Source organism: Paralichthys olivaceus, chromosome 4 (genome assembly GCF_024713975.1).
Source record: "Paralichthys olivaceus isolate ysfri-2021 chromosome 4, ASM2471397v2, whole genome shotgun sequence".
Lineage (NCBI taxonomy): Eukaryota > Metazoa > Chordata > Actinopteri > Pleuronectiformes > Paralichthyidae > Paralichthys > Paralichthys olivaceus.
Genome location: NC_091096.1, coordinates 1,381,280 through 1,497,882, shown reverse-complemented (window position 1 = coordinate 1,497,882; position 116,603 = coordinate 1,381,280). Strand labels below are relative to the sequence as shown.

At 43.9% G+C, this 116,603-nt stretch overlaps 1 protein-coding gene across 10 annotated transcripts; it reads left to right on the top strand.

The window, feature by feature from the left end:
- The first annotated feature begins 22,760 nt into the window (after positions 1–22,760).
- On the top strand, positions 22,761–116,347 carry adamts3 (ADAM metallopeptidase with thrombospondin type 1 motif, 3). 10 transcript variants are annotated; one of them, XM_069523292.1, is made up of 24 exons: positions 22,762–23,693; positions 24,729–24,750; positions 28,946–29,385; positions 45,367–45,523; positions 65,202–65,395; positions 72,565–72,648; positions 72,964–73,120; positions 81,274–81,379; positions 86,934–87,077; positions 88,045–88,177; positions 92,873–92,986; positions 93,710–93,855; positions 94,737–94,912; positions 95,883–96,016; positions 97,145–97,268; positions 99,395–99,451; positions 100,266–100,349; positions 100,764–100,844; positions 104,299–104,462; positions 107,515–107,671; positions 108,642–108,774; positions 110,825–111,032; positions 111,881–111,998; positions 112,847–116,347. In XM_069523292.1, the coding sequence occupies exons 1-24, from the start codon at positions 23,535–23,537 to the stop codon at positions 113,323–113,325; spliced, it is 3,771 nt and encodes a 1,256-aa protein (XP_069379393.1). In that variant the 5' UTR covers positions 22,762–23,534; the 3' UTR covers positions 113,326–116,347. The 10 variants fall into 10 exon arrangements, with proteins under 10 accessions (XP_069379394.1, XP_069379393.1, XP_069379396.1 ...); XM_069523296.1 differs by lacking the exon at positions 22,762–23,693 and adding an exon at positions 23,711–24,451; XM_069523293.1 differs by lacking the exon at positions 99,395–99,451 and having other exon boundaries at positions 22,761–23,693.
- Positions 116,348–116,603: the final 256 nt, after the last annotated feature.

Genomic DNA, 116,603 nt, shown 5'->3' with positions numbered 1-116,603 from the left:
AAAACACACTTTAAATATCTGCGTCTCCAGTCAGGGCCCAGATAACAAGGTCAGAGTGTGAGACTCAGGCTTTGGACGAACCTGTCCACGTCCCTGAACCTGTGATGGACGTGTCCCCTGAGTTGAGACAGGTAATAAATAAAGTTCTGTCTGTCACACGACTTTCTGCTGGTGGACGACTCGCTCTACCCCATGTGCCACAATGTGTGTGTGTGTGTGTGTGTGTGTGTGTGGCTGAGCCGTGTTTTTATATTTGAGTCTTTTTCAAACCACTGAACTGAAGAAACTTTTCTCACAGACTCAAATTAAAACTTTAAACAGAATCCATCATCAGGAGGAAGCTGCTGGGATTGGTTGGCTGTCTGTGACGTCATCAGTCCATATGGTGAGGGGTCAGGTGACCGGACACCGAAGACAATAACATGACGGATGTTAGCATCGGGTTAGCATTAGCAAAGAGCTAACGTCAGAGTGGGGGAGGAGAGAAGTGACAGCAGCGGCTGACAGAGAGCCGCAGCCCGGAGACACGCACCTGATCACCCGGTCCTCCCTCACCTGATCACCCGGTCCTTCCTCACCCGTTCACCCGGTCCTCCCTCACCCGTTCACCCGGTCCTCCCTCACCCGATCACCCGGTCCTCCCTCACCCGATCACCCGGTCCTCCCTCACCCGATCACCCGGTCCTCCCTCACCCGATCACCCGGTCCTCCCTCACCCGATCACCCGGTCCTCCCTCACCCGATCACCCGGTCCTCCCTCACCTCTCTGTTGACGGGAGACCCTCACGTCTCAACCGGGGACGTGACCCACAGACCTCGGTGACAGGTAGGTCAGAAGTTTACAACCTCCCCACCTACTGTTGCTTTTTTAACCTGCTTTAAATATTAACTGATTAAAGTACTGGTTAAAGTACTAACTGATTAAAGTACTGGTTAAAGTACTAACTGATTAAAGTACTAACTGATTAAAGTACTTTTTAAAGTACTAACTGATTAAAGTACTTTTTAAAGTACTAACTGATTAAAGTACTAACTGGTTAAAGTACTGTTTAAAGTACTAATTGATTAAAGTACTAACTGGTTAAACTAATAACTGGTTAAAGTACTAACTGGTTAAAGTACTGTTTAAAGTACTAACTGATTAAAGTACTAACTGATTAAAGTACTTTTTAAAGTACTAACTGATTAAAGTACTAACTGATTACAGTACTGTTTAAAGTAGTTTAACAGCTAAATGATTAAAGTACTAACTGATTAAAGTACTGTTTAAAGTACTGTTTAAAGTACTATCTGGTTAAAGTACTAACTGGTTAAAGTACTAACTGATTACAGTACTGTTTAGAAGATACACAACTCAAGTATTCACACACTGATGAATAATCGTTTTGGAATCGTACCGTCTGAATCAGAATCGAATTATGAGGTACCTAGAGATTCTCACCACCTTGTCACCTTATCACCTCATCACTTTATCACCTTATCACCTCATCACCTCATCACCTTATCACCTCATCACCTTATCACCTCACCACCTCACCACCTTATCACCTTATCACCTCACCACCTTATCACCTTATCACCTTATCACCTGTATTGAGGTCAGTTACATCTGGATTAATATCTGTACCCGCACCAACTCGTTAATAGATTAATAGACGAGCGCTCTAAAGTACTAACTGATTAAAGTACAAACTGGTTATAGTACTAACTGCTAAATGATTACAGTACTGTTTAAAGTACAAACTGGTTATAGTACTAACTGCTAAATGATTACAGTACTGTTTAAAGTACTAACTGTTTAAAATGACTGTTTAACAGCTAAATGATTCAAGTACTAACTGGTTAAAGTACTAGTGACAGGATAGTGTGGTTTGTGAGGAGGCTGCTCGTCCCTCTCTGTCCCTGGAGGGAGGTTGTCTCTGAAATAGAAGAGCTTCTCGGGGGAAGGTCAACGTGGGGTCAAGTGGGATTGAGAGAAGAAGATGAAAGAGTTTTTTCTGGAGAATGGAGAACGATTCACTTCACCTTTTGTAGAAATGTTCAAACACTAGAGATAAAGCCACGATCAGTGGGACCAAGTGAAGGTCAGTGGAATCCAAATTTGAAATGGCTGAGACTGTGACTCAGTATATTGAAGCAGAGGACCGCTGACCTCTCTGCCGCTCTGCCGTCGCAATCGACAAAGGGAGAAAACTCGTATTTAACGAGACCACCAGACAGAACAGACAAGTCGAGACGATATCCTCAAAAAAGCAGGTACGCAATACAAAAAATGTATTTGGGTAGAGTCACCATCAAAATAAAAATGGAGGGAGTCAAGAAGATTTAATGCCGCTGGATGATTTGCTGTTGCCTAAATTTAAAGGGTTCTTTTTTAGAACATATCAAGATTAGCTTGTGAGGCTAACCTAGACTACATTACATAACGTTACATGTTGTTAAACTCACGCTTTTATCCGAAGCATCTTCCAGTTAGTGAAACTATGAGGTCTGATTTTGCGTTGACGGTAAAAACTTTGAACTTGGGCCTAATTTCCAAAGGTCGGACAATCACTTCCACTGGTTATGATAATAATGTACTTCCTAACTTTTTGGTTCGTGAAAATAAAAATACTGCATTTAAAGGTTTCATGAAGAAATCTGCATCTGCCACATCGGAGGTCATTTGAAAATTGCCAAGTGAAAGTGACTGTCTCTAGGAAAACCAGTGTTCCTCCTTTTCGTGATGAAGAAAATACAGTTAGAGTAGAATATATAGAATATAGTTAGAGTAGAATATATAGAGTATAGTTAGAGTAGAATATAAAGAATATAGTTAGAGTAGAATATATAGAATATAGTTAGAGTAGAATATATAGAATATAGTTAGAGTAGAATATATAGAGTATAGTTAGAGTAGAATATATAGAATATAGTTAGAGTAGAATATATAGAGTATAGTTAGAGTAGAATATATAGAGTATAGTTAGAGTAGAAGCCATGTTCTGGATGTTCTTAGCTCCTCTGTGCGTCTGAGGCAGCATCACTCAGGTCTCACCTTACCGAGAGCATCGGGTGCAAAGAGAGGGAGAAAAGAAGGTGTGGCGTGTGGCCAGTGTTCAAGTCATCTCTTAATTCCACCATTTGACCCTGATGTGCTCAGGAGGAATTCAACGTTTGAAAGAAAAGCAGGATTAGAAAAGGTCGGTGAAAGCAGGTGGCTGGATTGTAAATAGAGACGATGGCAGCCTGTTGGCTCAGCGCGTCGACCCTCTGATAACATTTTCTCTACGCAGCTGCAGCATCTGGGCTTTGTTGTCATGAAGGTGGAGTTTGGTCCTTTCATTTCAGTTTTATAGAGCTGCCACAGAATACCACCACAGTACCACCTGAGTACCACCTGAGTACCACCACAGTATCAACAGAATACCACCACAGTACCACCACAGTACCACCTGAGTACCACCACAGTACCACCACAGTACCACCACAGTATCAACAGAGTACCACCACAGTACCACCAGAGTACCACCACAGTACCACCAGAGTACCACCAGAGTACCACCTGAGTACCACCAGAGTATCACCACAGTACCACCAGAGTACCACCAGAGTATCACCACAGTACCACCAGAGTACCACCACAGTACCACCACAGTATCACCACAGTATCACCAGAGTATCACCACAGTACCACCTGAGTACCACCAGAGTATCACCACAGTATCACCTGAGTACCACCACAGTACCACCAGAGTACCACCACAGTACCACCTGAGTACCACCAGAGTACCACCAGAGTACCACCACAGTACCACCACAGTACCACCTGAGTATATCCAGAGTATCACCACAGTATCACCTGTCCGATTGCTGTAAACATAAATACTGTGGTGACACTCGTGTGTGTTGCTGTGTGATGGATCCCCTGTCACTGATGGACGTGTCTAGAAGGATTAGTAGGAAATGAGGCGTCGGCCACCTTGATGATTGGAACTACCTCATCACTTTATCACCTCATCACCTCATCACTTTATCACCTCATCACTTTATCACCTCATCACTTTATCACCTCATCACTTTATCACCTCATCACCTCATCATTTTATCACCTCATCACCTCATCACTTTATCACCTCATCACCTCATCACTTTATCACCTCATCACCTCATCACTTTATCACTTTATCACCTCATCACCTCATCACTTTATCACCTCATCACCTCATTACCTCATCACTTTATCACTTTATCACTCTATCACCTCATCACTTTATCACCTCATCACTTTATCACCTCATCACCTCATCACTTTATCACCTCATCACTTTATCACTTTATCACCTCATCACTTTATCACCTCATCACTTTATCACCTCATCACCTCATCACTTTATCACCTCATCACTTTATCACCTCATCACTTTATCACCTCATCACTTTATCACCTCATCACCTCATCATTTTATCACCTCATCACCTCATCACTTTATCACCTCATCACCTCATCACTTTATCACCTCATCACCTCATCACTTTATCACTTTATCACCTCATCACCTCATCACTTTATCACCTCATCACCTCATCACTTTATCACCTCATCACCTCATCACTTTATCACCTCATCACTTTATCACTTTATCACCTCATCACCTCATCACTTTATCACCTCATCACTTTATCACTTTATCACCTCATCACTTTATCACCTCATCACTTTATCACCTCATCACTTTATCACCTCATCACTTTATCACCTCATCACCTCATCATTTTATCACCTCATCACCTCATCACTTTATCACCTCATCACCTCATCACTTTATCACCTCATCACCTCATCACTTTATCACTTTATCACCTCATCACCTCATCACTTTATCACCTCATCACCTCATCACTCTATCACCTCATCACCTCATCACTTTATCACCTCATCACCTCATCATTTTATCACCTCATCACCTCATCACTTTATCACTTTATCACCTCATCACCTCATCACTTTATCACCTCATCACTTTATCACCTCATCACCTCATCACTTTATCACCTCATCACTTTATCACTTTATCACTTTATCACCTCATCACTTTATCACCTCATCACCTCATCACCTCATCACTTTATCACTTTATCACCTCATCACCTCATCAGCGTTGGTCGTTAGACACGTTCAGGGTGTTCAGAGTGAAGAGGAGCTTCGTTGGAGAGAGTTCAGTCTGCTGCTGGTGAAAAGTATTAAAAACCTGCTCCAGGTTTGAAAAAGTGGATCAGCGCACGTTATTTTCACCATGAACCCGTTTGATTCTTCAAAAAGATCATTGTGATGCAAGATTGGTTTTTGTTTGTGAGTCAGATATTCTGTTTTTGTGGTGAGTTGTTGAGTCATTAAGTGCAACGCCCAAGGCTGAAGAACACGTTACTCCGATTTTTTGTTCTAATTGCAAAAAGGAAAAGTGGCAACTTTGGGCAGAGAGAGGCTTTATTGTGAAAACTGAGTGAAAAACACATTTGTTGATCTGTGAGTGAAAATGAAAAGATGGTTATGATTTGTTATTTTACGAAACCATGTGCAGCTCTGAAGAACAAAAGTTATTTCAGGTGAAAGTTGCTTTTTTTAAAAGCTTGTGACGTCACTTCATTCCTTTGTGGGGGAAAAGTTCATATCTCGACCGTAATGACCGGTTCTACTTGAAATGATTCAGTCTAGAGGTGAAGCAGAGCATCTGAAGGAGTGTATCTTGTATCTTTGTGTCTTCACCACAGACTGCAGAGTTAGTAACAAACAAAAAGACTGTACGTAGCCGGCTGACTCTTTGTATCGCTGTATATGAGCATAAATGAGCCTTAACACGTGTACATGTACACATAATGCAACTATAACGTCAGAGTACTCCACATATTTTAATTTGATCAGTGATAATTGTCTTAACCAGCTTAATATAATATAAGTGTCCACGTGGACAAGTTTAATGACAAAGGACAATATGGATTAGAGTAGTCGGAGAAGCTGCTCAACAGACGGAGCAGCAGAGTGAAGGTGAAAGACGACTGCTTCGTCACCGAACAACAAAAAGTCTCAAATAATCTGTTTCTTTTGAAAAGATTCTGGCTGTAAATATTCTCAGTGTTGACGCTTGGCATCCAAATGTGAGGTTTTAGCAGAACGCTTAAGTCGATGTTGACAGTGAAACTCTGGGAAGTGCAGAGTAAATATTTCTCCACAAGAAGCTTTTGGTCCAGTTCAGTTGTCACACAGTACTTTCACTGTGGTGATTCCTCAACAGAATTCTTTTTAAACTGTCAGCTGGTGAAGCGTGTTGAGCTGTGCAGCCACATCTCTACCACGTTTGTTGGACCATACGTAGCTCGATGATCATTTCCTGGAGCACTCAGTTACATCTTCCTTGTTCAGAATGTTTAGTTTGACGTGACGTCGCTGTGCGTCGTCGCTTTCCCCAGAGAGGGAAAACATGAAAAACTGTCCTCGTCTGATATTGAGTTGTTTATGTTGAGTGCGTTGCTCATTCCTGTGGTTTCGGATGAGTCGTTGTCTCGTGTGGTTTTGTTTGTACGATGACTTTTTTTTATGGATGAAGATCTTATCTGCTCGTGACCTGATCTCTCATTTTGGATGTGACTGATGTTGAAATATTTCACAGTCCAAACCTTCACCTGCTGGTGGCGCTACAGGAATAAATCTTAAATTGATTTATTTAATGGTTTAAAAAAATAAATAACATCAAATTAAAATGATTATTAAAACCCATGTATTTATAAATGTACTTCTACAAAGTCTTTTTTTCAACTTAAATTTAAATCCAAATAAAGACAGAGATGCATTTTCACTTGGCCGCATCAAACTTAACTTGAACTTTGAAAAGAGTTAAAACCTCCATATAAAGTTTCTATTCAACTGTTTTAGACAAACAATGTGAAATTTATGTTTTACATTTTAAATCTTTTATCTAAATCTCATTATTAAGCCATAACTAATTATTTTCTTACGTGTGTGATCCCTCCAAGCTTCTTCACACGAGGGCTCAAGCAAACTCAATCAGACCCAGAGGCCCAGATCGAATTTAAACTTTGATTATACTTTACATTTTATTAAAAATATTATATTCTACTGTAAAGTACCTTGAGCGCTCTGCACCTTCTGTTCTGTGCAGCTACTATGAATTCAGATTTTAAAAAGGAGGTTGAACCGGTAGAATCTTAACATTTGTATGGAACATCAAGCAGAACCTGTGATGATTTACCTGTGGCTGAGGTGAGTGATGACACAAACCTCACGGTGGAACTGGCGTCACAGGAATGGGCAGTGAGACGTTTGGGGGTACAGGTCTCTGGTGGTTGCTCGAGATTATGAGGAGGAGGAATTTTGCCTGAGAGGTGAACTCGTAGAGATGAACCTGCTCAACCCGCTGCTTCTGAGAGCCCCGTGTTCTCTGCGTTCCAAACTGCTTCTCAGAGGATTTGTCATCATGACAAACAGCACAACATGGCTCCTGCTCAACATTAATCTCAGACTGTGCAGATTCCTTCTAAAATTACCTGTTGTGCTCTTCAGATTATCGTAAAACAATTTTCACACATTACCACATATTTCACATTAATTACATCGACTCTGCAATAATTTGTTCTGCAGCAATTCATAATGATCTTCTACCAACTAGATCCAACTGGTGCTTTTCACCGTTGCTGCATTGGAGCTGTGAGCATCTCTCGTCTTTCTATCACACACACACACACACACACACACACACACACACACACACACACACACATCTGTCATAGATGGAGATATCTCGGTGTTGCCAATAATAGACCGTCATAACATACATAAAGATTTTATTGTCCTCTGTAGGCAACCCGACCTCACCATAACACCTGCCCCCCTCTGTGCACTTGTCATTTGGATATCACACCCACTTGTCCCCCATATACACACACACACACACACACACACACACACACACACACACACACACACAGACACACACACACACACACACACACACACACACAGTTTTATTAGGATCTCTGACAGCTCCATACTTCAATTGTAATTCAATGGTACAAATTGTACAAAAAGCATTTACAATCTTGAGTGCACAAATTATAAAGTGACACATTAGCAGTGTGACACGTGACTGTGCGCCCACTCGGCACAGAGTAATCCCACAGAGCTTATTTATTTCCCCACGCAGCATTTAAATCAAAGTCCTTGCTGCCGTGCACTCTGCTGCCCGGTTGCTCAGGCACACAGCTTTTCTTCATGTAATTCTTTTCATGTATTGCAAAATGGTCTGATCTCCGTAAATTGACGTGTCCATCCTGAATTCAAGCCCCAAGTCCAGCAGCCGCTGCTGCTTTAAAGAGGAGATCGTGACTCCAGGCATCTTCCTACAGCGCTGCCATTCGACTCACCTTCCTCTGCTCCTGCTGAGCTCCGCACCGCCTCCATAACCCATCCTCCTTAATATGTTTCCTTGTTTCTGTCGGCGAGCTTCACTTTCAAAGACTGTGAGAACTGCCTCAGGCATGTCAGTCACTCTTTAATACTCTACAGTATTATCTTCTCCACGGTGAATTATTTCATATCCCGTCCCCGCTCCTCTACTACCTCTCACAAATCCCTTTTATCTCTGCACTCAGATCAGCTGCTGCTCTTCTTCCAGCAGCTCTTCATCACAGTTAGTGTGATGGACAACTGTGCTAGAGGGGGTCAAAGTTCAATGCCAACGAGATGGAAAGACTTCAGGTTGCTGCTGAATGGAAATGTCCATTTTGTTCTATTATTACTCTTCCTGTGTATTGTATTATTTTCTCATGTCACATCATTTCATGATTCTGTACAAATTGAAAAGGATCACGTGTGTTGGGTAGAAGGCCTCTCGTTGTTAGGTCTTTTAATTTGTGTAATGCACGAGTTCATTCTCCAGCTACTGTCCGTGTCCTCTGAAAAGAAATGCAAAACAAGAAGCTGTCTGATAATTGCATTATGAATATAAGTCATTGAAATCTGAGCGTCTCTATACAAACGTATATGTCGGTAAATATATTCTCAGTCTCTTTTCCCCTCCGGGATCAGGGACACTGTATATTTGTGTATTATTATGTTAATCGTCTCACACAGAAGTCAATGCCATTCACGCTATAGTGTTTGCAGAAATAAAAGGTTTTGAAGTAACTCTTCTCTCATAAGTGTGCTGCAGATACAATTTCATACCCCGTCCCATGGAGGCATCCATTTAAATGAGATCAGAAGCAGTGACTTGTTTTGATGAGACAAAGTGATCTGAATAATGTCATCGCTGCAGCATCTGCAAAAAAAAACAGAAAGGTTCGATAACACCCATTATTCTCAAATCACATCTGAAAGGCTTGGGAATGTCATTTGCATAAAACCCTGAGGTTAAACAGGCAAACTGCACAACAAATAATTAATCAATGCCATTTGAAAACAAAATTACGTTTTTTTTGATGATTAGAAAGATAAATGTCAAATCATTATTTCTCTCAACTCAGTAAACATTTCATATATCTGAGGTAGAACATTAAAAATAACTTAACATCCTCCTCACTGTTCACAAAATGAATATCCCATAAATATAAATTGTGATATTTTTCGACATGTTACTCTTGAAACAGTCCGAACTCTTTAACCTACACCCACTGAGAAAATTCATTTCTGCTGGTTGTTTCAACAGTAGCACTTTATTTCGTCCTAGGTATTATTTTGTCCCTTTGCTAATTAAATAAAGTAAATTAAATTCTTACTAGTTGTGACACAAAACGTTTTTTGCAGTCAGAACGTGATTTTAAATGTTCTCTCTCGTAAAGTTTGCTGTCAGTCGTTTTCAGAACTTGTAGAAATTAATTTTTGAAAACGATTGAACCGTTTTACAGATCAGGTCACTGGTGGTTCACTATAAAAATAAATCTGACAGAACGTAGAGATTGTTTGTGAGAGTGTGTATTTAAAGTTGCTCATTCCTGTTGTAACGCATTGATGAATACAGATGTTTGCAGTGTGTGTGTGTGTGTGTTTGCAGAGCATCACCTCATTGTCAATTCTGTCTGGATTAGTGAAACTCATCCACACACAACCCTGAAATTCCCCCCAGCGTGGCACCTCCAGAGAGCTGGTGGATTCAGTCTGACGTACACGAGATGTGCTGCTGTGCGACAGCTCCCTCGAGATAAATGCTCCTGATTCTGAATGAAGTGAATGAAATAACAATGTGAAGCTGCGATCCTCAGTGTCGGATGTAAATCTATTCTACCCTGTCACTGTTGTAATTATCACTGTAGTCACAGGATGTTGTTGTGCATCATGTGTGACTCCACGAGGGGATTCGTTTCTTCGTCTTCTTCCTCAAACACACCTGCACACAAACCTTTTCCTTGCAGACCTGAGAAAATGTGAGGATCGAACTCCGGAGACTCGCTGCTGCCACTGATTGTCTGTATTTACACTTTCACACGATGGTTGAGACCAGCTGACAACTTCTTCAGCAGTTGTTGGTCACAGTGGATCGTTTGTGAACTGCAGATGTTTATATCGTATCCCCAGAATCCCGAGCACACCAGAGCAGTGCTTTAGCTCCATGACCGACACATGGATAATTATTGGTGAGGATTTACCTCGGACTCTTTATCGAGACATTATTTATTCCCCCTCGAGTTAAGATCCCTTTTTATTAGGGTTGTGGTTGCGTCAGTTAAAGTCATTACAACAATCAGGATCACTCAACATAAAAAAGCCAGCTGAGAAATAAGATATTCATTGCGCCTCTCATCGTGCTTGTGTGTTGGTGTATTTACTGCAGAGATGATGAAATGAAATTCAAATAGAAAATGCTTTATTTTCTTTCGTCACGGCCAAAATGTGTCGTTGCTCACATGTTGCATCCAACATATTTAATTTAGTTTACATATAAAACACTTTCATAAAACAGATTCAATTGATTGATAAAAGTTGTGCCTTTTACTGAAACTGAGGACTCTTTATTGATTTAGTGGACGGCTGCGGCCGTTTCCGATTTTGCTAAGCGTTGTACTGCTTTGCTGTTGTGATGGCGGGGCTCATTTATTGTTATTCTACTTCCCAATACTCTGAAGCTCCGTCTTTGACACAGACCAGGACACTGTGTAAAATGTGAGTATGCTTTCAGTTAATGATCGCTGTATTTAAAATGCATTGAGACAAAACAAAACCACTGGAACAGCTCTCTGAATGTCTGCTGTGCTTCTCTAGCAGGAAGAGCTACTCTGGTTCAATCCACATGGCGCTCACTACTCGACATGAGCCCTGACATCTTGGTCAGTCGGTGCACAGCAGCGATCAAGGGCCGAGGACACGGTAGCGAGGTCCCCATGAACTATACTGCAGCCAGCCACCAGGAGGCGATCGAGATGCTTTTTAGCTGTCATGTCGTCATGTGCAGCTTCTCCTCTCTCTGATCCTGGCTCCAGTTTACTGAGCACTAGATTTATTGAGACTCTGATGACTCTGTGCCCATTTGAAACATTTTCAAAAACCCTGCCGCTGAACAGTTTCTGTTGTCAGGTTTACTCGGGAGGTTTCCAGTCAGGGTTCAGTGATGGGGTTTGTTTGTTTGCATTTCTTAAACCAATCCCAGTGCTGTTGGGCGACAGTAAGCCCAGTGACGGCGCCCCGGCACAGTAGCGTTGGAGGGGAACTTGTTTTGGTGGAACATCAGCATATGGGGAGGAGACCTCTGTCATTAAAATGACTAATTCCCCATAAAAGATTTAGCAACAGAAACAGAAGATGTGTGTCGGGTGTGCGAGGAACCTCTTTAAAGGTGTAGGTTGCAGCCCCGAGGTTGTCGTTCCCGTAGAAAAAGGGATTTTGGAAATGGAAACAGGCTGGAAGCAGAAGGGGAGGAGAACTCAGACACGTGGCCAGTGGCCCGAACTCAGAGTGAGTCAGTTTGTGTCTGGAATCACATTTCGGTATAAACTGATAACGAATGTGATGATGTGGGAAACACACATGCTCCTCTCACGTTTATACTAAAATACCAGTGTACTAGTAAAATACTAGTGTTTTAATATCAAAATGTTGCAGCTGTTTATCTGTTTGTTTGCTTGTTACTGAAAATAAACTGAACTAAAATAGAAGCATCTTAGATAACTGACACAAACACTGATCTAATTCTGAATCATAATGAAATCCAGAAACTCTCCCCTGCTCATTCTGTCACATGAAGCTGCAGCGTTCACTCGTTTGAGCCCCTGATCACAGGAACCCTGTTTTAGTTAAAGAATGAATAATGTACTCAGACACTGTTCTGTATTCAGGAGCTGATACATACACTGCCCTGGGCTGAGTGTACGTTAAAACACTGCTTTTGATAAATGTATTCAGTTCGGGGAAACCGTGGGTCGCTCTGCTCGAGGTGTTTACCTAGTGGTTAACTGTGTAGGAGGTTTTACTGCACACGGAGAAATAATGAGCCCCCTAAAGGAATGCCCTGGTTCCCATTCTAACATATAGTACTTAATGAATCACGCTGCTTTAATTCATAGTGGCAAGGTCCACAACACTCACTGGAAAACTTTCAACGATCAACATTTAGACTTCCTCAGCAGGTAGACACTGAGAGGAGGGTCTCTGCACTGAGGGACGCTGAGGGACGCTGAGGGACACTGAGGGACACTGAGGGACACTGAGGGACACTGAGGGACGCTGAGGGACACTGAGGCGGACGATCGTTTCTGTCCTGATGAGTCTTTGACAAGTCACGAGGCTCTCAGTGTTGAGGGATTTCCTCAGTGGAGCAGCAGATACATGTACCTGGTGCTTGGACTCTTTCACTGTAACTTGCGTATCGTTGTGTTCACAAAATTAAAGTTTCATAGTGAGGCTTCAGTTATTATATATTATATTTATTAAACTTATAGAGCTCATGCGGAGCTTCTTGACTCGGCAACATTGATATATAGTTTTTTTCCGTTCAAGCTCTTATAGTTGAAAACCTCATTATTCCCATACGATGGCATCGTCCACGTGTGCAACAGGAGCAGTGAGAGGAACAATATCTGGTGCAGCTCGAAATTATGCTTACTCAACTACACACACACACACACACACACACACAAAAGCTTACACAGACTTTTTGATAAAAGAGAATCGGAGTTAAAGTGCCTTGTTCACATTATTTGTAGACGTGTTATACAGTAGGAGAGGAAATGCGTAACACAGCAGCTTAAGGAGATGACTAATGCTTGGGTGGGAGTCTGTTTCATCTTGTGTTTACAAGGTGACGTGTAAAACGTTTAGACGAGGCAAAATGACCCAGTTCTAACTCAGCATGGGGCCGACACACTCAGCTCCTCCACAATCTGGACACGGTTTATGTCTTGTTTCTGCTGAGCTACGTCTGTTGAAGGGAGGGGGGGGGGGGGGTGCACCGCTCCACTCATTATTCACACATTGTTTCAGCGGGTTGTGCGACACAGACAGTGGGGGGTGGTATGTCTCTGCTAATGAATATGCTAATGATTAACTGAATTATATTACTTTGATTGTGAAGTATACAAAGGTTGTGTACTTTTCTGAGGATGCAGTGTTTTGCAGGTTTTGCAGTAAGTTGTCTTGTATAACTGCTCGTCACCTGCAGAACACGAAATACTTCCACAAGCTGCTTCTCACGTGGTCTGCTGTCGTGCTTGTCCACTCAGGATAGCTTTGCTTGCTAGCGTTCCTCCATTTTACCGGCTCATACGTCAAAGAGCGTGCCCATCGGTCACGCTGAGAGTGATCGCCCTCTAGTGGATCAGGAGACAAACTACTTCAGACAGTCTGATGCACTTGTAGACTCTATATTTTAAATTCGATCGGGTCATTAGCATTAAAATACGAACTTGTCCCGTTCGAGTGAATGTTTGAATAATAAGTGAGTCTTATTAGGGACGCATCCAGACTTATCATCTTGGCAGATAATTTATTATTTATACCCGTAAGACACGGAGCCACATTATTATCCCATCGGAGTTTCTTTTCTGTTGATGAGACACCATGATAAGTAAAATATTCAGTCTTTAGCTGTGAAACACTCCACGTTCTGTGGAGCTCAGCAGGTATCGTTCTCTGGGTTAATCAGAGTCTGTCGGCTGTCGGCTCCTCGGGAAATAAGTTCGATGAGAGCGCTGAGACATAAAACAACCCGGTCCAGTGCGAATAATAATTATATATCTCACCCAATTATGTTTTAATGACAAACATAATCACTGCCTAGTTTGGAAGCAATATTGTTTTTGAGTGAGTGAAACTCTGCATTAATGAAACACATTGGAATCAGTGGGTTGTCTTGTTAAGTTCAGGAAACAAAAGTATCTGAAGTTTGGATCATGGAGTCGTTTAAACATAATAAACAGCTCATGCAGTGTTTGCTTTTTGTTTTTCACGTAACCGTGTCAAAAAGGAAATAGACATAACATCAGCAGCAGCAGCAGCAGCAGCACAGTGGTTCACTAATGCTCATCGTAGCACTGAGATGGAGCTGACTCTTATTTTCACACCTTGCTAATGTTACAATCATCAAGTTAAGTGGAAAAACATTGGGGGAGTTATACGTCCTCACACAATTTACTATTTCACATTTTCCATCATTCGAGTGGAAATCCGACGGAGCACATACCTGTCCTCCACGGCTCCACGCTTTATATGCAGAGTCATAATTTAAATATCTCCTCCCAGTAACACACGAGCAAAACGGCTCCTTCGTGTTTCTTCCTTCAAACCCTTTAATTCTGTTTTCCTGTGGTCTGGTGCAAAACGGCGTCCCACGGTCAGGTGGTCACTGAAGCGTTTGATGTCAGGATTAACTTCAAACCCTGAAAACCATTCTTCTGACAGGAAATCCAAACTTCAGCCAGTGAACCAATGACGACAGCGGTACGTGGTTCAATTAGCCGTGCTGCCACAGGGACTCTGTCTTTCTTTGCCTGAGGCCAATTAGCTTGTGTGTTGTTTTCCTTCTTGGGTCTTTTAACATTGTGATCGTGGTGCTGCGCCTCTGAAGTGGAATTTAAAACCCTTTCAGTGATGACAACTGTTTATGTCATTCATTTATCCTAATTTAATTCTGAGTGGGTCATTGTCTCTACTAATGTAAGTTACACACGTCTTTAGAAAAGAAGGTGAAGTTGGTACCAGAATGTTTGACTCTTTTTGTGGATGGTCTTTGGTTTGTCTTGGCTGGCCCCTCTCACCAGTTCCTGAAGTCTGTCTTCGGAGCCACTTTGACGTCACTCTGGCTTCCATTTGATGAAAACGTCCTCCAAGGAAACACCTCTAACCTCACTCACTGCCTCGCTGGAAGCAAAAAGCTTTTATCATTGTTGTACAGATGTGGAGACAAGTTGAATACAATGAGCATCAATGATGTTTCGGAGTTCAGTTTTGTAACGTGAGTATCTTCTTGGCCAGCGAGACTTTGTGGGGGCTGCTGCCAAGGTGAGGTTCTCTGCTGCTGAGGGTCGTTGAAATTCACAGACTGTCAGAGGCTCTGCTCGTTCTGTTTCCCTAGTAACAGCAGAGAGATGGATCGTAATCGAGGAATGAAGGACACCAGTGGCTGCGATCGGTCCGCCACAAAAAAAACCTGCAACATAACGTCGTGAAACATCACCTGCTGTGAGTCTGAATTGGTTAGAAACAGGTTTTCGCAAGTTGCAGGAAATGAGAGCACAAAAAAAAAAACCCAGAGCGTGGTTAATTTAAAAAGGAAAGATGCTGTGGTGCTGACACTTCATTAAACAATCAGTGTTACATGATTCATTCTCACAGGTAACAGGCCAGATTCTAAATGAGGGGAAACATTAGTTTAACAAACTCAACAAAAGAAAAAGAAAAGTTTATGTAATAAAACAAATCAAATTCATATATAAGAGAAATTGACTCATAAGATTGTGTTTTCAAACCCATGTTCTCTTGATATTTTATGGTTTAACCATAAACTCCTTTATAAAAAACTATAGATAAAAAACAAGACAAATAAAACCAGATACAGAAACATGGAACTAAGATTAAGCAAATAAACAAAATATAATATTATAATCATGAATCTACATTTTCTTCATTCATCATTTTAATCCCGTGAAATAAAGGTGTCACTGACGTATTTATCGGCGAACCGTTTAATGTATTGATCTGTCACGACTACTTTGAACATAAAAGTGGAGCTGACATCTCAAATTTGTCACAGCGTGTTTAATCTTTCCACTCCCCCCCCCATTCATATGCATATCGCAGCACGTCACTGTCTCTTTAATTGTTTATCTGCGTTCCCAAACAAACCCGTTTAGCCGCGGCCGTGCTTACGTAAGAGCGGCAGAAAACAGAACAGCAAATAAACGGTTTCCACTTGGGAGGGGAGGTGTGGGGGCTCCCATTCACAATATGACAACCATGTTTTAAATTATGTCAAATCCCAGCGCTCCCGTCCCTCTGCTGGAATGTCTCCTTTAGCACAGAGGAATTTTATTGCCCTGCCCACCCTCTGCTGTGGTGTCACTGCGGGACAAAAACCAGCGCTGACCCCACGGGGGCATCTGCTCGGCTCGCCACCTAGATGCACATTGTGTCTCTGGAATAACTTGGCTGTTAGACGTCACGAGTCATTGTCTCGGACGTTTTTGTGTCCCGGGACAAAGAGTGAAAGAGAGAAAAGAAAACAATCCAGATGCCTTCTCTGAAATGGCTCAGCTTGCCCCCTTTTGTAATGCAAGTGGGGGTCCGCTTTGTTCCGATGCGGTGATAGTTGTCGTTTTAGAGAAACCAACTTTGAAAGCACATACCTATGTCTTGTAATTAGGTTAGCCGTGTCCCTCTGTCTGGACCCGAGGACGGCTCTGTCCTCTCGCAGGGATTATTTTCACTTGGCCAAATTATACAAGTTAAAATGAGGCGTAGGAGCCGTGTACTCATCATCTCTGACTGAGCACCAGTTGCCCAAGCTCCAGGCATCCACAGGCTGTAATTGAGGACTTTCTAAACAATGGGTCTCTCGCCACAAATATCAGCTCAGTTTTTCTTGTGCGCTTTTTGTAAACATCATTTGCTCTTATGAGAAAAAAACCTGCGAGACAAGATGCCCAGGAGAACGTTGAGAAGCCGTTTGTCCTCATTTTAAACATTATTGCAAGCAGGTATGGAAGACGTATTAAGACCCTTGAAGGAAAAGAACCAATAACAGGAATAAAAACACTAATACAAGTTACATTTATTCTACCTTCAATATTATTCGTAAGAAAAAGTAATATCAGTGAACTGTAACGTAATTGTTCCACAGAAAAATGGCCCTCATGAAAGTTGGATATATTTTTAACTGCTGAGTGGATAAGAACCACATTGCAGCTGTTTTCTGTTTTAACATCAGGACGCCAGAACAACGGTTATCACTCCACCACTTTCAGCTGCTACCAAGAGGACGAGCAAGATCCACAAACATTTATAAAGGAATTACAATTTAAAACATCCCGAAGTAAATTACAAAATAAATGTTATCATATATATATATTAGCTAATTATGTTGTTGGCTCCGGTGCATTAGAGTGTCGGCAACATTTTACTGTAATGGCTTCAGAGGGACCAGTACTCTGATCACTGACGTACGTCACTGACGTCCAAAAGAAGGGTTGGGTCCTCCAAAGGGTCGTCAGGTGGTTAAATAATAACTTCCTATAACTACCTTTTTGTAAAGTTACTTAGTTGGAAGTAGGAATGGAGTTTTCTGAGGAGCAGAAATATATAATATAATCTGCAAAAACAACCCTGCGTCGCTTCATGTAAACATTGCAGGAGTATCTGTTGTTTTGTTTGTCCCACTCAGAATTGTTGAAGCAAATATTTTCGCTTGAGTGATAATTGGTGAGAGGGAGTTGTTGCCACACCTGTGTAAGCAGAAAACATCTGTTCTCTCCAGAGATCCGTCCTCTCCGAAAACTTCTTCCCAAAGAAACATGAAGAAGAAGAAGAAGAAACAATAAAATCCTTCCCTGTTACCACCGGAGTAAAATGTTTTATTACACTATTTGCACAGAAATCCAATTTTGGCGCACGTGCCTGTTTTTAATTTCCTGCATGTGATTCACGGCCAATTGTAGCAGCAGCTTGTTCGCCTGGATCTGTGGCTGCGAGGGCGACCAGATGTTTGAGTGTCTCTGCGGCAGGTCAGGGATGAACAGGATGTTGATGAACTAACGGACCAGGAAACCATGACTCTTTACAAAAACACTTCTCTCCCAGTTTCCCCTCGTGTTTTCAGTATCACTCAATTCTACATCCACACTTATGTGTTCTCGATCGAAGACACAAACCATCTCCGTCCGAAGGAGCGTTTTAAAACAGGTGGTAATCTCCGACATGTACGCTGGTCATGTGTCAGTGAGCAGGATGTCTTTCTCTTGGCTGCCTGGTTAGTGAATATATCTGCAGGTGAGACGAGGGATTTCTTTTCTCCAGCTGACGACGAGGTGGAACGTCGCATTGAGATTTTAAAACATTAAGCTCTGTCTGAGTTTTCAGTTAAACAGATTAGAGGTGCTTCAGAACATGTAGGCTCAGTGATGTTAAAGATGACACCTTGAGGCTCACTCAGGAGGCTGCGTGCGTAACTGTCCCCGCCCACACTCTACCACACGTCCTCTACGCCGGCGTGAGGAGGCTGTGATGATGAACCTCTTTAGGAAAAGACAGAGCAGCAGCATTGTAAACAGCAACATACCAACTTGTAAAGTTTATTTTCACAAGTTTTGCCGTAGTGGAAATGTCCTCTAATTGGCTACAGTGGCTCCCACGGTTTCCTGTGGTGTGTTGCTCCGTTCATTCTTCTTCTTCGCGTCCGGGGAGGAGCAGACGTGCACTCATGCATTAGAAATGAAGACATGAAGTCCAGACAGAAGTCTTCTGTCTGACATTGAGCATAAATGAGACCTCAGTCTACACCTTCTCTCATTCTCCCCCCCCCTCCTTCTTGTCCCCCCCTCTTTCCTCACCTTTCTCCGCCTGCGTGTCTGCTCCTCTCCCCTCCCCCCCCCGGCGGTGACGCCATGAGGCGTGCAGATGTGCCGATGACCTGGGTTTCCTTATCTGCAGGCAGCTCACCTACGGTGGAGCCGGTGATGCAGACACAAACAAACAACAGCGGTGGCGGCGGCGGCGGGCCTGTCATCTGCTCTCGCTCTTATCGGGTCATTTAATGAATCCTTCAGCCGAACGAGAAGCTGGTTTCACGTCATCACAGAGAGAGAGAGCGGGGGGGAGGAGGGACAGAATGTCTCGACACAGATGTGTAACGACCCTTTGGCTGTGCCCAATAAAAGCTGTGATACACAATCATGTGTCGTCCTTGTGTGATTCTGACTCCCATCACTCTGACAGTATGAACCACAGAGGGAGGGAACAACCCTGGAAACGCACGTTTCTTTTTCTTTTCTTGTTTATCTTTCTTTACAGTGAACAGGTGGATGTGTTCAATTCAATTCAAATTCAATTCAAAAGACTTTATTGTCATTGCACAGTCGTACTTCGTACACTAGCACAACGAGATTGTGGCACAGTCCTCCTCCTCGATGCCAAACATACAATTAAGCCGACACAAACCACTACACATTCCAGGGCTAAAGGCATTTAACCAAGTGGACGTACTATACAAAAAAGAATAATTGTACCGATACATGCAGATAATATGCATATTTGGAGTACAGTGCAAACTGTACAGAATAAATACTATATACCGATAACGTACCGATATTTCTGGATAATCTGGGTAATATACAAAGTGTTTATTGCACAGAAAGGTCAAGGACTGAAAGTCCCATAGTTCATAGTTCACAGAATATTAACACATGTCTAAACATCTGGGTTCAGAACCACAGGAGCCCAACAGAGCAGATGCAGATTCTGATATTAGGAAGTAAATAATCGATGCTACTGATAACATGAGGATGTAACAAAAACAAATGGCAGTGACAAGGAAATATAATTCAGGCTTTAAATAATCTACAGTTGAAGCAGAAGCTTTTTTATAAATAACTATTTAAAAAAAGGAAACACAAATGCTATTAAATATTTAGAACTTTGAAAATGTATTCATCTGTTGTGTATTGTTTAGTGTGTTTAAGGAAAGTCACTGATATCAACAGGTCTGAAGTATTTGTCGGCCAGTCTCTGATACATATTCCAGCTTTTGATTAAAAAGTGTCATCATGCATCTACATCGATATCAGCCTTGTTTGGAAATCATCGTATTTTAACGTGAAGCAAATCGAGAGCGAGTCTTTCTGCTGCCTGAGTCCTCGCTGTTAAAATAACGCGGCATTTGAACAGCTTCCTTCTAAAGCTGCGTTAATGACGTGTGCTCCTCCATAATGCAGAGGCCCAGTGATGACACAGCTGTGTGAACTATGAAAGTAGTTTGAGGACTTCACAAGGTCAAAACTTTGGAATTGAAGGTTTTTTGCTTTCAAGTGTCAAGTGAAGTCAAATCTAAATGAGTGAGGCAGCAGAGAGGGGAGTTTAGTGAGAGACGTGGACGAGGCGAATGGACCAATCACAGCTCTTATAGTCAGATTTCTATGAGGTTGCCTGTCAGGCTGAGATTAACCCCCTGATTTAACGCCTCAGTCGATTCAGGGCAGAAATCTGAATTAATCTGGAGGACGCTCGGCCACAAAAGGAGAAGCTGACTCCGAGACCAGAAGGACTTTTACTCAATATTTTTTCTAATCTTTCAAATGGACAAACTGCTCGTTACAAAGAAGAACCTAAACGTAACACCTTAAATAAACATGATCGAAAACTACAAGATGAAATAAAAACTACACTAAACTGGTAAACCTTTAAAAACACTTAAATTAAAAACCTACGCGAAATAATCAAAGTTTAGGGAAAAAGAGAAAAACATTTATAACCTGTGCACCATTGCATTTTTCTCTGTGAAGTATAGATATATATATATATGTATATATACTATAAATACTATAAAGATCAAGACATATATAAATATATGTATATATGTGTATATATATATATATGTCTTGATCTTTATAGTTTGTGATCTGTATTCTGTAGTGTTGGGAAGGAGAAGGTGTATATGAAGAATCCCATCGTGTGCTTGTCTTATCTATTTAAATGACTTCAAAATGTAAAATGAAGCATGTGAATAACAAGGTGCTCTGATCATCCTCTAAACATTCTGTCTTCAGAACTGATGTGAGACCGCTTTGATCCCTTTCATCTTCTTAATTTATGCCTGTGCCTCTGAACGAGGCCTCTGAGCTCCGAAGGTGCTCGAACACACCAGAGTCAGAGAATTACAACTAACTGTGTCTCTCAGTGCAGAGAAATCAAAGAGCGGAGGTCAGCAGCCGCTGCAGCTCTCTGGGATAAAGCTGCGGAGTCATCGACGGCGAGCGGAGAAGATTAACTTCCGCTCAGAACTGAGCATCAACACGAGCAGTCAACAGAAGAGGTCAAAGGTCAAACCATCCTGAAGACATCACAGAAACAAGCCTGTGGCACGGCAGCTCTATTTTGTTGAAGGTAAAGTAAAAAGAAGTAAAAAGTACTGCAGTGGAAACTCACTTTTCTATAGTATATCTAAATATTGTACCTTGTCATCTTATCAGATTTTTACTGTTTGATGCGATAGTGGAATTTAGCAGAAGCAAATTATTTTATTTTATTTTAATAAGTTACGTCCATTCAATTTTATTTGCGTTTCGCTAAATCGTAACAAACATTATCTCAAGACCTTGAGAATCATAGAGAAACCCACAGGAAGTGTCACCGCTCTCGTGACATGGACTCGTCTCCCTGTCCGGGCTTCTCTCTCTCTCTCGAATGCGTAGGTTGGTAAATGTGTGTGTTTTTGAACCAGACTGCGCTCACACACTCTCAGTGAGCCCAGATGGCAGCTAGTTAACATGACCAGCATCTCAGCCAGGGTGTTATTGGTCTAACAGCCCCACGCTGGGCGGAGGACAGGTGTTTGCTCTGAGAGACGTCGAGAAGGGTCGGAGCGTCAGCGTGTTTCATGATGGCATGACTTGACGATCAGAGCTGGAGCGTCTCGTTGTCTGGAGGAGCAGCTGTTTCCCCAGCGAGGGAGTAACATGAAAGAACAGAGGGAGTGTGACTTCATTTTGTGTTCTTTTATCTTTTCATGAAAAGTTTCTGGAGGCTTCTATATTAATGTTTAAAGAGTTGTGTGTGTAGGTGTGTGTGTGTGTGTGTGTGTGTGTGCGCATGTGTGTGCATGTGTGTGTAAAACCCTTTAAGTTAAGGATCTGACTACTTCCTAGAAGCCGGAATAAAACCCGACCTCTCTCCTCCTCCCTGCTGCCATTTAAATTACAGTTTGCCTGTTGGAGGTGTTTAATGTTCGGTTCATGTGAAGCCATCAATATTTATGAACATATTTGCTATTCACCAAGTGTGGACATGGACATTTCCCTGCTTGCTACGAGACGTTCATAATGCAGTCCTCCAAACCTACAGCTTTGTCTGCCTGCTCTCACTGTGTTTCTCTCACTGACCCTGCCCCAGTGGTGTCGTCCTGAATATGAGGACGCCTGTTCTCCGAGAGCACCTGACATGTGAGAGGACGGAGGCAGAGACAGAATGAGGAGAGAGACGAGGACAGGACAGTTCACATTATTGCAAATGACTGCGACGCCCCCTAACCTGATTTTACATGCAGCGCTCGCCCTCTGGAGATTTTCCCTCGGCTTCTCCCACTAAAGCTTCTTGTAGACCTCGGGAGTAAATGTTCTTTTCTTTTGTGCTCCACATGTTTTAATAATGCGAGCGAGTAATGAGAGTATTTTCCAATTTATTCAGTTTTCAGTTGTAATTATGCTGATGAGGGGTTATAGTGCACACTGAGACACGATTAGCTCCTGAAACCTGGTTCCACATCTGGAACACGTTCACTCAGCTAATAATAATGATCATAATGATAATCATAATAATAAGGACACATTTTAAATGTTCTTTAGTGAATCACGACCGTGGTTTATAGACACATGTACAGATCCAGTGTGTGAGGGTTTGTTTGGGTGTAATCTGTTATTGTTGTATATACGATTACATTTGAATTATTTCAAGTATTTAAAATATATATGGTTGTAACTGTGAGCTTAGATCGGTTGTGGTTTGTTGTAGATGTGTTGTGTTTGCTGCTCGTAACGTGGAGCAGCCTGTTTCATCCTGTCCTCAGCTGAAGGACAGAGCGATGTCAGGACATTGGACTATTGTGTTACAGTTAATGGTAAATGAATATGTTTACCATTCATGTTAAACAGCCTCGTTGATCCTGGCCTCAGATGAGGTGAATGTCCGTCTCTTGTTTAAAGAGCAGAGCGACGTCAGGACATGAATATATTATTAGGTTCATGTTGAGCAGCTGTGCTCATCTCGTCCTCCCCCTTCATCTCTCCATGTCTTTACTTTAAGGACAGAGTGATGTCAGGATATCTGAATATTGTGTTTATATGTGTACTCCATGAATGTATTCTCATTTATAAATACACACATTATTGTTGTACTGTCTTCTTTGTCCCTGAACATGTTCAGGTTGAGGACAGAGGGAGGACATCAGACTGTCGATGGAACAAAGTGTGGCAGTGGAGCCTCAGCTCATTGTGTCCTGAACTCAGATCAGGTTAGTGTCCGTCCCTTCATGTCCTAAGAGCAGAGTGGTGATTCATTTTGATATAACAGTGGGTGGTTATGTATAAACTGAGCAGACTGGGATGAGGTGAGGGAGCTGGGTTCCTCCTCCTCTTCCTCCTCCGTCCCTCTATGTCTCCTCCAGGACACAGGATTACTGCTGATGTCAACAGGCTCTTGATGTAACTAGAAGTGGTTATATATAAACTGAGCCGACCATCTCACCCTGAGGGGATGAAGTTAGGGATTTGGGACCCTCCTCCTCCTCCTCCTCCTCCTCTGTCCCACCATGTGTCCAGGCAGGAGGAAGGAGAGGGCAGGCTGACGTCACACAGGGTTGGCCTTGTCGTTTATTAGACAGAGGAGTCAAAGTGCCAGAGCTTCACACTGTAGCTCTGTCCAGAGGCAGAGGGGATGTCCTACTGACTCAACCCCACCAGAAACTTTCTGACAGACAGAACCAGACAAAACACTGAGTGACACCAGTGTGCCTCCCTCCTGCCTCCCTCAATCTCTCCACTCCTCTGGTTTTGTACTTTTGAGAAACTTCTACCAGAGGCGCAGCCTTCAGCTCCGGCTCCGGTCCTGAATGAGCCGGGTAGCTCGTGCGCGCTTTGACTTTGTTCTTTCTCCTTTTTTGCTTTGATCTGTGACGTTGGGACAAGTTTGTCTGTCTCATTAAGACTCGTGATGGCTGCGCTGTCACTCGCGCTGCTGCTTGTAGGACTCGTGTTGACTTCAGCCGACAAGGTGAGTGTCTCTGCTCCTCGCACGCACTTTGACTTCGCGTCTTCCTCCGGAACGCGAGCGAATCCGCGGATCCGTGACCGAGGCTTCACATTTTGCGTAAAAAAAGCGCACGCACACACACACGCACACGCACACACGCATGTTGCCTCTGCGCACTGCGGGAGTTTAGCGTGTTACATAAGACATGTGAAGTTCAGGCGTCTCACAGAAGTTTGTTAGAACACTGTGGTTTCCTGCTGTTCCCTGGTTAACCCGCTCTCTCTCTCTCCCCTCACAGGCTGGTGAAGCTGATCGAGAGGGTGAGTTGATCATTTTTCCTCTGGTGCTTCTTCACAATCACATCCTGAGCTGCAGACACGTTGCTCCCGGAGAGACAGGAGGACACTGGCATCGAAGTGGGAGGGCAGAGAGTGGAGTGTGTGAGAGGAGCCCACCACTCCCCCTACACACACACACACACACACACACACACATAAATATTACACCAGCAAACTGCTTCAAGGGCTTTGTTATACAGGAAAGAAAATTCCACCTCTAAATCCCACACATCTGTTCTCCATTGTGCGTCTGAGAAATAAGTGAGCTGCAGCAGTGTCCACGTAGGATCCTTTTACATCCGCCGTTATCTTCGGAGCAGCTCGGGGGCCTTCAGGCAGGGAGGTGACACTTGGCAGTGGAGCACTTCCACCACTCACTGTGGTTTTCTGTGTTAAAGACAGTTTTCCTTACGTAAGAACCCTCAGAAGAACCGATTTGTTCTTCAGAACGATAGCGTTAATATCATCTGGTCTCAACTTGAAGCATTTCCCCCAAAATCAAGCGATGGTTCCCCAGAGAATCTCCTACCGACCAATTTCTTCGAGGCTGTTTAGACTCGACCCCCCCAGAGTTCAGTTGGGCCGCAGTGACCTCGGATCCCGTTCCCACCACAAACAAACCACTCCAGAATTGATTTGTGCTTCTATTGATTTGTGCCCCCCCCCCCCTCACCGCGGGCCGGTGTTTGGTGTGTTCCCCACAAATGAATCGTACAAAGGGAGAAAATGAATCAGAGGAATCTGGTCGAACCTGACTAAACAGTGCATTGTTTGAAAATGCCACAAGAGAATTTGTGTCTTTCACAAATTAACTCCTGCTTGTGAAGAACTTTCTTTTGGGGACAAACAAAATCCCCAAGTGGTCCCAACCTCAGACCTGCACAGAGAGTCTGCCCCCCCCCCCCCCCCCCCCCCCTCCATAATGAAATAAACCTTTGTGTAAATGAATTTCGAGAAGATGGCAGCTGACACAGTTGAGAAAACTCCCTCTGCTGCCGGTTGTTACCCACTGGATCGTCCTGTGTTGTAACAGCTGACGCGTGTCGCACCACACTGAGGCGTTTTTCACCAGTTTCACGTTGGATGATTCCCCCTCGATGTCCGTCACAGAACAGCGCTCTGTGCTCCGGCGACACATTCAGGTCCCCAAGACAACAACTGACTCTGCTGCGTTTGTCGTGATAAAGTCTGCTGCTCGACAACAGCACGTCGTCAAGCTCTGAAGTTCTTCTGTTCAGAGTTTGGAGAGTCATAGTTAAAACACCTCACAGAAAAATATGTCATGTGTTCAGGTTTTTAATCCACTTTTCTGGTTGTGGACTAAATCGCGATCCATCAATCGGTCCAGGTCATTTCGTGATCAGATGTGTAGACGTGTTATTTGTTCCCTCAGGTTAGAAAAGAGGTTAGACTTGTTCTCTCGCTCAAAAAACCTTCAACCTTGGAGGTCAGGCCACTTCTGGTCTTTGTGTTTCCAGCTTTTCAAGTTCAGGTGAGGCATCACTGAGTCACAGTTTATTGTCGGAGGACAGTTGAGTGTATCACAGCTGTGCAGGCGTCCGTCCGCTTCAGCTGAAGTGGTTGAGGATTTTTCGATTAAGGTCTGACAACAGAGAACTGCCTGTTTGCACTGATGCTCAACAACTGATGCAGATGGAGAGAAGCATGGTAGCGGAGGCTGAGAGACCGATTTCTCCTCCGAGCGCTGTAATGGTAGTAACGTGAGGGATCATGGACCAGAAACCAGTTTCATCCGAAGCCTTTAATCAATTTAATGAAGCACTTGACATTAGTCAGACTTTAAAGTCCAAAGAAACAACCGTTTATATTCTAAATGATGCAATGAAATAATACAGGAGACAGAGGATAGTGAAGAATAATCCAGATCCTTCTGTAAAAACAAAAAAGCCATGTCCGTTCAGGTGAAAGTGGGCTGGGTCTATACGGTGTATACTAGTGGAAGCGCTTCAGAAATGACCACATGGTGGCGTAAGCACACATTTTCAAATAAATGATCTTGCAGGAGTAGTGCCTGTGACGTAGACGGAGATGTTGACGCTGCTTCACACCTGGATGGATTTTTACCGATGAGTTCCGTCCTCAAGCTGCAACCGGGGATTCAATGAAAGATGAACAGATGTGTGGCTCACAAGCTTCTCACGATTTAATCTTTTATATGAGATTTAAAATTTAAAAGTTACCAGCTTACAGTTGAATCAAGGTAAAACTCTCCTCGACTTGTGTTCGTCAAGCGTTGAAAAGTGGTGAAGAAACTCGTTTAGATTAGTTTCAGATGACATTTTGTTAATTCTCCGAACACCGAGCCTCAAACATGTGATTTCTTGTTGGTGGCGTCTGTAACCAGGCGAACCACAGAGACAGTGACTGACCACAGTCTGTAGACTCTTCTCCCTCAACAAAACACATCATGTTGAGCAGACTGAGGACATGACAGTAAATCTGTTCTGAGGGAACAGTTGCTTTCTTCTTTCTCAGTGACAGTGAATATCTGCCACTGGGCCTTGGAGTCAATAACTTTGTGGAATCATTTAACGGTTGGACTGTGAGTTCAGTGTGGACTCGCTGTTCATTCCCTCAGAGGATTTCATCTTTCTTCTTAACTTCCCAGTTAAAGGCACAGAGACCGTGAGAAGTCGCCAAAATAAAAAAAAAAAAAAGGATTTCAACCCATGGTTCAGGTTTGGAAATGTTAGATTTTCCACAAACCAAAGCCTTTAAAGCTGCAAGACACGACGAGATGTCTCTTATTTTGCCTGTTGAATGCTTTTAATGTGAAGCAGCAGCGGCAGGAAGTTCTGTTTTCCTTAGCAATGACTTAAAACAACCATGAACCAGTGTGAAGAGTTAATCTATAATATAAATCTATAAAACTGTTAATCTATATTTAATGAGATAAAAACTACATCTGAACCTATAAAGCACAGAATAGAGATTGTTGCTGTATTTAAATTCATTCAAGGGCGACTTCCTGTTTGACATGAACGTCTATCACTTTATCAGAAGAGGGATGTTTTTCTAAAGTCAAACTTTTTAACCTTTTGGCTGCAGACAGAAGTTTGTCTGAAATCCCACTTCCTGACAGAGGTCATTTCATTTCCCGATCACTCTTCATATTGTTGCTCAAATCTTTTCTTGACAGCGAGAATTGGGATGAAGATGCGTCAGACTTTTCCCTGGTTGCGTCTAATAGAACCTAAAGCTGAAATATGTAAAAGTCTATCAAAAGTTACGTCAGCCCGACGCACGACGCACAATCCTTTCAGGTGTGGATATCAAACTGCCTCTGTGTCTCTCATGTCTGCGGAGGGAGTTCATTTGTGATGATGTAACTGAGCGGGACTGTAAAATATCCTCAGTGTTAAAGTGTGATCGAGCTGCTCCCATCCCTCAGAGTTCAGACTGTAAATCTGTTAATGCTGTCGTCAACTCGTCTGTGACATCTGCATGTTCCTACTCACCGCTGACACGTCTGAACATCTCCTCGTGAAGATAATTACAAGGTTCTGATGTTCACGGTACATTATCTTTCCCGACGTTTGAGAGATGTTTTGAACGTTTCTGTCACAGCTCGAAAAGCAAACAACGCTTTTAATACCCACAGATTCTTTATCATGATGAATATCCAGTATATTGAGCAAAGCATTTACCTCTGGAACGTTTTTCTGCCCCTCGCTCTGTCACTGGAACTCAAGCTTGCCGTGATTGATGACAGTAATATTAGCGATCGTGGGAGAAAGCTGGAGGAGGGATGTGGTGTTGGATCCAGAGCCGAAGCAGCTTTTAATGAATAATTCATGTGACGGGAAGACAAACAATATTTTATACATATCATTAATCTTTTTACTGCTGATGCTTCTCAAGTGTGAGGATTTTCTGTCTCTGTTTGTTTTATGGAATTGTAAATTAAATGTCATTTGATTTTGAAACGTTTGTTTGGAGACAACGAGAAATTTAAAAAAAAATGTTTCTTCTGAATCTGTTTCCTTACAAAAGAATAAATATGAGTTGACGACAAAATCTGATCCTGTCAGAAAATAACGGCACAAGCAAAACTACAGATATGACGTTTGTCACAGATGGAAGTTTCCACTAAAAGATAAATGTGCAGTTAAATGTGTGTTTGCTGCAGCACTGAAAGTCTCATTGTGTTTTACAGACCAGTTGCGGAGCCGACTGAAGGAATACGGCCTGGTCACTCCCTTCAGCACCGACTCTCACGGACACTTCCTGTCGCACCTGCTTTCGGCCTCTCACAAGCAGCGTGTCAAGAGAGAGGTATTTTCCTCCGGTGAACCCGAACAGAAACTTTTCTTCAACATCACCGCCTTCGGGAAAGAGTTCCACCTCCGCCTGCGCCCCAACAACAGGCTGGTGGCCCCGGGCGCGATGGTGGAGTGGCACGACAACGTTCAAGGAGCCGGGAATATCAGCGACAGTGCGGTCGACGAGGCCGATCCGGGCGCCAACCATACTGATCCCGGCAGCACGACGGAGAGGATACTGCAACGTGAGCTGCTTAAGACCGACTGCACCTTCATTGGCGACATCTCAGACGTTCCTGGAGCCTCGGTTGCCATTAACAACTGCGACGGACTGGTAAGTCCTCCTCAGCCATAAAGCTCCTTCCTCTCCCTCCTCTTCTGAGTCTTTTCATTGCAAAAGTGCCATGACCTTATCAAGTGCCACTAAAGAATTTTAGATGTCTGTAACTCCAAAGTTAAGAATTTCTTTACGTCACCACTTTGTTCTCGGACATATTCTTCCGGCGAGCAGACGGAATAGGTTTTTTTTGTACAGAAGTTTGTTACGGGTGAGTGGCCATCCATTGCTCCCACAAACGGTTCCCCCCAACTCCCCCAACCTCTTCCCAACATAAAACTTGAGTCTCCCTTTGTGCTCCACAACAGTCTGCAGTCCTATCCTCCCCATCACCCCTCATAAAACACTTGAACGGCCATCGCTAAATGACCTGGGCCAACATCTCTCAGATTAGTCCGGCGAAACATCGCTGCATTCAAGCGAGATCTCAGTCGGCCAAAACCAAAGCTGTTCCAACAAAGTTTTCTCCTGCAGATGTTCTGAAAAAGCAAAACAAAGGATTTACCGTAACTCCTGATTCCTGATAGGGACATCGGAATCAACACGCTAGAAAGATCAGGCTGCTGTTGTTTTGTCCTTTTATCGTAAAAACAGATCTTCTGAGGGAACCCAACCAACAACGAATCCACCCTGTTAACAAGTACAGTGTGTGTAGCTGTGCTGAGATATTGCTTTAGTGTTCTTTATTCCTTAAGAGGAAACAGGTGTGGTGAGCCTGCTCTGAAATCTGTTCAACTGCAGAGTTTGTTTCCCCCTGAAGGGCGAGAGCTGGGAACGATGGAGGAAGAGGCTCATCTCATCTTCATCATTTCGATGATCAAACTGTGTTTCAGGTGGAAAGTCGTCATTTAGAGCTTTGACCATAGGTTGTCTCCTCTCAGCTTGTTTTCATTCATCAGTGCAACAGAATAGCTGTTTCCGATTCGTGGTATTTTCACGCTTCCGCACCGGAGACGGCCGGTGGCTGAGGACGTTCTGTTGTCAGGTCGTCAAGTGGTTCAATTCACTTGGACTCGTTAACTAATTGATTGAGATCATTGCTTCAACTTTTGATCAGTTGTCACTCGGACAGAACAGATTTTCAGATGGAGCGATCGTGTTTCAGTTAAAGGTCAAAGGTCGCGCCGACTTTATACGAATCTGGAAAACAAAGTCTGTAGACGTGTACGTTGAAACTGCACTGGTGGGAGGAGGCACGCAGATCCAGTGTGGTCTGTTACTAAGCAACCAACTGCAGAGTCAGACAATCCGCTTCCCTTTTATACCCCGGCGTGCACACGAGCGGTCATGTGATGCGTGTTTCAGGCGTGTCAGTGTGAGCAGGGATGGTTATGTCGGCATGGATGGAACCCTCAGCCTCACAGAGCTGCAAACACCAGCAGTGTGCGTCAGATAAATACATGTTAGTTTCCTCAGGGCACATTTTTTGATCGTGATTCAAAACAGAAAGTGAAACCGGACTTGTCTTTTCGATTACACGTCTTCAGTGGTGTCGGTCTGACTTTACACACAACCTGTTAGAACCTGAGCGTTAGATTGTTCTGGTGCTGGTTACACATGAACGAGCCTGCTGTGCCCTTCAGGGTCTCTGAGAGAGCGACTCATGGTTAAGATGATGGTGAAAGAAAGTGCCTCAAGGACACAATTTAAATCCCTGTGAAACACGACTGCTGAGCCGAGCTGGCTTCATTTTCCTGGCTGCGTGTGTTTATCCTCGATTCTCAGCGGACAGCCGAAAGGTTCTCTGCAGGGGTTCACTTTATTCTCTCCACATTAAAACACTTGTAACAAGGCAGCACATGTTGGGAGAGATTCCTACAGGCGGTTGAGACGGTGCGAGGCTTTGACAGAGTTCAGCCCAAACTGAAAGTGTCTGATAATTTATACAAGAAGCGAGAAAACACCTGAATGCACCTTCAGATCACAACTCTAACGACTAGCTGTCTTTTAAAACTGTGTTTTTAAAGTTCATCACTTCAGGAAGCAGGATTCTAAAAAACATAAACGCTCCAATCTAAATATAAACGAGATATAAACCAATCAACTGATTTTAATCCCACATGAAATATATGAGAAGCATTTTGTGAGGTAGAAGGAATGAGGCGGAAATAAGATGAATAACGTTTCTTGTTCTGCCCCAAACTTCAACTTCTATGAAAAGCAGAAGATTGAAAGTAAAAACATTTGGCAAATTATTTGAAAAGTTGCATTTGAATGAATTAAACAAAACAATAAAGAAATAAACACCCACATTTTTGGCAGAACATCTCAGATACAGATACAGATGTAAAGTTTATTGTACTGAACCTGGAGATCCTCCAGATATTCTCCGGAGGGGCTGTACATCAATTGATAAATCAAATTTTATTGTATAGCTAAATTCACAAATCAGTTTGTCGTCTAACATAAATTTAGAAGTGTATTCATGTCGAGTGAGAGCCTCCAGCCTTTGTGCGGATTCTCTGAAGTTCAATAGTGAGAACACAGCAGGAGATCCTCCACAGGATTCACCGTGAGCGAGTGGGTGGGTGGACGATGTTTCCAACACGTGTCTGAAGCAAAAAGAACAATATGGCCACACATGCAGAAGACAGCGATGAAGAAGAGAGCGTCTGGTGATGAGAGCTGACGCCAAACTACGGAGGAAGACCAAACCCAGTTCTGGCTCATGTTAAACTGAAGAACATGTATCCAACATGTGGTCCTCGGCCATGGGATTGATAATCATCTCACTCATTAACTAATTTAATGAGACAGAACACCGAACAATCAGCATATTGAGTTTATCTTTGGAAACCTGAAGGACTTTCTGTCATTTATACTTTGTTTGTCTATCAATTATACAGATATAAACTTTATATAATATATAAATCTAACATTTAGCTCTAAAAATTAATTTCAGTTCATATATTGTAGGAACAAATGGCAAAATCTGAATCCTTAATATAATCTCTAATCTAAAAATATCCCAATGAGTGAGCGAGGCACACAAACAAAGACGAGGCCTGTCAGAACTCTGAAGTTTGTCCTCTGCTGTGCAGGATTTGTCCGTTTCCTTTTGATTGGAGCAGGAGGGAAGCCGTTTGTCACTTGGGCAGATTCCGTCTTTCTTCTCGGAGACATTTATAGTTGAAGCTCACAGGAGAGTGGAGCCTGAGAGAGGGGGGGGGGGGGGGGGGGGGGGGGGGGGGCACACAGGATGTGAGAGTTTTGCTTTGTAAATACTATTATGGCAGGATGTCACTTTGAAGATGCCAGGAGCGTCACTGGTCAGTCGCTTTCCCAGAGGACGGATAATTTGAGCCGGCTGCTGCTGCTGCATCGTTCTGAGCTCCACTATCAGTGGTTATTTCATTTAGAAGAGATTAACAGACTTGTATAAATTAGTAAACGCTCGGGATAACGTGTGAATTTAAAAGCTAACTCTGTAGCCAGGATCTGATTGATCATTTTCTCCCTAGTATTTCTCTTTACTCTCTTCTACCATCATCATTTTCTAAGCTGTCCACGTCACCGGAGGACTTCATTTGCTGTAAAACTTCAGTGATCAGTGTCCTGCTGCATATTTTGGACGTAATGAGACAAAATTGAAGAACTGAAAGGACATTATCGAGTGTCAGCTTTTAGTTTGACATGAAACTCATTGAAAACAGAAATCCAGGAATGTTGTATGTTTTTCTTCGTGAAAGAAAAAAACAAAAACGTGAACACACACATTGTTCAGAGCTAATTTCTGCTTTCACTCCAAAAACCCCCAAAAAAACAAATCATTGAAAACCTGAATGTCATCAGCACTTACACCACAGAACTACATTCTGTTACTGGTACCCTGCAGCCGAACCGTTTGGTCTTTCGGCCGCTGTAGTGCAGAACATTATCATCTCTTGTCTTGTTGGCAGCAACAGTGAAGCATGCACGCCTGCATAACTCGACATCAAACGCTCACCAAGCAGAGGTTGCTGATGAAAAAGCCTGTCGTTGAGGTCCAGGGGGCTTTGATCTCCGGTGCTCGCCCTCGCTAGGTGTGTGTTTTACTGTTTCTTAATTATAGCCAGGCTGCTGTCTGGAAGCCTTTACTGCAGCAGGCAGGCGAACAGGCATGCGGCCTGCCTGCTGAACGCTCGTGAGGCAGATACTTCCTCTGCTTCAGCAGCAGCAGCAGCAGCAGCAGCAGCAGCAGCGTGGGGGTGAAGCCAGGCCGAGTGGCCTGTGTGGGAGACGGCCTTCATGTTGAATGAATGTCAGAGGAACAACCGCTGAGAAGGAACTCTTGATAAGCTCTGAAGATACAAACCAGTGCTGAGCTCTGGTTTCTGTCGGTTTCATGCACGGAGCAGAAATGAATCCGTCAGGGTGAGACGGCCACGAGGAAGAGAGGGAGAGGAGGAGTCTGTTTATCTCTCACGCTCACACCAGTGACTTGATTCATTCCACAAAACATAGATGAAATTCTTCTTGTTTGACTTAGTGAGCAGTTGTTCATGAGCCTTAGAGGTTGAGGAGCTGTTCCTGAAACACTTTTTATAATTTGTTGAAATCTTCAAGTCCCGATAAGCATCAAAACTAAAGCTGGTGTCTCGACGGTGATAAACACGATCGGTCCTCAGACTGAATGAAATGATTGGCTGCTGCACCTGTAACCTGCACCTCAGAGACACTGAGGGGAAATGTTGTCTTCAGTTGTCAGCCCCATATTTTGCATCTTTGATTGATAGATTTAAAAAATAATAGTGTCAGGACGCAGCCGCCTGCTTTGGAACATTATGACGGACAGTTCTCATTTAATTTCTGACGTTTCACTGACAAAACAATCAACAAGTTTTAAAGATATTCAACAGAGTAATTGATCCGGAAAGAAAAATCCCCAGTTACAGGCAGAATTTTATTACATTTTCAGATTCATGCAACCTTTGATAATCGTGGTCGTCCAAGAAAGTTTGAGACGGCGCTGGAGTGTCAGAACAACATGGTCAAAACAATCAGGACTGTAATGAGAAGCGATGTGCTGAAGGCTTTGGTGAAAATACTGATGAATGTGGAATTTGCATAAATAAATGTCTTTATTTCAAAGTATTTCTGATATTTGCTTGAAATCCAGTTTTAATATTTATTCATAAAACATCTCTTCAGCTGAGAAACAAAAAAAAACGATTTAATTATAATGAATTATTTATGTTTTTTGAAATGAAGGTTAGAATCCATGTTATTGTAAATGTAAAGGTGAAAAGGTGCGAGCTCGTCCGTGCGTCTAAAATCTCTTAACAAGTCGATGAACTATTTCACTGTCTGTGGACAAACGGGCTCCACAGAGGCATCTGCTTCAGGATGTAATGACAGTGTTTGATTCCTCAAACACACCTGGTCTGTATGGAGGTTTTAATAAAGGGGCGGCCTTCGTAAACAGGAGGGGGACGCAGGCTCGACTGAGGACGGACAGATCTTGTTTCTTTTTTTTTTACGCTCACGTGGACTGAACTGGTTGAGAGTCAGGATTAGAGAAAGCAGCAAAGGAATGCTTGTGACCTCGACATGTCAGAAGTGTGTGTGTGCTGTATCAGTCACTTCCTCCTCCTCCGAGCGTGTCTCTGCGGCCCGGCCTTGTCTCCACTGGTGTCCTCACAGAGCTGACCTGTCACAGAGCTGATGGTTCACATGCTGGAGACATTTTACCGTCCAGTCAATCGCCTGAAAGACGAAGAGCTGCGGTTTTTGGACTTGAGAACTTGAGGGTCCAGACAGAGAAGACGTTTGAGGACATTAATTTGAGAAACTCCCTAAATCCGTCTCATTCTGTATCTCGTTGTCGTTGGTATCTCCGTCTCTCAGGGACGACCTCAAAGGTCGCCTCCGCTTGCTGGACCGTGGTGTGGACGCACAGAGAAACCGTCCATCCCTCTTTCCTCTGCTCCTCTGGGTAAAGACGATAGAGAACCGTTACGGATCCCTTCACACGGGAGACGCCCGGCTGCCAATTCCCAGCTCTATTCCACCTCCAGAATGTATTGTCCCTGGCATCACAGAGCGTCCGCCCACACAGTGATGGTGTATCTGGGCACAAATGACGACGTAGACAATCAGTCAAGCTCAGTGATGATTATAAACCCACTGATGAGGAACCTTGGCGAACCGCTGACGGAGCCCTGAGATATTAAATCATCTCCGCAGCGTCGATTGGTGGTTACATAACTTCAGCTCAGTGTTTGCTTATATTTGGATCTTTGACTCATCGTGAAAACTGAAGTCTACACGCGTGATATTCACCGTCTCAGCGTGAAGGGAATTATAATCTTGGCCGCTCGAATCTCTGTATCTTCAGAAAATGAAACTGGACTCAATCCTCAGGGCTCCAGGCTAAATGTTGACATCGGTTGCACTGGTGCGTCTGACACTTCGCTCTAAAGTAAATCCAGTCTGACATTTAATTAGAGTTAGAAATATGAAAATATCCAGAGTTACAGAGCGCCGGTTGCTTGTTCTTTCTTTTATTAATATTTACCTGTGCATATTACAAACAGCTGTTTCTCCTGCCCTGTCTCCTGTAAATCACGCAGGGTGTGTGTCCACATGTCTCTTGTCTCAGATGGATGAGTCTTCTGTCACAGTCGCTCTGATTAACACTTGCTCTACACTTCTAGAATATATAAATCAAAACCTGCAGCTGTGTGTCGATGCTGGCTCATCCGCACACGAAGCCTCTCAGGTCGATATCTTTCCTGTCACAGTTGGTTTGTTGGTTTCTTCCTATTGGACTGTAATTCTCTTCCCCTCTGGTTTATTTGACCCTTGAGTTCTTTTCTGACAAAGCTTTGATTGTGGCTAACCTCACTTTCACATTGATGATGCAACCTCTGCCGTTGCATCTCAATAGTTTCTGGTTTCTGGGCCGTCCTGTGTTCTCCTCGGTACGCCGCTGCGCTGGCTCACAGGATTTGAAGGTACTTGGCAGATGGGTCGTTTCGAGCATCCTGGAGAACTTGCTGCATTTCTCCTTTGGATTGAATCTGTGTCGGCGTCTTTTGTCTCTTCGTGTATTTCCACGCTGACGTTCAGATCGGGGCTCTGCGTCTGCCGCTGGACTCCTTTATCTTCCTTTTCATTGGCAGTGTGTTCGAGGTCGTTGTCTGCTCTCTGTGAGAAAGCTTCCTTTAACACTTGAAGTCATTTTCCCTGAAAGACATGTCGCGAAGCAGACCTCTGGTGTGCAGCTGAAAACTTACATTTCTAACTGGAGTCTGTTGTTTCATTCTTTGGTTGACAAGAAGCTGTCAAAACATCTCCCAGACCCTTTTCTGCAAAAAATCTGATTCACTCTGACGTCCCACGGTCGTCTGATGCAGTATTATTCAGAATTACACAACTCTCTGAAGCTCTTCAGGAGGAATCACAAGACTTCACAGAAAATAGAGAAAGGAAAGGTCGGGCACAAGCAGATAAGTCAGACAACGTAAATATAATTGGCTCCACAGTCACACACGGGCGTGAATAAAGAGTTTTCAACTCACAGGAAATGTAGCGTCATTGTGAGACTCATCCAGGTATTCTGCAGTAAATCGTCCCTGATGTCTAACGTGGACGAGGGACAAGAGAAGTGGTGACATCCCTCTGTTATTGTCTCTTCAGTGCTCAAACAGAAGAGTGTTTGATTTGGTGCCATGTGTCCATGTGTCCCAGATCTGAAGCTTTTTCCAAATCCCGTTGATTACGGAACATGAGATCTGTGTCACATGTGGGGGGGGAGGGGATATAAATCTGACTTTATGCACCTTCAGCTGCAGCCTGCAGTGAATGTCTACGTGCCCCGAAGTACCAGCTTTTATTTCAGCACGACAAACAAACTAAGCTGCGTGGAAATGCCTCAAAGCAGCCATGAAATACTGCGTTAGCCTCGCTCGTCTGTTTCCATGAAGCCGGACAGCTGGAACACAAACCTCCTCTGAGTCTCTGTTGCATGAAGGAGGATTGTTTTTTTTTCAGCGGGCCTTGGCAGATGCACTGGCGACCGACCGATGGACTGATGGATCCAGACAAACACCGCGCTGACCTGAGAGCAGCAACAGACTGGATGTCTGACTGCTGATTTTAACCTTCACCACGCCAGCGGCTCTGCAAAAACTTGGCCACCTCGTAATGTGTGTCACGTTGCATAATCGGCACTGCCAGCCAAAAGGGTGAGGCACTGCTGTGTCTGTGGTGTGTGAAACTCTCAAGTGTAAACACACAGCAGGCCTGATGGGTAATGCATCAGTTACAGCTATATCCTCCTTCGAGGGGTTTTAACTGAAAACGCTCTGCTAGCTCGTCACTGTCGGTCCAAACAGCTGGTGTAACGTTGACCTGCTTGAATCCTCTGCTAAGGAAACGTTTACAACGCTGAGATTCATGCAGAGTGACAACATCCAGTGGCCTAAACCTTCGAGGCCCCAGAGATATAAAAGCGCATTCTGGAAGTGCACCAGTCCTGACATATCTGAGCGGCAGCGGAGCGGAGAAAAAAGCAAAGAAAATATCCTTTTTGATTAGGAAAAGAAAGTGAGCCAGGTCCTCTTTGCAGCGCGCACAAGAGTTTTATTCACTAATAGTTCTTAATGTTCCTTGTTGACTTAGCCAAGGCTTGTTGCAGAGGCTTGACCCCAGAGCTGTTTGGGTATATGGTTTGAGGCGCAGGAGGGGAGGCACACGAAGAAGTGCAGAGCCAAAATACCTCTTCCAAGTTTTCTTCCTCAGCCGTCCAGGGCTCAGTTCTGTGTGCTGTCGCAGGGCTTTTATTGATATTTATGTGTTTAGACATTTTTAATCATGACCTATAAAAACTTAAGAGGAGCCCACATTTTCTGTTGTCGTTTCAGGCGGACATTGAGAGCCATTCACCCGCGTGAGGTTTTATTTTAGGTCGAGTGCGGACTCCTCGCCGCCTCCTCAAAGCCGCCGGTAAATGTTTGCTCTGTTCGGTGAAGCGGCACAAAAAGACATTCTCGAATTGTTCCTGAAATTGCAGCAGGTTTCACCTTTCTCTGCCCTCGAGAGAACAAGACCTCTCCTTCCTTTCAGTTCATGCAGTCAAACCTTTGGTTTTTGACTTGTGTAGAAACTGAACTTGCTGACACTGGAGGAGAGAGATTTATCATCACGTTAACTCTCCGAGCACAACCCCTGAAATCTTCTGTTTATTATGGTGAAACACTCTTAAATTAAATCGTACTTCTTCTCCGAGGGTTTAAAGACTCTCAGTGCCGAATCGTAAGAAAATTAACTTGTGTGTTTGTTTCTGGGGACTGGGGATGAAAATGGCAGGTAACGATGACGAAGGTTTGCTCACATTTCTGAAAGCAAACACACCTTTGAACAACACAGAGGGTGAAAGGTGGCAGTGTACCGGCTGAATTCAGACCTTTTTTCAACGTTGCAGTACCTCAACTTTTTTTTCTAAACGAAAGCACGTTCACACCGACCTCCTTAAGAAGTTTAGACTGAAAGAGACTGTTTTTGAAAAACTGGAGCCCTTCAGCTGAATCCCATATGTTTTTGTTGGCAGACGAGTGCTGTCTGCTTGGCCGGGGCTGATGTTGGGGATATTAAACTGATGGAACACAGGACTCTTGATCCCTTTTTTTCGAAGGGTTGTGTTTAGGTACAAACTGGCTGAGCCCGTATCAGACACCTGCCGTCGCCTGCTCTGATAGCGGAGACCACAAAACGCTGGATGACAAACAAACGTGTCATCGTAAACTCACGAGATAGAAACAGCGTTTTGCAGGATTTCCAGCCCAGTGAAGTGTTTTCACGGTTTTTCGCTCTTACTGCTGGATTGAGGCCAGATAATCATCTTCTTCTTCTGCCTCACACACCTTCGCTCTCCCTGGAGATGGTTTGTGTAGTAGTAGAATGAATGAGGATGAGGGGAAGTTTTCTCTGCCTGCAGATAATCACGTGCATGCTTTGGTCCGAGCACCAGCTCACCTGTAATTGAACTTTTATTTTGCGCAGCAGATAAAATTAAATCTTTAATCACTAGAAAAACAGATTCCTTTTGATGTGATATATTTTTTGTGTATTCCTTTTGAGGCAGTTTTAGTCAGATGTGCAGTAAATCTGATTTTTACGACCTTGTGACTTTATCTCGGTTCTTTCATTCACTTTAACGGCTGCGACTGGTTTTATTACCCAATTACTCAATTAGTCCAGTGGTCCTGAAACTTGTTCTGTCTGGGAAACTTTTGAAACATCTACATCTAGGTGGTCCTGACATCGGCTCGGTGGTTTGATTTTCAGCTCCTCACGTCCGATTGTCCTTGAGCCAGACGCTGAAGCCCAGAATGCTCTCAGTGGTCAGAACAGTGCTTTGCATGGCAGCTCTGTCTTCATCTGTCACTGGAGATTAGAGGCACATGTCAAGTGCTGGAGTCCGACCAATGAATGAATAAACAAATTAAACAACATTCCACGTATTGTCCGTGAAGACCTATACATGTCAGGTAATAACGGCCTTGTTACATCATCACAAAAGATAATTGACAATTAGTCAATCTAGCATTTTAACCGCAACCGTTTGAAACCAGTGGTTGGCTCTTATTTCCACGTCTCACTTTTTAAATTCTAAGACCCCCGGTGGGAATTCCCCTCGAGAAAGAGCTGATCGAACCTAAAGCTTTCAGGTTCGATCAGGTTGGGATTGCAAATATTGATTTTATTATTGTTATTATTAAACCAAGCGTTTAGTTATTAAAATATTAAAAAGAGTTTCCAGAGCCAGAATCTCCAGTTTCACCCACGAAGGTTAAAATAATCCCAAAGATTAAAACACAAATTAGCAAAATTGTGAAAAGCACATGTTTTTTGCTCAACCTGAGCGATCGATCAATTCTCATTATCGTTGACTAATTACATAAACAATGAATGTTTTCCGCGGCACTGATCACTCTGTGGGCAAAGTGACTTTCTTTAGAAGCACAGTCACCACTCCGTTCATTGTAATTGTCTAAACTAGTCAAATTGAAATGAGACGATGTTGACTTGCATGGTGATTGCTCTTATTGCAGCTCTGCACTAAGTAGTGATCCTCCAGCTCTGTTATAAAGAAAGTGTCCGATGTCCGTCATTAGCTTCGGTGGGCTGCGCCAGAGGTCAGACTATAGAGGTCAATCAGCAGCTGACCGGGAATCAATCCCAGCGCTGCAGTTCAAATGCCCTGTGGCCCACTCTAAGTGTTTCTGAAGCAGGACTCGCTGTGGAGACGATTTAAGGTCCAGGATGAACATCGATTCTAAAGCCTTAAAATGGATGTGAAGTCCGTTAAGTGCTGGAGATGAAATTAGTCTGTGGGCTGGGTTCAATAGTTTAATGGAGCAGAAACTACACTGTTATTGAATGAGCGCTCAGGAAGCATTAAAATGTCCTGACGAATGGTCACAGCTTCAGGAATTTGCTCTCAGGGAATTTTGTGAGAACCATTGTTGCCATTTTTAAGCTTTTGACTTGAGTTACGATCGGGAGCGGCGTGGCAGCGACGTGCTCAGTTTCTATAGTTAGCGTCATTATGACCGCTGGATAAAACTCGTGGAATTACTCAGGAACATCCCAGATTTCTAAGTGATCTTCACACTTCTGCTCTTCTGCTGCTCATTTTAAAAACCAGAGGATCACTTGATTTCAGTTCTTCTAAAATGAGGTTCATTAAATTATTATGTGGATGGTTCCTCTGAGCAGAACCGGCCCGAGGCATAAACAGATTAATAACAGATTAATCGCCTGCTGAGAGCCCCTGTGGCCACTAGAGGGGCCCCAAGAGAGCTTCAGCCGTCCCGCAAGAAAGACTGTCTGTGATTTATTGTCTCACATGTGATGACGACTTTAAACAAAAACACGATCTTATGCTAACGAACTACGTCAACACCGAGAAACTTTTCTACCCGAACAACTGCAGCTCTGTCACCGCGGTGAGTGAGTACGTTATCTCACTGAGAAGAACTCACTGATACTTTCAGACTTGACCTCCGAGTAAAATCTGGAGAATTGGTTACGGAGTTTACCCAGAGTTCCCCTTTCTCACACTCACAACACAGCAGGGGGTGTTCCCGCAGAGACCAACAGCATCAGGTGGAGCAGCGCCAGAGACAGGAAGTGACGTGTTAGCTCTGAGATCACGTGATCATGTCATGACATCACCACGACACCGTTGTTGACTCTTATCACCACAAACTCTCGTCACGTCTTTGTTTGAGTTCGGTGGATTTTTTTTACAGCAGCAGCTCCTCTGGTTCAGGAAGCAGAGGATCATGGGTAGCGTTCAGTTGTGTTGAGTGCCTGATTATTGAAAAGACTAAAGGAAATAGAGAAACATTCTTTTTCACGAGGTGACAACGAAAGATGTCACGTAAACACTCCTCTGTATTCTCCTGAAGGACACCGTGACGCAGGACATACTACAGATCAGTAAGCGTCTCGGACGTCAGGTCACGGTGACAGTCCCTCACTGCAGACGAGAAGTCACAGAGAACAGGCTCTGATCAAATCTTCTCCTGGGTTATTTGCCCCCAGAGGCCTCGACTTCTGTTTAGAGCGGCAGTGTTCCGCAGCACCAGACAGTCGAGGGACTGCAGCGCTAAAAAATACCGCTCGGAATATTTCTGCAGCAAAAACAAGACGCGACAAATGAAAGTGTGTTTTGCTCGTTATGGTAATTAGACTCTGATCGTTATCATAGTGCGACAAGAGACACTGCACTTCGCTGTCTGTCCTTGTGTTGTCCTGTCGGAGACATTTTGTGTGTTTGTGAGAGTGTGTCTCCTCGATGATTGTGGGTTGATTCGGTCACGATTGGGTCAAATTTCCCTCGTGTCCAATGTGTGAGTTCATGGCAGGATACCTGTGAAATAATCCTGTTTGTTTGATTCCACCAAACAATAAGACGGCAGGAGCTATCAGCACTGTTGTATCAGGATCGACTGAGACAAACAGAAACACTGCACTGTGGTTTGAGGACATTAAACAGGTTATTTGCTCTATTTTCTGATAATGAATCAACAATAACTCCACTCTTTTTAATTCCTAAAGAGATATCTCACAGTTACGTATCCTAACTGAGGCACGACCTCCCTGAAGATTTACATCTCGTGCTTCTGACTCCATTAACGTCTGAGGCGCTCAGCTTTCTTCTCTCTCTTCTCCTGCGTTCATGGGATCAGCGAGTTGTCGATTGTTCATTTCAGTTTAATTTGAAAATGCTGTTTGCCTCCAGGTTTGCTCGTCAACGTGTCGTTCTTCATCCCGAGGCGACTTTGTTCAGCTGTGAGCTGAGGAGCTGACGGGAGAGGAGTGAAAGTGACCGAGTGTAACAGGAGGAATAATGATAATATTAATAACTCAGCCTGGATAATCTGCTGAGCTTGTCTTTTTCTATTGGGGCAAGAGAAGAATTGATAATTGGAAATAAGAAACTGGAGCAGAGCCCGACAAATGCTGACGCATAGAAAATCTAAAGTATGTCTCTGAGCTGTGTTTAAGATAAATTGCACCATCCACAATAAGATGAGGAGGAAATACACACTGCAAAATAAAAGATCTAGAACTAGTCTGTCACTCGGTAGAGCTCCATCCTCCGCCAAGGCCCAACTGTCCCTTAAATATATCAATCCTCTAATATCGTTCTTCATCAAGATCCATGACTTATTCTCTCAGGATCCTCGTTTACATTTAAAGGGCTCTTCCCTGATCCAGACAACATCTCGGTCTCAACTGTGTCATTGATCTGAAATAGTTATTCATCCATTAAAATCAATAACGTCTTTGCATGAGTTCCCGACTCTCTTTATCTCTCCTCCTCTCCTCCGGCACCTCATCCCTTCGTTCTCAGATAACCTCCAGCTGTCGGATTCACTGAATATGAGCAGAGCGTCACACTGTACTCTGACGTTCTCTTATCTCCAGGAGTCACATCCTCTCTCTCACCCCCCCGCGGACATGTATTTAAAGTTGTTGTGATTCCAACGCTTAAGCAACATGTGCTTCATCACAGAAGCCTGTAGAGCCGTGTTCTATTTTTTCCAACGTATTTACGTCAACTCTGAATCAACGTATTTCCAAATTGATAATCATAACTTATGTTTTGCTCTAGTTATTTATTCTTTCTTCCAGATGTGTTTATTTCAGATTATGAAATGGAGACAGTGGTATCATGTATTTATTCAAACGCTCAAATGAATTTAAATTAGACAAACTGTAAAATGTTGACCGCAGCAGTGTTCGGTTTGTTTCTGGGCAGATCGAGGTGCAGACATGTTCAACGCATCATAACCTGGTTAGAATATGTTGACTGGATGTAAACTGCTCGTGAAGCCAGAAGAAATCTGATGCAGCACGATGTCTCAGAAAGAGGCAGCGAGCTGCAGGTTTGAGACCATGATCTCATTCCGTTTATTCCAATGACAGATCGATCAATGAACATGTTTATTAATGGCAGCAGGATGTTAAAAAAATGACTAGTTAACTTAAATAAGAGCTCAGATCGTAGTCTGGGCTGCAGGGCAGGTACATATGGAGGGGGTATTTGGCTCATTGGGGACTGTGGGAGTTGGAACAGAGTTCAGTGTGCGTGTTGGTTGCACAGCACCATATGTGCACAGTCCAACAGAGAGTCAGTGAGGAGGCCAGAGCGAGGGAAGGCCTGTGGGCTGCAGCCGTGGAGCTGGACTCAGTGAGCGACTGACCAAACGAGCTGGAACAAATTCCTCTGGAGCCGTGTGAGAGGTGGCTCTGTCTGCGCACAGGTGCACAGTAACTGCTTTTCTTTCTGCCAAGGCAACGTGCTGTCTAATGGATGAACCCCGATTGTTAAATATCGAATCATTAGCGAAGCTCCCGTGTGTCTGGAAGCTGCTGGGGATTCCACGTATTGACCTTTTTACATTCACGTCCTGAGGGCGTTAAACGAGGCCGAGGCTCCGTCAGCGGGCTGGATGTTTGACATGATCTGAATGTTTGTACAGGCCACACGCGCAGTAATGACAGAAAACACCAACAGGCGGTTTAGGTTCAGCAAAGTGGAATTCCATCAACCACACGCTGCGTTTGGAAGCAGGCTTCACACGTGCGGCGCCAGCTTCACCTCATCATTTAGGTGTGATGAGTCTGTAGAAGTCTCATTGTGCGAGCCGCACCGTGCAAACCTTCGTATTCGCCCTAAACCGCGGACATGACTGGCTTCGTATTGCAGGAAATCTGAGGGCGGCAGGCAGCCGTCACAAAGCAATTTTGCACCAATGTGTCACTAATGAGACAGAGTTTCCTGACCGCCGCCTGCGGCTGCTGCGGTAAACAGCTGGTAATTGTAAACACAACCACTTAATTTCCCTTCGGGGATGAATAAAGTAATCTATCTATCTATCACAGGTGAAGAAAAGGAACCAAAGATGAATCTGATGGAAGCAGATTCGCTCTCAGACAAACAACAGAATGTTATGTCAGATCAGATCTTTGTGCTGTTGATTAATTTCTGAATGTTTGTCACTGGAACACGGCTCGTTTGTCAGGACGGATGGATTTTCCGCAGAAGTTCTTAATCTGTGACCTTCAGCGTCACCGTTGGTGTCGAGCAGATCGTGAGTGACGTGACATTCTATGGCCTTTTTCTCTTTGACTCAGGATCACATTCTCCTCCTGTCACAGTTGAATATCAGAATTAGAACACTGACGCTAACCTTCAGACTCATCTCACTGCTGACGTCCTGCTGCGCTACGCGACCGCTCGGCCTCTCAGGTCAGGAACTGAAATCACAGGCTGATCCTCGAGCCTGCGATTAAAAACCCAGGTGACCGTGTCTTTCAAACCCAATTTGTTAAATGCCCCCCCCACCCCCCCATGTAACCGTCTTTGTCCTCATCAGTGTTCAGAGGTTTCGTTCTTGTTTTTGTTTGTTGGTATTTGTGATTTTGTATCTGTGGAAGATGTTTGAACTCGCTCGCTGACCTTGTCTCGTGTCGCAGGCCGGGATGATCCGCACAGACTCCGATGAGTACTTCATCGAGCCCCTGGAGAGAGGAACTCAGGAGCTGGAGGACCGGGGCAGGGTCCACGTGGTTTACCGCAGATCGGCCGTGCTGCAGGGGCCCTCCGACATTTCTGTGGACTACCAACTGCAAGGTAGGACACGCAACCAGACGAGGGCAGCGGGTTACACGGTGGTAAATGTGCCACTTTGGCTGCCATCACTAGTGAGGCAACTTCCTCCTGAATCGTTTCTGCTACAAGTCTGGAAACAGCATAAAAAACCAGCTTGTGACTCATCGTACTCACAGTGTCAGCTCCTGCTTGTGAAGGTTCAGCTTCACTGACCTCTGTCTTCACCTGGTGCAGCATCCAAGTCGCTCTGACAGGAAATAAACGCTCGTCTCTCGTGCCAGACAAAGCTCTTGTCGCCTCTGCAGGTTTTCTTCATGTGAGGGAGCGTGTGGGTGTAAATACCAGGATTGGATGAATGGTCAACGTCTGCCCGTAATGAATGTGGATGGAAATCTGTGAAGCTAAAGCATCATCTGTTCGCACACCCCCACTATTATTACCGTTATTAATATTAATGCTAAAAGCTGTCTGTGTTTTCTGTAAACCGTCAAATGTGTCTCCGTCATTGTGAAGGAGATTCACGCCCATGACTCACGTCAATGTCTGTGTCATCAGGAAAAACCTTCCATGTGTCACTGTCTCAGTTAATAAATAGAACACATCTATAAAAGTATAACCACCTTCATAGGAACACACAGGTATTATTATTATTATTATTATACCTTCATTGGTGGTTTTACTTTTCTCTGCAGCTTCTGACAAAAACTAAACTTTTCATTTTCTTAAAAAAAAACTCATCCAACATTGAAAACATTCGTCCTGATTGCCGTAATGGAAACGATTTTCAAAGAGCAAACTATCTTCAGGCAATCAGCCGAACAGAATTCCAAACTGCGTTTCAGTTTCTGTTTCTCCTCGCTGACGCACAAGCCGTGGAACCTGCTGCGGGATTAGTCATTATTGTGATTATTTATTATTTAACCGACAGCTTCAAGAAATGGTTCGACTCTCCGTGGATCCCGGCGGCGACTGTAATCACATGATCTATTTAATACATCGAGGAGAATCTGTATTCATGAACTGGGAGAAGCTTTGACTCAAAATGTCTCAAAATAGAGCAGCGATCACTGCTCAGGCTCTGAATGTGTACAAGTATTAGATGAATGTATGAAATATGTCATAGAAAACAAATATTATGAAGTTGAATTGTCTAAAATACGTGAAGCAATGATCTGTGATGTCATCGTAGACTTTATTAAAAGTCAGCTCATAGCTAAATGTTAAGTATGAAACGTTAATAGAATAACATCATTTGATTACACTTTTTATTCCATTATCTCTTTTAATTGAAAATTCACTTTTTTGGTCATTTTTGAAATGACACGAATATCAAACATTCACATTTTTAATTTTTATATCCCGACATAATTTTTTAAAATACTGAAACAACAACAGTCCTGACACCTCACTGCTGCTCATCTGCAAGAAGCTTCAGTCGCTGTCCTGCAGAATAAATCCAGGTCTATTACAGATTAGATTTCCCTGCAGATACAATGCTGATGAGGAGCACAACGAATATTTCACCACCCAGTGTTATATCAGTCCAGTCTGAAAGGGGTGGAGTTTGATGTGGTGATGGGGGGGGGGGGGGGGGGGGGGGGGGTCATCTGCTTTGAATCGTCCGTTCACTTCAACAATTAACGATGAACCTGCAGAAAACCCTCGTAGCAGCAGGGTCAGTGACTGTCAGTTTGTCCGTCCGTCTGCCGCTGACTGAAAATAAATGAACCATATCATTTTCCATTTCTGCAAGTTCAAAAACAAATTGACGCTGTGCTGATTCACACTGTCCCCAGGAAATAGCCACATCCTTATGGCTCGTGACCTTAAACAGTGAAAAGCTCACTGACAGACCGTGGAGTGAAGTTTTTTTCTCGGAGCCGAGCTGCTGCCGGTGACTGACAGGTTCATGGTGGCTGCTCCCCGTGCTCCCTCTGAACTCGCCCCAGCTCCAGCTCTCATACAGGCTGTCATCCTGTGGATGTTTCTCCTGATCAACAACTTTCAGGCTTTTATTCCTAATAATTCAATTTAAAAACCTTCATCTCCAGTTTTGTACACGTGTTAGTTAGTTTGTCTGCAGTGTTTTGCAGAAAGTGGATTTCCAGGATGGAACATAGCCAAGAAATAACCAGTTAAATGTTACTTTCTTTAAAGTTGTGAGATTTCAGAGCAAAATTCATGGTTTGATAACAAAAATCCATCATATTTAGAAGACTGATATTTATGAGGCTGTGCAGCTTGATTGAATTGAAGGCAGTGTCGATCTTTGTGGTCGGATCTCCTCTCTGGCTGCCCTCCTGGTTTTGAATTTGTTTTACTGTCTGGACAGAAAAGAAGAATTATTGGAACACTTGCATAACATCAACACAATTATTGCAGCGTGTAAAATGAACTTGGCTCTTGGTTTTTTTTCCTTGATCAGTTTTATTGATCCTGCAGTTTCATATTTAAAAAGGATGTTGAAGCATATTGGTTTACTTCCACTACCTGATAACATTAGTGCGTCCTGCATTCTTTTAAAACTCTAATCAAAATACTTCCTCCACATCTGTAAGAAAGAAAAAGAGAAATGTGACATAACAACAAGCCCCTAGTTCACTCGTTGTAATAATGAGTCAGGTCTCAATAATTTAGATTAATTTGAATTTACACTGTGTTACATTCAATATTCATTTGTCTAATGAATATTTCACTCTCCGAAGCGTGAAGTCACGCCCCTTTAATTGTCCTCTTTGCAACGCTCATGTCTGGATGGAAGGAGAGCTCCGCTTCCAGAGCGGCAGGAGGCGACAGGAGTCCAACCGGGAGGAATGAGCGGTGAATGAACCCAACGAGGGTGTCGGGGGGCGACGACGCTCCTCTGCTCTGCCGATGCTTTTGTTTTTTTGAATTAACAGTGGAGAGGAAAACCAGATTCAGCCTGAAGTTGGACTGATTGCAGTGATCACAAGGGGCCGTGGGAGCGCGTGCGGTATTGTCATGGGTTTCTGTGAATGCTCTGCAAGGTCACTTCCTCTTACAAAGGAGTGAGATGAAATATGAGAGCAAAACACAGAGAGTCTGTGTTTTGTTTGATCCCTTTCAGCTGATCTGTGTTCTGCTGCAGCCTCTCCTCAGAAAATCACTTCCACCGGTCACTGGTTGCAGCTCCTCTGCACAAACGAAGCCTCTCACCGAACGTAGAGTCAGAGCTACGTGCTGAATCATGGGGTCAGTGTCTCCCAGGGACTCGACCAGCGTGCCCAGAGTAAAAACAACATGTTCTCGCCTTCGTGTCCATCGAGCTGTCGGGACGAGCTCTCGAAGTTCAGCGATCAAACGGACGGGTAACAATACACGCGGGGACACAAAGGGTTAACGCGGACTGTGGCGGCTGCAGGGGAAGATTATTTGCACTTTACAGCAGAGACATCTCTGATTCTTGGCTCTGCTGTGTTGATTGGATTTCATACCTTGAAACAACATAGTCTGGAGACCGGAGGATTGTGAGATTGATTTGTTTCAGACGTGCCTCTGAGCAAGGCATGTCCTCTCCCACTGAGCGGCTGCTCCACTGAGCCCCCGTAGAGCCCGTGTGGTTTGAAGGGCACCGTCCCGAAAACAACCTGTAACAAGTCCCTGACATTAGATTCTGCAGTTTTTATACAAACCCGTTTTTTAATAGCATTTTTATTTTATTTTTTTCACTTTCAATAACTGGACCCTTCAGTGAATGCTTGAATAAACAGTCGTATAGACGTGACCTTCGGTATCGATTGTTTCAGAGCATGCAGCGCTGTGCAGGTCTGTTTATCACAGCTGATGGAAAACAAGAGAGAGATAGAGAGAGAGAGAGAGGGGGGGGGGGGGGGGGGGGGGTGCGTGTGTTTGTTTCACCACCTCTTATTTCCTGTTGTGACCTCAGAGCGAGGCTGTGTGTTAAAAACAAAGACGCTGCAACTGGTTTCCAGTGTCAATACTTTGAAAATGTGAAAAAAAATGATAAGAACCGAACGAGACGGTCAATGTTAAAGTTGATGATAAACTTCGAGCCGCTCCCCTTTGGCAGGAGGTTGAGGGTCGTCAGGACACGAGCGCAAACATATGACAGGAACTTCACTGTATACGTAGAAGTTCAGAGAACCCAGGCTCAAGAGTTCCTTTATGTTCAATCAAGCTGCAGCACTCATTGATATCACTCACCTCGATATGTAAATACGTTTTTTTGAATTTTTCCCTCGGACGTCTGAACAAAAACAACCAACGGGAAAACAGCAACGCTAAGGAAAGTTGTACACAACTTAAAAACACCAGGTTTTAAAATGGAAATCAAGGTCGTGCCGATGGCCTTCAGATAACTGATGTTACCTGCTGCTCATTGAACAGCGGAGCTGCAACACCTCTACCGGTGATGAGGAAGTATTGGAGTATTTTGTTTTTGTAATTTCACAGCGCTGCAGATTCCTCCTGCACTGATCCACACACTCCTCCCATGATGCAGCAGTACAGCATCGTTATCAGACGTTATGTTTTGTCTTTTGTCGTCTCCCCCTGGAGATGCTTCTCGTGGCAGGTGATAGAAAGGTTTAGTTGTGGTGCAGCCCAGTTAACGTCCCCCAGAACAGACTGAGAAAACCTTCCTTGTTGGAGCCGGGTGTCCACGTTTCTCAGCTTTGTGATCTGGACTCTCAGCTGAAGGTGTGGGAGTGTTCTCTCCTTCGACTGTGGGAATTGTGCCTGTGGCAGCTTCACCTAAAACAAAAGATTATCCCGACGTTTATGTAACAAGAATCTGAATAAATAATTCACCGGCTCTTAATTTCTCAGTTGTAACGATTCTCTTGGTAGAAATGGGATTTCTGCCGACACCCCTGCAAGTCAAACAGCCGGGAGCATTTTCTGCTTTCCTACAAAACAAATGTCCGTGATTGGAGAAGCCAAAGAAAGCAATCAGGAGCCTGGGGAGTTACTCGCAGAAAGGTGCTAAGAATCCTCCAGAACATTTTGTCTTCGCGGCGCTCGGCTGGATCAACAGTGGGATTCATGAAGAGATTTTTATCTTGGGAGGACTGGAGATGTTGTGACTGTTTGAAACTTAGCAAGTTTACCATCAAACCTGAAATGCGCTTCTCCTCACACTAAATATTAAGAAAACAAGTTTAGCTTAAGGTTTCAATTCTTGACGAGAGCAGATTGAAGCTTCAGACTCTGTGACGATGAACTTTAACCTTTGTCTTCTTGCTCTTTGTTTATGTTCATCCCTGCATTTCCTGCCCCCGACATATATTCTGTTTGTATTTTGGTCTGTTCAGTCTGCACCTGAGCTCAGTGTGTTTTGAGACACATGGTTTTTATTCACTTAAAACTAATAATTACTATATGTAGGGACATTTGTTCTTTTCTCAGTTTGGCAAATTAGCAATTCTAAATTCTTGTTTTGCACTTTTACCTGGATTCATCTTGTACGGACCTAAGAATGTGACGACTCTCATGGAACATCTGAAAGTGTTGAAGTGTTGTCAAGACGTCAGAGATAATTTTTTTTCCTGGAAGTTCGAGTTCAGACCGAGTTTGACTCCCACACGGAGCAGGGTTGCATCACTAAGAGTAGAGCCACACATGTTCCCAGTCGTTTCTTAAGAAAACGGAAGAGTGATGATCCTCTCATGTGAAGAGAATTACCGGGAAGTGGACCTTGTTTTTCTCAAATGAATTAAATAAAAAAGAATTCACACTGAACTTTCTGAACAGTCACTGCTGTGAGTCAAACACAAAGCTCACACTGATCCCGCCTCAGTTCTTCATCTATCCTGGAAAGAAACCCCCCCCCCCCCCCCCCCCCCCCCCCCCCCCCGGTGAACACTTTCTCCCAGTGTGAAAGCTGCTGGTCCTCCTGCCGACCCGCAGGAGCAGAGATGCTCTCCGTGAACTAAGCAGTTTTCTGGAGCGAAAATGACTCCGGTGCAAACAAATGGAAAACGTGCCTGGAATGACAACGGGCACGGGGCAGATTGTTTCAGTGATAAATTGACACGCCTGCCTGGTCATTGCTGCCGCTGCTCATTCTGCTCTTTGCTCTGCAGATGAGAGGAGTTCTCTCGGGTGTGCGCGCTCACGAAAAGATTTTAAGAATGTATACCAATGGAAAAGAGGAAAACTTTCCATCCATCCAAGTGTGTGCTGTGTGTCGTCCTCCTGGGAATCCTCAGCCTTCTCCACAAACTTCAGCGTGTTTGACGAAGCCAGTGTTAACGGATCAGTCGGTTTGTGTGAGCGAGAAAACTCAGGTGTAAGTGCTCATCCAGCGAGGGAGGGAGTAGTATCCTTATTATTATTAGTAGTAGTAGAAGTATCCAAACAGATACACACAGAGGCTGGAGGGATGGAAATGAACCTGTGTCACTCTTTTTAAATTAGATTTTTCAGATTTCAATTTATATCCCTCTGTCATTTATCACTCTTCCACTCAGTTATTGCAGAGCTCACATTGTTTGAAATGATAAAAGAAATTGCTTTTTTTTTTTTCACATCATCCCAATATTCTCGAAAAACTAGTGCAAATAATATCCAGAGGCACCAAATTATCACTGTCACCGTGACAACAGTCTATAGACGGCAGAAGTTAATACATTCATATTTTGATGAGTGAAAAGGTATTACAGTAACCCAGGTGTGTTCTTATTACAATTAAAAAAACCAGAATACTCAAGAGAACACACCTGCACCAACGGTCTCCTTAAATCCAATCAAGCCGCACCAAATTACACACGCTCAAAAACATCAGTCCTATAAACCCAGAGAGTTTTCATCCACATCCATGAATGAACTCTGAAACTGTTGAAAATGTCAAAAAGAAACAGCTCACGATGTTGAAGAGAATTATAAAGTAGTTATCTGGCCCCGACAAACCAACAGAACAACAGGAGTGAAACATGTCTCACTGAGCAGAGGTAAAACACACCACATACTTTATGTAGTATAGACTATTTAGAATGTATATATAAGTGTATGTATATAGTATAGACTATTTAGACAATACGCAGACACACACAATCATTTCTTCATGGCTTTAGAGGACATTACATTGACTTGTATTTCCTGGGACATGTTTCAAACCTCAACCATAGTTACTACCTTTCTCTAAAACCAAGTTTCAAAGTGAGGACCTGCAGAAAAGTAATGAACCAAAATTGGCCCTTATAACTATAGATAGACACACACACACAGACACACAGCCAACCGTGTTGACAGATGGGTGTGTGTGCTGCCAGGGAAATGAGAATTACAGTAAGAGCAAATGTCTGGACCTGCCGTGCGCCCCTGAGATCTTATCTGCTGTTATCTGGCCTGATGCCCGGGTCGGAGATTCACCCCGAGCAGCACTTGAATATTAGGTTTTCATTTTCACAAAGTGTTGAAAATCGAGCGAGGGAGGCGGTGGGAGAGAAAAAACGGAGTAAAAAGATCCTCGCTGTAGAGGAAAATTGTGATTTATATTTGTCACACAGATGCGTTAAGCAGAGCGGGAGCTGGCTGAGAGAGGAGGAATCTGGTGAACTGGCAGGAATGAAAAACCTTCAAGGGAGGAAGAGACAAAAAGGTAAACGAGGATAGTGGAGCAAGAAGTCGTCACTGCAGCCAGGACACTTACTTCTGCAGCTATTAGGCTAATCTCTGTTACTGCAGACAAGTCGCACGTGCACCTGAAGCATGCACGGATCTCAGGACTAGTGAGAGCCAGTTTGAGTTCATTTTAGTTTTGTTTACACTGCACCTGGAACACCACATGAGGCAGCACACGCAGCGCAGCACAGTCAAAGATACACGCAATACAAGAGAAGCAACAGCAACGTGAAGTCACCTCCGGCAGAACCAGACTGGAGACGGACACGTTGAGAGTTTAGACTGTTTTCGAAAAATGGATGCACAGGGTCCAGAAAGTCCTGTCTTCTCTCAAATGACCAGCAGGGGGCGACCCCACTGGTGTTTCCACAGAAGTATATAGAAAACGTCTCCTCTTCTCCCTTTATAACGTCAGTAAACTTTGTCCTCAGGAGTTTATGTCTCAGTCTCTAGTTTCAAGTCTTCTTCAAACAGCCGATGTTCAGTTTGTAGATCATGATCCTTCAGAGTCAAAGAGACAGTGTTGATTGACAGCGAGTATCGTCCAATGGGCGCAGGTCACGGCCTTTTTATTTGTCCTCGTTAGAGACACATCAGGACAGAGTCTGAAGGAAGGAGTAGAAAACGTATGCAGAGCACTTCTGCCTCTGCCGCTGCAGCTGTGAGGAAATAGATTCTGAGGTTGCCTCAGGTAATTACTTAATTTATTGTAGTTAGGCTGCTCTTGAATTGTGGGTAGTCTGGGCAGAGGGAAATGAATGACTTCAGCTGCAGGGTGGGAAGCCACTAAACGCTTGACACAGCAAACCTCTGCTGGATATAAAAGGGTTTGTGCTCGGCTCTCTCTAAATGCTTTTGTGTGGAGTTTGAACAGACATCGCCTCCTTCACTGAAAATATATATCACACAGTCACTGTATATATATATATATATATATATATATATATATTTATATACATTAGTACTGTTGAAGGGCTGCAGTCTATCGAGTATTCTATTGAGTATTCCATCAAGTAATCGGATTAAAAAATACTTTTATGTGAGTGAGTGAGAGAGTTTGTGTGTGTGTGAGTTGAGCCAACATCGTGCCACAAACACACACACACACACACACACACACACACACACACACACACACACACACACACACACACACACACTTCCATATGACTTTACTATAACGTAGATAAATATATTTACTACTTGTTTGTGGGGATTTCCCCAAAAACCTCTGAACAGACGACGCTGAGATTAAACACACCACTGACGATTATTTCTAATTAACAGTAAACAGCCTGCTATGCTTTAATAAATGAACCGACTGTGCACAGCTTGGCTCTACTCTCTGAAGGGTTTTGGATTTTCGACAGCTTGAGGCAGCACCACACACGGAACTTATGGTGCAAATGCCGTTTGCATTGTAAACGATGCTTTCTGTCGTCGTGTTCCGAATGAACCGGGCAACAAAAGAACAACAAGTGGTGGTGAAAACGATGGGATCTGTGAACTTTCAGGGCCGCCCTGTGAACACGCTCGCTGCTACACACGATCGCCGCCAGTATCTGGATTGAAAGAAGCTTCGCGGCAAAGAATTTACTCGAGGAATCGTTTCAGCGCCGGTCTGTTGTGAGAGGAGCAGCAGAGTCGTGCCTCTGAGCCGACCTCAGGATTTCTTTGATTTCCAAAACAGCCAAAGCTCCGCAGAGGCGTTCAGAGGTCTGCGTGAGGAAGATGAATGCGGTTGGACAGTTTTTGTCAGGAGCTGGTGCCTGAGAGAAAGAGGACTAGAACATTTTGTTCGCTGGTTCTCTGTGATACTGAGAACTGTGATGACTGCGTGGTGTTACCGGCCCTGTGGTGAGATGAACTTGTGAGGGTCAGCTGTTGGATTCACAAAGGCCAAGTGGCACAAATGTGCACAAAGAAGATAAAAGTGACTTCTCTTCAAATGTTTGTGTTCTCTGAAATTCCTTTGAGACTCCAGATAATTTGCTGCAGCTGATAAGTTGGTGAGTTAGTGTTTGCTCATCCCAAGTCATGCAGGATGTGCTGAAGTTATCAATCTTCAGCTCGTAAACATCCTATAAACGACCCATTTCCACCAAAGCACCGGTGAAATCTACTTTCATAGATCCACATATCTGCTGCCACACCTCTCCTCGATCACCCAGATCTTTCTTCAGGGTTTGTAAACGCATGTGAGCGGAGAATCTCCTGCTGCGTTGTGAGAACATCCTCCTTCAGCTGCACCAAAGACGTTGTGAATTATGGAGAACCCGGAGAAAACCCACGCAGACGCGAGAAACCAAAAGCTTTTCCAGCAAACAATTGAAAACTAGGTTGTGGATGAAGTTTGAGTTTCTTTCTGTCTCGTTGGGATTCATTGGTTGTGATCATGGTTCTGATGTGGGATCAAAACACATAGAACACGTTTTTCACACGTTTGCTTTTGTACAGTTGTCTGCTAACGTGAACACAACGTGCATGTTGTCAACAATCACTCACTGGATCACGTCACGTCTCTTAACCAACTGTTACAAACACGCCGTGTTGTCGTTTAGTTTGGTGATATCTTGACTTTGCAGACAAAACAAAGACCGCCACAGTTCAGACAAGCAAATGCAGCGTGTGTGATGATGCTGGAATCTAATTTATTTTGTCTTCACCTCACAAAAGTAGTTTTTTCTGCACTTGAAAATATATATATACATAATTTCGTGGAGCTTTTTGGATGAACAGCTTTTGTTCTGATGTCTCGTGATAACAGCAAATGAATCCTCTGCACTTCCCACGTGATTAAGCATGACGAGGATAAAACAGATGCATCCTCCTTTGATTGCTATTGTCTGCACGTGAGTCTGGTGTTTTTAAATCACAGTGTGTGCGAGCGAGATGAGTGTGTTGATTAGGAAAAGTAATTCACCGTACATGAGAGGTTATCGTGTTTGGTCGGGTTTTGTTATTGAGGATGGTTCCACAGATGTGATGTAAACAGGAGTCAGGTGTCCTCCCTCCTCAGGAGTGTGTGTGTGAGAGTGTGCGTTTGATTTGCCTGAAAAATTCAACTGACCACAAGAGCTTTGAAGTCTCCTGCAAATCCTCGACATTCAAATTCGATGCAGCGTAAATCCAGAGATGAGAAACCGGCTGAGTGCAACAGCAGCTCCCTCTGCAGCGTCGTTACCAGAGTAAATAAGGCTTTAAAGAATCTGATCATGCTCCATCTGATAGCCCTCCTCCTCTGTTTGCATGATGAACCAGCGGATTGGGAAGATATTTTCCACATTGCCTCACGTCTTCAGAAGTATGAACCCCGAGTACGTCTGATGAGTTCTTTCCATTTGAAACCTGGTGATAATTAGCGACTCCGGCCCGGGCCAAGGATCTGGAAGCGGGATGGAAAAGACCTTGGGATCGTTGAGCAATATTTTGCACCAAAAAAACATTCAATTGTGTGTACGCTCGTCTGACTCGCTGTGAATCATCCCGTCGCTTTCCCAACAGTCAGATGGCAGCTGGACGGGGCTCATGTGGATCTCGTTCTTCTTTCCGTTCACTCTGCCTGCTGGGGAGAGCCAAATGCTCACAATTCTTGTTGCCTGTTGTGATACTACATCCTCTGAGTCGTTAGCAGAGGAACACAGGCGCAGAGACATGACTCCATCTGTCTACGTGACACAGAACAAATTATTTGTATGCGTTGTTTGCATCCCGGCGCCTAAAACGTCTTCGCGTCGTGTCAGAGCTTCAGCGGCGGTTCACACGTGTCGAGAAATTACAGCGTGGATCAAAGAAACGTGTGTGTTAGTCGTTCGTGACAAGTTTCAGAGTTGGTAGCTCGCTGCTCTTTTTTCTGACAACTTTTATGATCTTTGTAGGAATGTGATGCTTTTTTCAGTTTGACAAAAATGATCTGAGGATCTTTTTTTTTTTTTTTTCCTCTCCAGAGGAAGACAGTGAGATGTGGTTGAAAGTTACAAACTAAGCCGTTCAAAGGAAAAAGCTGAAGTCCTCTGAATGGTGCCAATAATTATTTCTTCAGTTGGTATTTATTTTTTTAATCAGAGTAGATTATCAAATAAACTCAAGTTTTGCTGACGACGCAACAGCGGCAGAGTCGATCTCATGCGACCATGAACTAAAACTTTCGAAGAGTCAGACTCTCCTGCCGCTGACCTTCAACGGTCTGGAGGTAGAAAGACTGGACGGTTTCACGTCTCTGGGAAGACGTCAGTCTGCTCCTCTCGTCCCGCTCAAACAGTTTGGAGTGTCCAGGAAGCTGCAGTTCTCCAGAGCTGCAATAGAAAGTGCTCTCACCTTATCTTTATCTGCGTCATTTATGAAACTCACATTTAGTGCAGAGGTCTAAAAATACTACAGGACTCTCAGGGCCATCAAAACAAGACTTCCTGTTTCCTCCACAGCTCATCACCTCAGTCCTGCATCAACACTGTAGATTTTACTTTATGTTTATTCTGGGGGGGGGGGTTACGTGTTGTCGTCGTGGGCACACTGAGGCAAATTCCAAACAACTGGGTTGTGTGGCAATAAAGTACTGAAGCTTGAAGTGAATCTTGAATCCAAAGCATCGAATCATCCTTGAAAGGAAGATTAAAGATAAACTAATAAGGAATTAGAGAAACTACAGATGGAAGTATTCATTTTATTCAAATACTCAAATAATCAAGTGGTTTCGGGAGAGAGAGGACTGAAAAAATATATAATTGTACAAGAAAATATAACGACACTTGGAACCACATCCACACTAAAAATCAAATCACATCTTCTTTGCTCTGTGACCCAACATGAAACAACAGGTTCCATTCACATCACAGGATTTTCATTTCAGTACTTTATCATTTGTGTTGGGCAGAGAGTGGAAACTGTTTGTCGCTCGACCTTTCAGCGATGACATTGGCTCGGTTGTTCTTTAAGAGAAAGACAGAAAAAATAACGGATGCAGGTCACCAAAATATATTGAACTCCCTGAAAGGAAATACAGTGAGCATTTCTTCCTAAAAGGGCAGTTCGCACCCTTCCATGAATGAAGCCTAAGTTTTGCAGCATGTTGTAACTGACCGACCCTAACAAGGCCTGGCGTTGTCTGCCTCGGGGCTCGCTCGCACTCTCCCTCCTAACTCACACACAAACACACCCCGCACACGCTTGATATTCTGTTTCCCCCCACTACTACAACTCAACAACAGATAAGCAAGCAACAGAGAAACACTCAGAGTTTCTGTGGGTGGAAACAGGTTCAGGTCAGAGGAAAAGCTCGACTCATTCGGCGGTTGAGAAGCTTCACTTGTGTTTCACGCAGGTTTGGAGTTTTCACTCTCATGGTTGTTTAAGCATCGAGACAGGAAGCAAAAGATACGGCTCGCTTCGCTCCGTCAAAGTAAAAATATGACGACTGAAGTTCTCAGCTCAGTTTTTGTTCAATTTAAATAAAAGAAGCTTACGTGTATGTTTCATATTTATGTGTCCGTATTTCTTCTACAGGAGTCTGTTCTCTCCACGGTCACCAGGAAATACTTGCTCCGTGTGGTAGATGTTGTGTTTCTCTGTAATATTATTAGATCTGAACGTGATCTTGACGTGATCTTAACGTGTAAAGAGCCTTGAGATCATGGATGTGGAGATCGGTAGAACATTCGGCCAATTGAAAACATTTAAACTACATTTACAAAGTGCTTAACATGGTCGGAATTCAAACTAACGTCATGGCATGAGATGATGCATAAATAAAACAATTATACAAAGATAATAAAATCATAAATAACAAATGTGGGTAAAAACAAATTGTGCAGTCAGATGAAAATAAAGGTTTCCTGCACAATGACATCATCAACTTCTGTGTTATTTAAAGAAGTTTCTTTCCTCTTCTCAGTTATAAAAGTTTTTCTTATAAATGTTAAAGTTCGTGAAAGTCTGTGGCGAAGGCAGGAAGTTCCTCCTCGTCGGACAAAAGACACTGATCCTGATCCAGTAATCACACTAATTAAAATAATAATTAATTAGCTGTGTGAGCTACAGAGCCGATGTCATGTTCACCTGAAAGACATGTTAGAAGCTTTCTCGACGTCGAGGATATGATTCTCAGTTCTTAACTGAACTGAACTTCCCGAGCTGCTTTCATGAAACGTTTGGATTTTCTAACAGGAAACCAGAAACACTTGACCTTAAATGTATTTTCCGTTGGTCCGTCAGCTCCAGGCATGCAGGGTCCGTCTGCAGGAGCAGGCATGTTGGCAAACAGTCAGATACTTTAGCACACGTGACGTTGCTCCTGCTATGACAACAGAGATTAATTGCAGCCGGATAATAGCGCCCCGGGGGAAATGGCTTTGATTCTGGTGACAAACATTGACTGTGATGTTAAATCCTCCGGCTGGTGGTTAAATACACGTTTAAAAAGTGACATTTCATTGTAATGAGCTGCTTTTGAAGTTGTATTAATGTGCACTCACGTTACGTCTCTGTATGTGTTTGGATACGTGGACAATAATACAAATAGCTTCAGACGCCTCTCGAGCACTCAGGGCTGCTGTGGAGTCGATCTTTTTGAGACTGCATCAAACAGCAAGTTGCTGATATCGAGTGTTCTGCTTAGTGTTCTGAACCATGAGCCTTTAATAACAATGGTACTTGATTTACGTTGCTGAGGCCCCAAGCTGAGGGGGGGGGGGGGTCAAACAATGATGGTTTGGTTTGATGTAGGGGCCCCAGGTCCCTTTTGCTTGGGTCCCTGGAACGTTTCCTCTGGTTGCTTAGCTAGCAGCCGTTCGTCAGTCGGAAACCCTTTAGGATCTCAGCTTCGTCGTTACAAACCACTCTCGGTGCTCGGGTGCTTCAAATCCATCTCGGGCGCAGATGTTCTCGTTCTCGTCAGAGCGGAGAATCGTGAATTTCTGTCATTAAGGGTCCTTTTTGCAAGGGAGTTTATTTTCTGTCAAGACTTAGAAATCATTAGCGATGGTTTAATATAAGGCCCAGTGGGGGGGCGGGAGTGTTGGCCTCCACTTTCTGCCCGAAACTCCCCATGAGCCTATTAACAGCGGAGCAGGATCTTCAGGTGGGCCACGGAGAATGCACCAGACACACACCGCGCAGAACCACAAACCTGCATGGAGCCTCCGCCGTGTGAAATGGCTTGGCCAGCATCTTTCCCTCAGTTGCGGGGCATTGTTGGTAATTACTGCTGTTGTGGCTGCCGTCATTAAAGCCTGTGTAATTATTCTGGGTTTAATGTGTCCCAGGGAGTCGAAAATTCCCTTTCATGACCATTAAATTGGCAGCAATAAATATCCTGCAGGTCCAGAACACCTCGGTACAAAGACCACCACACTGGCAGCGCAGCTCGCTTTGTATTCAGTGTTTCTCTGAGCAGGCACCTGATTTCATCATCGCTCACTGACCAGTACCTCTGGTCGAAGTTAAATTAAAACTTTTAAATTAAATCAAATTATCCGGCGATAAAACTAATTGGTCGCGTGTTTTGATTTGTGATGGTCTCTGCTGCTTTAAGCCATGAGACGTTTTCATTAAAGTACTACAGCTGAGGTGCTCAGCCGCCAAGAGAGAGAGGAAACGCCCGATCAGCAGCGTGTTCAGCAAACAGCTTCAGCACATTAGAAGCAATCGTCCCGATGTAAAAGCTGAGCGAGCAGACGCTGTCGTTAAACCTGCAGGTAACAAGCTTCGCTGTGGCCTCATCATCAATATGGTTTTATCTGAAAATATATACTGAAATTACATTAAACGTATTAATTTAAATGTTGATAAATGAGCCGTCACCGTCACCTCACTCTTTGCATCGCAATTAGTTCAGTAACATTTTCGGTAAAATGAGTTTAAAGGTTAATGGTGGGCAACAATTTTTTAAACAACATTTTTTTAAATCAGCAGCATTTCACTGAGTTCACTCGACTGCTCATGTATAATCATTGAAGTGGAGCTCAAAAGATTCAGATCATCCATTAGAAAACTAAAAAAGTTCGTCTTCTGATTATCCAATTATTTGTTCGGCAGCCTGTCGGCAGGATTGTACAAAAGCTGCTCAACTGATTTTCTTGAACATCTCGATGTCTGCAAATGTTGTGAGAAATCTTAAATCTCGTACATTTTAAATCAAGACCCTAAAGATTCAACCAAGGCGTAGATCCGTGATCCCAAATACCAACACGTGATTTGCTGAGGGAAAAAAAATATGATTCTGGGGTCAACTACTGACGATGTGTCTCCTCGTGGCTCGAAAGCCGCAGCAAAGACAGACTGAACGAGGTTTCTACAGCACAAATACAAAAACAGGAACAATGTCAATGATTATTATTATTCAACTGTTCCTGCAGGAAGTACGTTCTGCCCTGAGACTGAACGTCCCCCGGTCCGGCACTGATCCGTGGCTCTGGGGTTTGAAACCGACAGTTGACGACAAGCGAACCATTCAAAATGAGTGTTCACCAGACGACCACAGGGACGTCTGTCCTCACCTAGAATGATGTCATCACTGTCTGTGGCTGTCCGTCTGTCAGGGGGCAAAATGTTTTGAAGAGGCGTGTCCTGTGTCCTGTGAGATTCAGGGTGACGCTCTACCCATGATCCTTTGCTGTCTTCACGGTCCGTGAGATCAGCCTGAGCTTGAATCTCCATCAGGGAGCCCGTGAGGCTCGCACCTGCCGATGTCACAGTTCATGACGGAGACGTGAGTGTCGATGATTTCACGTCTGAAACTATCAACTAGTTTCAACTTAAAAGCTTCTTCCTCAATCGGTTCCACTTTGTTTTTACCCCCCGATTTTGCCACGAGCCAAATTACTCTCAGCTCACACACTGAACTTTATGTAAATTCCTGTCCTCAATCTTAACGTGCATTTCCGTATCATTTCAATCCCGCAGTCCCACGACATAGCAAAAACAGATAAAAGGATTATGAGCCACACTTTATGCAGAAAAGCTGCTGTAATACCCAGGATGCTTGTTGGGCACTTTTCCACGGATGAGACGCTGAATGTCTTTTTTTTTAAATTTGTCGGATGCACTAACATTTAGAAACACAGACCTGCAGAAGCTTTGTCCCACTTGTTTATGCATTTCAATATAGGCAAGCAAATGCAAATTTCCCTTTTAGTTTCACAGTAAATAATGTGTCACTCTTGCAATGTATCTGTGTTCCTCTCATTAATGGGGTTGCTGCGACGTGCGAGCATCTGTGAACGCTGCAGTGTGGATATTTATGCCATCGCAGCAGAGACGGTAGATTTCCACTCTAGGCTGATGGCGAGTTGCCTGTCGCCTACCTCTGTGCCATTTTTAGCCCTGGGGCGTCTCTGGCTGGCCTCGTTGCCACCTTGCTCAGTGCCACGTGTGGGCAGGAGCTGGCTGGGGGCCCCTCCCGTCTCCTGGGCTGCTGCTGCTGCTGCTGCACGGTGCGGCTCCCAGGGGACAGGGCTATGGGTGGGGGCTCGCCGCTGACTGAAGCACACTAGTGGTCTTAAGGAGCGCTGCTGAGGGGAAGTCCTGTGCGTTTGAAGTAGGGACCTCAGAAAGCCTGTTTACTCTAGAGGGGGAGGGGGGAGCTGGCCCGCTGCACAAGAATGCCTGTGTCATGACGGGAGCGGCGGAGAGGAGGAATGTGCTCCACAATCCCAACACTGTCGGAGACGGGCCACGGCTGAGGTGGCAGCCATTTCTCACTATTTATTTTAGCTCCCGCTCCACTCAATCACTGGCCCTGTCTGCGGCCCTAAGCATCCCTGGAAAAATGAAAAATGGCTTGTGCTTTTATTTATGGCTTGAGATTTCTATGTTTGTGCCAGCCACCTACAGCCTGCTAACGCAATATCCCAAATAAGAAATTTAAATAATTTATCAGGCTGCAGATATTCGATCATTTGGACAAAATAAAAAAACAGCCGAGACCCCTGCAAACGTCTGTATCTAAGGTTTCTGAAGCGTTAATATCCCCACATGGGATGAATAGTTTTTAATAAATGCTCTCATTCGTCTCCATGTGATATTTCAAACAGGATTGAAGAGCAGCGAAGGTCAGTTTCAGTTTGGAGCTCTGACACATTCATCAGTTTGAGCTGAAGCCCATGAAATGAGATTTGTTTTGACTCGCCCCGCTGCCAAACGTTCTAACACGGCAGGATGATGGCTTTCCAAAACGTCTTTAATACACAAGGTACGCTTGAGTCCCTGTGACCTTTGTTTACCGAGCCTGGCTTGTTTGTAAATGGTCTGTGTGAACCTACGTGAACCCAATTTTCTGTTCAAGGCCAGCGCTGTCTTGCCGACAGACTACGGGCAGATGTTTATGGACATTACCACGGGAGAAGACCTCCCTCGCCTCCAGTTTATATTCACTTTTATGGTCAGAATGAAGATGTGCTCATGTTGAAATGCAGCATCACACGCACAGCTGGAGGTCTGCATGCTATTTATTCTTTGTAAGTGGAGTTAAAATGCAACAAACTTCTGATGGAAATATTAATGAGAGTCAAATGGCAGCGTTTCTTTTATCAAAGAGTTTCAGAGTTGAACAAACTGTGGAGTAAAAGTTCTGCGTGAACGATGTCAGAGAGGAAGCCTCAGAGAACAATCTCCTCCGCGTGAACACCTTTGACAAACTGTTCTCAGACAGCACCGAGTCCACGGAGGGAGCACACACACACGCCCAGTCTCAATTTAAAGATGATGTGAGATCCAAGTGAAACACCTACAAAACTAACAAAAACTAAAAAAGTACAATAAAACATAATCTAGGTCGATTCACATGCGGCCACAAACTCACCCTGATCATTTCTCATCTCTGCCAAGAATCCCTCTGCTGGGGTTTGAGCCTGCATCTCTCCCGCTGGGCGCGTTTATGACCAGCCAAGCTGCTGCTGCTGCCCCGAGCATTTCAATTCTGTCATGACAGTGGAAAATGAAATCTGCAGCCCCTCCATGCTGTAAAGCAGTCGAGTGCAGAGGAAGGGGTATCTCGCTCTGGTCGGGATTAGCGATGGGACCAGATGGAGGTTTTTATATCGGCAGCTGAACCCGGGGAAGCTCGACAGAGACGAAACATTAGCAGCTTCATCAGAAAGAAAATCTGAATTTTAATAATTCCTGAAAATAATTACACTTGGTTTTCTGTCCTGAGAGTGAATGACTTTGAATGACAGACAGCAGCTGAGGTGTTCAGCAGTCCTGTTGTCCTTGCACGTAAAGAGATGCTCGGCTGTAACGGCGACTTTTCACCCTCGTCAGCTCGAGAGTCTCTGTAGCGTCGACAAAGGAAGAAGTCTGAGGCTTCATTAACCGGCAGCATGTGAACAGGAAGTGTCTGTCATTAGCTGTGTGTGTCGTGCAGCAGGTTTACGTTAACATCACACTCACCGTGTCTTTGCCTCCCAGGCACGTGAACTGCTGTGTAATTCACCCATCTGAAATACAATATCATTTAAATACACGAAACATTTTTATCATGAAAAGAATCGAGTCTAAAGTGTCATCATCGCTTTGCTTTGTTCAAACTATCATCATTCGTAAACTGGGACCAGAAAATAAACGCTGATAAATTAATGAAACGGTAAATGTTTGGTTGTCCCGGTGGAACTGTCGTGTTTTAAACGTTCACACGTTAAAGTGCAGCAGCAGCTTCTTCTCCTCCATCTCTTTACATTTCTTCACTGTGTGTCGGACGAAAACTCCCTGAACATCTGATAATATCAGACAAATCCGATGGGATCAAAGAGGATCCTCCAAGTAGATGTGAGGTGTACGACACACCGTGGGTTCACAAGCAGGCTGTGCAAAACTTTCACAATGATGTCGTGATGATGTAATTCCCAGATGATCATGCGTTACTCTTTCTGTCTTCTGTTGTATTATGCAGAATATTTGTGAGTTTTCAGAATAAAATCCCTAAAGATACCAGTGTTGTTTTTCAGATCATGATGTGACGCATATCCAGTATGAATAAATGTATTTCTTGTTATTTAGCATTTTATCCAAAGTCGTTCTTTAAAGGAAATTAAAACTGAACTTTAGAACATGGTGAACTCTTGTTTTTCACACTGACTGTATTCCCCCCCCCTCTGTACAGAACCACAGCTGGATGTACCTGGGAGCCTCGACTCTGTAGCCCGGCAGGTCAACGACACCATCCGCCGCCGCCGCCGCCGAGACGCCGGAGAGGACGACTACAACATCGAAATCCTGCTGGGGGTCGACGACTCGGTGGTTCGATTTCATGGCAAAGAGCATGTGCAGAACTACCTACTCACCCTCATGAACATCGTAAGTCACTGCCCCACTTCTCTGCCTGGTCAATATTCACGCAACCCTCACGTCATGCACGTGTTCGCATGCTCCATAAAAACACACTCTATTTTTTACCTCCCGTGCATTATGCATGCTTTGCATTTGCACTATAAGTGAGTCACTTCACAGCCAGTGTGGAGAAGAAGAATCTCCTCAGTGACCAGTAACTCCATCGGAGTAAAGAGAGCAAGCAGCTGTTTGTATTAAGTAGGAGTAGAAGAAAAATCTGTCTCCAGGAGGTTTTGGAATATTTATACATTCTCATACACACATACAGCGTTTGAGCCGTTCATAGTCAACTCACAGCTGCTGGGAAGATTGAGCCTGGATGCCAGTAGTGGCCTCTGAAGGAGTAATTACTTCTGCTCACACTCTAAGAGCTGCACCATTAAAACCTCCAGCATCACCCTGTCGGCTGCGTACATCTGCACTGGGTGTTAGTTTCACCTCAGCTGGGTCTTGCGCTCAGCACCGTCGATTCAGACAGTCCTTCGCCTCAGGAGCCGCGTTGGAACGACAGTGTTTATCGTCAGGCTGCCACAGAAAAGCCTCGCTGGTGGCAGAAAACGTCGGTCATGCTCACCACCATTTGCTGGCTGCAGACCGAGGTGTCTAATGAAACAGTGAGCGGCTTCGGCGCGGAGGCTGTTCTTCAGCAACACGTTTGCTGGGGATCAAAGCCCCCCCCCGAGGGAGCGGCGCTGAGATGAACATGACAGTTTATCACATCTACATATGCACGCTAATCCTGATAGCCGTGTTTGTTTTACGCTGTCGTCGACACGTGCTGGGGCAGAAAACATGACACTTAAACATGCAAACAATTGGAAACGAGCTGCTGAATTCAAAGAAACAAAGCTAATCGTTGACAAGCAGGTTATGTTCTGTTGTGGGCTGACGAGTCGGCCATGAACAGGATTGTTCTGCTGCTGATTGTGTCGGGGTGATATTGAGAGTGTCACAGTTTTATCTGCTGAGCACAGAAAGGATTGTTGTGAACGTATCGCCCCAGAAATATTTTATAATCCTTTTCAACCAGCGCAGCAAGAGATTATCTTTTCAAACGCATATGTTCAGATGCATTGATTACATCATTTCGTCTCCACTCTCTCTTTGCTGTTCTTAAGCTTTTGTCTGCATTGTGTTCTCATTTATGTCTGAGAACGTGGGGAACGGGAGGATCGTCCCCGCCGCCTTCACCGGCGTCATCATTGGTGACAGTGCTTTGTTATGTTCTATGTACAAACCTGTTTATCGAACACACTGAGGGTTCAGAGTTTTGGAAATGAAAGCAGTTTAGTTAAAAGATGAGATGAATCGAATGTCCCGGTTTGAAAAACATCACGCAGCAGCTCAGCCTGTCGTCTGTGTTCAGATGAGGAACAGTGACTGCAGGTTTCAAAACGCTGCAGGCTCGACTGACTGGAAGGATTTCAACAGGTTGTTCGCCAGCGCTGTGATGGAGTGTGACCGTCCCTCTGTTCGCTGGGATTGGCTCCAGCTCCCTGCGACCCGCGATAAGTGGTGGAGATAGTGGAGCGATGGATGTTCGGGTCCTGTGGGCCCTGGAGTTTAGGTTAGAGAGTCTGTCGTGGAAAATAATGAATGAACGGAGTTGAACAAATTTAATTAAGTTCCCACATATCGTGTCAGGAAAAGGGAGGAAACACTTGGTGGGTCAGAGTTTTTCATTATTTTGTCGAGTGGGATCTGTTGGGATGTCATGTGACTGTGACATCACTGGTGTTATCTGACATCATTCTAACTTCAAATCAAATCAAATCAACCTGAGATCAAACTACTTGCTGAAGTTTAGAGAAGGAGCCGAGACATGAGTCAGCATCAGTCGTCCTCTCTCTCTCTCTCTCTCTGCAGCTGTGATTTACAGTCTGCAGGTTCCACTGATGGAGGTGGGTGGGTGGGTGGGGGGGGGGTTGTCTCAGACAGTAGATGTGTTTACCAGATTTATGGCAAACTAACGTAATCACTTAGCCTAAAGACGGACTGCTTTCATTTCAGCTGCTCCTTAATAAATAATCCATGATCTACTCTGTAAGGAATTGCCGTAGCCAATCCCAGTGGACAGAGAGCGAGAGGCGGGTTTTTTTAGGAGGATCGACTCCTTCTCTGAGTTTGGATTAATTTGCATCCAGTTGGCACCTGTCGAAACACACACACATGCATAGGGACACACATAGACAGATGCCATGTACACACATATAGAGCAAGGAGATGAGCGGCAGCCCACCAGCTGTCAGTCCATCCATTTTTTTTGAGAAGCGGGAGCAAGGATCGGTTATTGGACGACCTGCTCTACCGCTGAGCCACGTCTGCCCCCTTTACGCACTAGTTGAAGCAGCACACGACATGATGGAATATTGTTTGGCTACAAGAATGTTAAACTGTTGTTTGATGAAGTAACGTGCCGTACACACACACACACACACACACACACACACACACACACACACACACACTCATCATCTTCCTGACACGTCCTCTGTCATTGCTGAAGCTGCATTAGTGAACACAGACGTTCCTACTAATCACACTGTCAGTGATATTCAGACAACTTTGTTTTTATGGGAGAGAATTTGTCTGAATTGTTAAATCAGTGAACTGAGCTCCGCACTCCAACCTAGTTATAACTTCATTCATTAATGTCTGTGACAGTCACATAGAAATGAGTGAGACTTAATGCGTGTTATTAGATATCGGAGAACGTCTAGTTAAATTTTGATTTCACAATCTGGGATGAGATTTGTCGCTGATCATCGTAGAGACATGGAGGTCGAGTGAGGGGGATTTGTTCCTTTAAGGTTTCACACCAAGTTTCTCTTTTTTTTTTTCTGCCGTCATGAATAAAGATTCTGGCGGCTGCCGGCGGATCAGTCTCAGGCTTTTGTGTGCACATGAAAAACCTGCGGATGAAATTCCTTCCCCTGGTTTCTCCCCCGGGGCGTCAGAGATCAATATTTGCTTCACATCTGTCATTAAAGTTCTGGACAGAAGCTATTAGACTTGGCCGCATGAAGAGTTCTATCTTGCATGGTCTGCTGAATGACACCTCCAGATGAAATCAGTGAGTCAACAGACCAGATATCACAGACCGATAACCAGGAGTCATGAAAATTCTGTTTGTGTTGAAATGAACCAAACAAAACTCCGCACATGAAATGAAGAAGAGTGAAAACCACCTACGACACGAGGAGCTGCTGGAGTCAGAGGCTCCACTTTGCTTCATTAGTGATCGCTCCTCATGGGACGTGAAGTATTGCATGACTTTTATGGACCTCTGTTGGCGACATGTAGCTATTGCAACAACACTCACATGTAAATACCCTGAGCACTAGTCTAGTTGGTAGTTGGAGAAGTGCTGGAGGTTGTATTTTGAAGCAGGACTGAATTAGATTCAAGGTGTTTTTAATATTCTGTCATCTGAAACAAAGTCTGTTGCAGCATAAATTAAACATCACCGTTACTGAGGCACATTTAGAGCAGGACTGTTGGATTGGATTATCATCACGTCAGATCCCAGGTCCCATCTTCATCTCGTAAATATCACTGCAGCTAAAAACAGAATTGAGGAAAACAGGCTATGCAATAAATCCATTCACGTGCATTTCCAGAAGTATGTGGCCGGCAGGACGTTGCATCTAAACTAAAGTGGGTCGAACATTCACAGAATAATCGGCAGGAAAGACACTGGAACACTCACAGACAAGCTGAGAATAAAACGACCTAATAAAACCACAGAGAAGACCAACGTGGAACTGATGAACTGATCTCAGTTGGTTTGTCTCTGGGAGGGAACATGATACCGACTGTCTCTGTCGTCTGAGAGATTATGGATGTTTTACCAGCACATTTCTCCGCTTGTTTAAAGTTTATTAACTCTGAAACTTTAAGGCAAAGGTGTGAACACTCCAGACAGCAACAGTTTACAAAAGTCTCAAAACAGAACAAGTCTTTGAAGGGAGGTTTTTGCAGTCGAAGCAGTCGTGTCGGAGGTATTGATCTCTACCCCCCCCCCCCCCCCCAGTGATGTGTGTGGTCATTTGAAGTTACGACCCAGTGAACATGAGCTGGATGAATAAAACCTACAGTACCAGGAGGTGATTGCTGATGTAAATGCATGAAGGAGCCTGTGTGCAGCACTTTGAGATGTCCAACCTGAGAGAAAGGTAACATAAGGTGTAATTTGATGCAGCTACTGCGAGACGAGCGCTGTTCATCTTTTTTCTCGCTGAATGAGACGCCCATCGTGTTCGGCCAGGTTGTTGCTGCATAAAGTCCAAAGCTGTGAGGAATGGAGTCGACCAGACCTCGGGTGAAACAGCATTTCGGAGTTCGCTCCACTGCTTCTTCTTTGCAACATAAGAAAAGTTGATAAGGCGAAAACATTGCTCCGAGGACTATTAAGCATGTGATCACATGCTGCTGGAATATTTCTCCCCCTCCTCCTCCTCCTCCTCTCAGGCCTGTGCGGAGAAAATGACATTTTGTGCAATGAGGAGAAAAAACTCAGTGAGGAATCAGTGGGCCAAAGAAATTGACCCTCTGTGACGCAGCCTGTCGCTTCAGTCCACATCCTCCTGGTTGCTAATGAGATCTTGTCAGAGAGCTTGACGAGATGTTGATCTGCTCACTGATTCCTTCGGTTCTCAGTGTATAGGCGATCAGTGACGGGCAAAACAACAGCGCTGAAGACGGAGGGGCAGCACACTGAGGCTTTTAAAGGTCAGCTGCCATTACAGAATGCACGTTTCTATAAAAATGTAAACTCCAATACTCTGAGATAATCACCCGATCTGATACGTGCAGTTATTCTCTTGTGTTGTATTGAATCACGACTCCAGACCAGAGTGCGGAGATACTCATGTGGTGCTTTATCAAAGGATTAGTTTACATTTTGGGAAATGAGCTCATTTGCTTTCCTGTCAGGAGTTAGATGAGATCAATACCACTTTCAGATATTCTCTGATTATGCAGCGGGAGCTCGGAGTCCTGCAGGCTAAGCATAAATACTGGCAGCAGTGGGAAACAGCTGGTCCGACTGTCAGCATCTTGAAAGTTCACTAATTAACCAAGCGCCTCATATCTGTGTAATGGACAAAACAACTTACGTGTTTGATTTATTTATCCTTTAATTAACCAGGAAGGCCCCGCTGAGAGTTCATGTTTCCTGCTCAGATGTTGAGCTGCTTTCAGACAGTTTCTCCGTGTTTTCTCTGAATCTTCTCCAGAGATGTGAACGCAAATGTCAGAGCGAGACGCTTTATCTTCCCGACCTCCGAGTGTAAAGACAAAAATCTAAAAACAAAAAGGAAAACCAAAATCTCCTGGTGAAAAAGTGTTGACGCACACGTAGAAGTCACGACGAATATGTAGAGTTTGTGGTGATGAGAGTCGACGTGATGTCAGCAGCAGAATGAATTCATCACTTCCTGTCTCTGTCTGCTGCACCCGGCTGCTCCACCTCTGAATAATAAGAGGGGACGCAAGAGGTGAGGGTGAAGAGGTGAGGATGAAGAGGTGAGGATGAAGAGGTGAGGGTGAAGAGATGAAGAAGTGAGGATGAAGAGGTGAGGGTGAAGAGGTGAGGATGAAGAGATGAAGAAGTGAGGATGAAGAGGTGAGGGTGAAGAGGTGAGGATGAAGAGGTGAGGGTGAAGAGGTGAGGGTGAAGTGAGGATGAAGAGGTGAGGATGAAGAGGTGAGGATGAAGAGATGAAGAAGTGAGGATGAAGAGGTGAGGGTGAAGAGGTGAGGATGAAGAGGTGAGGGTGAAGAGGTGAAGAAGTGAGGATGAAGAGGTGAGGGTGAAGAGGTGAGGGTGAAGAGGTGAGGGTGAAGAGGTGAGGATGAAGAGGTGAGGATGAAGAGATGAAGAAGTGAGGATGAAGAGGTGAGGGTGAAGAGGTGAGGGTGAAGTTACCAAGTACCAAGTTAATTTAAAGAATATATAAAATAACATTCATTAAATGAAACTGAATCATTATAATACATTTAAATACCTATGAATTTATACAATATAAAGTTAAAAGCTTTGCATTAATTGAGATCGTCACTCAATTCTTCAGCTGGAAATATAATATAATGTCGTTTAATTTCTCTTAATGCTGTAGCTTATTAACGCATGATTCCAAATGTCTATATCATATAAATATATATTAATCTCATACCGAGGTTCAGTTTCTTAATGAAGATGAATACACGGACTCGTACACTCGGCATATTCAGGGAGATAAGGAAACAAGCACATGGAGTAATTTCAACAATCCATCAGTGTGTTTAATATGTCCCAGGAAGCTGCGTACATGCTGCTGAGCCCCAAAGGGGAAATTTGATCCTCCTGCCTGATTAAAAACACACAAGGTCTGAGGCAGATAATGGTGTCGAGGTTTTCACTGCTAAAACCAGGGCCGCAGCTGGAGGTTGTGCTTTTTCTCTCGGTCTTAAGCTGATGGAGAACATGACTGTGACAACCTGCGGAGAGGTCTTCGCCGGCCGGACTCACCTCTCACTCTTCGCGTTAGCTCCGAAGCTGCAGGGAGCTCAGGTGGCCTGAATACCAAGAAGCTTGGTTCTTAGCTTCTCTGTTGTTGCATGCATCTGTTTTCTCCTCACAGTGTCCAATCGTTATTGTCTCTGAGGCGTTTCTACCAACTCCATTTGAGAATTTATCCGACTCCATGAAGCAAATCAAACATTGTTGTGTCTACAATGTGTTTGTATTCGTCACAAACACCTTATTTTTCACACATCGAGTCGTAGACGTGCAAATCAAACCTGAAATTTACGTTTTTTTGTTTGTTTTTTTTGTCCTGAAAAGTTTTGACGGCACAAACTGCAAACTGTGTTATTTATATGTTGAATGAGTATAATGCTGCGGCGGCCCCCACAAATAATTATGGTCTCTTCTTGTATTCACCGGCTCTCAGAATGTCACAAAGCAGTGATTGCACAGGTCTGTGATTACAGTCATTCATGGACTGACTTGAGAAAAACATTTTATTTCATCGCTCTCCTTCACTGACGAGAGGGAAGCAGAATTCCAGAAGTGACAAGATCGAGGGTCTTCACGCGCTTCACTCTTAGAGAGAGGCCTCTGACTGATCATATCTGACGCCTCTGCTTCTCAGGTGAACGAGATTTACCACGACGAGTCGCTGGGAGTCCACATCAACGTGGTCCTGGTGAGGATGATCATGCTGGGCTACGCCAAGGTTTGTGTCCGTGTGCCGTTTGTTTTCCTGTTTCTGTTTTTTGGAAATGTAGAAAAAGTCGAAGAATGCGGCCGAGACGAATGCTTCTCCGCGCTCCCGAGAGAGCCTGACCACATCGCAGCGAAGTCAACCGAAGCTCGTTGAATGATCTATGAATTATTAGAACCAACAACTGATTTCAAAAGAACTGTTAATCATCACAGCTCGGGAATATCAATCCATGTAATCTCTGGCTTGTGACAGAATGCTAATGAGGTCGTTTACGCAGTCAAGGTTAATTGTTAAGCATTTCTCTCCCTCTCTCTTGCTCGTCAGTCCATCAGCCTGATTGAAAGAGGCAACCCATCGCGGAGCCTGGAGAACGTGTGCCGCTGGGCATTTGTGCAGCAGAAAGGCGACCCCGATCACGCCGAACATCACGACCACGCAATTTTCCTCACTCGCCAAGGCTTCGGCCCCACGGGGATGCAGGGTAAGGCCCCTGATGACTCACCGGCATGGTTCAAATCAGAATGTGCAGTTGCCTGACTAGTGTTACTGATCTGAGTACAGTTGCATGAGGTTATTTGTCATAATACACCGACGTCCATGTGGTGGCGTTATGTGTTCAGGCTGTCTGTCCGTCCCAGTCTCGTGAACGCGATGTCTCAAGAATGCTTGGAGGGAATGGCTGTGCATTTTTAAAGTATTCAGTTGGACTCGAGTTGGAATCAACGTAAATGTCGACGTCTTCTCCCGCTGGTTATCGTGTAGCGCTGCAGACAGATTACATCCCTGGTGGAGGTAAAGAGAAAACTCCCTCTGGCCCCTTTGTGCTTCATATTTGTCAAATTTCCTTCATTTCTATTCTTGTGGATGCAGAACTGGAAATCTTGGCATCTCAAGGCAATTTACTCCGTCTGCCAGATATCGACTGCCTGCTCTCTTTCTCCACGGCAGCAAAGTGAAACAAGGAGAGCCACTAACTCACCGACGTCAGCGCTATTAAAGACTCTATACTCGCTTAATTCCTTTTTTATCATCTCCCTCTGAACAGCAGCTGCATTTATTTTCCACTTTGAATCGAGGGCTGTTGCTTTGTCTTAATCCATTCCTTTCTTTTTCAGGGAGTGAATTCATAAGGTGGAATAAACAGGGACGTTTAACGTTAGCTCACTGGGTGGAAGCATCTGCACAACTCATTAATTCACAATCAATATAATCATCAACTCAATGAAATATCTGTTTTTACTTTCCATCTGTCCAGAGCAGGAACACGTAAATATCACGTGTGTTAAATCACATTTAATCGAAGTGAAAGTTGTTCATTGTCGATTTGAGCTGAAGTTACTGAAGGACTGGAATCAGATTTAAATGAATTCAACTCCAAATATTACAAAATGCCTCCCGGGGCTGTGTGCAGAAACACGATGAGCTCGGTGACAGACGACGGTCACATCCCGTTGTCAAGATGATGCTGTCATTGTATTAATGTGTTACTTACACTGTTGGCACTGTCATCAGGGGCGATTTGAGGGGCCAGTATTTGGAGGAGCCGGGTATCAAACCACCGACTCACTGCTTAGTGGATGCTACTTGCCGCGAGCAGCAGTTGTATTATGAATTTCACACTGACCGTGGAGGAGCAGATAGAAGGATGTAACAACCGGTAACTGTCACTCCTCTGGATTCATTATGTGAGCGTGAGGTGAGTCAGGTCCACGGAGAACCCGTCCGACCGGCTCATTATTTTAAATCACTCCCCCCCCCTCTCAGTAACTCCGGGCGGTTTCCCTGTGAACTCTTTGAGATGACAGGTTATTAAAACTTGCTCCAATAAACAAGCTACCTGTGTGAGTGCGACACTCCATCCCCAAAGCAGAGGTCACATTTAATTGGGAACAACACGTGAAATTTTATCCATTGAGTTTGAGACGACAGGAAATACGCATCATCGCGAGCGGATGACGTCGTTCAGAGTCGGAGTCTGCTCAGAACCGATCTGGGTCTGGAGCCGCAGAGTCAGGGTCCTCGACCAGTCAGGAGTCAGTCTTAGCTGTCGATCACGACTTTCACCCAGTTTTCATATCATCAAATAACGTGAACGTGCGTCAGTGTGACGACAGAAATCATCTTTGAGAAAAAGTCACCTGGAGGAGACGGGGCTGATGACCTGTTCTGTAACCTGCCACCAGGAGGCGTGTCAGGCGTCCTCAGATGCTTGATGTTGGTTTCAGTTAACTTATCCATCTATCAGAAACTAAACCAAAGTACTGAGATATAGATATTTTAGATATTTTAGATATTTAGATATTTTCGGAGCCACTCGTGGGAACGAGTCTGCAGATCGTTAACACAGAAATCGATTCGCCTGCTCAGCTTCAAACCGCAGACAGAGGACGTCTGGTGAACACAGTGAAGCATCTGAAGATCTAGATGTTTCCTCAGGAGTAGATAAGAGACCAAACACTGAGCTCACAAGACTGAAGCTGTGGGGACAGACACAAATGTCCCCACAACGTCAAAAGGGCTGTTTTAGTCTTTTAGTGGTGATGAAGTCGTGGGGCACCAGCTGATTATTCTCTTAGAAATAAAGGAAGATGTTGAAACATGTTAATGTTAAAGAAAGTTTTTGACGTGCATCGCATCCGTCCACCAAGTTTTCTGACCCGTCCAGTAGTTTTTGAGAGAATCACCTGAGACGGACGTTGATGACGACTCTGGACCAGGCCACAGAGCTTTGGGAAGATATTTGCAGCCTGGAGCTAAAACACCTGAGTGGGTTTAACGGGTTGTGGGAAATTCTGGGACTCATCGAGCAGATCGAGGATATTTTTTCAATTTCACTGGATCAATAAAACAAACAGATGTTGATAAATGGTTGTTGGATCCGAAAGGTTTGATCCAAAGATTTGAATTAATTTGAATTCAAAGCAAAAAAAACGTGCAGGATGTCATCGAGCGATCGTAGCTGATGAAGCCCCCCTCCCTCCCCCCCCACCGAGATCTGTGTCGGATCCTTTGAACAACACGCTGACGTGTTTCAGGGACACGTCACCCTCCAAGTCTAATTAGCATGTGTGCATAATGTATGTGAAGATAGCAGCTTATTATATTTTCCGTGCGGACAAAAACCTTTTATCTTCTTCCTCTTCTCTTCATTGTGGCCTCGCTGCCAATACGATGCTGAAAGGCTCTCGGGGTTATTTTGTCAGATGGACGTTCAGGCCACTGTGTGTGTGTGTGTTTGCACTTTCACAAGCATTGTCACAGGAAAACTGAAGCATCGGCGACGGCGAGAAGATTAGCTGGTGACTTCTGGACTCAATGTACGACAGGATGGTCTGTGGGAATAGAAAGTAAAGTCTGTTCCCTGTGTGAAGCTGCATTCAAGTCATTCACCTGTAGGATTAAAACCGTCCAGTGTCTTTGTGTCTTCCAACGTAACAAGGTTTTTTTTTAATCTCCGCCAAGGAGGTTCTTCTTTAAACCCCCGGGTTCATTTATATGTTGGATTATTTTGTTTAAGCAGGATTACACAAGAACAACTGAACCACTTTCCATGAAACTTGGAGGAAGTGGAACAGGCCAAATCCTTTCTGGATTTTCTTTTCACTTTCTTTTAGGGCGTCGTTCGACATTTTCCCCCCAGAGGATAATTTTATTGATCTTGATGAAAGCGATATTCATGAGTGTGTGTGCGGTGTAGCTGGACTGAACTGAAGGGCGTGTTGGCAGAGGTTTGTGTTCCACTGAGAGCTCTTCTAATTTCAAAATGTGACAGAACGGAAAATAATAATAGAAAAAAAAAGAATCCTGAAGGTTCGATCCTGAAACTCAGTGAATCTTTATAATCAGGACTGAAGCTGAAGTGAATAATTATTTTAATCTTTCACATCGTTTAATGTCTGGACCTTTCTGAGTGTTTTGAAAGCACCGGGATAGAACCTGAAATAAATGGGCAGAAAGGAAGCAGGTTGTATTTTAAAGATTCAGCTCTATTTTAATTTTTTACTGGGAGCATCAAACGCCTCTGATCTGCTCGTTGTAATGTCTGATTTGGATGCAGGGTTAGGACAAGGTCGTGAATTTAAAAGCTTCTCACGTCTTTTGGCTTTTGCTTCTTAATTTCTCCAGAACAGAATTAATTAGCTGTTTACACCGTAAATAAAATGGACATATTATTAGTTGTGAATAGTTTATAGAAATGTAATTATGATTAAAAGAAGCGTATTAAGAGCAGATTAATACTCTGTCAATTGGGCGACGTACCACTTGTGTGTTCCGGCTTTGTTCAGTGCTAATTAGAAGTGTGAGCTGCTGGCACACCACACTAACACGGTGAGCAAAGTAAACTAAATGTTCACATTTAATTCAAAGCATTTATGTGTGTAATTAGAGGCAGGAAGCCTTTTAGCACCGCTCTACACTCTTAGTCACAGAATTAAGAAATTGGTTTTGTGGGAGAAGATGAAATGTTTCCTGCGTTATTTTCAAGACGGAGATTATTTCCCTGTTGATTTTATATGAAGCAAGTGTTGTTGTAAGTTCTTCATAAATTAATGTACATTGGTCTTTTGGGATTTTAGAAACAAAGACATCCCACCTTTGTATTTTTATTTTAGGTTTCTCGTCGTTGTTTTTCATTTCTCTACAAAAGCCAAATATATTTAAGATCCTTTTAATTCTTTTCCAAGTCGAGTAGAAGAAACAGATAAAAGCTTCCATCCTCCCAAAAGTGAGCAGAAAGTGATTTGTTAAATTGAATTCATTCGCTGTCACTGTTTCTATTCAAGAATCCAACAATATAATAGCAGACGTGTTTAATCCGTTTCAACGCAGTAGGTTTGAAAATCACTGGACCGTGACAGTCCCCACACAGAGCGCCATCACTTTTCTTTGACGCCATTAAAAACATGACGCCGTGATTGACTTAATGGCTCCATGTGAGACTGGAGGGAAAGGCTGGATTATCTTCTGATTGTCTGGGGAAAACATCGTACAATCACTTCTCCCTCTCGTCCCATTCTTACATTTCTGATAACCGCTGGAGGCAAGAAGTCATTATGCCTGGTGTCGGAGTGTGACCTGTTTTGAAATTGAATCATTTTCATAAGCTGGGGGACAAAAAAACAAAACAAAAAAAAAACCCAGACCGGGTTTCACCTCATAAACCGACAGCAGACAATAAGAGTGTGATAGAAACAGTTGATGGGAAAGACGGGATGGAAATGCAGGTTTTGATTTTCCCGAAGTAACAAATTGAATCCGTCAAACGAACGGGATCGGACTGAATCTGCTCCACATCAACAGCACCCACTCCGTCACACAGCGGAGACAGTGCTCTCCAGACCTCGTCTGTCCCACCAGCAGACGTTAGCGACACACAGTATCTCCAGTTGTGTAACTCGGTGCCTTCTGAGGCCGGCCCACCACAGGCTGATCAGACCCGGGTTAAAAACCCCTGCAGCCAACCTGCACTCAGAAAACTCCCTCCAGCCTCCGCGCTCTGCCTCCGCATATCTTTCTCTCATTTGCTTCATCAGCAGCATCCTCCCACAGTTCTGTCAGTGCAGGTGGACGACGTGCAGGGTGTCGTCCCCGAGTACCAGCTCTGCTGCCGGGATAATCATAATGATGACTCCGAAGTGAAAATAAAGATCATTTTGTCAAAAGGAGAGAAGCTTTTTTTAATTTTTTTTATGTAAATAACAAAATTAGCTTCCATGTGCATAATAAAGTGCATGCAGTTATTTCTGGCTCCTGGAGGTGTTATGAATATTTAACGTGATCAAACAGGCTCACAGATTCTCCAGCTGGCAGGTAAACGAGCAAAGAGAGACAATCCAAACTCAGAAAACACTCAGAGCAGAAGCAGAGGCAAAGACAAACAGAGGACAGGAGGCACGAGGGAGGCAGGGATGATTGGACACGTGAGGGACAGACGCTCGCAAAGAGAGGAGGGGGAGGAGACACAAGGGGACAGAAATTAATATAAAACAGGAAGTAATCAAGAGATAAAGAAGTCCAGTAACATCTGCATCAGCGAGCTGTGATTGGCAGCTGGACCTTCAGGGCTGATTCATCAAAACAAAAGAAGAGAGTGACAGTGATCCGTCAGACCATCAGACGAACACGCAGCACAGGGACGACTGAGAAAACACAGACGATCACAGGCCACCGGAGGATTTTTACCACGACGCTTAGAGACGTGAAGAATCCAATGATAGCTGCCGCCACTGTCCCACGCTGTTTCCTGTACGTGACGGGGACGCGACACCACGACAGAATAAATCAAAACTCAAACCTGTTCAGCCTGAGATCAGCTGAGTCGGACATTAATGCACGTGACGAGTGGTTTGTTCTGTTCCGATGCTGCTGCAGATCTGTCGGCTGTGTCGACGTTTAAAGACTCGCTGGTCCAAAGACTTGGTTTATCTGTGACCCAGGCTGGAAATATGTGTTGGTCTCACTCCATCTTCTTTAATACGTCCGTAACCCCGGAGATCCGCACCGGCCGCTCTCACTCTGCGGAAATACTCAGCAATAAACGGGGAATGAATTCTCAAGCTCGTTCATCATTGACCCAGCTTCACTTTTTCTTTTACGTCCTCTTGACACAATTTCTTTTATTCTCAAATTCTTTCACCTTCTAACACAAATCTGAACTTTTAAATTACCATCTAAAAAAAAAACCCTTTGAATACAGGACAAATCGTTTTATGAAGTTTCACGACCCTGATGAAACCTCTCAGACATTCTGCTCTTTGTAGTCATACTCCGAGTAGAAGTACTAGTAAATAGACAAAAATGTTCCAAAATAGAAGTAGTACTTCACTTGTGAAGTTGTAACGCCCGACATGAAAGTACAGGTATCTGCTGATATGTGTAGCGAGGTTAAATGAAAACTCTACACAAGTACAGATACTTGTTAATGTACTTCAGAAACAGGGTATATTTATTCATGTGTGTGCACACTGTCTAACTGATGTGTGTACTTCTCTTAATGATTGTCAGATATTAGAAATACTTGTTAAGTGGAATGAATAACAGCACATCTGAGTCCGGCTCCTCTCCAACATGTTGGATGCTGCTGTGTCTCTTTGTCTTGTTCTTTGTTCGGTTGTCATCTGTTCTTTTGTACAGAAACTAAAAAAGCAAATTGTTGTGTTGTTATGATCGAACCCTCAGTTTCCACGAGCAGCAGAAGAAAACCTGTAATAATACTCGTTCGTAATACTTAAGTAGTATATGGAGTTTTTCCTCCTGGATGCTGAGCAGGATCATTTCAGGATTTTTGTTTTATTTTATATCTTTTCATTTAATTTCTTCCTCTTTCACTCTTCATCTAATATTTAGAGTTTCTACTTTTATAAGTTTAGTTTCTTGCTGGTTTTTGATTTTGACTGTTTTAATATATAATCATTTCAAAATAATATCGTGCGCCTACATTTTCAAAAAGGTGAATGATAAAGAAGTCAAATCTCTCTGATTTTCAGTTGAAGTTAAAGTTTAGTTCGTTTAAACAACCTAGAGAACGTATATTGATCCATGAAGTTCAATCAAAACTAGCAACAACTTATTTGCCAGGAAAAAAATTCCGACACATTAAAGGAGCTGATATTAATGAGTGTGTGAAATCCGTTGAAGCTTGATTGAGTTAATTGAACAGTCGGACCTTGGCGGAGGCAGGAGCTCCGCTGCGTGACATTCTTATCCGTTTCCTGTCATCATCACATGCAGCATCATAATTATTATTAATGTAATTTTTCAGTGCTTTACTCAATCATGTAATTTTCCACTAATGTGCATTAGCAGCGTCTTCGTGAGATCATGCGAGGGAACTTATTGTTTCAGCCAGTTTTTGAATCAGAATAACAAAGAAGCATCTGTTATGAAGATGATGATTTCATGATGCTGACCATTAGAGAAGGAGATTTTATATTGAATATTTAAAGCCTTCGTTCATCGTCCTTCTCCGTTTTCTCTGTGATGTCTGTTGTTCTCTCAACAATGCCAGTTAATGCCACGAAGGCAGGAACTTTATTTCCAGATTACCGATCGCTTCTAGTATTATTTTACATCTCATGGATATAAAATGATGAAAACACTTGACAGTAACATCAGTTCTGAGTTTGAATCGTCAGAAAACGTTTCACTCCACTCACTCAACTTGAAGTGCAGCAGGGAGGAGAGTGTGGTGTGAGAAGAGGACGATGCCACATGTTGGATAAAAGGAGAATTCACTGACGAGAGAAATGCACCAGCAGTAAAATGTGCGGATGTGTTGTCCATGTTGTGTTTTTCATGTGTTGACTATTCCAAATACAAAACGCTTGTTATTGAAACTGCATTTGCATAATAATTCTTTCCAGACTTCCAGACGTCTTTAACTTTTTGTTCCTTTGAATAATGCATGAACGCAATCTTCAACAAAACCCTTTAATGAAACAAAAGGGGCCGAGGTCCTCAGAAATAAAAATGTGTGCGGAGGCTCGTGGCTGAAAACAGAAGCAGCTGCTCAAGAACTCGGCCAAAATGAAATAAGACGGACTGAGAGACACAGTGAGCAGTGTCCTGAATTAAAAACAGGTCATTTCACAGTTGGAATAATCTTCATCCTTCTTTTCTCCCGGTGTCCATCAGGTTACGCTCCAGTCACAGGAATGTGTCACCCTGTCCGGAGCTGCACCCTCAACCACGAAGACGGCTTCTCCTCGGCCTTCGTCGTGGCTCACGAGACGGGACATGTGTAGGCTCCTCTTCTTATCTTCCTCCTTCTGTTTGCCCTCATTCCTCCTCCCAGGGAAACACTGAGACGTGGTTTCAAAAGTGAAATTACTGTCCTTCCACTGAATACCACAGCTGCACATGTTTAGTGAACGGCTTCCCAGGGCCTTTGTTTCCGCTGTGATCTCGATGATAAGTGACTCCGGGGACCTTTAAGGAAGATCGGCCTTGAGCGCTCTGACAGCAAACATGTTAGCCTTATTGAATTTCATGGTTTGTTTGCTGAGCACGTGTCCAGGAACACAAGGGGCCGGCCACTGTTTGTTATCGTGTCTCTTTCCCCGTCACCGCACGTCCTCCACATAAAAACACAGCAGGGAACCCTATTGAATCCTGCACACAATGAGCACCGGTAATATCATGGACACGTAATGATGGATGACTCCATCATCGCTGAGTGTCCACGGTGCACCTCATTCAGCTGTTGATAGGGATTAACCAACATGTCGCCTGGACCTGGAACCAAACAAAAAGAAAGAACAGAGAAAAACCTTCAATACGTGCGACGGAGGGAACGAGTCGGACTGTAAACGGTGACACGAGAACAGAGTCAGAGTCTCGGCCCAGATCTCCACTGTTTACACCAGAGGCTGATTCCTCGTCAGACGCAGCTGACGATAAGAACTACCTAAAATAGAGGAAACTGCAAATGTCCCCATCTTATCTTATCTTATCTTATCTTATCTTATTGTGACCTAAATGGCAATCAGCCACCATCATGACATGCTCTCCATGGCAACAACTATTTTAAGATTATTCCGGTGTCTGGAATTTTACATCAGAGTTGGAGAAATATTTCAGATGTGACTCAACTGTGAAATCTGCAGGAACCTGGAGGCTGTTCAAGCTTTTCTTTTTTAAAATGTTCTTCTCTCTGAAGAACAATCACATCCCCCCGCTCACCGGTGTTGATGCTCCTGAATCGAGCTTCGTGGGTCCAGAGGGAAAATCATTTGAATCGTTGAGGACCACAAACAGGAGATCTTTAGTTTTATCGCCCAACTGGTCCAGAGGGAAACTCTGTCCAGTCGGATACAAATGGATTTAAACTGGTTAAAGCCAGGATTTAAGAGATTGGTGCTTATGATTAAACCCCAGATCCCACGTGAGGTTTCTTACTCTGGGTTTAAATGTTCTACTTCAGCTAAAACCTCCAAATGGTTTCATCCGTTGCTGTTTTTGTTGAAAATGGAAATGACTTGGACGCGGGGTGGTGTTGTAGAGGGAAGAGAAACCGTCAAAAAGCAACCAGCTGAGACGCCAAAGACTCAGAGATGACGGTTGATGCTCTGCAGCTGAGCCTGAAGACGAGAGAGAAGAGGCTCCGTCCTCAGGGAGCTAGACTCTGCCATAAAAAAAGACTCGTATAAGAAGAAATGGGAAGTCAGGGGTGCACGTACGCGGCTGTCTCCAGCGAGACATTTCTGTCAGATGCGTGCACGTCACACATCAAACCCACAGACGCAAAATTTTCAGTCGGCAGGGAAGCTGATCACAAAACTCAAATCTGAGGTTGTGAGCAGGAGAATGAATCCCTCCCTCTGCAAAATGAAATCGATCACTAATGTGAAACAGCACAAACGTCACCGGACACACTCTGACCCAACACACACTCTGTTCTGCTCGTCTGAATTCTGTTCCGTTCTCTATGACGTCAGCTCCTCTGTGGAGACAATGAGAAGAAAAAAAAAAGATCTTTATCCTTTTCTTAGTTTTAGGCAATTAACCCTTTGAACTTCTGAATTTAACTTCATGGGGGAAAAAAGGCTAGAATAAGAATAAGAATATAATTTTCATTAGATAACAATTAGAAGAAAAATAATTATTAATGAAGGAGATTAGATGTAACATTTAAAATGCAGATTTGTTTGGCCTTCTGTGAAGGTCTTCCAGACCCTGAGGCTTTTCCACAGAGTCGTTAAGAGGGTCGAGCTTTTTCAAATAAATGTGAGCTGGAAACAGACCTTGTGTTTGGTTTGTCGAGTCTCTGCAGGTCCCAGCTCGTCCTTAGTTCGTCCACTTAAAGTTTCTTTTTTCGTTCTGCAGCATCACAGTCATTGTTTTGCAGTATGGACTTGATTTACCATCTTTTCAATGCACTGTCACTCATGAGTCTCAGCGGCTGCAGAGCGCTGGTTGTGTGTTTATTCCAAGTTTAATAGAAGCAAACATCTGATTTGTTCAAATTGCACCGACACCACATTCCTATGGGCCCTTAAATAAGATGAATAGCTCTTGTGACATGTGAGCCACAGATTTCTGAAAAACTTTTACCTGGAGAAGGAGAAGTTATGGATGAGACAACAGAAACGGTTAGGGTCTATTAAAACTTCCAGATGCTTCTGTGGTAACTTTCTGAATTTTGAGCTCCTTGCGTCTCTCAAACAGAAATTTACGCGCCGCTCTCAAAAGCCTCACCTTCCTCCTGTTGAGTTCTTCTTTCACATCTGTGGTGCACATCTGTATGCACACCCCTCAGTGAGATATCTGTTAAAACAAGCTTCTCTGGATCCTGAAAGCATCAGCTCTCCTCTCTCGTCTGACTCCCAGAGCGACGCCTTCATCCAGGAGCGTGCACGTCCCCCCTTTTATTCAGTGCGACTCGTCAGAGATGCCGTGACGTGCAGTGTTTACCTGGTGAGGACAGTGAGTCTTTAATCCGCCGACTCCTCCAGGTAACTTAAAGAATCACATGACCGCATTATAACCCGTTTAAAAACGCACACTTTACATCCAGGTGAGGCTGAGACACGTTTGTTACGCTGCCTGAGTGGAACATTCGAGCCAACAGAGACTCTCGAGGGGTCTTCGTGCGGCGGAAAGGGGATATTGATTTATTCAGCACAAAAGAAATGCAGCAAGAAAACTAACAGAGGAAATCATGAAGAAATGTCAGACTCACTCACCCGCACGGCACGCTGACAGCTGGACCGAGAACAGGTGCTCGACGGCCTATTTGATTTCTTTTGATCGTTACCTCATTCGACGTGTTTCAAATTGCTGTGTGAGGCCGACGGTTCCGCTCTGTTCGTGGGAAAGATCCATTTCGGAGTAAAATGGAAGAATTTGTCACAGAAAAGCTTCAGGTCCTGGAGTCGGAAATCAGCCAAGAAAGAGAAAAACACTGAAATTACTGTGTTATCAGATCAGAGAAACAGTGCTGCGACAAAAACATGTCCGAAAACCAAGAATAGCGTTCGTTCAGGTGAAGTCACGAAGTCGAGCTCACCCACGATGAGTTACTGCAGCGATTGAACTCAAATAAGTCACGTGTTCTGTTCAGTAACATCCGTGTCGCCAGTTGAGAGGTTTGTTTATTTGGGACATTTCTAACTTCTTCTCCTCGTGTGCAGCGCATGAGCTCGTCTTAATAACGTCCCATTAACATCTTAAGAGGATTCTTATCGTGCAGCCGCAGCGTGGCAGACAGACGACATGCGCCTGAGAGTTTAAGGCATCAACCATTAATTCTAAGTTGAGTCTCCTCTCGTTAGAAGAGACGGATGATATTTGATTCAGACTCTAAAAGCCAGAGAAGAGTTGTCTCTGCTGTTTCAGACTTGGATTATTGTCTCTGCTGTTAGATTTCCTGAGTGTGGGTTGGTTCCTGCAGTCAGCTGTCGGTGAAGAGGAGAACTTTCTGGCCTTGCACACAAATACTGTCCTGAACTTCATTAGTCGCAACTATTCAAATGTTTAAGTGAAGTTTTTTAATTAGTTATTAATTTTGCATGATATCTCCTGGACTTCCTCTAAATCTTACTTGTGCTCCATGTCAGGGCACACTAATAAACAATTGCACGACCCTTTAAAAGAAGTCACCGACTCTTTCTGGGTCGGGGGGGGTCCTGTCTGAGAAAACGTTTTTCAAAGTTTGGTTGATTGATAAATATGTTCAGGTCTGTAATAAATTCCAACGAACTCCGGTCTGTTAGAAACCTGAGCTGAGAATCACAAACAAATCAAGACTAGTAAATGAAGCTGAGATGGAGACATTGATTCCAGGAGGTTGCTGCAGAGGTTATGAAAGTTTTTGCTGATGTCATCGAGGTGACGAAAGTTAAACGTCAACCCACAGATGGAAGAACATCATCGTCTGTGTCTGGTTCAAATGAATTCTGATTCTAGTATTTAAAAGACACTGACACTTGTCGAGAAAATCATGTGATTCAAATGTCACTTCCTGTCTTTGATGCTGATGATGCTTTGATGCTCCTGCTGTGTCGCGCACGTGAGAAAGATAAACTCCAGAGTTTACTCAGAGGTTGCGTCTAGAAAAGCTTGAGTTCACGAGGGACACTAGACTTGTTTATGTCCCTGAATGCATCAGGGACATAAGGAAAGTAATCAGCTGCTCATGAGGACGATAAACATATCATGTGAAAGTCACTTCCAGGATCTAAACCAGTAAAAACGTCCATATGTTCCATCTGTCCTGGATCTCAAACATGTGATGAGGATTAAAGCGTCTCTTGTAAGGCACTTTATAAATTCAAGCGTTAATTATTATTTGAACATAAAACTTTATTCTCCTTCATGAGGACAAACTGAACTGAGGTACAGGTGAGAAAGTCACATCAGCTCTGTGGAGCTTCAGACTTTCAGGGTTTGTCCTTCACGTCCTCCTGCAAACTGTTTTCAATAATGCACATTGATCTTGTGATACTAATGTCCACAGGGACGGAACGCAGAGCTGCACATGGTGATATGTGTGTGTGTGTGTGTGTGTGTGTGCGTCTCTGTTACTGAGGGATTCAGTGACGCCTGAACGGAGCGTGACTCCTACGTGGCCACACCCTCAACGCAGCCTCTATCTGTCTGCCAAAGGCTCCGTAATTAATGAGGTTTGATCGAAGACGAAAATGTCTGTCTCACAGACGCAGACGAGACGACTTATCTCCACCAATGTTCAACACTCAGGTTAAATTCAATCAAACGAGCAAAAACAAAACAGATCATAGAATAACTGGAAACTGGATCGGCTGTGTTTCTGTTCCAGTTCTTAACGACCTGTCTGTTAAACCACACGGCTCTCAACATAGGTACAGACCCGCACAGGTTTAATACCTGAATCCTCCCACTAGCCCTCATGGATGTGATGTGAAATGCAAATCCAGTCGCCTGAAAATCTCCACACATAAAATAAATCTTGGCCAAATTTAGTGGAAATATGTTACTTCGGCTTTTTTGTGACAAAAAAGCCGAAGGGTGAAAACAATCACTGATTGAATCTCATGTTTTCATAAAATAAAATAAAATGTCATGGGCAGGAAGTGGAGTGGACAGAAGGGAGGACAGAAGAAGCTGATAATAGATTCACACGGAGTGAAACACTCACCAGCTGTGATGTCCTCTGTTTGTTGTGGCGTTGAACTGAATGTGAACCTTTATGACGTCATTAGATTAAGTGGAACATCATCTGTCTTCTGGCCACCGAAGGTTAATTCAAGGTGTCGGTTTTCCGATCCGCTGTTATAAAAGTTCACCGAACGTCTTTGCTCGTCTGTCCTCGGCAGGTTGGGCATGGAGCACGACGGCCAAGGAAACCGCTGCGGGGATGAAACAACGATGGGAAGCGTGATGGCTCCTCTGGTGCAGGCGGCCTTCCATCGATACCACTGGTCCATGTGCAGCGGGCAGGAGCTGAAGCGATACATCCAGTGAGTTCATGCACACGCGGCCGGGGCTCGTGTTGGTTCATAGACAACGAGCTTTTCACTCGACTCCAACAAAATCAATCAATCCTGACACAGGATGTCCAGCGGAGCGGGAAACCAAAGTCCGGACCGTATACGAGGCGACGACAGTGTGCAGTGTGCAATCAATGTCTTTATGGTGCAGAGTGTTGTTCTGCAGCTCCCAGCGGTTTGAAGTGGATCCCTTTCAGTGGAAAATCAATGTTTTGTATGGAAAGTGTTCCTGCGCGATGATATCGTGGGACGGTGCTCGGTTCCAATGGGGGAGCTGCTGCTGCGGTGAAGTAATTAGATGTTTGAAATCATTTACACGCAGAAAAACACTTGTAGGATGTCTGGTGTGACTCTGAGCTGGGTTTAGCGGCGCCTCTCGTCAGCTCAGCTCGGATTTACAGCAGCTGAGCCACCGTCTTCCCCTCGTTGCTGCCAAACCTGACATATGAAGCGTTTGCTCTTAAAGCCGTGTGCAGAACTCAGAAGGTGTCACACAGAGTTAACAGTGAGGAGACACGAGACCGTTAACGGTCAATAGTTTTTTTGCTGCTACGAGACAAATTGTGATTTGTTGATATGGTCGATACAAAGCACATTGACTCAGCGAGGCCTCGTTTACCTTCTGCCATCGACTCTGCTCCGGAAACATTTTTGTAAACGATTGCAATAAACTCAACAGATGTTTCACAGGTGCTTCACAGCCGCCATCTTTGTTTGGCTCCTTGAGGCCGAAGGCCACCGTGCTACCGAGCACCTGTTCATTTAAAGTTTATTCCTTTAACTTATCTCGCGTCCAAATTCACCACGACAAGTGTTGAGCTGATTAGACGAACGGATCTCGAGATGTAAGAGACATACGGACGGACATATAGATGCATTTTCATTCAGAACTCTTTGTTGTTGTCTGGCTCACTTTTTTCTTTATATTTCCTGTCAGCACATACGACTGTCTCCTGGACGACCCCTTCAAACACGACTGGCCACAACTTCCTGAACTTCCCGGCATCAACTACTCGATGGACGAGCAGTGTCGATTTGACTTTGGAGTGGGCTATAAGATCTGCACTTCGGTGAGTACAGCCCTGGGGTTTCCGTGTAGCAGCGGGCTACTGAGAAACGTTTGAATTTATTTTTCTCAGGCTTTAAAAAAAAGTGGGAGCGCTCGAGATGAGCTGAGCAGAAAAGTTCTGTTGAGCTTTGAGGAGAAAGACGTGCGGGAGATGATTAATGAATCCATATCCACCGAGTTTTGATGCTCAGTCACTGATCGTTTTAAACAAACATCTGTTTTCTTTTCCTCCGTCACCTCCACAACCGTTGTTCTTCTTTCTCTGCTCAGATCACGACAACTAATGTCCCTGTTCTATCAAAGCAAGATGACGATGGAAGAAATGTTTTAATACAAAAAAAAAACCTGGAACACTTCCTTTCAGTCATTTTATTTTTTTTTGAAACAAAAAGATCACAGCAGCGTGTGAGTCATCGATCTGATGATCGTGTGGCTGGTGTCCGTCTCTGCAGCAAATATCAAACTCTTTCAACGAGAGCTTCTTCCAACACATAATAACTTCAAACTCAGAGGATGAGGCGCAGAGGTTTGACATTTCTGGACCGACCCTCGGGGGGGTTCTGACTAAGATCTTCACTCGATGACTAAGCTCTTGACTTTAAATCAAGGCTTCGACTCTTCTGTCTTATCTCTCTAAGTTTGCACTTCTCAAGTTACTCCCGAGTGTTAGTTGTTGGATTTGACTTATTGTCACTTTCATAACACACGTACAAACAAAGCTCAGAGCCGCCTCTGATTGTGAAACTTCGTTCACTTTCTTCAGCAGCTCTGGGTTTTATAAAACTCACCGATGTCACCAAGTCAAAGCTGCTGTTTCCAGTATGTTATGTTAGCTTTGCATCAGATGACTCGTTGCACTGTAAAGTGGTAAAAACCCACAGAGAATAATCTCCATTAGTCTCAGTGTCTTTCAGCACATGTCTCTGGTTTTTTCCATCCTGCTGTTTTATCTCTGGATCTCTTAGTGGAGTTGTTTCCTTACGCAGCAGCAGCTGTTTTCACTGAGACGACTCTTATATCACACTATCTGCACCAACACCACACCGCAGGCTGACAGACGGGTTCACACACAGGAGCTCACAGCAGCTTAAGAGCCATATATACATATATTTCCCACAGGAGTCTGTGAGACCAAAAACAAAGAGAGCGAATCTTGAGTTGTCATTAATCAGGCGGCTAAATCACGACTTAAATCCAAGAGAATCCGACATTCTTTTACTCGGCCTAAAAAATGTGTGTCTATCTTCCCTCATAGACAAATTCAGCAGACAGCTGCTGTCTTCTCCCTGAGGGGTCTTCCACTGGCAAATTGAATTGACGTGTCGAGCGTGAATCGATCAGTTATCGATTCACGCTCGAGGTAAAACAGTGGATGAGTTCAAACAAAAACATCTCGCCTCCATTAACGAGCAGATTGTAATCGTGTGGATTTATAATCAGCTCGACTGGAGACTCGCTCGTTTGTATGATGCAACTTCCTGTGAGAGCTTGATGACAGCACATGAACCTTCAGACTCTGGGGTCCAGGCTTTCTCCGGACTTTGCCGCTCACGTACGAGCGTTAACAACAACAACAACACAAATCTCCAGAGCCAGGACACAACGTATGTGGACGGACAGTGAGCCCGACCCCACGGATCCCTGGGAAACCATAAATTCATCCTTTTGCCCTCATGTACTTTCTCCTTCACCAGTTTCTGCTCCTTCCTGTGAGTCGGACCAGCAGCAGAGAAGCAGAGAGAGAGACAATCACGGTGTCACATCCATCATCTCTAACTGACTGTTGAGATTTCCCAAGTGGAAATCACACGGCTCATTCAGAATTTTTTCAAAGTGTGTGCAAATCAAACCAACGGCAGGAGCTGGTGCACTGATTTAAAAACCACTCCGCAGCTGTAGTGCTCTTAGTTCAGACCAGTTTCAACCATGAAGCTGACGAGGACGTCCTCTTGAATTCTATGGAGCACAAATTGATCACATCTCGGCTCCTGTGCGGTGCATCCCCTCAAATCTTCAGAACGCTGCAGCAGTGACTCCGACCTTGTTTCTATTCACCGCTCTGTGTGCGTCAGGTTTTCAGATGAAAGCCGGACTCTCTGCAGAACTCAAGAATGAATGAAGTGGCAGAATGAAGCACAGTCCGAAGACTAAAGCAGGTGGGAATTTCTAAGCAGTCCCCGTGTCCAGAGTCCAATCAGCAGAGAGGGCAGGTGGGTGAGCAGGCGGGCGTCCAAACAGTCCAGCACCAGAGTCGGCTGAGTGAGTCAGGTGGAAGGTCAGAGCTCTCTACTGGAGATACCAGACACAAACACCCAGCAACAATATGCTAAGCTAAGATCTCTGGAGATAAGACTCATCACACACGAGGCACAATGGACCTGTTTGTCTCCCTAAATGCATTTGGGACATGAGGACAATAATCAGCTCGTCACGAGAAAGAACAAAGTATAGATGTGAATCATGTGAAGGAAACTTCCTGCGTGAGTCTGAAGCATCGTCCTCCACGGGAACGTTTCTCAGGATGCTGTTAAAGTAACATAACGGAGTCTCAGATGCAGAAGGTTCGACCACAATCAGGTGGAGAGTTCACGGGTAGTTCAGACCTGAACACGACAAACAGAGGTTAGTATTCAGGAGCCGCTTCAGAGTCTAAAGGACCATTCAAATACAACACTTTAGAATCCACTCTTTCTCAAAGGCGTTTTTTTATTCATGCTCGGGGGCGTTCGAATCGTGCTGTGAAACCACGTGCACATCAAATGCATGCTGTGCTTCCAGGCACCGAGTGCACGACGAAGGAGAAGCTGCTGCTGCCTGAGTTCACAAAGTGATACGACTTTAGGTTTGTGTTGAGACCTCAGGAGGGAAGTGAGCATGTCGGGTGTGGAGACACTGTCTGTCTCACGTCGCTGTCTGTCTCACGTCGCTGTCTGTCTCACGTCGCTGTCTGTCTCACGTCGCTGTCTGTCTCACGTCCCTGTCTGTCGTCCTCTGTGGCTGCACGACGATCCGGCAGCGGGGACGAGTTTTTCGTTACGCACGTTTGAACAGGGAAGCGACTCAGAGTGCTTTACATAAAACTCAAACCCTCCATCTCCATGTCAACAGATTGGACATGGACCAAACTAAAGTACCAATTTTTCCCCGAATTGATTTGTGTCTGTCAGGTCTCTGGTGAGTTTTTTTAGTTGGTGGATGATATGAAAACACGGTGAAACGTCGTGATTGACAGATAGAACTGGTGTTTCATTGCTGTTAGAGCAGTGATGTCGGTACATGGAGTAAACAGAGCTGCAGTGGGATTGATGTGAATTCTGGATTGGCGTCTAACGACCATTTGTGTCACGTGCTAAATGGGTTTTTGTTTGTTTGGAAAAAAAGTTATTCAATCCATCTAATTGTCTTGTGAAGAACCACTCAACCGAGCAATTAAACCAAATTAGACACTTGGCTGCAGCAGACATTTTCACAGAGTTAATTAATCTCTGCATGGTCTAAATACTAAAGTATTTCAGTTCTTGCAACTCTAAATGAATAAAGATGGAACGAAGGAAGCAGCATTAGTTGTTTCATAATTTACTGCTCAGCTAAATAAAGGCTCTCACTGAAGGAACAACATCTTCGTCTGACACAGAATCACCTCCAGTCCGAGAGGTGAGCGACCAGAAAGATTACAGAGCTGAAATACATCCAGGGAAATACGCCGGATAACAGACGGTGATGATGTGTCAGGGCGTGAACACAGTCCAGGAATAGAAGAGCTTGTACGTATGATTCGTGCAAAAATCTAAAGGTGATGTGATTTTAATGGATCAGGTGAAACAGATTTTTTGTTTAAAACAGGGAAAAATACCTAAAGAAGGAAAAATCCTTCTTCAGTCAACCGCACCTCGAGAGGAATAAACAGCTGCATTGTGAATTAACTGCAGATGTGAAAGACAGAAGAGAAGCTCAGAGGCAAAGAGACGATTCTCAAGTTCCTCTGATTCTGTGTGAGGCGCCGACAATGTAAAGTAGAAGTAAATAGATAAATTAAATGTAGAAATGCAGAACTAAAGAAATATAAATATGCATAAATAGGCTCTTTTCATTTCCAACATGTAAATAATTGTCATTTAATTATTTATTTTGAATTATTTCATTTCTATCAAACTCGATTTTTGCCTTTTCTCTCGTGTGTTGTGTTGGACAAACATTTATTTATTTAAAAGTGAACGGTTGAACACCGACGACCTGTAACTGATGCAGCTTAACTCATTCGTTCTTGTGGAAGGAATCTCAGAGGTCGATCTCACGGGTCTGATTGGGGAATTATTGTAATGAAAAACAACTTCATTGCAAAATGTGAGCGAGACGAAGTCAGCAGGAGGCACCAGCGGCTTCCAACCGCTCTGAGAGGAATCAGCAGAGGAAACATTAACTTACAGATCTCTGGTGTTACCATGAGAACGCTGCATCGTTGTTGGTTCATTATGAAACTGTGGCGGGACGCATTAGAAAATGTCTGGCTGCCGCCGTGTGGAGAGTTAATGAGACACTCTGACAATACGTCTCCTGCAAAGCATCATAATCCTGAAGACGATATAAAAACATTATTCTTCCCAAAGCTCGAGCTCGTTCGAAGAGTCCTTTCTTTTCTTCTTCTCTGGAGGCGACTCGTTCGCCTACTCTCATGTTTCTCTGTTCTGTGTTTCAGTTTCGCACATTCGACCCGTGTAAACAACTGTGGTGCAGCCACCCGGACAACCCGTACTTCTGCAAAACCAAGAAGGGGCCCCCTCTTGATGGGACGGAGTGCGCCCCCGGGAAAGTGAGTTTGTCTGTTTTAAGTTCGATGCCACGTGGACAAAAGTATGTGGACACCCCCCAAAAACAACAGTCCCCAGGGGCGCGTGGAGTGGATCGAAGTATCGATGAAGCAGAATAAGATCATCTTTGGTAATTAATGCTGAGAATCTGATTCAATAACCCAGTGTGACATGAGGCAGCATCGATATAAAACCACGTGTCGTGACGCTGAAGGAGAAAGCTTCTCTTTCGCCCGGCTGCAGGGGTTCGCTCCGGCTCAGCCACGAGCTGCGTCAGTGATGTCCGACACCGAGGCTCTGAGGCCGGGTGAAAAGGTCTGGCTCACAGTCAGAGTTCAGATTCATCCCAGAGGTGTTGGACGGGGCTGAGGTCAGAGCTCTGCGGGCCGCTCAACTTTTCCACACCACACTGGAGAAAAAACGATTTCTTCACGGGCCTGGAATGGGCCTTCCCCAAACTGTTGACACAAAGTTGGACGCACACTATTGTCTAAAATAACATTGTATTATGTAAAATTCAAAATTCCCTTCACTGGAAATGAGGCACATTGCCCAAGACTTAAATAACAGTCTCACCAGAAGTACATAGACAGTCTTTTCCACATTCTTTTGGCCATGTAGTCTCTTCACATTTGTTCCCAGTATTATCATCGGCTGGATCCAGAAAGGAGGCTTTTGTGTTTGGCTCACCTTTCTTCCTCCTCCGACTGTGTCGTCCTCTGCAGTGGTGCTACAAAGGTCACTGCATGTGGAAAAACCCAAATCAGGTCAAGCAAGACGGCGCCTGGGGCTCCTGGAGCAAATACGGCTCCTGCTCGCGCTCCTGCGGCACCGGCGTTCGCTTCCGGACACGTCTCTGCAACAACCCAGCGTAAGTGACACGAACACGAGTTCAATTCTATATTCATTTTTCTAACTGTACACAAGCTTGAATGATTCCTGCAGTATTTCAGTGTAGGCTGTGATGAAAACACAAAACACACACACACACTGAAAAAGTTTTTGTTCTGACAAACAAAGTCATTCTTGTTCCGTGTCAAACCGCTGGCACCTACATTACCCATAATCCCGTGCCAGCAGCGTGGCTGGAGATCTGGGTGAGACTGTTGTGGCCTCGAGCAGAGTCGAGCAGCAGCTTCGGATCTCTTTTAAGCTCCTGTCTCTAACTCCACACCCCCAGATTGTCTCGCTCCAGACACAACCCATGAGACGTCTCTCAGTTTATTAGACTCCACACGACTCCCTCATGAGTCACCCAAAGTGTTTTACAACGTATTCTCCATAATTCTGCAGAAAAACCTGTTAACAGGCTTAAATGTGTGAAATTGGTGAAGTTGTCTTTTAAAGCCGCTCTCTTTGTATAAAAGGGGGAAGTGAACTTCCTGTGAGGCTTTAAGAACGCTCAGGATGGACTTTTTTAAAACTTCTCCAAAAGCTTTTCCCGTCAGCGACCTCGTAAAAACTCGGGTGGGCGTGTTTAAGACATTTCCAACACACGACGGAGGCACAACTGGAAAAAAAAAAGACAAATCTAATCCAATGAGTGATGTTTAATTATCTTTAATCTTCTGTAAACGATACCATCATTCACAGACAACCTTCAAGGCTCCACACAAACAAGAGCCCCTCGGTGCTTCAGAACCCTCCTCTGAGCAGGATTTGTTTTTACTGTCCTTGGTTTCAAAGACACATTCACTGTCTGATCAGCTCCTCTGACGTTGGTCCGTCTCCCCTCCCCCCCTCCCCCCACAGGCCGTCCAACGGCGGCCAGGACTGCCCTGGAGTGAACTACGAGTACCAGCTGTGCAACATCGACGACTGCCCCAAGCACTTCGAAGATTTCCGAGCCCAGCAGTGCCAGCTCCGCAATTCCCACTTTGAGTTCCAGAACGTCAAACACCACTGGCTGCCCTACGAACATCCCGACAGTAAGAACAACGTCGGCAGAGCGTTCGTTGCATCGTGTGGCTGGTTGTTGTCTTTTTGTTTTTTGTACCAAACAAGAGCAATGAAAACTGGATTCTCAGAGTTGATGAGTTTCTACTTTCTCACTTTCCACCCACGTTTATTCTCAGCTGGTTTTTTTCTTTTGTGTTTCTAGTCCTTCAATTATTCTCCTTTTGCTCAGTTCTCTCCTTTTTTCCATCTTCATCTTTGTGCCAGTTTGAAGTTTAAAGCCATAAATGAGCTCTTTTGATAAAGGTGACGGATCACTCCTGTGCAGATGCTGAGCCCGTATCCCATTTCAAACTCTGCTCTTTATCAGACATCGCTTTCATCTGGCCTCGCTCCACGGAGCTGTTTGCCACTTATTGCTGCTAAGTTGGTCTGGGTTTTGAAAGTCACTCATGTGGAAAAAAAAAAAAAAAAGAATAAGCATTCCTGCTGAGAAACTTCAGGGGGACACGACAGTAATGTGGGAACCGCTGGTCTGTGGGTTCAGAGGATTTATTCACGGGCGTTTGTGCAGAAGAATCATGAATATTTGTGATTATAGTTCAGGTAAAGCAGGTTTAGTGAATGAGTTTGTATTTTTCATTTGAATCTTTCTCTCGTTCATTTTAACAGTTAAAGTTAAGAGGGACAATGTCAGTGGGAGGAAAACTCTAATAAAGCTTTTTATCATATTCACTCTTTGTGTCAGGGTAGAAAAAGCTGCATGAGCTGTGTGGTGCCTCTTCTTACTTCTCTGTCTTTGCCATGCACCGCTGTGTTTAATGACTTTAAATGTTTTTACAGTCGTTTTAAAACAATCGATCATCACGCCCTTTAATTTCTGCGTCGCTCGACAGCAGAGCTCAAGGCTGCTTGTTACTGAGCTGCAACCAACGTCCGTCCATTATCTGCTCCAGTGTTTTGCTTTGATTTATTACAATAATCCAATATTCTGTCCTGTAGCCAACAAGAGGTGCCACTTGTACTGTCAGTCCAAGGAAACCGGAGACGTGGCGTACATGAAGCAGCTGGTGCATGATGGGACACGGTGCTCCTATAAGGATGCCTACAGTATTTGTGTGCGTGGAGAATGTGTGGTAAGTGTTTCATTTAAAAACGTTTCTCACCACGTTGCCAGCTGCATTTGGATAACTCTGCATGTCAGTGTCCACGGGCTGTTTCTGATTTTAAAAAACTTTGAAGGACTTTATTAAATTACACGGGGCGATGTTGTCGAGCTGCACGGTCAGCACCGGGCTCTCCGCTTTGAACACGCTGTGATTAGATCCACGGCGCCCGCTCGCTGCTGTTTAAGGAGCAGGATTCTCATGAAGCAGCAGCTTTATTAAAACGTTACTGACAGTGCGTCCTGAAACATTCCCCCCCCCCCCCCCCCCCCCCCCCCCGACAGCAGAAAATAATGAGAGTCAGCGCAGAGCGACATACAGCGGTGCTGCAGGAGTCTGGATCCGATGAAGAGGGACACTGAGTTGAAATTATAATATATTTTAAAACATTTGTCGAGGAGGAATGAGGAGACTCTTTTCCATTTATCGATTTATTCACAAATCAGATGTCTCAAAGGACAAAGCTGCGTAAAAGCACCACGGTTAAAAAGTTTTTATTACACAGATCAGTAGAAATAAGACTTTTTTTAAATGTCAGTACATCAGGATGTAGAGTGGTGATATGTTTTATACTCAAGTCTGATGGACACTGGAGGACGTCTTATCAAATGATCCTGTAGTGACACATAATCTTCACACATTGAATCTGAGCCTCCACAATTTAGAATATCAAACATGATATTTACAATTCCACGACACTGAAGACGGCATGAATGAATAAAAGAGTTGTCTCCGGTGGCTCGGGGGGGACACACTTGTCAAATAACAGGATGAGAGACGACGCTGGCTCCATTACTTTATATGGTTTTCCATCCGAACGCCTCGAGGGAATTTCTTTAAATGTTCGCTTGGACTCGTGGATTAACTGATTAGATTTCAGTGATCGAAGGTGGATAGAACACTTTCATTGTGAGATCCTTCTGTCCAACAAACTCACACGTCTCACACGGAGAGACTCCCGATGTGACTGAAGGAGAAAACACGACTCCCGTGTCCAAATGTCACCTTGAGTCTAAACCTCCTCAGGCCGCCCGCCATCACTCGGAGCGTCAGAAGGTCGGGTCATCTCTCGTCTCTCTTCTTGTTTCCGTCCTGCAGAAAGTTGGCTGCGACAGAGAAATTGGCTCAACCAAGGTTGAAGACAAATGTGGGGTTTGCGGTGGAGACAACTCCCACTGCCGCACCGTGAAAGGAACCTTCACCAGGACGCCAAAGAAAGCCGGTAAGAATCCACTGAATCCACCACGAACACAGTTTCCACTCACAGAGGGAATTTATTCAAACCTGCATCTTTTTAAAAACTCTATGAGTGAGTGATAAACCTGAACTACACGTAGTGAAGGACAGTGAGCATTAGGGCAGATTGTCTTCAGTCACATTATCTCTTCTTTCAGGACATTGCTTTTTCCAGCGTCTTCCTTAAGTTTTGCACAAAACAGTGTTTGAATGGTTCTCACACGTTTTAAAACTATGAGCCTGAGAAATTTAAATTCCTCTATTTTCCTGTGTAACCTCTCGCTCTTCATCTCAGGAGGATAGAAGATATAAATGTAAATATCTTTTGATTTGAAAGCTTCCAGTTGGAGGAAATGAAACGTGGAGCCTCCGCAGCGTCGGTGAAAGCATGTGATCCTTAAAGCTCTGATTAAAACAGCAAAGTGGCTTAAAACAGATCTTGATAAGCAGAAAGATTCAACCCATGATCATTCAAATACACGTTAATATTTAACTTTGGCCTCCTCCTGGCTCTTATTTGATTTATGTCTACAGCTGAAAGCTAACCCACCCAACGACATCTGGTTTCTGAAAATGAAGATTAATAATGATTCTCGTAAACAACACCAGGGCCGAGAGCGCAGCGTGAATCCCGACGACTAAAAAACGAGCTTTATTTGTCTAAAATTGCTAAAAGATGATGATGATCATCCATCTGCCTTTGCAGGATGCAGGAGGTGGATGCAACAAAGACCTTTTTATGATTTGGTTTAATAGAAAACTTGAGTAAAGAGTGAATATTAACATGAATGCCGCAGCGGTAATAAGGTGTGTGAGCTCTGCGGCTGCAGACGCTAAAGCCAGAATACACCACAAGGCTGCATATGATTTCATGCCTTTGTACCATTTTCTCCGTGCTCTCATTCTCGACTGCAAACTTATTCCAAGCAGGTTCTGAGTTTGAGATTTATCTTTGATTATGGAAATATGAAATCGGCAGATAAATACCCTGAAGCCGTTTAGCACTGAGGAGATTTCTGAGTTTTTTTCTCTCTTGTGTGGATGCAGTTAGGATCGAACCGTGTACTTATACTGTATATTAGTATTTTGGGTGTTTGTGGTCACAGGGACACAAATATAAGTAAATACACTCACACTCTTAGTCGGTCACGCCATTGTAGGATTTCAGTGCTGAGGTTAAAAACGTACTTGTGTTCGTCGTAGAGCTCATTGTCGTAGAGCTCACACACACACACACACACACACACACAGTCTGCCAATGCACATTCACTAAGCTCTGCAGAGAAGCGTCTTTCTTTACCTGGTGAATCTTCCGTTAGAATATCAATCAGCCATGTTCCAAAAGCAACGAGAGGCCGTTTCTTTCACCCGAAACATTCCTGAGATCTGTTTGAGTTTCACCAACACATTTTTATAACTGTAATTAAAATTGGAAAAGGGTTGACGGCTTATTTAATTCACGTAAACGTGCAGCTGTGGCCGCACTGACTCGCATCAGATCTTCCAGGTGTTAATGAAACTGCGGATCTGAGTCGTTTCTGTTCGCTCACAGACGATGAATGAGTCTGCGGGCTGGGTGCTCGGAGACCTGGAGGAGTGTCAGACGCCCGTCACTCGAGGCTGTCGCATTTATTTAGATGAATCCCTTTCCTAATTAGAAGAGAAATAATTGAGATAAACTTTTTTATTTATTTATTAACGTACTTTGTTGTTTTAATCGAATGCCAGTGGTGCAGTAACTATTTGTGCTACTGACCCTTTATCCAAACTTCTTTAATTAAAGCCGCCTCTCTCAGGGTATCTCACACATGCACACACACACGTGCACTTTAAATTGATCCAAACTCTTTCCTCTGAAAAAACTCTTTTTTCACGACACCTTCTAGAAGCTCCTGATGCTCGCCTCATCTGTCGCGAATAATTTATCATCCGCTTTTTACTTAAGGAGGAAATGGTGTCAAAGAGTCAATGGAGGGTTTCTGAGAAATATGCAAATGAAATTTCTGAAAGCGTAGACACGACTGCTTCATCAAACCGTCATCAGGATGTACTCTGCTGAACCTGTGATCCTTTCATCTCACTCTCATTTAACCACCCACCTTTTTTTAACAGGGAAACAGTTAAGCAAGAGAGCCCAAAAAGAAACCCCTTTGTTGGAAAACACAATATGCAAGTATCCAGTGTCACTGAATCCCTTTCTGTGCAGCTTGTAGTGCAGCTGGATGCCTAACGCTGTAGACACGTAGAGAAATGAGTGATACAAGCTGACGTTTCCTCTGTTCCTTGTTACTAATTAAGTCTGTTTAGGTCTGAATCAGCTGTAGCGACTGTCACAGGCTCATTGTACAGTCACGTCTCCCAGGAGTCATGTGAATGTGTCTCTTGAGCTTCAGCAGCCTAACAAACTAACTTTAAAGTCCTTCCTCAGATCTGAGAGTCGCGTTAAACAATCCCGCAGACGTTCGGAGGCAATCTAGGAAGTTGTTGACCATCCAGCAGCAGATTGATTGAACCTGGGCGCCTTCGCTCGATGGGTCCTTTTAGACTTCAAACTTGCGAGCAGCTTTTTCTGTCAGGCTGCAAAAAAAAAAGAAACTCAAATTACAACAACACTGGAGCGCCTGGCGTTTCTGAAAAGGCCTCATCAGAGCACATTGTCCCAGAAGTGAGAGGGCGTGTGTAATAAACTGTAGAGGCCACCTGCTGCAGCCTCGCGCCGACCCTTTGACAGTGTGCTGGGTGAATTCACGACCAGCGTCAGGGGACCCAGAGCGTTGATTCTTCATTCGAGTGCTCTCTGCCAGCAAAGAATAGTTTGCCTCCCTCCTCCTCCTCCGCCAGTGGGACTTCCTGCAGCCCCTGCTTCACTAATGAAATGTGCCTCCATCTTAGGTGACAGTTTTACAGGGGAAAAGAGAGAGAGTGAAATGGAGACGAGCGGAGCGACGGCCTGTGTGACTAACTGACTCATTTTATTTTGAAGGGAAGACCAGAGGAGCGTTCTCTTTGCCCAAAGGAGCACGAAATGTGTTTTTAAATGAAACTGAAGACTCTAGAAATGTGCTGGGTGAGTCACAAGAGGTTTGTAAGTGGTGGACATCCGTGACAGAAGGCGACTCTGCTGCCCCTGTAGTCTCAACCCCCGTTGCTCATGACCTGTTGAAACACGGCTGAAGGTTCTCGCCACGTTTGCGACACGGCAGATGGATTTAAAAAATTAAATTAAAAAAACCTCTCACGCCTGTTTCAATAAAAGCTTTTTCTACGGAGAGAGAGAAGGTCCATGCAGCATCTCCTGCTTCTCTCAAACTTCTTCAAACATCTCTGTAGAGCAAAGTGAACGCAGCTTCTGAAAGACGCGCGATGTCCACCTCTGCAAACACACAGTTTGTTTGTGTACCTGCTGAACTTACCTGTCTCTGTCTTATCTTTCCTAACCTCCCTTCTGCTTCTGCTGCTGCCGCTACAACACTTGGCAAAGGCTACCTTAAGATGTTTCTCATTCCTCCTGGAGCTAGACATGTGATCATCCAAGAACATGAGGCCTCCCCTCAAATTCTTGGTAAGTGTGACCTCGTAACACAAACACGTGATTAAACCAGAGGATCCCTGAAAAGATCTCCTCCTCTCGTCTCGATTCATATGATGAAAGTAATAAATGAAATCCAGTTTCTTCACATTCAAGGTTAGGTTCACGAAAAACAGAGCGAACAGAAACGGGATTTATTGATTTTACGTCTGTAAAGCTTTCACTCAAAACCTGCGCTCGCGCTCAAATATGCCGGCTTGTCCTCAGATCTCCCTCAGCTCGTCTCCTCTCGGAGCGCTGGAGATCCAAGTACAAGCTGGTTATATCTGAGTGTGAGCGAGGGCTTTGAGTGAAACATCACAAAACCTGAAATCAAGTCCGGCTCAAAAAGAAGAAACTGATAGACAGTTGGTAATAAGTCGTTTATATCAAATAAATGTCCCAGTGTCTGTCTTCATATCTTTAAATCGCTCTTTTGATCCCAAGAGATTCACTTCGTCTTTATATTCTATCATAGAAGCAGAATATTATATTATATCATATTATATTATATTATATTATATTATATTATATTATATTATATTATATTATATTATATTATATTATATCATCTTATATCTGAGTTTATAAATAAAATGTTTGACCACTGGCAAATGACTCAAGCAGGTAATTAAGTCTTTCTTCAATCAGTGATCCGGCTGAATTGTTGAAATGAATTGGTTTATAAGGATTTTAGAAGGTGCCACACAAAATGATGTTGTCTGATAAAGAGGTAGAATTAGGTAAAAATAAAAAGTCTGTTTGTGTCCGATACAACAACTGATGAGAATTAATCTATTCAGGTTTTTAATGAACCATTAACTTGACGTACTTTCACAGGACGTCAGCCGAAATAAAAAGCACAAACAAGAAAGTTCCGAAAAACACACGAGAGAAACGGACAGAAAACGTTTGTTGTGTGTCGACAAAGAGTGGAACACAGGATCTCTGCTTTTATTTATTCAGCGTCCACGAGGTGGAGCGGGTCAGCATCGATCTCAGCATGTTGTTCAAACTGGAAAATATAAAATGTGAAAGAAAAACACACACGCAGCCGCTGTGAAAAGCTGAAACCATCAGTATTTCAGTCTGAGAACTCCTCGACCGTGAGGCGCTCTCAGGATTAGATGGACCCGAGCTGGTGGAATACTTCATTTTGTGATAAAGCGACGATGATAAAGTCTGAAGATCCAAAAAATGATTTCTGTTTCAGCTCAGTTGCTTCATCTGACCTCAACATTTCAGTGAATTTAAAACTCAGGAAAAGTCAAAAATAAAAGACATTCACTTTATTTCTGTCTTTTTTCTATTTGTTGCCTCGTTAATGAACGTCAGTATAAAATAACAAAGATGCTGGAGTTGGCGGGAATGCAAATTCACATCTGTCGGTTAAAGAAATACAATCAAACCTGAGAGCGTCTTCTCCCCTATAGCAGAGTACTAATAGGTGGAGATAGATCGATGTGGCACGACGCACATTAAGTTTAATGAGCCTCTCCGTTCCATCTTCATGTACATTATGCATAAATCAATCATAGGTTCGCTGAGGTGCTTTCAAAGCCTCGTTCCGAGGTGTGAACCTCCACTGATTGCTGAAGAGAGGTCATCACCAAGTGGCTATAGGGGGTTCTGATAAAGTTGAAAAGCACAAGCAGCTATAATCAGTCAGAGACTCAATCACAGACGACGACCTGAGGATTTCTAGGCGCTGACCTTTGAGTCGGAAAAAATAAAAAAAAAGCAAAAAGAACAAACCGTATATTTTCAGGACGTCGTTTATCTGTGCAGCTCAAACCCAGTGGAGGATTAATTAGCTATGATGTGACCTCACTGAGGTTTGGTTGAGGGATTAAATTCTGAGCAACTGACTCAGACGTCTGCGTTCTCACATAACATCTCAGGGAAATGTCCGGACTTCAGTGCACGTCTGAAATCAGCTTTAATGTCTCCATTAGCAAGACGTTAGTGATTGTCCAACGGCCCCTGAGGGAATAACCCTGCAGTTTCCATCCAGCTGTAATGGCCTGTGATGTAAAACTGAGTGAGAGGGTCAGTGTGAAAGTGAGCGACTCAGACAAACCTCAGCACATCTACGATAGCGATTCCAATTATCGTGATCACACCCTGCGGCTCAGAGAGCGTGGAACCTCCCCCCTGCAGAGAGGAGGAGAGCGAGGTGACAGAACTCAGTTAATAGCTTCTGTAAACATCTGATCTTCACATCTGCCTTTTCATTAAGCGTCTCCCCTCGAGAACTCTTGGGCAGCTCACGCTTTGAGAAGAAGCTTCGACTCGTAGCTCCCGACGTTTCCCTGCTGTAGTTTCAGTCGCTGTCGTCTGTCTGACATGTTGCCGATGGATCACAGTGAAGACGATTCTCTCACGATTGTTTCCATCGTTAGTTTGCTGCTCTTAGTTCTGCTTTTCTCTCAATGTTTTATTCAGCTCAGTAAACGCTCTGAGATATATATATATATAAATATATATATATATAAAAGCTGTAGTCAGAGCTCAGGTGTTAAATTAAAGGATCTTTGAAAATGTCCTTCATTAGATGAACTCGTCTTCTGGCAGGTTTGTTTCCTCTGTTTATTCAAGAGCGGGATCTTTGAGTTTAGAGAGCAGGACTTTCTGTTGGTTGAGGAAATTCATTCGTTCATTCTGTTGGAAATTCCTCAACCAACAGAAAGTCAAGTGTCGTCTTGACAGAAGTACAACCAAAGCTCGGGCAGCGGCTGTTTGAGAGCGAGCTCTGCAAAATCTGAACGTTGAATCAATATTTCCTGCTCTTGAACTGAAAGACACGCTCCTGAATAACGAGAGGACAAAAAGACATTTGTCCTCTGATGTTCCACACTAACAAAACAACGTCGTCACTAGTGATGGGACCAGATTCAGGATAAATACCTGTGACCTTGATGTTGAACCAAAGAGTAAGTGGACGTGGAAATGATTAAAAAAACCATTTTGATTGAATTTCCAAAGTTAATTAGTTAATTAATTCAGTTAATTAAATTTTGTAGATGCATGATGTAATCAAACCACTGATTCCTGGTTCTTCACTTTCTCTGCCGCCTCTCAGCATCATGCAGACGCAGTGTGTCAGACAGGAGTTATTATGAATCAGCTTCTTTTAATCTTTACTCATTTTCCCCATTAGATGCATTTTTGTTTTTCAAATCTCAACGAGACACTTTACATTTTCATTTCACGTCTTTCCTCTCAGCCTCTCACCTCTGAGTGGCTGGAAGACAAAAACTGAGCAGTTAAAGTTAATCAACCGGTGTTTTGCCAGCGTGAATCAGTTTGAATTGTCCGAGCGGCAGAGAGACTTCTGTGAGTCATTCTCCACAAAGTCTTTCTGCTCCCGGCGAATTCTACAGAACGCTGGTCATTTATGGAGAAAAGACATTTACACTTGTGTCACGTGACGAATGACTGATTACAGCCGTCAAGAACCAGGCGACGGGACATTACATCCTCAACGGAAAAGGAGAGGAGGTCAAGTCCCGGAGCTTCATTGACTTGGGAGTGGAGTGGCATTACATCATCGAGGAGGACGTGGAGACTCTGCACACCGACGGACCTCTGCACGACCCCGTGGTGGTTCTGGTAATGCACGACTCCTTCTCTAGAGCGAAGCTGCTGTTTGCATTATGTCAAAATGATATTTGTTTGACGATGAGCACCTCAGCTCACACTTCCACCTGAGGCCCAGAAGTCAAAACCAACTTATTGTGGATCAGTGTTTGTCAGAAGATTGAAATAAAAATGTCGTTAAGGGGTTTAACAGACTTTAACAACCGCCGCTCCGCGCCAGAAGTGCTCGGGGAAGATAATGGACCTTAAACTGCAGCTGACGGGCGGCAGAGTGATGTGTGATAGAGAAAGTGCGTAAATGTGAGAGCGAGAAGTCATCGTCACGACTAGAAAGGATCTTTATATAAACACGGACCCTCAGGACCGTTCACCTGAGAGCGAAGCTGAAACCCTGACTGAGCGGGACAGTGGAACACGTGAGCTATAAAATCTTTAAATCAAACCCAGAGCTGACAGGAAGCCGGTGACGCGTGTCGAGGAGACGGAGCTTCACAGCCGCTTGAAGTTTCTGATCTCAGTCACGTGTGTGTGTGTGTGTTACACGTCTTCATTTAATCACAGCTCTGTGTTCTGATTGGCTGCCGAGACGAGACACGACATCGTTAAGATTGTTGTATGTGTCGAGGAGGACTTGTTTTTTTAGTTCGTCTCAGTGTCTCCTGTCTCATCGTGACGTCCCATGAAGAGATATAAGACTCTGTGGGAGCCAGACTCCTTGTTGGAGTCCTGTCTCTGCACGGAGCTGAGGACTGTGTCTGTGAGCAAACGAGAGCAGATGTTCAACGCTCCTGTTATCTACTTTTTAAAACTGTTCAAACTCAGAGATACTCGTTTAAACGTGGAGACGTTTCAACCAGCGATTATTTGAGACTTTCTGCTTGAAAAACCAACATTAACTGACCATCAAAATTTTAATTCACTATCTCAATAAAACAAATTTAACCATATCACTGATTCCAACGAGGTTTTCAAAGACCATCGGCTGTTTAATCGAAGACCAGAGCTGAAGTCAGGGAGGAAGAAAACCTGATTAGTAACCTAGAATATAACAGGTTCCCCCTTTTTACGGTGTTACACTTATCATTACATTTTATGAAAGAAAATACGAATGAGCTAATTTCCTGAAATGTCAAACTCTACATTGAATATGAATATTACTAGAATTATTATTAGTAGTAGTATTGCTTTAACTAGTTATTTCTCATTAGACACAGTTCATCTAAAATTGACCCAGAACAGATTGAATTTAACGCATGAGCAGGAAAAGTTCAAGTTCTTCAGACTCTGGAGTGTAAAGTAGAAAAGTTTACGTGTTGTTGGTTTTACATTGATATAATTAAACAACTCTTCAAGTTTCTTTCCTCGACAGGTATCAGTGTGTGTGTTAGTGGTTGAAGAAGTTTTGACAGTGAGGCGAGATTTCATCATTGAAGACTTTGTTCTCACAGAAGATTCTCGCAGACTCGTTCCTCGCTGGGAATTTATTTTATGTTTATTCTACCGGGAGAAATCCTGTCGGGATTAAAAATCTTTTTCTGACGTTTTAGTGCCGGAGTTGCTTTAATCTGATACAAGAAATAAAATCTCGGGGGGGGGGGTCGATCTTTCTCGCTCAGACCATTCGACGTTTGTGTTTTAAGTCTGTAATGAAAGTCTTCATATTGATGCAAAGGTCAACGTGTCAAAGGTCAACAAGAAGAGAGAATAAATGCACAGTTTGACATTTATCACCTCGTTAACGACAATCGTCAGACTTCTTGTCACACCTCGTATTAATATTCTATAAAATTAAGATCAACATCCAGGGAAACTCTTAACATTTGAATATAAACGGCCTTTTCTGTGGTAAAGAAAACTACAATTCATTCAATTCAGAGGAAACGAACTCGTGGAAACATCATGAGGATTATGATTCAGCTGAATCTGACACACTGGACCTTTAAGTTAATGTTTGGAACCAAAAGAACCGAGAACAAATGTTATCGTTGACTAAAAATCATCTTCATGCTTTAATTGTGTTTGTCCTAAATGTTCGTTTCTTCACTGAGACACAGATGAAAGCTTCTCTGCTGCAGGGACACACGGCTCGGAGGTTTCTTTTAGTTGTTCAGTAAATATTCTGACAGATACAAATACGTGTGTGGTCAGAAGTGTTCTCAGACTCGCTGTTGAGGACAGCAGAGCGACAGAAGTTCATTTCCAGTCCCCCCCGTCCGTCCCCCCCGTCCCTCCGTCCCCCCCGTGGACAAAACAATCTGATGAAGGAGAGAAGTTCTTTTTGTTTTTCCCGTTGCTTGAGAAACACTGAGGTCCAGAAAACTAAGCTCTTAAATGTGACTTTTAAGTTTCGGTGGTGAATCATCTCGATCATTATTCCCACTCGGCTCCTGTCACTCACACCCCCCTCCCCCCCTCCCCCCCCAGAGTCTGATTCTTTTATTTCTTTAAATATAATCGCATGAATCATGAAATGATATCTTAAATTGGAATTAAACAAATTGCTTTCACGCTGACGTTAATACTTTCCCTCTTCTCTAACAGCATGTGGAATATTCCGTCTTTGTCAGCCAACATGGGCAGTTACGCAACCGAAGTAATCAGTATCTGTCTAATCCGTGTTAATCCCTCAAACCTAATACCAGCGCCGACTCCTGTTGCTTCTTTTATTTGTGGTTCTCCTTTGCTGCTTTTTTAAAATTCGGCCTGCGGCTTTCATTTCAAATTGAATTCCCTGATCCACCCAGAAAATATACCTGAGAAATATTCCACTTAAGTCCCGGAGGAAAGCGGAGCGAGAGGAGATCAGGGTGGAATATGATTTCTGCTTTTGTCCACTAATTGTCTGCTCTGTTTCTTCTTCAGTGTCTTCGTTGACAGCGTGTAATATTCACTCCGAAGCCTTCAGTATTATCTATGTAAAGTACTCTGGTGTTTTTTGTTACTGCATTTATTTGCACAAATTTGCACTTTGAGTACTTTCATTCAAATACATGATGTTGCACGGAGAACGATGCTGTAACGGGTCTCGGATTTGATTTGCTCTCGTTCTTCCTGTGGTTTGCAGATAATACCGAGGGACAATGAAACACGCTCTACTCTAATGTACAAGTACATCATCCATGAAGACTCCGTGCCTGTTAACACCAACAACGTCATCCAAGAGGAGACATACGAGTGGGCTCTGAAGAGCTGGTCTCCGTGTTCCAAACCTTGTGCCGGAGGTAATACACGAATTAGCATTGGGAGAATAGAAAGGAATAATTCCTCATTACTTCTCCAAGTGTATTCATCTTTATTTTAAACTCGCTGCTTCTATTGTAAGTTTCCTTTTCATAGTCAAACATGTTTTTATCCGCTTCCATTTCCCACCTCTTTTATAAGATTATTACTTATTCGTGTTTTTCAAAAAAAAGTGGTTTATTTAAAACTGTAGATGATCAAGTTAGTCATCAAGCCGCCTGCGACTTCGCTCTGATCTGTTGATTTCCAATATAATCAATAAAAAATAGGGAAAATTCAAAGGCAGTGAACAGATAAAAGAAAAAGTAAATATATAAATATAATGATATTGCATTTCATAAATTGATTAATGCTTACATTTATTTGCATTATTATTATTATTATATTTGTGCATTTAATTGCACTGAGGTCCTAACAGGTGTCAATCAGATGTGTAAAGATTAATAACATTCCAGTAAGTGTGTTAATGGGAGAATGTTGTTTCTTGTACCAGTGTCGTTAACGTTAACATTTCATACACTGACGGATTATCTTTTAATGAGATCCAATGAATTAACCACAGCAGACGTTCCGTTCTGTTGCACAAACAGTTGACGCAGCTTCCACTCAGACGACCATGAGCCTAATGTCCATTTAAATGACTCCTCTCCATTTTCTGCAGCACTGATCTCCTGATCGACTTTTAATCGTGTGACGAAAACATTCAACACATTTAGAGTAAATACAAAACAGAACTTTGCTGTGTGAAGTTTAGTTTTTGTAAATACTAACGTTGGTATCACCACCAACAGGGGACTCAGTGCAGGACTCTTAACAGATAGAAATATTTTTCTAAAACTATTTTTTCGTGAACTAAACAAGCCGAACTTCTCTGAACGAGGATTCATCGGATGCTTTCAGAGCGACGCAGGTTTTGATCGCTGGTGTAAACTTGTCCCTGTGTCCTCCCAGGCTTCCAGTACACCAAGTACGGGTGTCGAAAGAAAGGCGACACCAAGATGGTCCACCGAGGCTACTGCGACGCCAACAAGAAGCCGAAGCCCATCCGCAGAATGTGTAACCTCCAGGACTGCACGCAGCCGCAGTGAGTACAGTCCGCACGACTCCCCGAGCCGTGACTCCCCCCGTTCACACTGGGACTGAGCCGCAGTCTGAAGAAGACAAAATGTCAGTGAGCGTCTTCGTCACTGTCTCGACGCTGTTTGAGTCCGAATGGATGAAAATGAGCAGCTGACGGCAAAGAATCTGCTTCTGTGTGATCAGGATGTCAACTGAAGCTCAACGCCAGCATCGACGTGGATCTTTTGTGTGTGTGTGTGTTCAAGCACTTGATGGTAGTAGGAGGATTACAACAGCAGGAACCAGGATATCTTGATATAAATAGCCGGCTCTCAAGTGTTAATCAGGCCCCGAAGAGTGTGAACAGATTTCACTCTACGATCAATATCTGGTGCTCAGTTGGTATCGAGGTGGAGGTCATGAGTGACGTATGAGAAACTCTGAGTGACGTGTCTGTCAATAGAAGCGTATCAGGTTCGTGTGGTCGTCAGATTTAAAACTCTTCATTCTGTCGTCACGCGTCTGAACTCCCGGCACCTCGGCGTCCCCGTTCGAAATTCAATCACGTTGAGGCTGAATTATTGAAAGTGAACTAACCCGAGGAGCTGTAACCCTCCGAGCATTTTCTGTAAACACAATATTTGCTCCCTGAGTTTGGAATAATTGAATAATTATTGTTTTTTGGGGAGATTTCACAAAGTCGCCCCGTTTCCCAATACTGATGATTAATGTCAGAGAAACCGTGTTTTTGGTTTATTATCATAATTTTAACTGGACAATTAATGTCTAATCCAACTAATAATAATAATAATTGGTTATTTAAATTGCCTAAAGACGAGGTCCTGTGTTATTGGTTAAAAACGCAGTGGATAGTGTAACAAAGGAAATTCATGACAACTGCATGAATGTCAAATTAAAAATGGCAGAAACTCTGATTTTAGCATAAAAGACAAACTGAATCTTCAAACCAACGTTAATTCAGATGAATTCCTGTTTCTGCTTCGGTCGAGTGTTGTCGAACAAAAAACGCAGAGAACGTCTTCAGCGGTTTCCTCCTTGAGTCGTTCTCGTCTCCTCATTGTTGTTGTTACGCTTCATGTTGTTGCGAGATGGACTCAAACCCTCGGAGGCCGAGAACAGGTCAACAACGAGAGGCTCAGGCAGCGAGCCCCCGGACAGGTTCTATCTGTGCATCCTGTCAGCGCGGCAGGTCAGGAGAGTCGTGCCGAGAGGGATTCATTCGGTTTTTTTTGTGTGTGGTTTAAATAAAAAAAGAGACGGTGAGAAACACAGTGGAAATAACAACTCAGCTGTATTTGGTGGGGGGGGGGGGGTGGAAGTAAAGAGGAAAATTGTGATGAGACGAATGTGTCGGCTGAGCGAATGCAGGGTCATGACAGAAAAAGGCCTGTGGGGGAGAGAAGTGCTTTGAAAGAGGAGATGGATGAATATAAGCTGATTAGTGGTGGAGGATATAAACCACCAAAGATGAGAGGGAAGTTCAAAACCCTCCGCCCCGAATCTCAAATCTGCACGAGGCGGCCGCACGAGGTGACTGGCCGACTTCATTTATCAGACCCGGCTGCTGCGAGCGAGCTTCACAGAGCCCGGATTTACAGAACGTGGCGAAGGCAGGTGGAGAAGAGCAGAGAGCAGAATCCAAAAGACTTTACACAACGAAGGCTGACAGGCGTGAAGAAAACTCACAACTTCAGCCAACAGACTGTGGGAACAAGTCAGGAGCATGAAGTGAGGACACGAACTAACGAGCTTCCTGGTTCATTCGATAGTTTCACTCTGTCATCACCTGCTCTATACTTGACTCTGATTGGTCGACAACAGTCTCTTCGGAACTTAATGACGGGGCAGAATCGTGACAACGTCAAATCACAAGAAAATCCAAATTTTACAGACTGCAGAAAAGTATTTTTGTATTTAATACTTCCTGTTGTGACGTGCAGGTTTATTTATTTCATTATCTCGTGTTTTCTCGCGTCGGTTCTGTCTTCTCGAGAATCTTTCCCACCTTCCGGTACTTCCTGCGTGTCCTCAGTGATCTCCTCGTGTTTGCTCAGGTGGATCTCGGACGATTGGGAGTATTGCACCAAAACCTGCAGCAGCCTGGGTTTTCAGATCCGGACCGTTCGCTGCGTGCAGCTGCTCCACGACAGCGCCAACCGCTCCATCCACAGCAAGTACTGCAGCGGCGAGAAGCCCGAGAGCCGGAGGCCGTGTAACAGAGTCCCCTGCCCCGCTCAGTGGAGGACCGGAGCCTGGTCAGAGGTTCAGTATCCACATGATTCATATTTACTGCAACTCCTCATTCTTTTGTTTACTCTTCTTGTTTTCAATTAACTGACGTCAACTTCTTATCAGCATTTTCACTTCAGCTTTGAACCTCGAGACACATTTCTGAATTTATTTTTGTAAAGTTTTCCCTGAGAGGATTTGGGCTTCAGCTCTCAGGTTTGCTCTATTCATGTCTACTCCACGTTCACATTTCCATCACAGAGGACAGAAAACAAAAAGTCCTCAAACAGTCTGGGACGTATCGAGACACAGCTCCACCAAAGACTCGGTGTTTATTCGCTGCTTCCACTGAATCCATCCTGCGATTGTTTGAACAAAACACAAACGCCCACGATTCAAGGTCTTATATAATTTTTCTTTTCTACTTCTAAATCAGGTTGAGCTTGTTTCAGACGTCCTCTCACGTCTGGAGGCAAAAATATACCGACTGCACTTAAAGCGGCTGCTGTCTCGAGGACACGTTCCAGAGTCGCAATTTAACAACTCAGAAATACAAGAGGTTGCATTTATTAGTGCCCAAAATAAAAACAGAAGTCCTGTTAATGATAAAACAGAAGGAAGAAGAGAAACTGGGTTTCTCGAAAGTGGACGTTCCTCTGATTAACAACTGAAGAAGTTGGATGTAGTTCTTACATTTCTTTGAGAGTTGTGCAGAGTTCCAGACATTTTGTTGTGAAGGTGATTTTTATTTGGAATTTCATCTCGTTCGCTCTCACTCTGACATTTACTCTTCCCTGAGCCGCCGGCTTCGTTTCAGCTGTGGCCTCCCTCCGTCATGATCCGCTGCTCGTGAGTGAGTGTGTGCTCCCTGTCGTCCTCAGTGCTCCGTGACCTGTGGAGAGGGGATGGAGAGGCGTTTGGTCACCTGCCGAATCGGAGATCAGTGTAACGGAGAGAAACCGGAGAATGTGAGACCCTGCAGACCCGGACCCTGCCACGGTGAGAACGTCAGAACCGAAGCAGAGAGGAAGACGCTCGAATGTGCTCCAGTGTTGTTTTGGATCAGGCTGAGCCACGTTTGTTAGAGTTTCCCTCAAAAGACTAATCCAGGATCTTTAAAGAGATTAATCTTTAACACCGTCTCCGCCCCGTGTTTGGAACCGTTGCAGCTTCTCTCTGAGTGTTTGGGTTTGATTCAAGCTGGACTCTGTCCCACTGTGATCAAGCCCCACGTTCCAAACTGTTCCCAGGTCTGAGCCTCTCACGTGTCTTTGTTCACAGAGTGATTTTCATTTACATTTCCCTTGCACACTGAGTCTGCTGCGTTTCATTTTTCTGTTCGATCTCAAAGTGTCACTCGGAGATAGAGGACGTCCAGTTAGATTCATCTAGACGAAAAACAAATTTACTGACGGACGAAAGTTTCAGACACAACGTGAGGTCGTGTTTATTTATTAAACGAGATTCAATGGAGTCAGAACTAGTTTTTAACTTTAAGCTGCCAGTTTAAGATTCGGAACTCTTTTGTTTGTTGTGCAGGGGAGAACTTGTTTTATTCGTGGTGAGAGTTTTCTGGTTCTGGGGAAAGAGGAGAAGCTGTAAATCCGTTCAAACATCACCGGGTGTTTATCTTGTAGGAAAACAAACGCTCTGGCGTGAGAGGCTCAAACTGCAGCGTCGTTCATTCGCTATGTTCACTTGTGTAAAGCTGAGTCACTGCTGCACTGAGCTCTCGGCCTCTTCTCAGAACTGTAATGCGTCCACCCCCCCCCCCCCCCCTTGTTTTGTGTGCAGGACCTCAGCTCTGTCACTCACTGAGCTCACCCTGTTTGCTCTTCAACTTTCAGATGAGCCATGTAATGGGGACAAATCCATCTTCTGCCAGATGGAGGTCCTCGCGCGGTACTGCTCGATTCCAGGCTACAACAAGCTGTGCTGCGACTCCTGCAGCAGGCGCAGCGGAGCTCTGACCTTGTTCTCCGAGGCGGCTGAGATGGAGGAGCACGTCCGCTTCGGATCGGCCTCCCAGCTGCTCGAGACCTTAACGGCGTCTGTCGCAGGCAACGGCACTCGCGGCGGTAAACAAGGCAAAGGGTCCGTCACGTCGGGCAACGCTGCGAAACACGCCACCACCCCTGCTCCGTTCAAGAAAACCCCGCCAAAGGTCTCCACGCCACTGAGACGGGTTCCGCGACACATGGCTCTCACTGGCAGGAAGCTGCCCGCCATGGCAACGTCTCCCCTGGCGGATCCCGGCGAGGGTCAAAGGTCGAGCAGCTCCACGGATCGTCGGCGGCCAACGGCGTTTTCCGAAGTGGAGAGATGAAAGTGAAGCCTTCCCCTCGGGACTCTTTATGTACAGAACATCATCCGGCTTCATCCTGAGTCGTCTCACGCCTAAAAACCCCACAGAGAAAAGTGCTGGTTCACTTTGTTAAGAATTTCCATTCCTGCCCCTGAGCTCCCGCAGTGAACCAAAGAAGGTGTGTGACTTCACCTTCACGCTGAATATTTAGATGAGAAACAAATTTGATGGAATTATTTCAGGTCACGAGGACCGAGGGGAATTTTCAGCTGAGTCAAATGAAAAGCTGAAGGAGAGGAAACAGCTTCGGTGGTTCAGGGACACAAAATAACCAAAGGACAGTTTAAGATTCAGAAGACGCCCGTTCCCGCTGCACTCTGTCCAAACCTGTTGTGTTTATATTATGATAAAAATCTTTACTCCAGTCAGTCTCTTGACTTTTTGACCCCCGCGAGTGGCGACGGGCGCAGGACGGCGTCTGCGTTTCCTCTCTGATTGGTCTCTTCTCTGCTCTCGTCCCCTGGCGTTGGGTCAGCGGGGGGGATGTCACAGGTGCAGATTCAGTTTGTCGAACACACAGAAAAAAGAAAAAAAAAAAGAATCCAGGACAGAAATAGACACAGGAGTCAGAAACGTTGCACTTGTCTTCTTGCAAAAGAAAATCCCAAAACAACCTGAGCATTAATTCTTTTATTCCTCAAATCTTATTTTAATAACGCTTGGTTCCTCTGGGTCGTGTCTGCAGATCGCAACTGGGAATTCTTTTTAAAGAACAGATCATCTGATGCAGCTGAAAATCCCCTTTCACTTTAATGCTACAGCCATTTTCTTGCCAAGATATTCAAATACAGTCGTGTGCCAGTTGTTGTGCTCAGTGCACATCCAGAGTCAGACGTTTGACCAGAATGCACCAGTGAACACCATCAGAGAAATGGTTTTAGTTGTATAGTTGTTGTTTTTTTATATCCAGCAATGTCTGTTGAGTGGCACTCTTTATTTTCTATGGAAATGGGTATTTATAAAGGTTCTTGTAAATACTGTACATGAAAATATCAGTATTATTTAAAAGAAAAAAAAAAAAGCCAAGGATACTTTCAAACAGCCCTTTTTAAAAAAAATCAAGAATAACAGAAATTCTTCTGGATGTTTGAATGTTTCAGTATCAAAACGCTGAACGATGAAAATCTGCTGTTCGACCGAATATTTCAAACATTTTCGAGAAATCTTTTACGAACCGGGATTCAACAGCAGAAGATTGAACCCACTCGTGTGTGTGTGAACTAAATATGAAGCTAAAGACCGAACCAGCGTCTTATCTCGTTTTACTTGTTTGTAAAAAGATTTTAGCTTCACATTTAGAATATTAACACGAGGGGTTTTTAAAAACATGTGGAACTTTTCCTTTTAAAATTGTCGTGATTGAAATCATCCCTCACCTTGTTTTGAGATGAGACGTTCGGAGCTTCGCCCCTCCTCCGCTAAGAAAGTGTGAAGTCGTCGAGTTAAAGAAGGGAACTGTGTCGGTGAACGTCGACTGTTCTCAATGCTATATGTTTCTTACAGTAGATTCTTGTTCAGCTGAGAAATTTACATTTCATCTAACATGTGCTTTTTTTTTTTTTTTTTTTTCACATAATGTGACCTGGAAACACACAAACATTCCTGAAATACCGTGAAATGTTGTATTTTCTAGAGCGACACATTCAAACACACAACAAAAGCTGCATTAAGCAATTTTCTACCACTATGGACACAGACCTGTTAGCAAGCAGCTGCTTCTTTTCCCGTTCAGAGGAGGAAACAGCTCTTCCCACTATTTCACATTATTGTCCACCTGATGAATGCAACGTCAAATAGTCCAGATTATGATTTGAGAAGCCGTGTGGATCTGCAGAGGTGGATGTTTAACTCTGGGTTCAGCAGCATGAGGAACATTTTCATCATCACACACCTATTTAAATAATTTATACATCAAAAATCTGCTTAATGGAGCTTTCCGCCTGATCCGGGCTCCGTTGTATGTTTTGTGTTTCCCGGGACAAGAAGCTGGACTTTCAAAAGACTGTTACTGTATGTGGAACATTATTTTTCTTGAAAGTATTTACTGAATGGCTTTTTTTATGGTTGAAGGTTCAGAAGAGAAAGCTATTTATTTAAAAAAAAAAAATTAAAAAAAAGGATTTCCTCACAACCACCATGCATCTGACTGCAATAGCAAAAACACAGGTTTGTGTTTTCAGCAAAGAAAAAGCTCGCAACTACTCACACTCACTCCTGTGTGCCAATGTGTAGTACATGTATATAGCATTGAGTACATGAATATTTATTGAAAGTGAAAAGGTCCTGCTTTGTTTTTACAGCATGTGAGGAACTGATCAATAAGCTGCAGCCGATAAACCATTGAAACCTGATCGCCTTGTTTTTCCTCCACATTTTCTCCCTTTAACTGGATCTAAAAAAAAAAAAACACACAAAAAAACGCGATAGCCTAGAAATGACATTGTTTTTTTTCTGCAAACAATTAGATGTAAATTTACGAGCGCAATGCTGAGATGTTTGACCTTTGAGTAAGAAAGCTGTTTTCTCACAGCTGTTTTGTAGAAGACGTAAACGGAGCTGTCGCATCACAGCAACACGTACTGAGACGAGTGCTTTATTATAACCAGTAAAACATAACTAGTGTAGAAGCAAGTTGTTTTTTATGCTGTGTGTAGTTTTCTAACCCATTTTTACATTTTCCTCCCCAGTTTCACATCCGTTACTCGCCGCCTATGAGACACGCGGGTGTCGTAGAGAGCTTGTACTGAGACGTAGGATCGTTGTAGGTGTTTCATTGACAATCCCTGAGCCGCAGACAGATAGTACTGCATAGGATTCTCCATGTACTGTATCAATACCCCCTGTACTACCCATGTAACCATTGTCCTGTCACACACTCTCTGCTCTATTTGCTTTTCCATGTACTTGTGTAGATTGAAGTGTACACTACTGATACTGTTTGTTGTAATGGGGAGCACATAGCAATAAAAGATATGATCAACTACTCGGAGTTCTGGTTTCATCTGTGAGGTTCAGCACTGAAGCAGCGTTTTTCATGTCAGTCGGCGTTTCACGTTGAAGAAAAACTCAAAAGCAGAAGACACGAGTTTAAACTCTTTATAGAGAATCAGCTGCTTCCAACATCTGTGGAGAACTTTAGAAACTATAGTCTATGTACGCGTCGCTTCTGGTTGGACTAACACCAAACCAGAGAAACCTTTCCAACCAGTTTGTCTGACTCCACGCGACATTGACGTGAA

Coding starts and splice junctions, on each gene's coding strand:
- adamts3 (XM_069523292.1), top strand. CDS start 23,535: ATGAATGTATTCTCATTTATAAATACACACATTATTGTTGTACTGTCT. Junction 24,751..28,945: donor TGGTGAAGCTGATCGAGAGG/GTGAGTTGATCA, acceptor TGTGTTTTACAG/ACCAGTTGCGGAGCCGACTG. Junction 81,380..86,933: donor GCTCACGAGACGGGACATGT/GTAGGCTCCTCT, acceptor TGTCCTCGGCAG/GTTGGGCATGGAGCACGACG.